General features: G+C 48.9%; 2 protein-coding genes across 8 annotated transcripts; both read left to right on the forward strand.

Annotated features, from left to right (window-relative positions):
• Positions 1 to 1,208: 1,208 nt before the first annotated feature.
• MACO1 (macoilin 1) lies at positions 1,209 to 59,534 on the forward strand. The gene is made up of 11 exons (XM_027625635.2): positions 1,209 to 1,761; positions 16,219 to 16,360; positions 17,751 to 17,877; positions 22,769 to 22,892; positions 24,253 to 24,431; positions 25,894 to 26,395; positions 45,803 to 45,961; positions 47,277 to 47,459; positions 49,846 to 49,966; positions 53,976 to 54,150; positions 59,053 to 59,534. Exons 1-11 carry the CDS (start codon positions 1,682 to 1,684, stop codon positions 59,253 to 59,255), a joined length of 1,995 nt encoding a protein of 664 aa, XP_027481436.1. The 5' UTR covers positions 1,209 to 1,681; the 3' UTR covers positions 59,256 to 59,534.
• Positions 59,535 to 92,576: 33,042 nt separating this feature from the next.
• On the forward strand, positions 92,577 to 118,194 carry LDLRAP1 (low density lipoprotein receptor adaptor protein 1). 7 transcript variants are annotated; one of them, XM_027575352.1, is made up of 10 exons: positions 92,615 to 92,748; positions 95,502 to 95,604; positions 101,817 to 101,959; positions 103,100 to 103,212; positions 105,059 to 105,173; positions 110,502 to 110,574; positions 110,940 to 111,026; positions 111,598 to 111,728; positions 113,096 to 113,130; positions 114,597 to 118,194. In XM_027575352.1, the coding sequence occupies exons 3-10, from the start codon at positions 101,864 to 101,866 to the stop codon at positions 114,766 to 114,768; spliced, it is 822 nt and encodes a 273-aa protein (XP_027431153.1). In that variant the 5' UTR covers positions 92,615 to 92,748; positions 95,502 to 95,604; positions 101,817 to 101,863; the 3' UTR covers positions 114,769 to 118,194. The 7 variants fall into 7 exon arrangements, with proteins under 7 accessions (XP_027431118.1, XP_027431134.1, XP_027431127.1 ...); XM_027575317.1 differs by lacking the exon at positions 95,502 to 95,604 and having other exon boundaries at positions 92,577 to 92,748; XM_027575333.1 differs by lacking the exon at positions 95,502 to 95,604 and having other exon boundaries at positions 92,577 to 92,748; positions 114,664 to 118,194.
• The last annotated feature ends 23,688 nt before the right edge of the window (positions 118,195 to 141,882 follow it).

Raw genomic sequence — 141,882 nt, forward strand, 5'->3', positions numbered from 1 at the left:
TAAAGGCCCTCAGTGGCAACCCTGTCGGGACCCCTCTCACTTTGGAGAGCTTTTTCTGTATCTTCACTTAATAAACGTCTATCAATTTACTCACACACACACACACACACACACACACACACACAAAAGAACAGAATACAGAGTTGAATATCTAGTATGATCACAACTCTTCAGTAATAATAGCAGGAATAGTAAAAATGATATCACCCATGGGAGAAAATAGGAAAGAAAGAAAAAATTTAGAGTGCTAATAGTGGTCGTGTTAAGGTGATGAGATCCGTGGGTGCTTCTCCTCCCTTCTTCTCCCCCTCTCTACTTTTGACAGCTTCCCAGTTTTCATTAATGACATTCTTTTTAAAAGAATCTTTGCTGTCTTTTCTAATGTGATTTTGCCATACCCACGTTGCAAGGGATTAATGAGGAGTAAATGAGCAAGTAGATGCAAAGCACTCAGCACGGTGCCTGGCACAAAATCAGCGGCGCTCTAGGAGGGTCGGGTGAGAGTCGCTGGCCCGGTGTCCCAACATCTGAAAAGCCCGGCCCTCGCCGCCGAGCAGCCTCCCCTTAGTCCCCGCGGCATCGACCCCTCGCACAGCACAGACACGTCCCTGACGCTGACGCTCGCCGTGTCCAGCAGGCGCGGTGCCCGCGGAGCCACCCGCACAGCCCGTCCTGCGGACGTGGAGATAGGGTCGCACCACCCCACACACCCGCGGCAGCCCAGCGCGACGTCGCGCGCACCCACGGCCCCGCCCCCTGTGACGCGCCTCCAGGGGGCAGGACCGTAGCAGCCCCGCCCAGCGCCTCCTCCGATTGGCCGCCGCGCTGTCACCACGTCGCCAGGAGCTGGCAGGGTGTGTGTGTGTGTATGTGTGTGTGGGGTTTGCTTTGTCATTCGTACCCCCGTCGCGCGCTGACGCGGCCGGCCTGGCCGAACGCTCCAGGATCCGCAGAAAGGGCTCCCGGCGCTGACCCCGGAGGCTCCCGGAGGGGGAGGATGCTGCGAACCCCTTACATAATGACGCGACTGACTGGGGCACATGTCAGCGCAGAAAACAGCACATGCCGCAAACCCAGGCCTCCCGATTTCATACGGTGCTAGTGATAGCGGGCAATGAATATAGCACGGTATGCTCTAGCATGGATTATAATACAATGAAACGCAATCCAACAGTCATGAAGTGTGCCTTCGCAATAAGGCGTAATATAGGATGTTATATTTATAGGGCCTATTTATAAGCCTCTATTTAAATCTTTTCTGATAGGCCCAGGCACGCACACAGACACTATAATGATTGGCGTATTCTTCAGTCCTTCAAGGAGGCGGGTTCTCGAGTCCGTTTTGCCTCAGCTGGCCCTTGGATTGGCCGGCAGCGGCGTAGCGACGCCTTCGATTGGCCTCGGGGGCCGTCCGTTGGAGCCGAGGAGGCGGGGCAGGCGGCTGGCTGGTGCTGGGGCGGGTGGGCCCCGGAATTGTCATTTCTTTGTTTCCGAAGGCGGAGGAGGCTCTGAGCCCCCCCTCCCCGTCCCACCCCCTCCCCCCCGGGTGCTGGCTCCATGTCTGTGTGACCGGCCCCAGGGGTAGAGTCCAGGCCCGACGCGGGGCGGGCCGGCGGCGGCGGCGGCTGAGGTGAGAGACGGCGGCGGAGGCGGCGCGGGCACCCGGCCCCCCAGCGGGAGGATGAAGCGGCGGAACGCCGACTGCAGTAAGCTCCGCCGCCCCCTAAAGCGGAATCGGATCACCGAGGGCATCTACGGCAGGTGAGCGGCGGGGCGCCCCCGCCTCCGCCCGCGCGGGCTCCGCGGCCCCCGGTCGGCTGCAGAGGGGCCCGGCCCCGTTATGTAATCCCGACTAGGCCGCACGCCCGCGCCGGGGGCTCTCCGGAGGAGCGCGGCCCGGGGGGCTCCGGCCGGCCCGCAGGGGTGCGCCCCGGGGGCGCGGGGCGTGGCGAGGGCCGCCGTCCGGGCGGGGAGGGCGCGGCGGGCGCTGGCGGAGGAAGCTGCCGAGCAGCCGTTGGGAGCTCCCTGGACCCGCCGGGGGGAGGGGCGGCAAGCCCCCTCCCCTCCCGCGCCCCTAGCCCGAGCCGCCGGACCCCGAGGGCCGCTCCCGGGACCGCCGGGCCTCCGCTGGCCCCCCAGTTCCTCTCTGGCCTGGGAGTCGCCGGCCTGAATCGGGAGGCGCGTGGACCATATGCACTAGGGGGAAAGGCTGACAAACTTGGGAGCAGACGGTGGCCCCACGGTCCCCGGCAGACTGGGCAGGTGGCCACGTTGCCCCGTCTTCCGCCCTCTACTTCTCTTGCGGGATCTCAGACTTGGCACCGAGGGCTGAAGCCGATACCCCCTAATCATGCCCTGTGACCCCGCTCCAGACTCAGGAGCTGATGATCATTTTCTTAGCAAACATTATTTTGACCATTCTAAGCTGATAGTTTTCTTCGAACCTTTTAAAAGGGATTTTTTTCCAAACTCAAAATTTTCTTTTTCTTCTGGGAAAAAAAAAAAAAAAGAAGGCAGTGTCCCTTTAAATAGAAACTGAATTCGCTGCTCTGAGGGGGAGAAGGACAGCAGGTTCACGGGGCAACTTAGTGACAATCACAGCTTCCTAAGCAAAACTTGTGTACGACCTGTCGTTTTTCTGGTTCTTCTTAGAATGTTAGTTCTGAATGGTACTTGCCTTGATAAATGATTTCGGTGGAGAAATCATTAATTTACAAAGGAGAATTATCAGCATGTGTATATTGGCTTAATTGAGTCTTCCTGGTATTTTACAATTTAGCTCTTTGAGCTGTGGGACTTAGAGAAATATGTGAGGTAGCTGATAACACCCAAGTTGTCACCAAGCTAATGACCTAGTCTTAGCATAACTGTACACCTTGCACATGCAGTTGTTTACATATATGGAAGATTGCTTTTCACAGCAGCTGAGTGATGTAAACATCAGGAATTTCTTTTATTTCAAGTTTAAAAGCATTAGGAAGTCAAAGTAAAAAGTTCTTATGTATATTTATCCTTCTCTATAGATATATCCTTATGTAATGAGCCATAGGTCATAGGAATAATTCATTCATTCATTCAACAAATGTACATACTATGTGCCAGGCCCCGTTCTAGCTATGAGGGTACAGCAGTCAGTAAAACAGGCCAAAATCCAAGCTGAATTAATCAAACCTGACCATTTAAACTAAAAGTGAAAAAGCAAAAACCATTTTCCTACACATTTAATAGGTGGGGGAGAAATGTCTCTTTAAGTTGAAGACACTGTGATCCTTTAGGAAGGATTTTTTTCTGCCCATTGAAAAAGATTTGAACAACTTAATAGTGACGCAAGAATAGAAAAAGTGTATTAAACAGAATTGTAGACCAAGGACTTTGAATGGCTGCTAGTCACAGTAACATATGATATACCTTTATAGAAAGAAGACTGGGGATCCCATATTGTTTACATGTGTTGTATTTTGACATCTCTTTATATTTGAACAAATGCCCAATTTAATACCTGCCTGATAGTAACCACTCGGTCAATGTGAACAATGTGAATTCATTGTCTAATGAAGATCTATTATTTTAGTGGTGAGCTTTTGGAATTCACATGTTCTTACCCTAAAGTAAATATGCTATGCAAGTTATTCAGAGTTTTGCTGTAAATTTTAAAACCCAACAGCTCTCAAATCTGTTTGCCCTTCTCTGTTTGGCATTCTTTAAGTTAGATGTTAATCAAAGACCTACATATATTTCTACCTGTCTTTCCTTTTGGAGCATCATATATCAAATGAATGTTTTAATTCACTTACCTGTTTCTTAGTTTATAATATGGAGTATTGGACTAAAGAACAAGATCATAGTTTTGTTTTTTTCCAATTCTGTTTTTAAAAATATGTTTAGAAATTTTTCCTTTATTCCTAAAGCAAACAGAATGAGTGGGCTAGTTATAAATTATGGTGTTTGAGGATTTGTGAATATCAAATTGCTGTGATCATCGAATTTAACTCTATATTAAATTGTTCTTCATACCATCTGTTACCCATTTTGTTTCTCAACATCTGGCCAATTTTGGTCTCATTCAACAGAGAGCTTTTTTTCTGAGGCTCTGTTGACAGTTTTGATACCCACTGTCTACTGTTTCACAGCATAACCTTTCATGAACATTATTTTCATGTTCTCAGTCTGCACAACTTTTCGAGTCTGGGCATAGCAAGGAGGCAGCTGTGATGAAGAGAACACTGGACTGTGGGCGTTAGGAGACCTGGGTTTGGACTCAGAATCCCAGCTCTGCCACTTTGAGCCCCATTCTCTCATCTGTCAAATGAGTCTTGAGGACTAAAGGAGCTCATGTTCAGTTTGTGAAACTCTTATAAATTCTAGCAGGCTATCCAAATATTATTTACCCTGTTGTTATCACAGTTTAACATGTTTGGTTTATTTTTTAAGGAGGCAAGAGAGACTATAAGATTTGTTGCAGTTATAAACAGAAGTTGAGTAGTCAAAACAAAAGGTCAGTTGCTGCTTGGTCTTGCTGAAAAAAATCCTATTGCTGAGACGCTTTTAATCATGGGCTCCAATCCAGCAACTGTGACTGAGGTGATTGTCAAATGATATGATTATTGTCAGTATAATGACTGTGATAGAATTGTTTCAGGGGCAAGGTAAAAGGAAAATGGATTTTAGACATATCGGCATTATCTACACTTATATGTGTGCCCATTGTTTGAAAATTGAAATGTACATATATCTTATTCCAGTCAAATTAATAATCAAGAATAAGAGAAAAGAAACAGGAATGGTGATGATTTTCTTTTATGTTATTAAGGACTAAAATTTAAAACACATTTAAAAACAATCCGAGCCAGCACAGAGCCAGAGTAGAAATTGAGTATTCAATAAATGTTGAGTGTGTGAGTTAATAAATAAATGAATATAAACTAATTCATCCTGCTCAGTTAAGAACCTGTGTTCAGGGAATCGTGGAGGTTACAGGATTAGATATGGTTTCTTGTCTTCAAGGAGTTTACAGTCTAGTAGAGCATCATAATGCCCTCTTAAATTTGTACAGTGGTTTTCAGGTTCCAAAGAACTTTGCATTCTGTTCAAGGAAAAATATTTTTGTTGAATTACATTTTAGCTGGCTATTTTAGTTGTTCACCTGATGCATTAACAGCTTTATTTTGCCCTGTGCTATTTTATGGTGAAGTAGACAGTCGCCACTAAGTGAGGGAATATTTTCTAACTCGAATGAGATAAATGTGAAAGTACTTCGGAAATAATAAGGAACGGTTACTAATAAGAGAAAGTAAAATAAATAACTGCACTTAACTATGACATTCCAGACGTCCTCAGGTTTTATGGCAGTGATGCCCTGTCCATGTCTGCTCCTTCACACATGCACCAGACACTCCCAGCAGTAACGTCTAATTACATGCCATGATTCTCCAGGTGAGGTGGGGTTTAGCCACCTGTCACTTTGCCATGTTCCCCGCTTCCTTCCCCCTGAGAATTACTGACTTTATAATGGAAAGATGAGGAGATGAGGTGTGGTAGGGAGAAGAGGGGGCAGAGACGTTTATGTTGAAAGCTTCTGGAGTTGTTACTTGCCCAAGTAGGCATAATAAGCATTTTAAGTAAGGCGCATGTGTTAAGCTTCAGGAAACTTTTCTATATCTTTGTTACTGGTGGTTGAAGGAAGCACCCCTTCACTTGTGAATTTATGAATACTTCCTGTCATCATGTAGCACGCCACCTGCAGCTTCGAGGAGCAGGACCGTGCCTGCCTCGTAGATTCTTACAGCTTCACACCTTCAGACTAGAGCTGAGGACTCGGGACGTCCCTGGTAGGTAGAATACCTTGGCCCATCTTTTTTCAGAAAAGAGTTTCCTGGCCTCTGACTTTTGGAATGATCCAAGTTTGCATCCTTCTCAGCTTCCTAATTTCCTTTTTCAGACCCTAGTCGAAATAATCTGATCTCCAGAGATTTCACTTTTCTGCCGTTCCTGCCTCTTTAATTAATGATGTTTCCTAAGCCTAGTTTTAGCTCCTTTGGGCTATGCTTATTAAAGCCACTAGAGGCTGGTCTGACCCTTGGCTCCCTTGATTGTACATGTGTTCTGCAGCCGAGACCCCAGACACCCCAGTGTTGCAACCTCACAGCCTAAAAGCATTTTGGTAATCTTGGGAGGCTTTTTCAGCCGCACTGGACCTGACATGAAAGTGATAGATTCTGTATTGTTTTAGAGGGGTGTTGGGGAAGGGGGTAAGTTTTGACTAACCTTTCCAGGGAGGTGTTTACCTAATCCTTATATTTGCAGTTTGCATGAAATGCATTTGAACAAATCTGCCACACTGGAGTTTTGTACTTAGTTTTTGCCAGTAGTGTGTTACCTTAAAAGAAAGGTACTTTCCTCCAACTCTCATTTATGATTCTTCTTGTCTGAGTACTCTTGGCGGTTTAGTTTCATTAGATGTTTTGAAAACCCCTTTAAATTTCTGCTACGAGTTGAGGCAGGGGAAGGAGGGAACGTGATCTAGTTCAGATTATTTGCTTTAAAGCTTCCTGTTTCATTAGTGATATTCTCCTTTCTCTTTGATTCCTTGTGGCCTTTCTTGAACCTCACTAGATTTGGAGATTGATTTTAATGGTAGACTTAATAGCTTATTATTTTTACTTTCTTGTTCGTTATTTGCCAAATATCCTGGAGCCAGTTCCTGTTCTATAGGCACTTATATGTCCAGAGTCTTTTTCTTTGGCCATTTCTCCCAGATCTTCCCACTGATATTAACCCTTTGGGGTTTTGTGTGTATATATGTGTGTTTTGTTTTGTTCTGTCGTTTTCTAGGCTACCATCCAGGTGATACTTAAGGGAATATAATAAAATATAACATATACCTTGTGGAGTCTCGAGGGTCAGATAGAAATTTTAAACATGGTTAAGAGCTCAAAGTGAAATACTGTGATTAGGTTTCCTTCCTTCCTTCCTTCCTTCCTTCCTTCCTTCCTGTCATGGGGCTCAAACTCATAACCCTGAGATCAAGGGTCGTATGCTCTACCAACTGAGCCAGCCAGGCACTCCTGGGTTACTTTTCTTGATGAAATTTAGTGTGCTCTTCAAAGATACTGATTACTTTTATTCTCTAGGCTTACTAGATTTGGGTGTAATTATTTTACTTGGATCGTTTTCAAGAAATAGGTCCAGAAGAAAAAAGTTGTTTGCTCAACAAGCTACGTTAAGTATAATGGTACAGACCAACAGTAGAAACACATATCCTTTGCTAGATGTTTTTTTTTCCATCATGAATTTCTTCAAATACCCAAGGAGTGAATATTTCCTCAAGGTCTCTCACCTTTAGTCACATGGATCCTGGTATTGGAAACTTTAAAAAAAATAACTGTTAGAAGGTATTCTTTGAGGCTTTATATCTTTGACATTTAACTTAACTGATACCAAATTGGCCTCTGCTCATCAGCCTTCCAAAATGCCTATCATCCCCAGACTTGGAAGCCCCTTCATACCACTAACCTTCATTCCTTTGTTTTCCTCTGCTGCTTTTAAGGACAATGTATTTACATTAAGTCATGGGATTGTGACATCAGAAATAATTTATCTCTCATCCATCTCTTCTGTTGCCTTTTCTTTTTTAAAAAGAGGCTTTGCCTTTAGTGGATTGAAATAGTGCAGGTATATCTGTGGTATATCTGTAGACGTCACTAATAGATTTACACTGTTTGAGATCTCTTTCCTTACCTAGCACAGGGGAGGTGGCCAGAAACAGTCTAGCTCTGGTTTTAAATTATATTATTACTTTGTTCATTTTAAAGCACCTCTAAAAACCAAATAAGTTGCTCAGTATTAAAGTCAATATTTTGTCTATTTGTAGTGAGGCTGCTTGAGTTATAGAGAGAAGGAGTGCCATGTTCATGGTCAAACAAAAACTCCTGTCTCAGATGAGAGAAATACTAAGGCTAGAATCTTTTTTCTCAGATGTAATAAGCATTATTTTCTTGCCTTGCTGTAGGCTTGGCAAGCTATACCTCATGGTTTATTGTAATTATGACTTTTTAAAAAATGAATTATCTTTTTATTTTTGAATTACATGTTTCTCTATTACAATGATCATTCTAGGAGTGTGAATTTCGCTAGAAAGCAGTCTTGAGTTGTCCCATGTTTCGTGCCATAGTTATTTCTGTAAAGAATATTTGACTTTAGGGGGCGCCTGGGTGGCTCAGTTGATTAAGCATCTGCCTTTGGCTCAGGTCGTGATCCCAGGGTCCTGCATCGAGTCTGCTTCTCCCTCTCCCCCCGTCCCCGCTCCTGCTCTCTCTCTCTCTCTCAAATAAATAAAATCTTAAAGAAAAAGAATAATTGACTTAAAATTTTTTTCTGCCGCTCTTCATAGTGTGTTTACAAATCAAGTTTATAAATTCATAGTTTATGAATGAGATACTGAGGGTTTATTCTTCCATAAAGTACATCTGCTCATTTTTTTAAAACTTGGTTCTCTTGGAGAATTAAAGAATTATATAAGTTGAATGTGTATATAGGAAAGCATATAAAGAAGGAAAGTAATATTTATTGAATATCTAATGTGAGATGAGAAAGTCCAGTGTGATGGATAAGCATATGGGCTTTAAAGTCATTTGAACTCGACTTCAAAGAATGTCCCCGACACTAGTTGTGTCACTTTGAACAAGTCACTTACTTGCTTTAGCCCTCAGCTTTCTCATCTGTGAAAGGAGGATGGTAAATAATACCACCTACTTTATAGGACTGCTATAAGGATAATTGAGATAAGTCACGTAACAAACTTAGCATCGTGCCTGACACAGATAATTGCTCATAAAGTTATTTGCTGTTACTGCTATTATTATCTTTTCTTCATTGTCTTATTTTGTTCCAGTAAGGATATTAACTTCAGTTTCATATGTGAGGAAACCACAGTTGCCCCAGGTTTAGTTACTTGATAGAGGCCCGTATCTGTCTAACCCTAGAGTCTGTCCTCTCTCTGTTGTACAGTATGTTGCCACTTCATTGTTTCTGAGTGGTGTTTATGTGTAAGAACTCATATGATACTCTCAGACTTTCTGCTACATGGAGAGCAAGTGTCATTATCTTCATTTTCCAGGTGAAGCAACAGGTACCAGGAACCTTTTTTCCTTCTCAAAAAGAGAATCTCTATTAAATAATAATTTAAAAAAGAGTATAGGGCGCCTGGGTGGCTCAGTTGGTTAAGCGACTGCCTTCGGCTCAGGTCATGATCCTGGAGTCCCGGGATTGAGTCCCACATCGGGCTCCCTGCTCAGCGGGGAGTCTGCTTCTCCCTGTGACCCTCTTCCCTCTCGTGCTCTCTATCTCTCATTCTCTCTCTCTCAAATAAATAAATAAATAAAATCTTTAAAAAAATAAAAAAAATAAAAAAGAGTATAGATATGACAACAGTGCAAAATGTGATTGGACCGGGATCCTATTGATCGATCGAGCTCTATCTATTTATCTGTTGCTTTAAAGGACATTAGTGAGGGGCGCCTGGGTGGCTCAGTCAGTTGAATATCTCTCTTGGTTTCGGCTCAGGTCATGATCTCAGATCAAGCCCCGTGTCAGTCTCCATGCTGAGCAGGGGGTCTGCTTGAGATTCTCTCTTTCCCTCCCCCTCTGTCCTTCCCCCCCAAAATAAATAAATAAATCTTTTAAAAAAATAAAGGATGTTAGTGAAATAATTACTGAAATTTGAATAAGGTGTCTAGATTAAATAATAGTAACATATCAATGTTAATTTCCTGACTTTGATTTTAAAAAAAACAATAAAACATATATAGGGAGAGAATGATATCAAGAACGTGATAAAATGTTTTATCATTTGTGCATTCTGAGTGAAAAATATAAGGGAACTCTTTGTACTATTCATGCAACTTTTCTGTAAGTCCAAAGTTATTTCAAAATGAAGAGTTAAAAAAAATAAAAGTAACATACTTGGTATGCAAAAATTAACACGATAGTGTATTAGCATAATGCACCAGACCTTAGTACTCCTGCCCTGGGATGATCACTGTTACATAATTTTTAAGTATCATTTTTTTCTTTTTTTCTATATAAGCAAACGTGTGTATTTCTTCCTTAACCAAAGTACGATTCCAGTTTACATAAAAGTTTTTTGGCTTTTCTGCTCACTTAATCTCTTCTCCATTTCTTTCCATGGAAATGTATTCATTTGCTTTTTTAGCAGCAGCACAGCATTCCACGTAGGATTCATTTCTCTGCGGTCTCCAGACTCCTGTTTTTCTGTGCTTTTTCAGCAGTGCTCTGCAGCCTCTCACTTCCTGGTTCCTCAGGTTTCTTTCCTATGAAAGGGTAATAACTGCCCTGCCTATTTCACAGTTGTAAGGCTAAAATGAGATAATTAATATGAAAGCTTTTGGAAAAATTGCACATATGATGTAAGTGTAAGGTGTGATTAGGTAGATGATTAGTGCTGCTGAAAATATGAAGTATAATCCTGTGGGTGGTTCTCTTTCTCCTCATGTGCTTCTGCAGCCCCCCATCCCAAACCTCACAGAGTCCACACTGTCAAAAGTGGTGTGGTTTGTTTGGTTGTTTTAGATGAAAGTGTTTTTGAAGCAGAATTTCCAAAACTCTAAATTCTCCAATTGTGTTAAGTTACAGTACCTGTCCTTGATATCTCTGCAGTCTATGTGATCCTTCGTAAAAACACTATACCACACAATTCTTTTTTTGAAGATTTATTTATTTATTTTAGAGAGAGAGTGTGTGCATGGGAGGGGGGTCGTCGGGAGGGCCAGGGGGAGGGAAAATCCCAAGCAGACCTTGCACTGAGCCTTGCGCGGGGCACGGGGCTCGGGGCTTGATCTTACCACCCCCAGCTCATGACCCCAGCCGAAACCAAGAGTTGGTCCAAGAGTCGGTCGCTTCATGGACCGCGCCACCAGGCACCCCACCACACAATTCTTAAAAGCTTTTTTAAGTGATTTCTTATTCTAGGTTTTCTTTATTCTTTCTAAATTGGGCATATTTTACACTAGATTTGTCATTGCAGTGGCTGTGTGTGTGTGTGTGTGTGTAATTGACACTCAAAAGGTTCTCTTGACAGTCTGCAAGAGGCCTAGAATAGAAAAGAGAAATAAGGAGTAGCTTAGGTCTTCTCAGGCATCCTCCTCTCTGGATTGCACACCGAGAGGCAGGTGCAGAACCTAGCAGCGGGGGTGAGGCCATTTTATCTTGATGCTGTGCACAACTTTCTGTAGTCCACCATTTTTCAGTTATTTTTGTCTCAGGACCTCTGTCCACTCTGGGTTTATATGGGTTATAGCTATCAATATTTACTGTATTAGAAATTAAGACAGACACATTTTAAATAATAATGACAAGCTGATATAAAAATAATAAATCCATGAGAAGAGTGGTGTGGCTTTACATTTTTGCAGATTTCTTTAATGTTAGGCTAAATAGAAGACACTTTGAGAACCCCCACTGCAGGCCGAGCCAGTGGCAGGCAGGCCAAATGGAGTGATAGTCTGGTACACAGAGCAAGGCTGATTAGATTCATTTCTTCCTATTGAAGACCACAATAGATTGGGAGCAGGTACATGGTAATCTTCAGAGCAGAAGCTGTATTTGTTTCTTTTGTTGATGTTGCTTTGTTCAGATACCCTTCCCAGTCATCTGTGCATGATTTCTCTACCTTCATTTTAAGGGTGTACTCTGGTAAAGGCCTTACTGTCAATCCTAAATACTCTTGTGCATTGCAGGTCATTCATTCAACAAATATTTGTTGAGTTTTTGTAGTGTGCAGGGTGCTCTGCCGGGCACTGAGGATAAAGTAGGGAACAAAATCGGCAGCTCCTTTGTTCTTGTGGACTTTACATCTAAATAGTTAATTAAATAAAATACATTTATTTATAACCGTGATTAAATGTTTTTACAGTACAGGATGGTATGTGAGCATATAATGGGGTAATAGTCTTTACTTTGGGATCAGGGAGGCCTTTTTTAATGAAGTGATGTTTGTGTTGTGTGCTGAAGGATGAGTATAGTAGCAGAAGTGCTTCATTTGGTTAAATTGTACTTAGGTGGGGATCTTGTCTGTGACTCAGAAAAGTAAGAAAATGGAAGAATCAACCCTGAACAGTGTTCCCAGCTGAGGGAAGGAGAACTAAGGGTTTGGAGATAAGTATTGATTATTTAAGTAGATAGTTGTTTTCTTTCTGAGACACTGTGGAATTCAGAGGAGGTTCCATGACAATGAGAAGTTTATACCGTGGGCCAGTACTTCTCAAGTTTTAATGTACAGACAAATGGTCTAGGGATCTGGTGAAAATGCAGGCTTACATGAAATAGGTCTGGGATGGGCCCTGAAATACTGTTGTTCTAAAAACCTCATAGTGATGCTGATGATGCTGGTCCACAGACCACACTTTGAGTAGCAGGACTATAATTACACATAATCTGATTTCAGTAGGAATATGGGCTGGACAAGAGGCTAGATGAATATTCTAGAGGTGATGTGGAGTACAGAGAGGTATTTGATAACAGAGAAGACAGCAGTTTGGTGTAAGAAGTATCGTGCCACATACTGAAAGCTGAAAGCAAATTCACAGTTGCTATTCCAGAGAAGACAGGAAAGCTAGGGATTGAGATAGACGGCCGCTGGCACAGCCAGTGAAATCTACAGAGTCATTTCTGTGGTGAGGACCAAGTGAACTAAAAGGCCATTAGTCTGCCTAGGGAAAAGGTCAGGGACTGAGGATTGATGGCCACACTCCTGGTAATTATGTGGGCTCCAAAAAATGATCTACATGATAGCAGCTAGTGGTACTAGAAAGAAGGTGCACTTTACTTGGAAAAAGAAAAATGTTCAGTACTACTTCTCATTAATCACAAATGATTAATCCTTAATCCATAGGTGAAAAGTATTGCCAAATAGATTCAGGTTAAAAATGGTTGTAAATGGCAAGGGTAGAAATAGAATGGAGGAGGGGAAAGAAACATAGTTAATAACCACTTTGAAAGAATCACCACCATTAAGCCTAATAATCACACATGTCTCTTCTTAATTTCACTGGCATCCAGAACAGAAGCTTATATGACCATCAAAAGACATTATTGGTCTGCCCTCGTTCGATTATATTACTATGGAAAGTATCTTTTCATTGTAGTTACGCTTTAAATTTTTGTTTAAGATATTTTATAGTTATTCATAAATGTGTTTGGATCAGAGAAAGTAACATCAAGTTATGAACCATGTTGTGAACTGTATGTATAAAAATATTTTATATTTGATCACATTCTCTTCATGGTTTAAAAGAAATATTTTGGAATGCTATAATGGCTTAAAACCCAACTTTCTCTCCCCGGTAGAACGTCATCTCTTTGGATTTGGCAAAATCTTATGACCTTCAGAACATGGAAGGAAAGGAATTAGGGTACTGATAAGAAGTCATTTTAGGTTACTTGTCTTTTAACTTTTTTGCATGTACCTATAGAAGAATAATAAGCATAATTTACTGATACAGAGGACTAAGTGAATACTGAATCAGGCAACTGTTTTAAACTTTCTAAAACCATGAAGGCAGAAATGAATCAATAAAATTCAGTACTAGTCCTAAAGTAATATCAACTTTTTTTTAAAAGATGAGTAAAGAATTATTTATTTATATATATTTAAAAGTGCGGTCAAACACATAATGTAAAATTCAGCATCTTAGCCATTTTTAAGTGTACAGTTCAGGAACAATATATATATTCACATGATTGTGCGACTAAGCTCTAGAACTCTTTTTGCAAAACTTGTAAAATCTAATTTGTTAATTAGGTTGCCTCTTGATTTTTAGAGGCAGGCCCACCTAAAAGGGGAGCCTGAGGAAAGTTGAGGGTATGGCATATGTTTGTGAAAGGTCAAGTTTCCTTAGATATCTGTACTTCTAAACTGTGACTCAGTAAGAGCTGGGTGTCAAGGAACATGAAAATATGAAAGCAGTTTTTTTGAAAAGAACTGAAATATATAAAAAGGAACTCTTGAAGTCACAGACTTGAAAAAGAGTAGTCATTGTTACAAAGATGATCATTTCTGTATTGCCTTTGGTTTAAATGATTGGGCTATTAAAAGCTATTCAGTAGGCTGTCATTCTTTGGATAATGCTGTCTAAATAGTGCAACAGAACATTGCCTGCTAGACTGGGATCCTGCCATGCCTTGGGAGCATTTGCGGCAGAGACAGTTGGTAGTACTCTACCTTCTCCACCTGGGGAGTGGTGATGACTGCACACGATGATATACTCCCCACGTCTCATTCACCTCATCCAGAAGCAGCCCCATGGGGAAAAGTGTTCATTGGAGAGGTAAAAACATTTCCATATGTGCCTAGAAACAGTTCTAGAGACAAGAAAAAACCTTTCAGTTTTAAAGCCAAGCAGCTTGAAAATCTAGTTTGAAACTAGATTTGTGTTCCCAAATGCCGACATGACTCAGCTGTTCCTTCTAGTAAAATACGCCTTGCTCTCCACTGGGTCAGTGATGGATTTTTAATGGGTGAGAATGAGGGCCCCATCTTCATCTGGCTAATATGATTCTAGTGAAATGAAACTAAAAGGTGGGACTTGCCTGTTTTCTTCTGGTTTGCCTTGAGTTCCTTGAGTGTATAGCAAACCTCTTAATTAAAACTTATTATCAAGCCTTAAGAAGTTCTACCAAGAGTTAGTATTAGAAATTGCCCCTAGCTGCAGATAATGTCTCATTATGCTACTGTATCATCAAGGGTCATACCTCTCCGTTCTTGACATCTTTTTACCCTTGTGGCTTCAGAGGGCACAGAAAGAATCCTCAGTGCTGGATCTTGCTTTTGTTGTCTGCTGCCCCCCCCAAGTTTATAATTTTTTTGTAGCTTATTTTAATATACTTAAAAATGATTTATTAAAGTCTTGATTTTGTTGTTGATGGCGTATATTCAAACAGCTAATGTAATCACATCAGTATTGGAATGTTTGTATTACAAAGCAGCATACAAGGCTGTGGCCCAAATCAAAGTAAATTTTAGGTATTTCCAATCTATATCTAAGAAAACCTTTTTTTTTTAATGCCTAAACTTAACCTGCTCCAGAATTGACTGGGTTAAGGACATAGAATTAGGGGCTTATTAGTAAGGGGCTTATTAATCTGAAGGCTTCTATTATCTATTGTATAACTCATGAACTAGAAGAGTGGACTTTGAGATTTTAATCCATGTCCTTACCTTGTTTTGAGCCACTGCAGTGGTTAAATATGTGTCCTGCCTGGCTTATCAAAGTCTGCTTCTACTTAACATAAATCCAGAGGGAGCTGGAAGTGCACATTTACATCTTAGCTAGAGCAAGGCTAGGATACTTTAGGATTTTTTTCTTTAATGTACATTTTGTGTTCTCACAACCCATAGTAGTAATTGGCAACTGCTCCCTATGTTAGTTTCTTTCTTTTTTTTTTTTTTTAAGATTTTATTCATTCATTTGAGACACAGAGATACAGAGAGAGAGAGAGAGAGAGAGAGAGCATGAGCAAGGAGAAGGGCAGAAGGAGAGGGAGAAGCAGGCTCCCCGCTGAGCCAGGAGCCTGATGTGGGGCTCGATCCCAGGACCCCGGGATCATGACCTGAGCCGAAGGCAGACGCCCAACCATCTGAGCCACCCAGGCGCCCCTCCCTACGTTAGTTTCTATTTGGGGATGTCGTTTGGTTAATACAGGTGAATACTACATAGAAAGGCAAGAGGAGAAAAGAGGGAAAAAGACAGAATCCTTCAAGCATGTAGGGATGTGCATCAAGAATTTCAAAGACTCTTCAAACAGATGTAGAGGGGTGGGCAAACAGCAAATTCGAAGGCTTTCAACCATGACATTTTCTTCTAATGAAGAAGAGCTGGAAAGCTGTAATTTTGAGTGTTGCAGTATTTTAAATCAGACACTTAGCACATTTTAAAATAATGGTGAAATGTAAAGTTTTTTTCCATCTTAGATAGAATTAAACATTTTTGGTCATCATCTTACTTGGATAGTTGTGGGTCTCAGAGTGAATGGCAGAGCTTTTAAAATTTACGTGGGTCATAGCAACATTCCCCTCTGTCCTTTATCGCCGTTATTTTCATGGTATGTGAAGATATTTTTGTCTCTTAAAGAAAAGAGTGCATTTTCTTTTTCTAGTGCCTCACCAATGACCTTGAATTAATTCTTTATTTTTATGCTTTGCAGTACATTTTTATACCTGAAATTCCTGGTAGTGTGGGCACTTGTCCTCCTGGCAGATTTTGTCCTGGAGTTCAGATTTGAATACCTGTGGCCATTTTGGCTTTTCATCAGGAGCGTCTATGATTCCTTCAGATACCAGGGACTGGTATGTTTATTAATATGTTTTTCAAATATAAGGGGTTTACTTTTCTAAGAAAATCTTCAGTAACTGATGATAAAAAAACCCGCTATCAAATCATTATACCTTGCCCACCCTTCTCTACCATTCCAGTGAAAAGAAGGGGAGGGACAAAGACCTTGGGAGGGAAACAGAGTAGTGAAGGAAGCAATAATTACCCAGCCCTACTCTGAAGTATTTCTGGAGCCCTATCACCATGTTAGTGATTGGGATAGAGTTAGAGCAGTGGTTCTCAAACTTTGTGGTCTCAAGGCCCCGTTAAATTCTTAAAAACTATTGAGGATTCCGAGGAGCTTTTATTTATCTGGGTTAGATCTATCCATATTTACTATATTAGAAATCAAAACTGAAAACAAATTTAAATGCTTATTAATTCACTTAAAAATAATAACAAGCCCATCACATGTTAATGTAAATTACATTTTTAAATGAAAAATAACTATATTTTCCAAAACAAAACAGTTAGAAGATTGACTACATTTTTGCAAATGTTTTTAATGTCTGGCTTAATGGAAGGCAGCTGCATTTTCATATCTGTGTCTGAACTCAGTGGATTGCAATATCACATATCACGTAGCTTCTCGAAAAAGCTACCTTAGTCCTAAGTGAATGAGCATGAAAAAGGCAGATGCCATCTTAATATTGTTAGGAAAATGGTGTTGACCTGGAAGACCCACTGACAGGATCTCAGAGACACCCCCCACACCCCCCACCGACCCTAGGAATCCCCAGACTATGTTTTGAAAACTACTGGGTTAGAGCAGGGGCATTGGCCTGGGCTTATTCCCCTGGTTGATCTGCAGTTCTCTTGTGTCCTGTGGCTACACCTTATACCTGGAACTCTTCCACTCAGAAATCCGGAGCCTCAAAAAGATGGCTTTGGGCTCATGTCCTCTTGGGAATACCTAGTGGTGTGTCCAGAGAAAGGCTGCATTATTTAAATCCTTAACATCAGCATAATTCTTACTATCATGGTTCATTTGTGCTCCAACAGCCGGTTCTTCAAGAATGAGGCTCTTTAGGAATGTTTTAAGAGGAGAGAGGAGCCTTTTCTGTGTTAAAATTCTAGTTTTAGGTAATCCACCTTGAGTCCAAATGAACTCATTGGGACCCAACTCAGCTTGTTCTGGTCCAGTTCTTCTTGATTTGAGGACATAAATAGGATTACTTTTTAATATTGAATTAACCTCTACTTTTTACATAGTGGGTTTTATATGTTTAAAATTCCCTGTTGTTACTTGCTCTGTAGTTCTTGCATGGCAGTTTCAGAGATTTTGTTCAACATGCTTTTAATAATCTGTTTGAAAATAACAGGTTCTAAGATGAGTTTTTAATTTTGTTTTGTTTTTTCCTTTAGGCCTTCTCAGTATTTTTTGTTTGTGTAGCTTTCACATCAAATATAATATGTCTGCTGTTCATCCCCATACAGTGGCTTTTTTTTGCTGCTAGCACATATGTATGGGTTCAGTACGTATGGCACACAGGTAAGTCTTAATGGCTTCTTAGATGGATAGAAATCTTAGACTCAAACTTTTTTAATATAATGATTTCTTTGACTACATTATTTAGAGTTGAGTTTAATTTGGACATTTTTTTTAAGATTTATTTATTTATTTTTGCGTGCGCATGCACACACGAGAGAGAGAGAGAGAGCACGAGCGGGGGGGGGAGGGCCAGAGGGAGACTAAAACTCCCCGCTGAGCAGGGAGCCTGATGCGGGACTTAATCCCAGGACCCTGGGATCATGACCTGAGCTGAAGGCAGACACTTAACCCACTGAGCCACCCAGGTGCTCATGTGGACATTTTTTTCTTTTTTAAAGATTTTATTTATTTATTTGAGAGAGAGAGTGGAGAGAGAGTATGAGAGGGGGCAGAGTCAGAGGGAGAAGCAGACTCCCCACTGAGCCGGGAGCCCAACACGGGGGCTGATCCCCGGACTCCAGGATCATGACTTGAGCCAAAGGCAGAGGCCCAACCAACTGAGCCACCCAGGTGCCCACCATGTGGACATTTTTAAGTGGCCTTTTCCTAATAGATTATACCTCTAAAATATATTTTATATTTTTTTCATTATTAAATGAAAAGTTTAAGCCTTTATGATTTGACATCTCAATTGTAGGCATTTCAATGACCAATTCTTATTATGAAGATTTTTTTTTTTTTAACTTGAAGTTTAGGTAGACTCGTAAACAGTGATGTTCCACATAGGAAAAATGTTCCTGGAGTTTCAGCTTTTGAAAGGAATGTTTGAGGTCGTTTTGTTGAACCCTTATTTGGTATAAGAATTCCCACAGCATCCCTGACACATAGTGGTTTAGTCTCTGATTGAAAGGCCACAGTGACAAGGAACTCAGCTTTTGGGGCAGCTGTAATAGAAAGTTCTTCCTGATACTGAGCCAGAATTTTCCTCCTTACACTTTTGACCCAGTACATTTTGACTGTTTTTGGGGCTTGTTTATCTCTTAGAGGATATAAGGAGGCTTTCCCCCACAAGCATAGGGAAGTGTACAACACTTTGCCTTCAGATTCAAGGGGTCTGCAGACCATCCCCTCAAGCCCCAACACTGCATGCCTGCATTAGAGCCACACGAAAGGAGTATGGTCTCCCATCCATGGTTAACATTTTTGTAGAGATTTAAAGACACTGTCATATCCTCCCAGGCCTTCTTGTCTGTAGGCACAACATCTCTGGTTTCATCAGCTTTTCCTTGTATGTTATTTGAAGCATTTTCACCATCCTGATCTCCCTAGTTCTTTAGTGGTTCTCTTCACCAAAATGTGCTGTTTCTGGTATGTTCTGACTAGAGTGGAGCCACACAGTCCTCTCCCTTCTTCCTAAAGCTAACATGACAGTTCCTGAGTCTCCTTTCCTCTAATTAAAGTGATTTTTTCATACTTTAGTTTTTCCTTGTATTTTCTTGTCCTGGGTCTTAGTTTCAAGTGAGTTGCCATTTACACTTGTCATTCTGTCTAGGTCTCAGTTTCTTCTTTTTTTTAAAGATTTATTTATTTATTTGCGGGGGAGGAGCAGAGGGAGAGAGAGGATCTCCAGCAGACTCCCTGCTGAGCAAGGAGCCTGACATGGGGCTGGATCCCACAACCCTGAGATCATGACCTGAGCCCAAATAAAGAGTCGGCTGCCTAACCTGAGCCACCCAGGCACCCCATCAGTTTCTTCTTTGTCATAAGATGGTGGAATAATCTAGATAATGTTTAGGGGAGCCTTCCGGCTTAACAATCCATGACTCTGATGAGCTATAATGATTTCCTAAATTACTTTAATAATGTCTTAGTAGTTTGGAAACAACAACTCCTATAACTATTAACAGAACCTACTGGGAATGAGTTCAGTGGGTAACCCACAGGGCAGCAGTGAAGCTAATATCATAAGTGATAGTGGCCTCTCTTTAGCCCTAGGCTCAGAAATGTCGGAATAGCTAAGTTGTGAAGTATGTTTTAATTTGGAATGATTGATATTCAAATAAACAAAACAAAGCAAACTTTGTGTTCTTATTGGGCCAAAGAGATCTAAGTACAATTTATATAACTTGGGAATAATTTCTCTTATCATTTGTTAAAATTTAAAATTCTTAAGTTTATTAGGAATCGTTGATGCAATTATATATTGCCACAAAAGAATGATTATATTATATCATAAACTTCCTTGCTGCTGTTAAGAGGGAAAAAAACAGAATACAAAACTGTATGTACAACATGACTCACTTGCTTAAAAATATTTTCAACGTGATTTTGTTATTTGGTAAGTGTAGAAAATACAGGTATTTTGTCCAAAAATTTCTATTTTTTTCTGTAATGTGCTTATTATATATATGATAACTTCAGAAATTAATATAGGGAGTTAGAGAATATAAATTTTTGAAAATGCATTTTGCAATGAATTTGAAAATGCATTATCCTAAGAGTTGCTATTTGTCTTCGTACACTGTGAAAATGCCCCTTTTTTTGTATGTTAAATCTATAAGAATGGTTGAGGCCATTCGCTGCCTTCACAGAGCTTTTAGCGTTTTCTTACTGCACGGACTAGGTCTAAGAGGATTTAAGTTCTCCTTAGGAGCAGACCCAGGATTATCTCTGTGAACTTGGGCCCAATTTGTATAAACTCTGGCCTTACTTTACTCTTCAGTATGATAAGGAGGTTGGACTAAATGATCTTTGTAGTTCCAAGATGCTATGATTTTTCTTTTGTTTCATCCCAAAGATCCTTAGTAAAAAGCTATTTAGTCCTTCAGATCACTGATTTCCCTCTCCTGACTATTCTCTCGTCTATAACTCGCTTGCCTTAAATAGTCTCAAAGGAGCTCTTTCCAGAGTTATTGGACCTCATGCCTATGTAGTCCATCTTCATTAAAAAAAAAAAAATCCCATTATTAATCATGTCCTGACATAGATAGACCTAGCCTGCAGATTTTGATTCTAAAAATCAATGAAAATTACCTCATTATTTGTATCTTATTTATTCTATTGCAAGTTGCTTTTTACTCCCTTGAAAATTGTTTTTATATTTTATTTATTTATTTTTTAAAGATTTTATTTATTTGTCAGAGAGAGAGCGCGCGCGCACAAGCAGGGGGAGCGGCAGGCAGAGAGAGAAGCAGGCTCCCCACTGAGCAGGGAGCCCAATGTAGGGCTCGATCCCAGGACCCTGGGATCATGACCTGAGCCAAAGGCAGATGCTTAACCGACCAAACCACCTGGGCACTCCCAAAAACTGTTTTTAATTATAAAAGAAATATAAGCTTGTAGTTAAGAGAAAAAATTTGTAGAACAGGGGTGCCTGGGTGGCTCAGATGGTTAAGCGTCTGCCTTTGGCTCAGGTCATGTTCTCCAGGTCCTGGGATTGAGCCCCTTGTCTCTCTGTCTGTCTCCCAGGTCAGCAGGGAGTCTGCTTCTCCCTCTCCCTCTGCCTTTCCCCCTGCTTGTACTCTCTCTGTCTCTCTGTCTCTCTCTCTCTCAAATGAATAAATAAAATCTTTAAAAAAAACTGTAGAACAAAACTTAAAAATGTCAGAAACATTTCTTTGTGCAATAACTCATTCTTCAGAATTTATTTTTTTTACATGTTAGTACAGATCATTCTTTTGAAATGCTGCATCATATTTTATTATACAGATTATCATAAACAGTTCTCTGTTGATACACATTTAAAATAATTCTACATTTTTTTGCTATTGCAAATAATAATATAGTGAATATTCTTATATATTCATTCCAGGGCCTTTTTTTAATATTTCTATAGGGTCAATTCCTGGAATTGGAATTTCTGGGTCAAATGTATAATATTTTAAATTTAATTATACTGACAAACTGTCTTCTAAAAATGTTGCCCCAATTTATATTTTGGCCAAGTATGAGAATGACCCCTTTGCCTTACCCTCCCTATATTACCTGTCTTTTAAATTTTGCTTATCTGATAGGTTAAAAAAAATGGAATCTCATTTTTGAAACATTTGTATCTCCCTAATCAGTGGTGAAGTTGAGCATCTTTTCATATGTTTTTTAGCCATCTGTATTTTTCTTTTATAATTTGCAAATTCTTTTCTTCAGTTGTCTTTTTATTGATTTGTAGCCACTCTTTGTATGGTAGGACTGTGACTCCTTTCTTTTACATACTGTAAATATTTTTTGCCAGAATGGTTGTCTTTTATTTTTGTCTATGATTCCATCGCATCTTTTGTCACATAAAAGCTTTCAGTTTGAATCATATTCCTTTTTATTTTTAAAGGTATATTTATTTATTTTGAGAGAGAGAGAACATGAGCTAGAATGTAGGGAGGAGGGTAGAGGGAGAGGGAGAGAGAATCTCAACCAGACACTCTGCTGAGCGCAGAGCCCGACATGGGGTTTGATCTCACGGCCCTGAGATCGTTACCTGAGCCAAAATCAAGAGTCAGACACTTAACTGACTGAGCTACCCACGTGCCCCTGAATCATATTGCTTTTTCATTAGTTTGAAGTCTTAATGAAAGTTACTGTAGTTGAGAGAACAAAGTGATGGTTGCCAGAGGGAAGGAGCATGGGGGGAGGGGCAACATGGGTGAAGGGGAGTGGGAGGTACAGGATTCCAGTTATGGAATGAGTAAGTCACGGGAGTAAAAGGCACAGCATAAGGAATATAGTCAGTGATATTGTAATAGGGTTGTGTGGTGACAGATGGTAACTACACTTGTGGTGGTGAGCACAACATAACATATAGGGAGGTTGAATCACTATGTCTAATGTAACATTGTGTGTCAACTATACTCAAAAAAAAAAATAAGAAAGTTACTGTAGTTGAACTAGTCTCCCAAACAACCCATCTGTTATGTTAGTTTAATGTATCACTGATGCTTGTCTCTCTGCTGCTTTCCCACAGAAAGGGGAGTGTGTTTGCCCACAGTGTCCCTCTGGATACTCTTTGTTTACATTGAAGCAGCAATTAGATTTAAAGATCTCAAAAATTTTCATGTAGACCTTTGTCGTCCATTTGCTGCTCACTGGTGAGTATTATGTGTTTTCTTAATTTATAATTCAGTTCAATGTAGAATGGTAAGTTCAATTATAAATTTTTTTTTAGAGATTTTACATGAACCTAGAAGACAACATAACATAGTGGTAAAGAGCATGAGCCCTCTATTCAGGCAGATGAGTGTTTGAACCCCAGCTCTTTCCCCCAATAGCATTGTTGCCTTGGGCCTGTCACCCTCTCTAAGCCTGAGCTGTCTCACCTGTGTATTAGGGACCTGTCTTGTGGGGTCATGGGAAAGAGGAAATGTGGGGATATATGTAAAGTATTTAACTTAATTTCAAGCACAAAGGTGTCTGATAAATGTTATCTATTTTTATTATAATCAGATAATGATTCTAAAATGCCTTGATGAAATGTATGGCTGTTTCATGAAGCTTAAATGAACTGACTTAATTTTTGCTAATATTTAGCAAAATAAAAATAAACAGGTATCAACTAAAAAGATATATTTTCCAGTGAAGTCTTTTCACAAGCAAATGAATTAAATAAACTTGGTCAATAAAACTTGTCACTTTAAATTTGTAGTGAGATCACATTTAGACTAATTATAATTTATAAGTTTGAATGTTAATGAAGCTTAATATGAGTTTTGACAGTGTTTGCAGAGGCTTTGAAATGATATTAGACAGACTGATGAGTTGAATGAAAATCTTTCGACTTTTTATCCCAGAGGTTAGAGTTATAAGTGCAGCTGGTTTAACTTGGTAGTATAAAACAAATATTGGCACTGATAATATCAATAATCATTTAAATGATTCTTGAATTTATGTATGACAGAGTATTTATGAACTGATTTTTCAGGAACAGCTGGTTGACGTTACCCCTCAGGCAGCAAGAATAAAGTAGTCACCTGAATTTGACCCTGGCTGTGGTATTAAAAATGAATATGTGTCCGTTTTGATTTTCTAACACTTACAGTGTTTACTTATACCCACTCATAAAATCTCCACCCTGTTAGTTCTTAAAAGCATACAGATGCCCAAGTTCTAATAATGCACAAGGGACTTCAGTGTTAATCAAAGACATTAGCCACTATATCCAGCAGTCACTGGGTTAAGTTCTTGAGTTGGTTTGAAGAATGACAGAGTCTGGTGGGCAGCCTCTAATGGTCTAGCAGTCCTGCTGCTCCCTGGGGGTGTGTTCTGTGTGCCGGCTGCCTCTCATTTCCACAGCAGACATAAACACATATATTTATGTATTTACTAAGTGCTCTAATACCATCATCATCTAGAATTTATTTCTTAATTTCAGTCCTAGATGTCCTCATGTGCTTGATGCATGTGTTGTTTGTTTTTTACTGGCAGTAACTGGCTAGATTTTCTTCTTTCTAGCATTGGGTACCCTGTGGTGACTTTGGGCTTTGGCTTCAAAAGTTATGTAAGCTACAAAATGCGGTTAAGGAAGCAGAAGGAAGTGCAAAAAGAGAACGAATTTTACATGCAGCTTCTTCAACAAGCTCTCCCCCCAGAGCAACAGATGCTACAGAAGCAAGAAAAAGAGGCCGAGGAAGGTAGGTCTTTACCCTGAAGTTGTGTTGGCTCGGTAGATTAGTCATTATTTTGTTTATCGGTAGAATTTTTTTTTCCCCTGGCAACGTTGGTAGGACTTTGGAAGATGACCAAGGATTTTCCTGTTTTCTGGTGTTCCCTTTCAGGGCCATTACTTTGTTTGGTCATGAAATATAGGGTGTGGGGGTTTTCTGCCTAGTATCTGAAGACCATGTGCTTTTACTATGTTTATTTTATTTTATTATTTTTATATATTTTATTTTTAAAGCTTGTTTTATATTTCAATATTTTATCTGTTATAAACATTTTAAAATATTTATTCTCAGTAGCAATGTATATATAACTCTGTGAGGTTGTAGTTGAGGCAAGCCAAGAACCAAAGTATAAGCGAGATCGAGACGTAGACAGAAACAATTGTTTTATAAGTTAAAATTCTTCTGAATAAAGCAAAGGTAGGTAGGTCCCATTTTAAATGGCTCATATAATGCAATGTGGATCTTCAAGTGAACTTTTTCTAACAGGATCTCTCTAATGAGCATATATCCAATTCAGTAGATGAATTGACAGCAGTATCAGTTTTCTTTGATTTGAAGGTTGGAAGTTTGGAGTCATGTTTTTAGTTGATATATACCAAAATCTTATTCTCTGGTATGGTGCAAAAATCTCTTCCAGTCGACTTGGACAAACTGGACTGTGTAGACCTCATACAGAAAATTCTTTTCGAGTGGTCTAGTAAAGGACACAGACTTCTTATTACCTTAATGCTAGAGTCAAGAAAAGGATAATGCCCTATATCCTAACATCACGCCTCTTCTTTTGTTTCATTTAATTGCTGTTTTTTCAGTAAAGTTATTAACAGGTTGGTTAACATCTCTTAAAATATGGCCACTTAAGAGTCTGACCTGCCTATGTGCTCTTTCTTCATCCCAGTGATAGACAAGTTTGATTTGACTGAGAAGAATGATTTAATTATAAAAGCCTCATCTTCTTTTCAAGGCCCAAACTATATGGCTTGTTTATAAATGATGGTGATTTTCTACATGGGCAGCTTCTTTTTTTTTTTTTTTTAAAGATTTTATTTATTTATTTGAGAGACAGAGAATGAGAGACAGCACGAGGGGGAGGAGGGTCAGAGGGAGAAGCAGACTCCCCACTGAGCAGGGAGCCCGATGTCGGACTCGATCCCGGGACTCCAGGATCCTGACCCGAGCCGAAGGCAGTCGCTTAACCAACTGAGCCACCCAGGCGCCCTAAATGGGCAGCTTCTCAAATTTATCTGGATTTGCTTCTTGAAGTTAGCATAATGTGGTGTGGTTATTGCTTCTCAATGAGTTTGCAAATTGATCTAGTGAGTTTCTAAGCGTCGATAATGCAGTTTGTTGAATCAATCTGTGCTGTGTTTTTATACAACTAAATATTCCGGTGTGGGTTTTTTTGTTTGTTGGTTTGTTTTTGGTATCGTAGCAGCCAAAGGATTGCCTGACATGGACTCCTCGATCCTCATACACCACAACGGAGGCATCCCAGCCAACAAAAAGCTCTCCACAACGTTGCCAGAGATAGAATACCGAGACAAAGGAAAAGAAAAAGACAGGGATGCCAAAAAACACAACCTTGGAATAAACAACAACAATATCCTACAACCTGTGGACTCAAAAATACAAGAAATTGAGTACATGGAAAACCATATCAATAGTAAAAGATTAAATAATGATCTTGTGGGAAGTACAGAAAATCTCTTGAAAGAGGACTCATGCACTGCTTCCTCAAAAAATTACAAAAATGCCAGTGGGGTTGTGAACTCCTCACCTCGCAGTCATAGCGCCACAAATGGGAGCATTCCTTCCTCATCTAGTAAAAATGAGAAGAAGCAAAAATGCCCGAGCAAGACCCCAAGTACACACAAGGACTTAATGGAAAACTGTATTCCTAATAACCAGCTAAGCAAACCAGATGCACTGGTAAGGTAAGTGCGTGCTGTGTCCTCCCCACCGCTCTCCAGTAAAGCTGACTTGGGCCTTGAAAAACAGACACTTCCCCACAGGCCTATAGGCCTTGGTTGTGATCAGATACTGCGACTATTAACTCTGTGGGATTTGACATTTTAGTGTTTATCTCGCATGGCTTTGTTGACCCCCTGGTGCCATTGTCCTAAAGCATTGACTCCAGCTCTTTCCAGTGTCTGGAGTAAGAGGTGACCGTGATTTCTGTGCACATTTGACCAATTCACATGTAACTTGATTCCTCCGGTGGTGTTGAGAGACACACCTGTAGTGCTGGTCCTTTTCTGTTCGCATATCCAAAGTTCTTGTGGCTCAGACACAAAGCGAAGAGTCCATGTCCTGTTCGTGCGCAGCTCTTTTGTCAGAAAGGTACAGAAGATGGGGTGGGGCTGGTGTGGAGAAAGTTGTCCTTACCACCTTGTGCTTGCTTTTGTTATTCCACTTAAAATGTGAATTATGTCCCAGATAATTCTGGAAAAATTAGGTTTGAAAAGTGATTTCTAAAAATCCCATAGGTAAATACAATGTGAGATTTATTTTTTTATTTTTTTTAAGTTATTTATTTATTTATTTATTTGAGAGAGAGAATGAGAGAGAGAGAGCGCATGAGATGGGGGAGGGTCAGAGGGAGAAGCGGACTCCCCGCCAAGCAGGGAGCCCGATGCGAGACTTGATCCCGGGACTCCAGGATCATGACCCGAGCCGAAGGCAGTCGCTTAACCAACTGAGCCACCCAGGCGCCCTACAATGTGAGATTTAAATTTTAATCAGAAATGTCCTTTTCCCATCTTTAAGTAAAAGAATAACATTGTTGCATTACCTTGACTGGCTCAGCCTTAATTTTGCTGTGTTTTTTATATTTTCTAAAATACACATGTGTTCCTTTTACTTCATATCTTTCAATATGGAAACTGGGATCTGAACTGGAGCTTTTCTTATGTGTAACTTGAGAGGACACTTACAACTCCCTCCCTCCGCTAAGTTATCTTATATCCCTCTTCCTTTGGCTTAATTAAGAGCAGACAATGTATTCTAGGAGGGAAGGTTTCCAGCATTATAAATTATATGAACTAGATTATTCATTTGTCTGAATTTTCTGACTGGCAGCTAGATTAAGGGAAATATATTTGGGTTCTACCTACCGCTAAAGGCTGTAGAGGTTTCCAAGCCCCCAGCCACTTGTAGAAGTGTTCCATGCTGTTGATGTTGCCAGGCTGACATCCACCTCTGTTCGTTGTGACATTCTGCCCATGATGCCTTGCAAGAGAAAACACTCAGCAGAGAGCCCTCCTCCAGACACCCATGGGAGAAAGACCAATTAGTTGACCTTCTATTTCAAAGGAAATGTCCCACAAATTTACTATATGCTATAAACAAAACATGGGCCACAAGCTTTTTAACCTCCTTTCTCCTACACAGTTTTAATAATAGCAGTCAAGGCAAAGCAGCTTTCCTCTGTTGGGTTTTGCAGAGAGAGCAGACGAGGCTCAGGCTTGTGACAGTATCTCACGTGGGCCACGGTTCCAACGTTGATTGACTCTACCACCTAACCTGCCTTTGGTAAAGAAGTGCAAGGACTCAGATGGCCCGTTTTCCTGTGCATGGGTCCAGTGCCCCCACGTCTCATCCTGGGTTGTATGCCTCTTCCTGTGGTCACTAACGCACTCTGATGTGCCTGGATCTGGAGGGCCCCAGATATTACTCTGTTCTAGGGAATATCTGCTGTCAAACACATAAATAGAAAATATTATATTTAAATAGTGTTATAAGTTTCCACAGGATTATTTTCAACTTCTAATGTATTCTAAAAAATAGGGAGATGATATACCTGACAACAGAGGAGAAATTTAAATAAAATATGGTCCATCCATTTGATGGACTTTTAATATAGACATTACAAAAATCACATTTTGAGCCATATTAAACAATATAGGGAAGAGCTCATGACATAATAATGAAGAAAGTAAAAAGCAGTTTTATCAAAAACATCTTTTCCCCCCCCTAATAGACACAGAAAAATAATTTGGAGCGAAAGGAACTAAAATGATAACAATAGTTATTGCCTCATGATAGTATTGGGGCTTAATTTTTCTTTTTACTTTCATGCATTTTCCAGTTTTTCTAAGATGAACGACAATGGAAATTTATAAAAAGAAGAGTATGTGAGCAAATTACTCAGCTTGTAGGAGGCCTTATCACATTTCCTCTTGCCCTTCTTGGCTATCTCCCGTTTCCTCTTGTTTGACTTCATGTATGCTTTGATGGATATTAGTAAGACCATAACTGATCCAAACCTGACATGTTTGAGTTGTCAGCTAGAGAACGGGGTGGTTATCTTAAGATGGAGAGGGGCTGGAGCCAGCGCCCCATAAGGCTCCTTCTGATGCAAACATACACAGGCTAAGGGTGTGTACACGAGCCCTTTGCTACCGCAGACACGCCCAGGATTGTGTACGGGCCAGGCTGGCTGTTGGGAGAAGACTGATCGACTGCTTCCTGTTTTATGTTTTTAAAAAAATCATTTGAAAAACCAGTACTGTATTATTAATAGTAAATTAATTGCAAAACATTCTATAGGTATCATTCCGTAGGTATCGTGGTTGAGAAGTGCTGTATTTGAGGAACCAATTCTGTGACTTTTGGCGGAAAAATTCATCAGTACCACTTTCAAAGAGAATTCTGGTAGATTGGTGTGGCTGTGAAAAGGTTTGACAGCCATTCCTTAGAAGGAGCAAGTAGTACTTCAGGTCTTTTCTCCATCCCTCTGAGCCCCGTGGATGCTCTCCAGTGTGCTGTAGACCACAGGTTGGCAAATGACTGCACACAGGCCAAATCTGGCCCACTGCCTGTTTTTGTAAAAAATAGTTTTACTGGAACACAGCTACGCTCATTCATTTATGTAGCGTCTGTGGCTGCTTTTTTTTTTTTTTTAAGATTTATTTATTTGGGAGGGAGCATGCGTATGGGGCAAGGTAGGGAGGCGCGCAGTGGGAGGAGAGAGAGAATGTCAAGCTGACCCCCCACTGAGCTCTGAGCACGAAGTGGGGCTGGATCTCACGACCCTGACATCATGACCCGAGCCGAAACCAAGAGTTGGGAACCTTACCCCACTGAGCCACCCAGGCACCCCGCATCTGTGGCTGCTTTTGTTCTACAGTTGCAGTGGAGTAGCCGCGACAGAGGCCGTATGGCCTGTAAAGGTGAAGATATTAACCGTCTAGCCCTGCACAGAAAAGGATGCTGATAGCCTGCTAAGGTTAAGGAAGGTGGGGGAAAGTGGGAACCGGGAATAAGTGTTGCCTGTCAGATCCTGCCCAGGAGGAGTTTGGGAACTTGCGAAAGCCAGTCCAAAGTCCTCTTTTTGTTTGAAAAATACATCTTACAAAATGACCTGATTTCTGCCAGCTTGATTTTTAAGCTCTTTACCCAAGATATTTAGAAACAGATGTGTAATGTGGGTAGCCGAAATATTTTAAATTCTGACCTGAGAAAAATTCTAGATAAAAACAGAAAAAGCAATGAGGAAGATCAGTTATTTTACTAAGTGCTGGGAATAATGTAAATTAGAATGAGATTTGCTTACATTTTTTTCTTCAGTGGTCAATTTTAAAACATTTTAAATATCAAAAAAATTACAGAAAATTTAGGCAGGGAAAAGGGGGAATAGTCCCACCACGTGACACGAATCACTATTAAAATTTTGTTGTATGTTCTTTTCATCAACTGAACTTATATCGCTGTGGCCATAGCATTTGTATAGTTTTTGTATCTAGCTTTTTTCACTTAAATTATATTGAGGGGCGCCTGCGTGGCGCAGTTGGTTAAGCTCCTCACTCTTGGTTTTGGCTCAGGTTGTGATTCACAGCGGTCATGGGATCAAGCCAGAGTCAGACTCTGCACTCATTTTGGAGTCTGCTTCAGATTCTTTCTCCCTCCCCCTCGGCCCCTCCCTGCTCACGCTCTCTCTCTTCTCTCAAAGAAATAAATAAAATCTTTAAAAAATTATATCGAAATCATTTTGCCAACTTAGCTTCACCCTCTTTTCTCTTGATGTGGAATATTCCGTGGCACGGACTGTGAGCTCCTTCAGCCGTCACTGGAAGATGGGGCAGGTCAGGGTGACACCTGAGGTGCTTTCCCGCAATTTCAGGGCCTGCAAGCAGAAGAGGTGATAGTTCTGTGTGCACTTGGCATGAAGCTCCCTTTCAGATACAGCCCAAAACTGGAGGAGTTCTTCTTGCTGATTGTTGTTTCAGTTTCCTGGTCAAGGAAGAGAATTTAAAACTGACTACAAGATGTAAAGTGATCCATATTCTGTAGAAATGTTGAAACAAAAGTCTCTTCTTGATTCATTTCTAGTCTCTTTTTTGTATACCCAAGACAGAAGATTCATCTTTTTTATTTTTAGCTCTTGTTCTTAATAAGAGATCACCTTTGACTTTAATGTAGTTGCATAGTATCTGGTATGAAGATTCACAAAGGAAAAGTATCCACAGTTTGCTGAACAGAGATGCATTTAACAAAACTGAGTAGGATTTAGAATCGTGATTATTTTTTTGAAGGTGGAAGAGGTCTCAGAGGCATCTAGACCAGCCTCCCCAACCTTTTCTTTTTATCAGTGAAGTAAAGGAGCCCTGGAAGATTAAATGGCTAGTCCAGGTGACCAAGCTACAGTAGCAATGCCAGGACCAGACCGAAGTTTCTTCTTGACTTCTGCCTTTTTTGTTCTAATCACACTGCTTTAAAGAGGTTTATCAACCTGCTTTATTTTTCTACTTTATATTTTTGTTTGTTTCAAATGTACATACAACTAAAGCTGGCTCAAGGATTGGCACCAGACCTAGATTTTAAGCTCTCATGGCTAAAATCTATAGAAGAAATGCCTAGAACTTCAGAATTCATGTATTATTAGTTCATGAATTATTGAGAATTCATCCATTTCCTTTTTTATAGAGAGATGCTGTTCTAAGGTGTTCTTAAAATTCTTGTTCTTGCCCAAAGACACAAGGGTGTACTTAATCTCTGAACATAAAGGGGCTATCCACTCATACCCTTGAAAGCTTACAGAGTCTCTGAGACTTCAATTCTGATTAGAGCTAGCTTGGAAGTTACTCTGGTTCAGACAGCCCAGAACCACCGAGCATGGAATTTGCCCTTTCGGGAGGGGTAATTCTGGAGTAGGCTTAACTTGTCACCTGCAAACCTAAGGGCCCTGAACTGGAAGACTTGAGACCAGGGATGTAACCATCAACTTATCCTGAGGAGAGGCCACTAGTGACAGCTTGGGAGGCCTGGGACCCTGGGGTTTGGGCATTGCCATGAGAGTAAGTTCTGGAGAAAGTTTGAAGCAAGGGAGCCAGGGAGAGCCTTCTCTTCAGGGAAACATGGAAATCTGGGAAAAGCTATACTATATTGAATACTCTTTCATTCCTCTAAATTTATTTGGTTATTTTAAGCACACCAAAATATAGTCACTTATACTTTAGTTTGTTCGTATAATTCTGCTTATTTGGAGACTTGAAATCGGGGGTTGGGGGAGGGGGGAGATAGAGGAGAAAATGTGTATCAGGATTTTTCAGATAATCTCTAAGCAAGTGGTGGCCCTGCCTCAGAGGGAAGGGAGGAGACGGGAGGGATAGAGAAGCACTTTAAGAAATTCTAATTCATTCACTTATACTGAGGAGTATTGAACATTCATGCCCAGGGATTAACTTACATGACCAGATCTGGATCTTAGAGAAATCGTTTTGGAACATATAGATTGATAATAACATATTTTATTAAATGGGCTATATAATGTTCTAGTCCATCAGTGAGTACATCAATTAGTATTGTGTTTTAGCAGGCTGTCGTGTGTTTGTGACTCCTTTCTTTCTGGTTTAAGCTGGTGGGCAAGCAGAATGTCGTTGCTCTTCATTCCACTTTTAGCCCAAATAAACATGTATTTGTTTTTATGATTTTAGATTTCTCTTAAAAAGGGGGGATGAGGGGTGCCTGGGTGGCTCAGTTGGTTAGGCGACTGCCTTCGGCTCAGGTCATGATCCTGGAGCCCTGGGATCGAGTCCCGCATCAGGCTCCCTGCTCAGCGGGGAGTCTGCTTCTCCCTCTGACCCTCCCCCCTCTCATGTTCTCTCTCTCTATCTCATTCTCTCTCTCAAATAAATAAATAAAATCTTTTAAAAAAGGGGGGGGAATGAAAGTAGCCAAAGCTAAAAACAGCTAGCTTTCCCCTTTGACTGGACTTGCTGGTCGCACAGATTGCCCAAATTTGGTTTGACGAGCAGTTCACAGTATTTTGTATTTCTGAATTTAATCTTGTCTTCCAAATACTATCATTTGAGATTGTTGTATAACCTCTGACTTACATAAGCCTCTGTAGTGTGGTCTTGCTCTTCGGGGAAAAACAACAGAAGACAGTTTTTTGTTTGTTCTTTTTTTTTAAAGAGTCTGTGCATGGAGTCCAAGATCGTAGGCACAAAGCGAGAATACATGCCAAAGCTGAGACCTGACTATGGGGAAGAAACAAGACAGAGCAGTCAATTCAGGAGGTAGAGCCTATGAGCAGTCCCTGGGACAGGTGCCCCAGAGGAGATGGCATTTTTATGGACCATTGCAGCCCTCCCCAAAGGCCTGAAGAGTCCTGAGTGGGGACTCACAGTGGTGTGAAAAGGAAAGGTTACAAAGGATTCTCTTGAAAGATGGAAACCCATCTTAAATGAGGATAATGGAAGGACTCCGAGATTGATTGTTAAAGGGGCGGAAGTAGTAAAACAGATTATATATTATGGGGCCATTACAAAATAAGGGTGGATGTAGTTCTCGGTACACAGAAAATTATTTGAAATAGTATCTACCAGATGGTCAATTGTAGTTGATTGTAGAGGATATTTATTTCCTACATTGCCCATTTCTATATAGTATGAATTTTTACACAGGCTTGTTAAATCCATAATAGAATGTAAGCTCAGTGAGGTTAGGGACCTCCTTTTCTCTTATTTGCCATGGTACACAGAGTAGATAATAAATACTTGTTGAATGAATATTAGCTTTGTGCAGGGAAGATGTTAGAAAGAGAGGGGGGCAGAAAAAGCTGAGCCTCAGTATGTGCAGTGCAGTGTAGTTCAAAGTTGAATTGCCGTGCAGCTGAGAGAGGCTTTTGAAATTAGAAAGGCTAAATGTTACATCAGACCAGGCCAGGCACCAACATCCAGTGTCCCCTTATTTGTTGTTCCTGAGTAGGTTGTTATCAGTCTGATTTCTAAAAAATAGAATACTTTCCACCCTAAGCCCCTTTCCTTGGTATTTCCTGGGAAGTTTTGAAATTTGAGTATCTGTCAATACTCTTCTCTTCTTTAAAAATTTATTTTTTTAATTATTTTTGAGTATTATTATAGAGAGAAAGAGGGGGGTGTTGGGAGGGCAGAGGGAGAGTGAGAATCTCAAGCAGGCTCCCCACTGAGTGCAAAGCCCCACATGGGGCTCCATCTCACGACCCTGAGATCATGACCTGAGCCAAAATCAAGAGTCGGGACGCTTAACCGATTGAGCCACCCAGGCACCCAATACTATTTTCTAAGGCTGTGCAGGAGGTTCAAGAATTTCTGGACGTTACAAGGGACAAAGAGAAAACTCCTCCGAGGAACTGCTCTCAGCAGTGAGGGGTTCTAACTAAATTAAATATGTTGGCTATAGCTGCCATCAAATTATCTGGAAATTATTAAGTGGAAAAAATAAGTAGTAGAGCCATAGTTCTGTTTAGTAAGTTTAGCATGTTTGTTTTCTGTCTCTGTAGAAAAAAATGTTTTTGATTCATGTTTGGGTAGCATTGCCTCTGAGCAGAAATGATTTATTTCCATTTCTGCCATGCTCACAATATTTACGGCACCTATAGGTTTTACTTGGTTTGTTCTGTTTATATTAATTCACAATATATTCCAAGTTTATATTAACCATTGCAGTGATTTAAAACTATAATATTCTGAGATATAAATGTGGTAATAGAAGCATGATAATTTTATACTTAAACAGGGCTAGTTTGTGACTTGAAAACCATGTAGCTCTTGAGAAACTAGGCATCAGTGAATTTAAGTCAGCAGTTTACCTAATGTCTGCATATCCAGGTGATCAAAGAAGATAATTATATTGTATGGGTAACTGAACTATGAAATAACACAAATTATTTGGGGCAGGGAGTCCATGTTAGAAACATTTTTATGTTGAGTACTAAGAGTTTATTCTAACAAAACAGGGATTTCTAGTTAGACAATTGGAAAGTTTCCTCTCTAGAATTTAGAAGGAACTACTATAAAACCTTGTGTTAAATTCTGAGTCAGTACCCCTGCTGGCACATAATGAATTGAGATTTCCAGCAAGGGGGATTAGCGGTGGATTCCCTGAAGGGGGAGGTACTCCAGGGAAAAGGAACTATATTCTTTAAATGTTACTCACTCTATCATTTAGAAACTAGCTGTTTGAATCCTTTGACAGCCCATGTGGGCATTGAGTATTGGCAAATCTCTGAGACCTTTTTCCTAGCCAGCCAGGACGCTCAGAACTAGAACAAGTTTTAGTTTCTCTTTTCTGGGAAGAATGACAGCTCTTCTGTCTCATAAGGTACATTTCACCTCTCTTGGTAGAGCATTGTAACAGATTGGAAAAAGAAAGGCAGAATAATGAACTGGAAAAGACTGTTGCCCTTGTGAACCCCGCCCCACCCCCCCACCCAAGAGCTGGTGTTACAGACTTGACGCCTGCAGGAGCAGGACAGGGCACAGGCACGAACCGGGGCAGCCAGGGTGCCATCATTTGCATTCACTTCTGCACCTGGCCCCTGGGTGTCTGGGAGCACATACCCTTCCAGTGGGACAGCCAGTTGTCACCATGGAGAATGGCAGGCCTAGTGTTGCTAAATCTTCTGAGGTTTTGAAGAGATGCCAAAGATAGATATCTGTGTCAAATCTCCCAGTTATAAAGTCGAGGAGGGTCAAACAAAACAGGTTTCTGGGCCGAATTGACTTACAGTTTGGAACCTCTGCACCTGACCCTTCCTGTTATTCTTGTATTTTGTTCCCTCCCACCTCCTGGCCCCACCAATCAAAATTTGACTCCTAGAGGAAGGACTTTTCTGTTAGGAAATATCTGGTAAATCCCATGAACGAATCGCCATGTATTAATGGGACTTTTTTTGCCTTCTCCTTTCCTTCAGTTTGTGGCATTCCTGGAAAACATGCACCTGCTGACGATGTCCCCCCCCACCCCCACCCTAGTCAAAGACCACCCCAGTCTAATTGAATGCTCACACCTGACTGTGAGGCTTTCAGAGCACATAGAGGGAGAGGGGACAGCAAGCCTTGTGGTGAGAAGGCGGATGTGGATCTCCGGTATTCCTCAAACCATGCAGTAGAGAGCTGCCTAGCCCTCCAGTGCCTAGGACTGGTGACTTCTTCCACACCAAGATGTTCCTCTACTGTGTTTTGGGAGCATAAAATACACCAAAATTCAGGACCTGGATGCTGGTTACTCAGACTTCACAGGCCAGCTGGTTTTGAGTCTGACCTCCCAGCACCATCCCTTATGATGTGTGTATACCGTGAAGCCTGATGTCAGAACAATGTCTGCTCTCCCCTTTCCAGAGGGAGCCAGACCGGGGCAATAAATTGTAGCTCTAGAGTCTAGATTTAGAAAAACTATTGTTTTGATAGGAACTGATGAATGGGAAGTAGTTGATGTAGATTCAGGAAGGGAGGCATTCTCTACTCCAGAAGGTTAAATTCCCCCTTTTCTGGAGTGACCTAAAAAGTTTATAAAGTGAAAGAGTTGGACTTTCCCTAAGGCTTTCAGATTACTCTGAAACTGACCTATGACATGGGCAAATCTAAGAGTAACAGTGAACATTGAAAAACCATGGAAAGCAGATTACAGCCTCCTCTTTTATTTTATTTTTTTGAAGTTTTCATTTAAATTCCAGTCAGTTAACATACAGTGTAGTATTAGTTTCAGGTGTACAATATAGCGATTCAACACATCCATACAAGAGCTGGTGCTCCTCATGACTGGTGCACTCCTTGATCCCTATCACGTCTTTAGTCCCTCCCCCCAGCCCCCTTCCCTCTGGTAACCGTCAGTTTCTTCTCTTATAGTTAAGAGTCTGATTCTTGGTTTGCCCCTCTCTCATTCCCCCCACCTTGCTCATTTGTTTTGTTTCTTAAATTTCACATATGAATGAAATCATACGGTATTTGTCTTTCTCTGACTTATTTTGCTTAGCATAATACTCTTTAGCTCCATCCATGTGGTTGCAGATGGCAAGATTTCATTCTTTTGTGGCTGAGTAATATTCTATTGGGTATGTGTGTGTATAATAAAATGTTAAAAATAAGTTCTACATGTTGATTATATCCAGTTTTGAAGATCAAGAAGAGATAGCCACTATCTTAATATGTATCCTGTCAGTCTTTTTTCTCTTGCATACATACATATTCTTTTTACAAATGGAGCTCATACTATGTATAATGTTTTGTAACTTGCCTTATCACTGACTATATCGTGAGCATTCTCCTGTGTCATCAAATACTCTTCCTTAATGATTTCTTAATGGTTGTGTGTCAGACACGTGAATATACAATTAGCCAGTCTTCTGTTGAATATTTAAGTGTTTCTGATTTCTTTCTTATTAGAAATAATGCTGCAACAGACACACTGTTACATAAGTCTTTGTGTATGTCTCCAGTTCCCTGAATGAATGTCAGGGAGTGAGATGCATCAATAGATATGAACATTTTAAAGACTTTTGATACAAACTATCAAATCTGACCACATCCTTTAAGGACCTTATTAAAAATACTAGTCGTAGCACTCATAGCTTTATTCTTGAAGGGTTTCAAGAAGTCAGTTTCTCTATTTCCCTATATGACCAGTTATGTGAATCCCTCTAGGATTCCTTTTCTTTCTTTGCATTCTTGGTGAAAATGAATGTGTTTACCTTTTGTGTTTGACAGATTAAGGAGCAGAGACATAAGGTACTTTGTAATATGGTTTTACTTAGTAATCATCAAGCTGTTGCTTATTTTTTGAGTAGGTAATTTTGGGTGGTGTGTCTAGTAGCAAGTGTAGTGACCACAGTGAGACCTGAGGCAGCTTCATTTCACTGTTTCCAAAGATGTGGTCTGTAGAACATGCTGGGGCAGCTTCAAGTTAGTGTAAGCCTTACTGAAGATGAGATGCATTCGGGTTTTTATGTGCATGTCCCATGCTGCCCTTCCTGCCAGTGAGAACGACCTGGAAGTGGGGGAGGGGAAGGAGTTGGTGGAGAGGGTAAATACTATTTCTTCTGGGGACAGAGCTTTAATGTATGAGCTCGATGTTCTGCACAGACAGCTGGGTGGCCCTAAACAAGTCTTGTCTCGTATGATTAATGTATACCAGGGAATTTCCTAATGGAATTAGGTCCTTACCAAGATGAAGCAGTTGCTCTTCATTCATTCTTTTCATGTACACCTGCCTTCTTGATAAGCAGACACCCATTTACCCCTGTCTCCTTCAGCCACTATTAAACTAAGAATCTGACGGTCTGCTGTAGGTAGACCTCACCCTGTTCTTAGCACTGGGGAGATGGACAAAGAGTGAGGGTTGGAGACAGTGGCCTGTAAGGATTGGAAGAAACTTCAGAAGTACAGTTCCAGCTTCTAATTTTATAGCACAGTCAGTCCCTGGCTTCAAAGAATGTATAGTAGTTGTAGAAATAAGATACATACACAGGAAAAGGTTAAAAACCAAAACAAATTAAAAAACAGCCTAGGGCAGTGGTTTAGTGCCAAACGAAGCACCAACAGGAAGGGCTTTCATATTTTGTTTTTTTTTTTTCTTAAAGATTTTATTAATTTCTTTGACAGAGAGACACAGCGACAGCAGGAACACAAGCAGGGGGAGCAGGAGAGGGAGAAACAGGCTTCCCGCAGAGCAGGGAGCCCGATGCGGGGCTCCATCCCAGGACCCTGGGATCATGACCTGAGCCGAAGGCAGACGCTTAACGACTGAGCCACCCAGGCGCCCCTAGGGCTTTCATATTTTGGAGGGAGAGAGAACTTTGGGCCCTGGAGATCAGTACCTCATGGTGGAGAGTTTGTTTAGTTTTTGTTTTTATTTTTTCACTGGGCCTTGAAGAGTGCGATTTGAAAATTGGGGGCCATTCCTCCCCAACGGGGTGGTATAATTAAAGGCAGAAGATGTCTGGAAACAAGGAGTAGGTAATTTTGGGTGGTGTGACGGGTTTGTTAGAAGCATCCATCTTTCAGTCACTTGGCTGTATAATTTGGAGATGATCTCCCAAAGCCCCTTTTCTTACAGAGCAAGGAGCGTTGTAAGTTGTATTTTTTTAAGATTTTCTTTATTTGGGCGCCTGGGTGGCTCAGTCGTTAAGCGTCTGCCTTCGGCTCAGGTCATGATCCCAGGGTCCTGGGATCGAGCCCCACATCGGGCTCCCTGCTCTGCAGGAAGCCTGCTTCTCCCTCTCCCACTCCCCCTGCTCATGTTCCCTCTCTCGCTGTGTGTCTCTCTCTCAAATAAATAAAAGATTTTATTTATTTGAGAGAGAGAGAGAGGGAGATAACAGAGGGGGAGAGTAAGAGGGAGAAGCAGACTCCCCGCTGAGCAAGGAGCCCAGTGTGGGACTCCATCCCAGGACCCTGGGATCATAACCTGAGCTGAAGGCAGACAACTGAATGAGCCACCCAGGCATCCCAGGTTGTATTTTTTTTTATAATTGAAGTATAGTTGACATTAGTCTCAGGTGTACTACATAGTATATAATTATGAAATGCTCACTGTGATAAGTGTATTGTGGTATTATTGATTATATGCCCTGTGCTATACTTTTTATCCCTCTGACTTATTTATTTTATAACTGGAAGCGTGTACCTCTTAATCCCCTTCACCTATTTCACCCACCTTCTACCCTTTGGCAACCACCAGTTTGTGCTCAATATTATGAGTCTGTTTCTCTCTTTTTTGTTGCTTTTTGTTTGTTCATTTGTTTGTTTTTTAGATTCCACATATAAGTGAAATCATATGGTATTTGTCTTTGGCTTATTTCACTTAGCATAATACCTTCTAGGTCTATCCATGTTGTCGTGAGTGGCAAGATCTCATTCTTTTCTTATGGCTGATCAGTATTCCATTGTGTGTATATATACCAACCACATCTTTATCCTTTCATCTGTCGTCAGATAGACATTTAGGTTGCTTCTGTATCTTGGCTATTGTAAATAACACTGCAGTAAACATAGGGTGCATATATCTTTTCAAATTAGTGTTATCGTTTTCTTCAGATGAATATCCAAAGTGGAATTACTAGATCCTACGGTACTTCTGTTGTTAGTTTTTTGAGGAGCCTCCATACTGTTTTCCAGAGTGGCTGCACGAATTTACATTCCCAGCAACAGTGCATGAGGGTTGCCTTTTCTCCACATCCTTGCTGACACTTGTTATTTCCAGTTCTGTGTTGTCTTGCAGAGCCTATAGCCTCTTGGTCACTAGCTCTTTTTTTTTTTTTAAAGATTTATTTATTTATTTGAGAGAGAGAGAGAGAGCACATGAGAGGAGGGAGGGTCAGAGGGAGAAGCAGACTCCCTGCCGAGCAGGGAGCCCGATGCGGGACTCGATCCCGGGACTCCAGGATCATGACCTGAGCCGAAGGCAGTCGCTTAACCAACTGACCCACCCAGGCGCCCCTCGGTCACTAGCTCTTTAGGGTTCAGAGATAACCAGCAGAGCTGAGGCTCCTCATCTTTCTGATGGGTTCATGGGGTCAAACCAGCAGCTCTAGAAATATACACTTAGGTAGTTTTCTGGAGTGGGTATAGAGTGTGACTCATAGAGTATTTGGGGAACCTAGTCATCCCTAGGTGAAGTCCTGGCTGAAATAAGATCTCCTTCTTTTTTGCAGACTTAACTTCCTAGGGAAATTTACTGCCCCAAAGCCTTGAAGTTTTCTGAGCTATCAGTCAAGCCTCATAAAGCCTCAGGCTTTTATAAAACCCTGAAGTTATTGGCAGTACCCATTGATGAGACTTGTACACCTTCAGTGAAGTCATAGTACTGTGGGCTGTAATTCAAGTAATTCACAGAAGATATGGATTACAAACATTTAGACACAAATATCTCCCTACCTTTTCAGATACTTCAAAACAATACCCCTTTCAACTAAAAGCTGACACTTGAATACTGTACTTTGTTTTACTACCAGGTGTATGTACTTCAAGATACTCAGAGATACTTTTGCTCCTTAGCCTGCCTGGGAGACTAACATTTGAGCTTCATTCTTTTGGTCATCTAGGAGATTACCCCTTATTAAAATGTAAATCTTTCCTCTTGATATTAAATAATTATCAAACATTCATATGATTGCTTACCCTAGTTGAGTGGGATGAGGGAGAAAATGAGATAGAGTTCAGGTTTGGAGCAGGTAAGAGGGATCCTCACCTTGACAGTTAATTGGGCTTTGAAGGCTGTGATGGCTTGAGGAAGGGCTGCTCTGAATGACCCCACCCCCGTGAGTGAGGTAGTCTGCTGGGGGTCAGAGCTTGCTTCACAGGTTACAAGTAGGGTGCTGTCTTTTAAAATTATTAATAAAAGTGGCTAGGAAAGGTGTCTGGACCTCATAGGTAACATTTTGGGTTGGTTACAACCTTAGCTTGTCTAATTGGGCACAAGTGGACATATTGGTTAGGCACACAGACTCTAGCTTTGCCAGGGGCTCTGTCTGGATCCCAAGTGGTAACAGCATTGGGCAGACTTTGTAAGGGTGAAAACTGGTTCCACAGGAGTTGGGCAAGCAGGAAGTGCATTTACTTCCTTCCTGAGCCTTACCAAGTTGGTTAAGATCTGTCTGGCCCAATTTCTTTTTTCTTTTCTTTTTTTGGGGATGAGAGTGTAGTTCTTCTGGAGTAAAATTCCCTTTTATGCCTTCACCTTTTGTGTAGGGAAGAGAGTAGGATTTAGCTCTGATAAAAGGGGTCTGAGCTTGTGGATGCATTTTCTTTCCTCCTTCCTTTTGATCCCTGTTTACAGAAATCGGTTCTAAGGGTTATAAACTGTTACTTCTGCCTCATTTTCTTCCTGACCACTCGCTGCTGATTCAGATTATAGCTATTGACATTTTAATAAAATCCCGTGAATACATTTGAAGATTTTGCATTAACCTCTAACACCATTTAATCAGTACTTCTTGGTGCCTCACACCAATAGATTATATATCTGCATTTTATCTAGGAAGTATTGACCTTCAGCACCAAAGGGTTAAGTAATACCATTAAGACAAGCAGTAGTTATTTGTCTAATAAATGTTCCTGGCACTTTGACTGGCTTGGTTCAATTCAATTTACTAATTCACATAATTCTTTTTTTAAAACTTGTGTACATTTTTCTGTTGCACATATGCAAAAATTGAAATATATCTTAGAAAATAGGATTGTGTAGTGCATCCATACAGTGGAATATTACGCAGCAATTAAATTATTTATGAAAATTTTCTAGGGGCACCTGGCTGGCTCAGTCGTTAGTAAAGCACGCGGCTCTTGATCTCAGGGTTGTCAGTTCAAGCCCTGCATTGGCACGAAGCCTACTTAAGAAAACAAAACAGAACAATTTCTGATGGTGCGGAAAGGTGTGTACAATATGCAAACTGCATATGTGGTACTCTCTCACCAATATTAAAAAATACTGACACATACGAAGAAAGAGAAAGAAGACGCATGCAGAAGTAAACCAAATGTGACTAGTGAGTGCTTCTGTCTGAATGAGAGGATTAAGAATTACTGACCTTTTCTTTCCTTTTCTTTTTTTAGAGATTTCATATATTTATTTGACAGAGAGAGACACAGTGAAAGAGGGAACACAGCAGGGGGAGAGGGAGAGGGAGAAGCAGGCTTCCCGCAGAGCAGGGAGCCCGATGTGGGGCTTGATCCCAGGACCCCGGGACCATAACCTGAGCTGAAGGCAGATGCTTAACAACTGAGCCACCCAGGCACCCTGAATTACTGACATTTCCATTCTATATTTTTACTTTTCTGTTGTTTCTGTTGTTGTATGCAGTGTTTAACCTGGACTGGGTGTCATTTTTGCAATAAAAAATAGATCTAATAAGGGATTGTAAATCATTTTACCACCTACCTCCGGAAAGATTTAAAATATAGTGAACATGCAAGGTTAAATTAATGCTTTCTCTGGGAGACAATGCATAATTGCCCCTTATACGTTTTTAAAATTCCTGAGAGTTTTCCATTTAGCACTTGAAGTTATCTTGTGTGTCACCATGCAGTGTTCCCCCAGATTGGTGTTTCTTCAACTGGGGATGCCAGTGTTAGCTCCCCAGTTTGCCTCAGCTGTTTGGGGAACAGTAATTCAGAGTTTCACAAAATTAATGGCAGTTATGAAAATCCTGAAGCATTTTAATTTTACTTCTCTGTCTTGTGAAATTAGGTTATTTTATTTTTAAAATAAGCTTTTTATTGAAGTGTAACACACGTTCACGAAAGGGCACAAATCTTATGAATTTTCATAACCCTGGTAACCACGTCGTTCTATTTTTGTTGTATTGTCTTTGACAAAATTTCACAATCCTACCTAAGAAAGTATATTTTTGTTCAGGGTTCTGCGGTCTCCAGAAGTTACAGTCAAGATACTTTGTACTTTTTGTTCTCATAATTGCATTAAGTCTTTGAGTTTTTACATTTTTCAAGGAGCTCTAAAGTTTCATTCAGAATATTGTCATTATTCTTAGTTCAGGGTAGGAAAATTGGCCCTTATAGATTAAATAATAACTGCAAAATAATAACTGCAAAATTATTGACATCTAGCCTCTGCAGATTTCATTTTTCTTTCATTCCCAACTGTGGCAGTGTTTTGCCCCAGCCGGCTGGTTGTATGGAACTTGATTCCTGGGCCTCCGCATATGATACAGCTTAGGTTGCTAATCTGAGGAAGCAGATCAGCAGCCAGCAGTAAGTGTGTCAGGCCTAGAAACCCTAGACCGAGCTGGGAGGAACTTTAGAGGTCATTAGCCTACAATGGGGAAACTGAGTTTTGGAAGGTTACATGCCTTGCCCAGGGTCGTGGACTTGGCACCAGAGCTGAATCTAGAATCCTGGTCCTAAACCCCATTATAAACCATGCTAAGTCCCTATTCTCATCTTTAAGCTCACCCTTTCTACTAAAAATTCAACCCTCAGACTGTGAAATCAGCTTCTCCAGAAAGATAAATAACCTAACATGTTTTTCAGCCAAACTTCTTAATGGGGATAACCTAACAGCATCAACCTGCTTTGGAAAATATCCCTTGGGTTACTTCGGGTGAATGAGGGGTGGTGTGGGGATAGTACAAATGCCAGTCTGTAATTGTTTAGAGCAGTTCTGGGAGTGCATTCAACTGGAATAACCCTGGCAATAGGGAAAGTGTGGCGTGATGTCGACTTGTGACCCTTCCCTGGGGAGTGAGCTATGTCAGGAGACATGGCAGTGCTTCTGGAATACGGTCTCTTGTCTGTTCCTGGGCACTGGACAGGGAGGGGGACAGGCTACGGTGCCTGGGAAATGACCATCGACGTGTTATGCCTTTTTGTTTTTGAGATTTTGTTTCAGTTGACTAAAGGTAGATCAGTAAATAAAGCCTCTCTTTGATTTTCCAAGGGAGGCCAGACAACATATATTTAGTAAGTGTTGTTCACTGTGGTGGGCCCTGGGGACTTAGGGCTTAATAAAACATGTCTGTAAGGACTGAAGTCTATGGGGCTGGCAGTTCCAAGGAGGGGTGACCACTGCCCTCCAGAAATCTCGGTTCTGTTGGTATGTTGGATTCACGACATGCATAGGGTCTCATCAGAGCCTACTGACTTTTGCCTGCCTGTTTATCAGAAAGCATACCTCCTCAGGCCCACCTGCAGCCATCCTTGGCCTGACCTTCAGTGCTCTCCACAGTCGCATCCACCAGACCCATTCTGCCCTTTCTCATTCAGCTCCCGGAGGACACGGCTTCCTCAGAGGCCAGGCTGATTGTTCCGTGCCCAAATATCTGTGGCTGTCCTTACTTTTTTGAGCTTTTGAGCATGTTGTCACCTTGTTTAGATTGCCCCCTCCTCCCCTTCTTCTTCAAATCCTGCCCAACCTTACAGGCCCAACCTAATTCCCACCTTCTCTTGTCGGAGCTCCTGTGGCACCTCTCCCCCTCCCCCGCTGTGGGTGACATAGCCACGGCCCAGCCTGCTGGGGAAGAGAGTGGGCTCTGGAAGGCTGGAGCCTTTCCTGAATCTAGACCTCTTCATCTGTAAGAATGGGAGTAACCAATTGTTACCTGGCCCACAATTGTGCAGACTAAATGAGTTCATACCGTTGGCCTGTAGAACAAACAGTACGGGGCCCATAAGTCCTCATTAAGTATTAGTTGTTATTCCTTCTCACGTGTATTCGATCCGGTCTTCCTCGTGCTGCAGTCTCACCACTTTAAGTCGCCATTTGTGGGCCTCTAGTGAAATTATAAAGCCCTCTCATGAAGAGAGTCTGGATTTTATACTTTCTATTGACCCTTTTCAGTCCTACCTGTGCATATAATAGCTCCCCAAAACATAGCGCTTAAAATGGAGCTGTTACTGTTTTAAAAGAAAATAGATGGAACAGAGGTTAAGGAACTGAAGAGAAAAGATAGGCTTCAGTTCACAGATGGAGTTTTCTTACGATTCTCAGAGCATGTCATTTGTTCCTATTTGCACTGTTGTTGAGTCGAATGAGCTCTTCTGTCACAGTCACTAGAGGTGTGAACATCGTGTAGCAAGAATGCTAGCAATTTCCGAGCCTGCCTTAGACACTCCTCTTCTCCAGGCCGGCGATGGAAGGGAATCTTGAGACGGTAAACTCCGGTGTATCAGGATACCTCAGAGCCAGTGGGGCGTGAGCGGGCCGTTGCTAATACATCTCCCTTGCTGAGAGGCGTAGGAGAGTCACCGGGGTGGGGGTGTGTGGGGGTGTGTATGTGTTGGGGTTCCCACGCCTTTAGCCACCCTCTCTCTGCCTGTCCCTCCTTTATTAGCAGCTCAGGAATTCACAAGCACCTCAGCTGTTGGTGCTCACAACACGCGGAGGAAATCAGGTTACTCTCTGGCGGTGGGAAGAGGTGGGGACGCAGGCAGAAAGAAGCACTCAGTGAAAAGCCAGTTGCAGACAGGAGGGAGTCGTGGTGTTGGCCGGAGCTGCCAGAGGGGTCTTTTGCGGGGGCCCCCCCACCCCGCCCCCGGCAAGTCTTGGACTTCAGCCAGGGTCTCCCGCAGAGCCCTGTGGGTGTCCTTTCCCTGATGATGAAAATGCCACATTTCTCCTTCTCCTAGGCTGGAACAAGACATTAAAAAGTTAAAGGCCGACCTGCAGGCCAGCAGACAAGTCGAACAGGAGCTCCGCAGTCAGATCAGCTCCCTCTCCAGCACCGAGCGGGGGATCCGCTCTGAAATGGGCCAGCTCCGGCAGGAGAACGAGCTGCTGCAGAACAAGTACGTGCGCCTTGTGGGCCTTTGGTTGCGAGCCAAGTGACCTCACTGTTCCTGTGGCTTCCAGGGACTGGAGCAAAAGATGTGATGACAAAGGGACCTGGCAGAGGGGGTTTTAAATGAAATGTTTAAAATTTTTAATGTAGTACCAGATATTCAACATGTTACAAAAATCTATAAAAACTTGTTTCATCGCAACAGTTTATTAATATTACTGTTCTTTCTTTTTTCATTTATTGAGTTCTTCTCTTAGTTTAAAATAGTCATTGAGCTTTTGTGATACTATAAGTAAAACTGACGAGCAGTCGTTCTGCCACAATTTGAAAATCCTCCTTTGAATGAAAGTTTCCAGAGGAAAAGACTCTATTTATTGATATCTGGAACTAAAAACTGACATTGAACTTTGATTTTATTTGAAGAGGCAAGCCAAAAGCCAGCTCTTCCATGTGAATTTGTTTATGCTTCCCATTGATTCATCCTGGAATTACTTCTTGACTCAATATCGATCTTTTTTTTTTTTTTTTAATCTCTCAGCAGTGTGCGCCTGGGGTAATGATTACTATGATAGGCTCTGGGCTTTCCCCATTGAAAGAAGAGTCCTTCAACATGCTTGAGGAACACAACTCAAAGCTAGAGCATTATAAGCACGTAACTTCTCCATTGCTTCTGACGTGCACACGTGATGGCTCGCACTGACAGAGGGTATCTCACCTTACACTGATATTCTGAGATGAACTCACCTTGTACTGATATAGAAAGCTGGGGGTGGTAGTAGGCAGGGAAGGGAATATGGCTGAAATTTCTATCTGAAATTAAGCACCTTGTGACTCTTAACTCCGGGGTCTATTTTGGGGTACTTTGAGAAAACGTCTCACAGCTGGAAAAGGAAGGCTGCAGCATGACAGTATTCAGGCAAAGAGAAACCTTCCCCATCCCACCCTTTACCTTGGCTTCTGTGGGGCTGGTTCCATCGGTAGTTCTTTGATCTACTCTGGTTCTCTCACGGTGCTTTGGGGCACAACTAGAATTAGTTGTACAGCTGTCTTTCCCTCTGAGAGAAACTTGTTTTATCCTTTTTTCCTGGATCGCCTTCTGTAGATTGCTTACCATAGTAGGGCAAAGGCTAGGTCTTATTCTGTATGTTGTTAGGCAGCTTGTTGGTGTTTAGGAATTGTTAAATAACGACAATATGTTTCTCCCGGGCACTCTGGAAGCTGACATTTATGATTTGCTGTTCAAAAGAGGAGCCACGTTTCTCTAGGGTTTCTAGTGGGCATTTCTGATGATGAAACTCTGTATGATAATCATTTCCATATAGATTACATAATGCTGTGCAAATGAAGCAAAAAGACAAACAAAATATCAGCCAGTTGGAGAAAAAGCTAAAAGCTGAGCAGGAAGCCCGAAGTTTTGTAGAAAAGCAATTAATGGAGGAGAAAAAAAGGAAGAAGTTGGAAGAAGCTACTGCTGCCCGGGCCGTTGCATTTGCTGCCGCGTCTAGGTATGTCTGTGCTGTTCGTCCCACAACCCTCCCCCCCCCCCGACCCCCCACCCCGCTCCTGGCGCTGCATCTGAGGTGGGCCTGCCTTGCACCAAGACCCAAGACCAGCATGGGAGTTTGAGGCCTCGGGCAGGGTTGAAATACAACCATCACGCACTGATAGGTTGCCACCAAGTACTGTTTCCTGAGATGGCCAAAGCCGTTCAACTTGCGCGGTCTTGTAACAGCTTCGTCCCTCAGTGACCTCATCTAGGGAGCGGGATGAGGGCGTCACCATGCCTCCCACACCCAGGAGGCAAAGTGCTGCTCATAAAAGGGTTTCCGGTCACTTTCTGTGTGGCCAACAACTACTAAACACTTGGAGAGATTCCAGTCTGGAATTTCATGCCCTTTATAGAACTGTCTTTACTCTCTACTCTCAGGTGTATGTGTTTCTGAAGTTTTTATCTTAAAATAGAAGAAAGGAGAATCTTGGTTGCCCAAGTCCTTTGTATGGACTGACTGACTGCTCCTGTCTTTGTCAGGTATCAGCAGACTGTCACATGAGCTGGAAAAGATGAAAAAAACAAAACCATAAGTCATTATTAGACATCGTTGAATTTGTGGAGGGTTGGGAATTGGGGACTACTTCTATGCCATTGAAAAGTATTCAAGTATTCCAGAAACTGAATTCCAGCAAGGAGGGAAGATCCTTAAGAGGCTTAAGAGCCTTCACTTTATGGCTTTTTCTTTTCTTTGTGTTTTGTTTTGTTTTGTTTTGTTTTGTTTGACTAGCGAAGTCCATCTGTGTGGTGGGGGTCAGTTATGGTTTTATAGTTGCAGAGTGAGGTTACATTATGATTGATTTCATTTTAAATTTTTATCGTAATTTGTATCGATATAATATAATTCTTTTTAAAAAATACTTTATTTATTTGAGAGAGCACCTGAGCAGAGGGAGAAGCAGGCACCCTGCTGAGCAGGGAGCCCGATGTGGGACTCGATCCCAGGACCCTGGGATCATGACCTTAGCTGAAGGCAGATGCTTAACTGACTGAGCCACCCAGGCACCCTCGATATAATATAATTCTACTGTAATTCTTAAGTTTTGTTGTTTTGTTTTTTTTTGTATGTGGCATGTTAAAAGCCTTCTTTTGGGTTCTGGCATTGGTAGAAGAACTGGTGGATCATCATTTCACGTTTAAGGAAATAACAGCCAGAGAGAACTCTTTCTTCCTCTGGGCTCCTGCCTCCCCCAGCCAACTCTGGAGTGCAGATGGCTGAGCTCACTTGGCCCATCAGCATCCAGACAGACTCACAAGACACTTCACTAGCCTGCCTAGGATGTGGGGGTTTTGTTTGTTCATTCCTTTAAAGATTTGTAAGCACAGACCTCTTAGTAAAAAGCACATGTTTCTGAAGCACACTTAGGCTTGCAGGAGATTTTTCTGAACAGTCATCCGTGTGTGACCTGTGCTGTCCTTAATTCATCCAGCACCTCCTAACCTGAAAAAAAGTCCACTGAGGAGGATATGACAGTTCCTTAACCATATTGTTCAGTATCTTATGCCTGAGAATCAGTACATTGGTTTTAATCTCTTCCCTGACTCCCTTTGGCTTCCAGTCAAGCTTATTTGTTTTGATCTTATCCTTTGATGGTCCTTGTTTACCATCACTTAGGTAGAGGCAGTTTTTATTCTCAAGTAAATCTCAAGGTGTAAGTCCCTCACTGGACTTCCTTTTTGGTAGGCAGAAGACACCTACCTTCTCCATCTAGCTGTTTCTGAAACCTAAACGGTTAATCAGCTTTGGACTGGCTATTGCCATCATCTTTTTTAGTTTGTCCTTCTTACAGCCCTGAGAAGCAACCTAACGCTCTGGCAACTTCATGACTCAAGAAAGGTGAACTTTCCAAGGCATAGACCCTCAAAAGTGAAAAATGTTTTAGCTCACTGCCCCCTGCTGGAGATAGTACACATCCAGTTTCTTGCTCAGCTCCCGGGTACTGTCTCAGGTCATGTGGCCTGGGGGGAGTTTGCTGCATTGGGAAGCTGGAAAGCCTCAGTTCTTATCCCTGGAGTTCTGTGACCTACCAGCTAGGTGAGGCTGGACTGGTATTATATCTGTGTAGTCTTAGTTTTCTTCTCTGGAAAATGGGACAATATATCCTACCCTTGCAAAGAAGGCAGAATGGGTAAAGTACCTCACTTGGTGCCTGGTTCATATTAGATACCCAATTAATTGTTTCAGATCATTGTTGAAATTATCAAAGAACAGAGAATGAGCAGACTGAGCCAAAAGCTAAAACCGGACAGACTCTGGAGTATAAGAGAAATACCAATCTTGCAGCTTAAGTAAACCTCTGGTCTTTTAAATCCCTTTCTTTCCTTCTCTTCTTTTGCAAAAGGGGGGAGTGCACCGAAACCTTACGGAATCGGATCAGAGAATTAGAAGCAGAGGGCAAGAAGCTCACGATGGACATGAAGGTGAAAGAAGACCAGATCAGAGAACTAGAACTAAAAGTTCAGGTATGGGGAGCACAAAAAACTTTCTCCTACTTGGATTCTCCTTCTGTTAGCTGTGTGCTCAGTGTTGCGATGTGGAGATGGTGTCTTTTTGTTTTATGTAGATTTTGTTTTATTTATTTGAGAGAGAGAGAACACAAGTACACAGAGGGAAAGGGAGAAGCAGACTCCCCACTGAGCAGGGAACCTGACTCGGGGCTCCATCCCAGGACCCTGGGATCATGACCTGAGCTGAAGGCAGATGGTTTTGCTTAACCGACTGAGCCACCCAGGAGCCTTGAGTTGGTGCCTTTTGATAATAGGCCAAATCCCACTGCATCTGAAAATCTCTGTATGACAAAAAAAAAAGCTCTAGCCTTGTCCAGCTCATTCAAGTCGTATTTAATTAGCCAGATTCTAATACAACCAGAAATGTTGACAGTCTTTTGACACAGTTTATACCAGAATTTGACCTACTGTAGATTCATTTCACTTTTTCAGGTTATAGGCTAGATTAGTATGCTTTGGAGCTTTTGCATCTCTTCTTAGCCCTAACCCTCTGTCCATCGCCAGGGAATTGACTGTTCTGAATGGCTCTCAGTCTTGTAGATTGCAATTCTGAGCAGTGCATGATGGGGAAAGCGGCCAGTGCTGGGGACACAACTGCTGGGCGGTGTGTATCTTAGCCCGGTATTTGGCATTGGTTCTCCAAAGGGACATTTAAAAGTGATGTCACATACCATGAAGTTACAGTAATTTGAATCACATGGAACTGGTAGGGAATTATGGGCAAGTCGGTGGGGTAGGACAGAGCCAGAGACAGAACCTGAAGTCCGCAGTAAAAGTAGCAGCACAAATGGATGGGAACAGTGAGGACTGGTCAGAAAAAGGCTTCAGAACAGTTAGATAACTAGAAAAAAAGAATAAAATTAGAAGCTCATCTCATGGGGCGCCTGGGTATCTCAGTTGGTTGAGCGTCTGCCTTCGGCTCAGGTCATGGTCCCAGGGTCCTGGGATCGAGCCCCGCCTCAGGCTCCCTGCTCCGCGGGGAGCCTGCTTCTCCCTCTGCCTCCTGCTCGTGCTCTCTTGCTATCCCTCTCTCTCAAATAAGTAAATAAATCTTAAAAAAGAAAGAAGCTCATCTCATACCATACAAAAAGAAATTTCAGATGGAGTTGAATATAGGCAGAAAAGAGAAGCATTTTACTTTAAACTAGAATTTTATCTTGAAACCAGGAAAGACTTTCTTTTAAGATTTTATTTATTTATTTGACAGAGAGAGCACAAGCAGGGAGAGCTGCAGGCAGAGGGAGAGGGAGAAGCAGGCTCCCCGCTGAGCCAGGAGCCCGATGTGGGGCTTGATCCCAGGACCCCGGGATCATGACCCGAGCCGAAGGCAGTTGCTTAACCAACTGAGCCACCCGGGCACCCCAACCAGGAAAGACTTTCTAAACAAAAATAATGGAAGAAATCATAAAGCAAAAAAAAAAAAAAAGAAAAGAAAAAAAAAATCAGTGGCAGAGCGTACAGATATTGAACAAATATAAGGAATTAATACTCTTGATAGGTAGGTAGCTCATAAAATTTGTTTAGTAAAGCTCAGATATTCAGAAAAATATGTAAAGAATATGAAAAAATAATTCACAGAAGAAAAATAAACGGCTGATAAGAATATATCCTCATCAATCACCAAAGACCTGTAGATTAAAATCAGACATCATTTATCTCCTGTGAAATTTCTGTTTCTTTTTTTTTAATTGCAGTAAATTTGGCACACAATGCTACATTAGTTGCAAGTGTACAACATAGTAATTCCACAGCTCTGTATGTCATGCTCTGCTCCGAGCGAGTCTGTCACCCTACAACCCTAGGGTGCTCCGGTACCATTGACTCTGTGCCCTATTCTGTACCTTTATCCCCTTGACTTATTTATTCTGTAACTGGAAGCCTGTACCTCCCACTCCCCCTCACCCATTTTGCCCACCCCACCAACTCTCTGTATCTTTGAGTCTGTCTCTGCTTTTGTTTGTTTGTTTGTTCCTTTGTTTTGTTTTGTAGATTCCACATATCAGTGAAATCGTATCTTTGTTTTTCTCTGTCTGGCTTATTTCACTTAGCATAGTATCTTCTAGGTCCATCCATGTTGTCACAAATAGCAAGATCTTATTCTTTTTTATGGCTGAGTAATATTGTGTGTGTGTGTGTGTGTGTGTGTGTGTGTGTGTGTGTGTGTGTGTGTATTCATTTTCTTTATCCATTCATCTCTCAATGGACACTTAGGTTGCTTCCATATCTTGGTTATTGTAAATAATGCTACAATAGACATGGGGATGCATATCTCTTTTGGAATTAGTGTTTTTGTTTTCTTTGGGTAAATACCCAGTAATGGAATTACTGGATCATATGGTATTTCTACTTTTAATTTTTTGAGGAGCCTCTGTGGCCGCACCAGCTTGCAATCCCACCAGTAATGCACAAGGGTTCCCTTTTCTCCACATCCTCACCAACACTTGTTAGTTCTTGTCTTTTTGATAATAGCCATTCTAACAGGTGTGAGATGATTTTGTGGTTTTGATTTGCATTTTTCTGATTAGTGTTATTGAACATCTTTTCATGTGTTGGCCATCTTATGTCTTCTTTGGGAAAATGTCTGTTCAGATCCTCTGCCCATTTTTAATCAGATTATTTGTTTTTTTTGGTGTTGGGTTGTATAAGTTCTTTATATATTTTGGATATTAATCCTTTGCAGAATATATCATTTGCAAATATCTTCTTCCATTCAGTAGGTTGCCTTTCCATTTTGTAAAAGTTTTTTATTTTGGTATAGTCCCAGTAGCTTATTTTTGCTTTTGTTTCCCTTTTCTCTTGTGAAATTAGCAAAGAGTTTTTAAATAATAATATCAGCCTGGGTGAGGATGAATGAAACAGGCCTCATAATTGCTGGTGGAAGTATAACTTTCTGGAAAGGGTCATATACTTTTTAAGTATTTCCCATTTTACAACTCGTGCTTAAGATAAATATTTAAAAATCTCATCAATGATTGATATACGAAGATGTTCATCATAATGGTATATAAATGAAAAAAAAAAACCTTAACAAAGGGAGATTTGTTTCATAAATTATGATACATGTAAGTAGGAATATTATACAGCCATTAAAAATTACATTTCCAAAGAACCGTTGAGATTATATGAGTTTTTTAAAAACTGTATACAAAACTACATATAGTATGATTTCATTTATGCTAAAAGATACACATATGCTTATAAAATACTAAAGGGAAATATATGGTTTTTCACAGTGTCAGGATATTGAGTGATTTTCATTTTCTTCCTTGAACTTTAATATATTTCTAAATTCTCTATAATATGTTTGGATTTCTCTCTTAAAAAATTAAAATACCTGTATGTGTATATATATATATATACATATACATATATACACACACACATATAATATGTATTAAAATATATATTAAATGTATATTTTATATATTAAATAAATATATTATATACCATATGTTACATATGATATATAATATGAAATAAATATATGATATATATTATATATATGGGCTACATTACCAGACGTTTTAAGTGGGCTTATTCTGCGGTACGTCCTGTCAAAATAATGAACACTTTTATAATTTTTAGTGCAGGTTGAGAGTAGAGTTTTGGCAAATTTGATCACAGCAACATTTGCATCTGGGAGCATGGAACAAGTTCTCTGTGGTTCTTCTGAATTAGGCTTGTAAGAAGTGTTTCATTTGGAGACAGTCTGTTGTTACTAGAAACAGCCCAACATAGTCAAATTTATCTACTAAAATATTTTTGTATGTCATACCATTATATAAATACATTTTGCACTTAGAGGGATCTAAGTGGTGAGGTCTTAACCCATGAAACACCAGGATTCTGTATTCTAGGGGCCAGGTCAGTAATAGCGGGATTTTATTTGTGATTTCAGGCTAATTTGTAGACATCGATGCCAAAACTATCTTGTAACATCTTGCTGCTTTGATGATGTTGATAGGAGCTTCGGAAGTATAAGGAAAACGAGAAGGACACGGAGGTGTTAATGTCAGCCCTCTCGGCCATGCAAGATAAAACACAGCACCTGGAGAACAGTCTGAGTGCAGAGACGAGAATCAAGCTGGACCTGTTCTCTGCACTGGGGGATGCAAAGCGACAGCTCGAGATTGCCCAAGGTAGGAGAGCTGCGGGCCCCAGATGAAGTGGTATGGCTAAGAATGCACAGGGGCGCAGGGAGCAGAGATCCCTTAGAGCTCAGAGCCAAAGGCATTCAGTTTTCTTTTTAAGTGGTTTGAGAAGTGCCCAACATTGATATTTAGGAATCATCACATTAATTCATCTTGCAGACATATTTTGAGGTGAGAATATGTCAAGTGCAGGGCATCCAGAGAAGAGTATGAGTTTCTGTGCTCAAGGAGCTCATGGTGTTGTTGAAGAAAGAGAGCGCTGCAGAGCCACCAAAAGGTGCTGGTGCTGCGGTATGTACGAGGTTGTGGGAACAGAGGGAGAAGCAGAGACCAAGCCCGTGTGGGAGTTCGACAGGGCTGTTTCCCAGGGGAACTGATGTCTGAGCTGGGTTTTGGATGAGCAAGGGTCAGCCCAGTGAAGAAGCAGTGTAGGGGGGAAAGGGGCAGAGAGGCCTGGAAGCAGAAGAAACCACTTGGGCCAGGCCACGGAAGCTGTGTTCCGAGCCGCAGCTGGCTCCGCGTGGTTACAAATGAGCAGCCTCTAGAGAGCCGGCTGTTCACTCAGCAGGTCTTTCCTGAGGCCTACTGTGTGCCAGGCACTGTGAGGTCCCCTGAGGGGACAGGCAGCCACAAGCAAGCACAGAGTGGAGCAGATGCTGATGGGTGCGGGGATGGAAGTGAAGCAGTGTCAGGCAGGATGCGTGAGCGTGTCCCCGTGGGGGCGCGGGTTCCACATGGTGATGGTGGAAGAGCCTTTGAATAGGGAGCATTTGAGCAGAGGCTGAAAGTAAGAGAGTGAGTGAGCCATGTCAGTCTGGCGGGGAAAGCCCTTCAGGGGGAAGGAGCACCTGGCAGCTGGTGGGGCTACAGCCTGAGGGATGGGCAGAGTTGTTGGAAGTCAGCAAGTCAAGACTGGCGGGAGCCACGTTCCGCCAGACTTGGTAGCCCATGGGAGGAACTTTGGATTTTACTCTGAGGGACTCGGAAAGCTTTGGAAGGTTTCTGAACAGAGGCATGACACAGTCTGATGAAAAGCAATTTGGATTTTGTCCAAGAAATTGATTAGCCAGCCATAGATTACTGAAAATATTTTCAAACACTTGGACTTAGTAAAAGGAGAAGAATATTTCAACAGGTACTTAAAGAGCATTTGAAGCATTGTACTAGAAGCTAAAGGGGAGACAAAGATGAACAAGATGCAGTCTAGTGGGGGGATTGACTACGGCAGTGGGGCTCAAACTTTTTGGTCTTAGGGACCCCTTTACACTGTTAAAGTTACCGAGTTCCCCAAGGAGATTTTTTCCAAGTGGGTTATATCTATCACTATTTACCTATTAGAAATTAAAACTTTAAAACATGTATTAATTTATCTTTAAAATAACATAATAAACATATAACTCAACATATTTTTTATGAAAAATAACTATATTTTCCAAAACCAAAAAAATTTGAGAAAAATGGCATTGTTTTACATTGAGCAAATCTCTCTAATTTCTGACTCAATAGAAGATACTTCAGTTCTCATCTCTGTTTCTACATTCAGTCTGTTGTAATTTTACTTGCATGTTGTTTTTGGAAGACTCCACTTACCCCCGGGAGGGAATGAGTGTGAAGAAGGCAAATGATGTGTTAGTATTATCATGAAGCTGGTTTGGACCCTGCGGACCCTGTAAGAATTACTGCACTTGGGCAAGCCAAGCAGAAAGGCCTGCTGCCTTTAGGTAGAAGTAGGAGGGCTTGAAAGGCCAGAGCAGAGATCAAGGGTGGCTTCATGAGGGAGGGGACATGGAGTGGGCTTTGAAGGATGAATTCTGAGAACAGAGAGTGGCAGGGAAGAACGTTGTCACCTGAGGGAATCCTTAAGCCACGGCAAGAAATGCTGGGAATGTCCAGGTGAGCAGTCCAGTGGCTTCCAGCTGGAGGACATGGGAGATTAGGAGAACCATAAATGAAGCCATGCTAGAGAATGTATTCCCTAGATTTTCAGGAGGAAGGGGTAACGTGTTCTGGCCATCATTTTGGAATAGCAATGTGAAAGATGGATTTGAAGGTGAGATTGGGTGGACGAAGAGGGGCCTGTGAGGAAGCGGTCACTGGCTTTTGTCTAAGAGGTGAGGCTTGGGGGTGGGGGGGAGATGGTCTGGGCAGGGCGTGAAGGGAAGTGCAGGCACCCGAGGGGTGTGGGAGGATAGAGTTCCCAGGAGCAAAGGGAAAAAACAGCAGGACAGATTCGAAGGATGAGAAGAGAGAAGGAGTTTGGTTGGAGATGTTCTGATTTGGAGTGGCTTCCTGACGGCCAGGTGGAAGATTGTCATCAGTCAGTGGGAATTTAGGGTCTAAACCCCAGAGAGAGGCCCAAACCCCGGGAGAGGGGAGAAATATAGAAGTTGTGAGAAGTGAACGGAACCGTAGGAGTGGCTTGGGTTGGCGCCGGGGTAGAGCAAGAAGAAGAGCAGGCTGAGGGTCAGGCGGATTACTGTGGACTCAGGGGAAAGCATTTAAAAAGAAGGTTCCTGGGAATTCTGCTTTCAAGCTGAACTCCTGACCATACACTGGCTTTTTTGCCCTCCTGGCTCAGCTTGCTGAGAAGTAGCCACCCCTCTCTGACTCGTTTCATTGACTTGGATTTGTCCACTTGGAGGAGCTAGCCCCCGGAGTGAGGAGCACCTGGTTGCGGGCTAGCCGAGGGGAGTTTGGCTCACCAGCGCAGCCTGCCCTTCCTTGTCAGCTCAGGAATTCCTGTAAAGCGACAAAAAAAGCAAAGAGAACTGCCTTTTCCAAAGCTCTGGGAATGTTTGCATGTTGCTGATTAAAAAAATCAAACTCAAATCTGCCTGAAAAAAAAAAAAAGATACGGTGGCTCATCTCTCAGACGCTGTTAGGTATTTTATTCATCTGAGGCTTATTTTGTTCAAAGGGAAGGAGGCTATTTGATGCTTACTTGTAGCCGAGGGGACATGAAGGCAGTCAGGGGGCAGTTCCTTTCCATGGCTCTGCTGCCTTCCCCACTACTTCCCTCCACTGTCAAGCTCAGAATATTCTAATAAGGATCCAACTTTGTAATTCAAATCAAACCCCTTGTTGCTTTTCTGCTTCCTACTTTCAATATCATTTGCTTCATCCCAGTTCCAAAATGACTTTCATCTCTCTTACATTCTTTTTAAAAACGTGCCACCGTGCTCTCTTAACATTTCAGATACATTACCCTCTTCCATAGGAATCAAAATGAGTGCAACTCAAATGCAACCTCTTTTTTTTTTTTTAAGCATTTAAATTTCTGAGGGGCTACTCCTAAGTGTTCTTCCCCAGGTAGACCAGGGAACTTCAAAGCATGATGGAAATGACACGGGCTTTGGAACACTGGTGCTGGGTTTAAGTCTTGCTCTACCTCTTAATAACTGAATGACTTTGGGCAAGATACATAACTTGCAGAGCCTCAGCTTTCTACTGGGACGGGCACTAGGGATCTAGCAGTGAATAAAGATGTAGACACGGTTTCTGCCCTCATGGAGCTCATAAACCACTGGAGAAATGAGGGACATGAGTCATCACCAGATGAGTAGTTACAAGAGACGGAAGAAGGCCGTACAAAGGAGTGAGGACTCTGGAGCCAGACCGCATAGAGCCGGATCCTGGCTCTGTCATTCAACCTCTCTCTGCCTCAGTTTCCTCCTCTATAAAATGGATGATGATGATGATAATTCCCATGTCATATAGGGTCATTGTGCTGAATAAATAAGTCTATGTAAACACTTAGAATGGTACCTGGCTTCATGTGTGTTAGCTACTGTAATTATTTTTTTTTAAAGGTCTTATTTATTTATTTGACAGAGAGAAACACAGCTAGAGAGGGAACACAAGCAGGGGGAGCGGGAGAGGGAGAAGCAGGCTTCCTGCAGAGCAGAGAGCCCGATGCGGGGCTTGATCCCAGGACCCTGGGATCATGACCTGAGCCGAAGGCAGACACTTAATGACTGAGCCACCCAGGCGCCCCAGCTACTGTAATTATTATCCTTATTAGAAGAAAGTGACAAAAAGGCAAGTGTAGGGTGTGTTGAGAATCTAGGAATTGGGGTGCAGGGTGGGGTCTGATTTAGAAGGGAGGGTCAGGGAAAGCCACATGAGTAAGTGGAAACCTCAAGAGTGAACACAGAGAGAGCAGGAGAAGCATGGAAAGGGAAGCGGCCCAAGGCAGGCAAGAGTTGGTCGGATCTAGAAACTAAGCATAGCGAGGGAGGGTGTGCTGCAATGTTGTGCAAGCATCCAGCCGGGGCACGATGCCAAGAGGCAGGGGCGAGTACGTTGAGTCGGGGGGGGCCCCCGGTGCAGCCGCTGTAGAGCCTCGTGTATCTTCTGTCAGAGCACCTGGAGGCGGAGGCTGCTGGGACTGACTGCAGCCTCAGTTGTTCTCTGTGCCTGGGGCTGACACTCAGATATCCAGCCTCCCAGAAAAATAGTCCAGCTCAAGAGGTGCAGCCATAAGTGCAAAATCACCACCTTCTCAGGCTGCCGTAGGCCGCTGCCGTGCTCAGAACGTGGCTCCTGGAAGTGACCTGTTTGCTTGTCACACCTACATAAACAAGAGTCCCTTTTCAAAAACCTGCAAAACCATGGCCCACAGGCCAAATGTGGCCTGCTGCCTGTTCTTGCACCACCCATGGGCTAAGAATGGTTTTTGTATTTCTCCAAGTTAAAAAAAAAAAAAACAACAAAGACAGTCTGTGGCTCATAATGCGTAAAATATTTACTATTTGGCCCTTAACAGGAAAAGTTCCTACCCTTACAGACCGGCAGAGCTGGAGCGGAATGCACTTGGGACTGGCCCACGACAAGGGCATCGTGTTAGAGGAGCCCTCCCTTCTCACTAATGGTGGCTCTTTGATCTTCCAGGACAAATTCTTCAGAAAGACCAGGAAATCAAGGACCTTAAACAGAAGATAGCTGAAGTCATGGCCGTCATGCCCAGCATAACGTACAGTGCCGCCACCAGCCCCCTGAGCCCCGTTTCCCCCCACTACTCTTCCAAATTTGTGGAGACCAGCCCCTCTGGACTCGATCCCAATGCCTCTGTTTACCAGCCCCTGAAGAAATGAAGACCAGCTGTGGGTTTTGCCCAACCATTTGGTTACCAGAAGGCACCACAAAGGAACGTCTCTGGCAGTCAAGATAAAAAAAAAAAAAAAAAAAAAAAGTTTATATTGTATTTTGTGGGACTGTATATGTTGTCGTTTTTAAAAAGGGGGGGAAGATAACATCCAAGTCTGATTAGAACTGCCCATCAGTTTTTCTTGTAAATTTTTAGAAGACCTCACAGAACTTTGCAGTTTATTTTTCTCGGCCAATACATTAAAACCACTCTTGGATTTCAAGTAGCCAATTTTGCCTTTTATGTATTCTTACAGTTTCCTCTTGAAGAAAAAAAAAAGGCAGGGTTTTTGCTTCTCAATCCTTTCTTTTGGTTTTGTTCTTAAATAAGCAAGCAAAACCTGCACATTGGATTCACATGGGATGCTAATGAAAACGTTTCCTTTCTAGAGAAGGGTTAATAACCTCACACGGCTTTGATTTTATAGCTGCATCACAGAAGATGATTCTTGATATTACAGAAAACAAAAGTTGATTACCCCTCCAAGGACCAAACAAATTCCGGGAGTGTCATTTAAGCCGAGGGGAGCAAGGTGATGAGACTAGCTGTGAGAGTGTCACCAGGGTTGTGTCGGAAACATTCCTGTTCCCCTCGGGTGTGCAGTCCTAGAAAATTGCTAGCAGTGCCTTGGGAAAAGACATTTCAAGAGGAAACTTGCTGATTTTAAACTACTTTCCCCCTTTACCATCATCTGTTTTCTGTCTGTGTCGAGCTCCCTGCGGATCCTGCTGGAAACTGGTGGGTAACGGGGCTCTTCGTGACCGCCGCCGCTCCAGCCCCTGTGCCCTTTCCAGAGAAGGCACCAAGGCGTTCTGGACACGTCCTGAGGCAAGCACCTCGGGGCGGGGAGCTGGGCGGTGTTTGTGTGCCAGAGACTGCGATGACAGCTAATTAACAAGCTGCCTTCTAAGTTCGGGGTTTGTTTGTTTTTTATTTCATTTCATTTAACTGCTTTCCTCTCTTCATCATCTTGTGTTTGATGATTTAAAAGAAACTTGACTATTCCTCAGTTCTTGTGCCAAGGAGGGTTTTTTTTTTTTAAGAGTTTTAAACTCAAAACTCTGCACAAAGATTTCAGTATCAAGTGTATATCAGACACTTGTAGAAAAGTGTTTGGCAACTTTTGGAAGTGTTTAAGAATCAGGGTGGGGGCGGGGGGAGGGGCTGGGAGAGGGAGGGGCAAAGCAAAATTGTATTGGGAAACTAGGAAAATTAAGAAACCAAATAGATTGGTTTTGCTTCCTTGCCATGGATTCTGGAAGGACACAGTTCTTCTCAAATTTCCTATTAATTGGCATGTGCGTCATATTTAAAGCAGATTAAGTAGGACAAGCAAGTCAGCAAAATAGAAGTATTAAAAAGAATCATCCTTTTAATCACAGATCTTATTTTGGGGTTAAAAAAAACTTCTAGCTTTAGCCAGGTGTGCATGTTGCTGCCATTTTGCATTTTTGAATCATCTTGTGTAATTGTTGCCATGGAAGTGTTACTCAGAATTGTCATAGGTTTTTTTCATCTTTGTGCAAAAACATGGAAAATTGTCCCTGACTCTGTGTTGAGGTTTCCCCCATTTTGCTGCCTTTGGGGACACTATTTCGTTAAACACGTGGTCTTGGCTGCATTCTTTTTTTTTTTTTTTTTCCTGTGGGGTTCAAAAGAATAAACATTTTCTTACAGATAAAACTAGTTTTCTGCCTTTTTAAACTTTGCAGGAGGGACAACAAGGTAGATTGTTCTGAACGGGCCCTCGATGGTCGCTCTTGCTCTCTCCTCATCTCGGTGCCCTGTTGGGGGGCAGTGCCCCATGTGGGGGGCAGAAACAGGATTTGAGATGAATCCATGCAGGGTCTCAAGTTGGTTTTGGTTCTAGTCCAACTTAAGACGTATGCATTCTCATTCTCTCTCCCTCATGCTTCCCTCTCCTCCCCTCCCTCCCTCCCTCTTGTTCTCCCTCCCCCCCCCCCCAACTTTCTCCCTCACATATGGTTAGAACCACAGCTGACTTGTTTTCTGGTACAACCCTCCTTTCCTGAAAAAGCAAGTTAGGGGTGGGGTTGGAAGGTAGTTGGCAAGAAAATCTTTTGAGAGCAAATTTCCTTCCCATTTTCCAGAATCTTTTGGGGCCACTTGGTGACCAGTAGCCTGTTGGGTTTCCTATCTGCTCTAGATCCTGAACTGACCTCTGAGATCGCCACTTCTAAGTCCTCCTGTGTTTCTAGAGGCTTTGTCTGTTTTCATCTTCTGAGAAGCAGCTGCCTCCCTTGGTCCTTGCTTTCCTCTCTTGGCCATTGTTAGAATTGATCTTGGCTCCGGTTTTGGAAAATTCTGCTCTTGGCACCTCACCCTCTGTCCCTGTTGCTGGATAGCCTTCCCGAGTCTCAGCCACTTCGGCTCTCGCAGACACGCCACACGTAATACCATGAGCGGAGCCCCTGCCCCGGGGAAGCACCTTGGCTTGGCTTTTGCCTTCACCTTCCCCGGAGGAACGTGTCTGCCCACAGCATTCTCACTGGCACGTTCTTTTCCCCCAAGAAAATCTCCTGTTGTTGTTTTTGTTGTTTTAGGTCCATGACGAAGGGGTTCCACTTCTTAGTACACGAGAATTTATGACCTGCCAGAAAGCCGTGTTTGCCATTCTGTATGGTTAAATACTGACAGAAGAAGCGGGCTGGGTGTGTTTTCACTGGCTGAATAAACCTCTCTTCATTGACATCCCCCAACTTGACAAGGAAGTAGCTGTCATGTGTCCATTCTCTGTGATAATCTTTTCTATAAAGTGAGAACGAACAATTCCTCAGGGCTCTGGGCCTGAAGGAAGGGACTAGTCCTCTCTCCTCCCATCGCAGCTCGCGTGCTCACTTGGCGCTCTTCAAGGGGGTGATGCCAGCCCCCCGGGAGGGCCGAACCTTCTCAAGGCAGCTCTCAGATGGCTTCTTGCGAAATTCACGTCGCTCTAGAGGGAGCCGAAGAGGGACACCGGAAGCCTACCCAGAAGCCAATTCAGTGAAGCCCATCTAGTAAAGTGTTGTCAGGCGGGCCAGGCTGTGGCGGCTACACCCAGCTGGGTAAGTGCCTGGCCTTGTTTCTCTCAGTGCTTACCCCTCTGAGCAGGCTTCCTCACGGGCCTGTGGCGCTTGCCCAAGGGCACCCTGCTGTCAGGGCTCCGGTCCGCCCGAAGCCTGGTGGCTTAGGCAAGCCCTCTAGACACAGATGGGAGTCTGCTCCCAGCTTTGCAGCCACCAGCTCCATGACCTCCCTTAACCTCTCTGGGGGGTGTGGTTTCCTCACCTTTAAGGAGCTTTGTTCTTGCTGCCCTGCCTCCTGGAAGGAGTTGCTATGAGAACTAGATGAGCTGACACAAGTGTTCTGCAAACTATCCAGGACCTCCCAGATGCAAGTCCAGAACTGTAGCAAGGAGTCATGGAGGGGCAGGGACCTGGCTGAATTCCATTTTCCTAGGGCTAGCTCCCTCCCCCACAGCCTGACTCCCCTGAGAGCTCTCCCCAGCAACCCCCATGGGAATCTGCATTTTAACAAGATCCCTAGAGGATTCCCTTGCTTTGCAGTGTTAATTGCTTAGAAGCCCCATCCTGAGCTGACCCAACCTGAAGATGAAACACTGTCACTCTCTCTCTTCTAGATCAAAAAGAGCCAACTGCTCAGTCTTTAAAAGTTCAGAGTTAAGAGCTTGGTAGAGGGTGGAGGGGCAAACTGGAGATGAAGAGCCCTAAGCTTTAAACATTTTGCTTATTTTGTTTATTGTCCCCCTCCCCCATTGGAGTGCAAGCTCTGTGAGGGCAGGGGTGTCTGTTTGTTTACTGCTGGAACCCTCGAACCCAGGGCAGTGACTGCTACATAGTAGGTGCTCAGGAAACATTTACTGAGTGAATAAGGTTACCAGGTTAGACATGTAATCTGAACTCCTGTGTCTTAACAGAGCGCCTCCGGAACAGTGCTGTTAGAATGACAGTGTATACAGAACTGTTTCTAGAAAGAGATGGGAAGATTTGAAGTGGCATATTTACCATGACATCTTCCATCTGCCTGTCTCTGGTTTCTGCCGAAACTTTGTTTTCTTGTCAGATTTTCTCTACAAATGCCTGCTTGACTTAGCCAGGTGCAAAGATTTCCTAAACAGCTGGATGCACGGAGAACACTCACTTCTCTGTCAGGGAAACCTCACTGCAGGGAACCTGCTGGGCCCATCCATCCATCCATCCATCCATCCGTCACCCAGTTGGAGCCTTAGACCCGATTTCCCCAAGTGCTGGCCCCACTGCATCTTGAGTCAGTGTAGGGATTTTTCATTTTGACAGTAATCGAATTATAGAGCATTTCCTCCAGGAAGGTTAAATGAATGTCTCGAAGATGTCCTTCCGTCTGGTTACAGAGGCTACACTTCTCTTGCCTCCCTCATTCCTTGGGCTTACTCTGGTCCTGCTTTATTCCTGTCTCAGTGCTTGCTTTTCACTCGTCTGCCTTTGCCCAAGGTTCAAATCTTACATCCCCCGCAGGATGGGCTCACTGGGTTCTGGAACCACCCTGCCGGTGTACCTCTGACCTCTGTTCTAAGAATCCCAGGCACAGCCTCACACACTGCACTGTGGCCTTTTAAGCCCCACCCAAGAAGCCTGATGGGTTTGTTTACTCTGGAGACAGCCCAGCCTACCCCTCTTCCCTAGCTCTGCAGCGCCAAGAGCCTTAGGGTCGAGCGGGAGGCCAGACAGCGTGCCAGTGACCTTTATGAGATGCGTCTGGCCTCCCTCTTGTCCTCGGATGCCTGTGCTGTTGTGACACGCTATCTGGGACAAGACCCGTGCTTACCTAGAACAATGGTTCTCAAACTTCAGGGTTCATCAGAACCACCGGAATGGCTTGGTAAAACCCAAATTGCTGGGTCCCACCCCCAGTGGTTCTGATTCAGGAAGTCTAGGATGGCGCCCGGGAAAATGTGTTTCTTACAAGTTCCCAAGTGAGGCTGGGTCCTGGGACCCCACTCTGGGAACCACTGCCCTGGGGCCCAGCCTGGGTTGAAGCCTTCCCCTCCGGCTGCCACCAGAGGGCACCTGCGGCCTTAGCCAGGGGTCCTTTCTCACCTCCGATGGCTGCACTGCTGCACAGCAGAGGTTCTCCCCTAAAGATTTCTAATTGTAATCTTTGTTATTATGTATTAGGAAGAAGAAATGTTGATCCAAAAAAGGAGGTAGGTTCTCAAAATCGGTCTGACAAGTATCAAAGGTCTGACGGACAAGGCTTTTGAAGGTGTTGAATAGCCCAGTTTTCGAGAACTGGAGCTCTGTACCCCTGAGAGGGGACCCTCCTCAGCACACTGACGTATGGACTTGCTTTCAGAACATCCTGCAGTCATTCCATATTCAGAGCCCAAGGGGCAGTTAAGATTATAGGGGATTTTCATTTTCTTCTTTACACTTTATATTCCAAATTTTCTACAATAAATTTAGTATTACTTTTATAATAAAAAGCTTTTAAAAAATACATTTTAAATGTAATTAAAAGCCAAAAAACAACTCAAAAAAAAAAAAAGCCAACAACAACCCAAGGGGGATCTTAGGGTGAGCAGCTTAGGGTAAAGAGAACCCCCAACTGGGACTTGCCCCCCTCTCCTCCTAGTTGGTTCTGTCCAGGTGTCTACCTGAGTGGGGGTGGGGGGGTGGAACCCAGGAGGCCATGTGCTCAGGGGGGGCCCAACTGGGACCAAGGGATGACGTGTGAGGGCTCTGTCACCTCTGTAGTGGTCTGATGCCCAGCCCAAGCACAGCCCCGGGTCCCATTCGGTGCTGCTATTCTCAGGCTCCAGGGCTTCCCTGGGGCCAAGCAGATGGGAGCAGGCCAGAGATGTTAAAACATAGAGACTTTATGGCCCAGGGCTTCCTATTTCGTGGTCTGAAGACCTCTTTTGTCTGGCCTGCATAGAACTGAGTAAGTTTGAGCTAACATTTAAAAAAATTGGGAGGTTTCATACTATCCAGATTTTTTTGTTTTCTGCTGAAATACCGGAAGATCTGAAATCCTAGGGCTGGTGCCCCTCCCCATGCACTGTGGAGCTTGGGAGAAATAGGCCTTGGTGTCAATCCTGGTTATTCATTACGATCACCTGGAGCTCTTAAAAATGCCCATCTCCAGGGCTGGCCCCCGAGGAGCCTGATTTAACAAGGCTGGGGAGCAAGAATTTGGTGGTGGTGGTGGTGGTGGTGGTGGTGGTGATGGTGGTGGTGGTGGTGGTGGTGGTGGTGGTGGTGGTGGTGGTGGTGGTGGTGGTGGTGGTGGTGGTGGTGGTGGAATTCCCTAGAGATTTCTAATATGCAGCCAAGGTGGAGAGACTGGGAACTGGAGTGTAATAATAAGAGGAAGCCTCAGTCCTGGCTGGGACCTGGGGCCTCAGAGAGCATCTGTGGGCCAGGACTTAAGGTGTTGAACTGGCCAAACGGAGATGTGAGGGAAGGGGGTCTGTCTTCCCACCTTCCCCGTGGAGACCCTTGTCAGCTCTCGTCAGCCTTGCGACTCCTGGGCTTCCCTCCAGGCCCTTGTCCTGGTTCCCCTTGACACCCACATTTATCCCACTGATCTTTACCAATTTAAATAGTTGGCCCTCGGGTCTCCAAAAAGAAATTCTGCTAGCATCATTTCAAATTTGTTGTTATTATGTGTTCTCTTCTTATCTGAGGTATTTTATATTGCATGTCATACAAACAGATTGTGGCCAGTATAAATCCAAAAGGGAATTAAGTGGAAAGGGGGGTGAGCACATACAGGGTTGTCTGGAAACTGAGAAGCCAGCTGGGAGAGACAGCAGTCCGCCAGCTTAGGCTCTCAGAGGCAGAAGCTGCTCAGCGGGCCAGGGCCCTGCCCCTGGACTGAATGAGTCCATGACCCAGCCTCTCTTGAGCAAGAGTCAGGAGACTGTGGTAGACTTGTACCATTGTTCTCAATGATCCACTCCATCCCCACTGAGAGGGTTATACACCCACCCTCCCGAGGGTCAGAATTGGCTTATGGAATGTGAGTGGACATCGCCTGTGCCCGATCTGAGCAGAAGTTTTAAATGCACCTGAGTGGTTCAGGTTAGCTTCCCGTTCACTCTGCCAGGAGAACAGTATTTCCCAGACAGGGGCCATGCCTGGCTGAGAGTTGAGCAGGGTCAAAGCCAGCCCTCGTGCCCATGAGCCAAAAACAAAACAAAACAAAAACAGGGGCACCTGGGTGGCTTGGTCAGTTAAGCGGTTGACTCTTGATTTCGGCTCAGGTCACGATCTTGGGGTCCGGGGATCGAGCCCTGCATCAGGCTACATCCTTAGTGGAGTGTCTGCTTGAGATTCTCTCTTCCTCTCCCTTTGCCCCTCCTCTTGCTCGTGCTCTCTCTCTCTTTCAAAGAAATAAATCTTAAAAAACAAACAAACGCTGAGATTTGGGGGCTGTTTGTTACCACAGCAAACCTGACCGATCCAGAGAAAGAGTCCAAGCTTGGGTCCTATGCCCTGCCCTTGGCTGAGCCCCAGGATGGAGAGCAAGAGCCTGTGGGAGGAGGCACGGGACCCTCAGCTTCACGTGGGAGACAGAGCTTGGGCCCGCCACAGGCTGCACACATAAACGGGTTGTTACAGAAGAGAAGCCCAGCGTGCTGCTGGGCTGGAGGGCGAGAAGCCCACAGTCGGCCGCCACACCGATCGCTCTGGTAGCCAGAGCCCAAGGCAGCGAGTCCTAGCCTTCCACCACCCTGGCCCCTTGGATGTCTTCCTCTCCCGTGAGCTCCGTGTTTGAAGGGTTTTGCCAGCAAACACAAGTAACTACATGTATTAATGCCTCACTGTGTTGTGTTAGTGTTAGTTCAGAAGGCCGCCGCTCGGAGAAGTTCCAGGGCAGCTGAAAAGCAAGAGAATTCAGCCTTTCCGGGGCACGTGTGCAGCCTTTCTGCAAGACCAGAACTAGCTTCGGGAACGCATGCTGCAGCTTGCCAGGCCTCTGGATATCCGGGCCCCCAGGTGGCAACTGGCAGCCTCATCCGCTCCCTCTCCGGAGAGTGTGTCCTTCCAGCTGCTGCCGCTGGAAGCCACAAATGTCCCAAGCACCACAGGAACTGGCCCCCGGGGGCATTTCGGGCACCGCGCAGGCTGGCACAGCAGGTGCTGGTGGCCCTCTCTGGGGAGGCCCTGTGGGTGAGGCTGCTCCACCCACTGATCAGCCCTGACGTCGAATAAACTGAATTCCTTATGAGAACCGAGGGCTTCGATGTGACCCCCACGGCCAGGATGCTTTCTGCTGGAAAGAGGGGGGCCACATCCCCTAAACTCTCTGTGCCTCACTCTCCTTGCCCGTCAAATGGGGTGATGAAAAAGGCCCCAGCCACTGGGTTGCTGGGGGAGCTCGGAGGGCCCGCCCCTGCCAGGCCCCGCGCGCTTGTTCGCCCTTGACCTCCCCCGCCATGTCCCTAGTCCTCACCACTGATGCAGGAGGAACGTCCAAAAAGTGGGCTGGGGAGGCGGCTGCAAGGATGAGAGCAGCCATGCGTGTTAAGTGACCATGTGTGCGTGCGCGGTGCCACCATTTACCCTGCCTCGCCCCAGGGGATCTCCCCTCCCTGGCTTCCAGGGTTTTCCCTTCTGTTTATTTGCTGACAACTCCCACACTCATAATCTACAGCTTAAATCTTCCTCCTCAGCTCCAGACTTGTATTTCCAGATGCCTCTTGACATCTCTGGGATGTCTCATGGCACCTCTGACTCAATATGTTTAAACTGAGCTCCTAACTTGACCCAAACCTGTCTTCCTCCATCCTTCCAGTGGCTCAGGCTGTCCCAGAATCCTCCCCGACTCCCCTCTTTCTCTCACACCCCACATCTGATATCCAGTCAGCTCTAGCTCCCGCAAAATATTTCCAGGACCTAACCCATTCTCACCTCCTCCACCCACCATCGTCTCCGACCTGGACTTCTGCAGGAACCTCCTCACTGGTCTTTCTGCTTCAGCTTCTGCCCCGCATGGTCCATTTTCAACAAAGCAGCTGGAAGGATGCTGTTAGAACACAAGTCCAAAGATGTCAGAGCCCTCCAGTGGTTCTGTAGCCACCTCGGAGCAAACGATAGAGTCCTTAGAATGTCCCACAATCCTGCACACAACTAACTCTCTGACCTCCTCACCTCCCACTCTCCCTTAAGCAATGCCTCCTTGCTAATCCCACCAGGCGGCACACTCCTGCCTCAGGGCCTTTGCACTTGCTGCCCCCCTTTTTGATCAACGTTTTATTTTGGAATAGTTTTAGAAGGACAGAAAAACTCATAGTACAGAAGTTCTTGTATCCCCCACTTGTAGTTTCCCTATCATTAATATATTACATTAATATGGTACATGTGTTACAAATAACAAGCCAATATTAATACATTATTATTAACTAAATCCATACTTAGTTCAGATTTCCTCAGTTTTTACCTAGTGTCCTTTTTCTGTTCCAGGATCCCATCCAGGATATCACATTACATTTAGTCATTACATCTCTTTAGACTCCTCTTGCCTGTGACAGTTCTATTTTTTTCTTTCTAGAATGTTCTAGATTCGTTTTCTTACCTCCTTCTGATCTTTACTCAAATATGATCTTCTAAGAGCCCTTCCCTAACCAGCTAACCAATAGTCTCTATCTGTCTTCTCTGCTTTATTCTTCTCAGTATTTATTGCTATCTATCATATTTAAATTTTTTAAACTGATTTTGTGGTGTGTCTGTCTCTCCTGACAGAAATGCCAGTTCCATGAAGGCAGGGATTTTTGTCTGTTTTGTTTACTGCTGTAGCCCTCGTGCTCTGTATCATGCCTGGCACATAGTAGGTGCTCAATAAATGTTTGCTGGTCATCCAGAGAATGAGCACTAGAATCTGACTGAGAGCCTCCTGATGCTCTTTCCACCCTGATCCTGCATGTCCTCCCAACAAGTAGAGAAAATCTCTCTGAGAGACTCCCTCAAGCCAGGCCCCATGTCCATATCCGCTCCTTTACTCCCACAACAATCTGGGGATGTTGGTGGTTATCTAGTCCTCATGGGTGAGGAAACTGAGGCTCAGCGAAGCAGGGTCACAGGCAGGAAGAGGAGAAGTGTTCGACCCCCAGTTTCCCAGCGTCCCTGAGCCCCACTCTGGGTCCCACCTGGGACTCGTCCTGCAGTCAGAACGAGGGGCGGTGTGCACAGATTCACAGAGGGAGTGTGATTCAGCCCTCTCAGAACATGCACCTGCAGGGAAGGGTCTAGTGGGCAAGGTGCCTTCCTGGGCCTCGCCTCCACTGGACCTTCAGCACAGCACTGTGCAGGTGAGCACACTGAGGCCCCGTCTGAGCTCGAGCACCCACAGCCAACAAGAGGAGGAACGGGGCGGGGAGGCCACTTTCCCTGACTTGGAGGGTCCAGCCGCTCCCTTGAGAGACGTGGGGATCTGTCCCTAAGTTCTCAGCTTCAGGCAACAGGAGTGAGTGGGCAGGTGTGGCCACCTCCCGGCATCTACCTGCCTTCTTCCACCCAGACCCTGCCTTTTGTTTAGGCGGTTCACCTCTCTTACCTTCTTAACTGCACCCAGGTCTGGAATTAACACCTGCCCACTTCTGGGGGCGGAGTCAACCCACCAATGGCATCCTGACTGGTTCAGGGATGGCATCTCAACACAAGGAGGGCCAAAGATATGCAAGGAAACATTATTCATCTTCTGAGAAAGAGCGCTTCCTCTCCCTCCCACCCAAACTGCCACTGGGTGTGAGGATATGAAGTTCAAGGCCACAGGAGCCATTTTTGGTAGGCTGTCACAGGTTGTACCCCAGGCGTTGGGTGAAGAGCCTCATGCAAGGGCTGGCCAGGGTAAAGAGGGGACATGGGGCGGTGCTTCCCTGGTGCTCACTGACCACAGGGCCTAGCATGGACCAGGCATCCCATAGACATCCAGCGTCTAGCTGCAGCAAAATCTTCCTAGATAAATGGATGGATAGACGGATGATGCCTGCTCTCAGCTCCCCCTCCCAAATGTCTCTAAGCCCCTGTTCCCTAACGTATAAGTGTAATGCAAGGATCTACCTTCCAGAATTATTGTGGGAACTACATGAATTAATACATGTCTGGCACATAGTAGGTACATAACAAATATCAGTTATAATTATCATCATCATCATTTCCCTCTGGAGCCTCAGTTTTCTCATCTGTGAAATGGGAATTCATTTATTCGACAAACTGCTGGTCATCATCCATGTGCCAGGTATTATGGTTAAGATCTGGGGCAAGTACAGAGATGAATGGGCCATGGTCTCTGCCTGGAGGAATCCACCTTCTGATGTGGCAGGCGGTCAAGTGTTAAAACCCAGTGGGAGGAGAGCCACGGTGTACGGAAGGTCTGCGTACAGATGTGAGGTGGTCAGCAGCTACCTCCGGAGTTGGGCTAATTGAGGTGAGGGATGTTAGCTGACTCCATGCCCTCTGATCTTTCCAGTATGTTGAGTTGGCATGAAAACATTAGGGATGGGCTCTAGTTGTTGACCCAAGTCAGACAGAAGATTTAGAGTAGGTAGATAGATAAAAGTTAAAGGTCAAGGAAGAAAGAACCAACTTGTATTCAGGTGTTTTTCTCCTCAAATATCATCTTCGTTTTAAAAAATTATGTGACGGGCGCCTGGGTGGCTCAGATGGTTAAGCGTCTGCCTTCGGCTCAGGTCATGATCCCAGGGTCCTGGGATCGAGTCCCGCATCAGGCTCCCTGCTCCTTGGGAGACTGCTTCTCCCTCTGCTTCTCTCTCTTTCTCTCTCCCTCTCTCTCTCCCTCTGTCTCTCATGAATAAATAAATAAAATATTAAAAAAACTGTTTAAAAAATAAAAATAAAATAAAAATAAAAAAATAAAAAATTATGTGACATCAGTATAAATCTAATTCTTTAGACTTTTATCTTTTTTCAAAAATGAGTGAAATTTTAATTTTAATGGCAGTTAATGTTATGAGCAGCCAAGTTACACCACCACCTGATGGCAGCATACTGAAATCCCAGGTTTGTTTCGTTTGCCATGAACAAAACACCGCAAGCTCAATTTCTGGACCTGGCTAGCGATATCAAAGCCATTCCTCACTCTCCCCTTCTCCCTACCCTTTTGCTACAACCCAACCTCCATAGTTGAAGCTCCCAAGCTCCCAGCTTTTGGCCCGAGCCGTGCCTGCTCCAGTTTCCCAGCAAGGAAGTCCGCCTGCCCCTCTTCCCTGTATCTTGCTCTCGGGCAGCCCTAGGCAGCCTCGGGCCCGCCATATGCCCTTCAGCTGCACATTGGTGCTAACACCTCCCCGAGCCCTCAGCCCTGCCCCCAAGGGGAAAGTGGGAATAGGGAGAGAACCTAGCCCAATGGTACCAGTTAGGAGTACAGATGCTACAGACTGATGTGGGTCCAAATCCCTGCTGACCACTTGCTGGTTGTGGGTCTGTGGACCTCTCTAAGGCCTCTATGAGCCTCACTTTCCCACCAGAGAAATGGGATGGAATCTGGATTCAAGAGACTTCTTATTCTTTCTACTCTATGTCTTTCTCCTTCTCCTCATACAGAGCTGGAGTGAGCGGAGACCAAGAAATGAAGGGGAGGAACAGGTGGAGAGGAGCAGAGAGGCAGAATGCCCCCGCATTGCACTCCCACCTCTTGGGGCCCCTCTCCAAGAATGGCCAAGCCCTCGCTGCCTGGAGCTCCCTCCCAGGCTCTCCTCCTCATCGTAGTCCATCCACTTGCTCCTCCAGCCTCTTCCCGAGCCTGGTTCCCGACGCCCTGCACCATCTCATAATCCGCTTGGGTCTAAAGGGGCAGTGACTGAGCACAGGGCCATTGGCCCCTCCTTGGCGTCCAGAGAGGGCAATGTTTCACCCTCTCAAATGGCTCAAGTGCACTTGGGAAGGGAAGGGGTTCAGAGCTGGGTTTCCCCAGTCTTGGCAGCCTGAGAGCCCTGTCCTGCAGATTAGGAAACCGGCCTTCCGGCCCGTTGCTGATGCTGCCTGGATCCTGTCCTGTGGCCTTGAACGAGTCGCTTACTCCCGTGAGCTTCGCATCCCCCATTGGTAAAAGGGAGCTCTCCAATCCACTCCAGCTCCCACGATGTGGCTGCCAGGGCCGCTGAAGAGGTGGGCAGGATTGGGGAGGGGTCCTCTCCCCTCCGTGCCTCCTTGGGGAGCCCCAGGACCCTGCTCAGAGGGGGAGGCTGTTCCCCTGGGGAAGTAAGTCCCGGGGCAACTCTGTGAGGCTTCCCACACTCGCTGTGAGCAGCAGTGCTAAGTGCTGTATTAATTATTACCCACGCCCCCTGGGAAGCAAATTCAAAGTGAGGTCACCATGGTAACCCAGACGGTGGCAATGTCATCAAATATTTTAAGTGCTCAACGTGTTCCAGGCAAATTACCTTCCAGTGGAAGAGAAAAGAACGGGGCCTCAGTCCCACACTTCAGTGGCCTGGGGAAGAAAAGCCCAGGAGCTCAGGTGGGGGCTCCCTCCTTTCTTCAGGAGGGAGCGAGGTGGGGGCGGGGCTAGCAGATTAGACTCCCTGCCTTGCGGGGCCAGAGCAGAGCTGCAGATGACGTCCAGGGTTCTAAACGAGGCCTGGCCGGGGAGCCAGGGGCCCTCGGTGGCAGTCCCCGCTCCCGTCCCGTCTTGTCTGCAGCCCCGGGCTGGTGCTTTGACCTCTGTGGGCCTCCGGGGAAGCTTCATCCAGCAGCATCTCGTAAAGCACCAAAGAGGAGCCGGTGGGTCATTAACCTCACTTGTTGCGGGTGGGGGTCCAAAGGGGGGGTGACTGGGGGTTTTGCTAGTCAGACCTTCAAGGCAGAGAGACTTGGATTCAAATCCCACCTCTGCCACCCAGCAACTGTGTGACTTGGGCCAGTGACTTCACCCCTCTGAGCTCTGGCTCCCTTACCTATGAGAGGAGGCTTGACAATAGTCCCTGCCCCTTGGTGTGACTGCAAAGTGTAAGTTAAGACAAGCGTGGAAAGTGCTCAGGACAGCACCCTGCACAGCGGAGGTACCAGTGTCCGCGCTGTTGCTGCCGCTTACTAAGTATCCATGTGCCCGGCTCTGAGGTGAGGAAGTTACACAGGATCTACCATCAAATCCTCACCACGTTGCTCCCACGAGTTGGGTGTTATTATTAACCACATTTCACCCACGTGGAAGCTAAGGTTAGCCAGCGGAGGAGGTAGACGGACGCCCACGGGGTGGGGCCTGCATTCTGACCCAGGTCCCTCGGCCTCCAGAACTCAAGCCCTCACCCCTCCCCACATGGCCTGAGGATGAAACGGGTCATATGTTGAGTGCCCAGCACAAGTGTGTTGCACACAGCAGGTGCTCACTAGATAGTGAAGTAGTGGGCCCCCATGGGCACATCCAAGTTTATGTCACGGCCACAATTTTGCCCTTGACTCCTATCTTCTGGGGTTTGGGATCCTGGGTGTGCGGGGCTCAGGCAGTGAGGGGGAATTAATTAGAGGCAGGGACCCCCAAGAAGGCCCCCTCTTCAGGTCGTTGCCTGAGGGGGTTGCCAGTGGCCATCTGCATTACAACCGTTCTGCCTGTCCCTGGGCCCCTGGCTGTCCTCACACTGACTGGACACAGACAGCCAGGAGCTGTCTCTGACCTCCTCCTACCCGGGCTACTCTGGCCTTGCAGGCCCCCACCCACCCTTTCCTGCTGGGTCAGCATCCCACCCCACCCTCCCCTCACAGCCGCCCCCGGGCAAAACTGGCTTTCCCAGGACAGAATGAGGTCAGGCCTGCAGAGTGATGGATGGATTTAATAACTGGCCATTCCTACCACCAGTCCATTTGCCCTTCACAGTCCCAGGGCCATGTAGGGGCCAGAGGCAGCCTCATCCGCCAGGGGAGAGGAGTCAGAGGGGTAGAGACCACCCTTCCAGCCAGCTCAGGGCCCTCCAGGAGCCCGGAGCAGCTCAAAGCCAACAACTTGAACATGGACACCCTCGTTTTAGCCCTTCTCCTTGATGGTGGTCTGTCCTTGAGCAAATCACTTCTCTTCTCTGAGCCTCAGTGTCTCCATCTGCAAAATGGAGTGGATAATCCCCCTTGTTTGCCTCTTGGGGTTTCTGTAGGGATGGAGCCAGCAGCAGATGTGATCTCACTGTGTAAACCTCCATGCACATAGAGAGTTGATTCCAGTTATTGATCATCTTGGCTGCTCTCTGGATTGGGCTCCCCCAGAAGCAGACCCTGAGACAAGGATGGGAGAAGTTTCTTTGGGTGGTGATCCCAAGAAGCACTGGTAGGGAAGAGGGAAACTGAGGCAGGGAAGGAGGACTCCAAGTCAGGAAACGCTGGTGAACAGGCTGCAGGGGGGACAGGTGAGGCTCAGCCCCTCTGGAGACTTCCAGGAGACAGGGTAGAATGGGCCTCAGATGTATCCTAATGAAGAGGTGAGAAGGCTGGGCTCTTTGCCCACCAGCTCCCATCCACCCTTGGCTGAGGACTGCTCCCAAAGACATTAAGGTGCCAGCACTCCCAGCCTGCCCTGTGTCAGCGAACCGGCCCTGTGTTGGCAAGCATGCCCTCCGGCCAGGGAAAGCTCCCAGAAGGTCACAGGTACTTCTCGGAGGCTGTCCTATGCACGGGAATGGTGATCCGGAGGAGATGCCGGTAGGACTCCACATACGTGATCTCATTCACTGTTGTCCGCAAGCAGCCTTGTGAAGGGCATATGATCAGTAGCCCCATTATGCAGATGAGGAATCTGAGACTCAAAGGTGACATTCACTTGCCCCAGGCCACTCAATTCAGCAGGGCAAGGATTAGACCTGGCTGCAGGGTCTCTGGTCCTTCCACTGCCTCTCAGATGGGCAGGACCCATTTGCATGTGGGTTGCAGTCAGTAGCATGCTGATAACTGTGTAACAATAGGAGAAAAAAGCCCTGGATTATAGCGTTTGCTGGTTGCCATGGTGTAAGTACTCCCACCATGGCCAATTTCATGCTACCAAAGTGATGGCTGTCACTGAGCACAGATGCTAACGGTCAGCTCTCCCAAGCTGGTGTGAGCTGGCCCCAGCACACCAGCGTGGCCCTCAGTACCAATCCCGGATCTCTCTCTAGCGTGCAAACACGTCGCCCTGGTCCAGCTCCCACCCACTTGCTACCACTGTTCCTTCCCTCTGGAAGGTCCGTGTGTCCAAACCTTACCCGCCCTCTAAGAGCCTGCTCTGGTCCCACTTCCTCCAGGCTGTAGCAGGCTAAGTACCACTAGCTGCTGTTACAACAAACAACGCCATCGGCTCCGTCCTTCAGCACAGCCTGAGTCCGTCCTGCCTCATCCTGACGCCCACTGCACGTCGTAGTGGGCTGGGGGTGCTTCTCCGCCCCCCTGGAGTCCAGCTTCCTTCCACCGCCTCTGACACTTCATGTCCAAGTTCACCACAGAATGGGGAGGAAGCATGCAGGGTCCTGTGAGTTTTAGGGCCAGGCCTGGAACTGATGCCCATCACTTCTACCTCCTTTGTTGGCCAGGACCACCCCTCCTAACTGCAAGGGGGGCAGGAAGGATCATTTCACTGGAAATGTGATTTTTTTCCGAGGAGAAAATGAAACCATGAAAACGGACTAAAGCCAGCTTCTGCTTCTACTTCCCTCCCACCGCAACATCCACGGTCCAACCGACTTCCTTTAGTATCTTCCACAACATACTTTCCAGAAAGTGTTTCCTTTGGGCTTTGACTCAGACTGCCCAGCATTGTTACTGGGTTGGTCTCTTCTGCCTCCATAAACTCACAGAGGCTGAGCTATGGAAGGTCCCTAGAAGCAGGGTTCCCAGTGCTTACTTCGGGTGTGAATCACCTATGGATTTGGGGTTCCCAGACCTGATAATGCAGGTCTGGGGAAGGGCCCATCAATCAGTATCTTTAACCAGCTTAGGTAGTTTGGATGTACAGCTAACATGGGAACCGCTGATCTAGTCAAAATGTCCCATTTCATGGATGTGAACACTGAGGCCCAGGGAGGGGGAGGAATTTGTCCTAAGCCATGGAGTAAGCTAAAGCTGGATATGAAACTTGAACCCAGGGTTCCTGACCTTTAACCCTGTGCTCTGTCTATATACTATGGTGCTGTTTCTCCTGGAAGACCTGATGGTAAATTCCAGCATAAGACACTGGTAGATGCTGAGTTGCTCATAGGTCATCAAGAGGGCCTTAGTGGTCAAAAGACAATGAGTTGAATGTGAGCTCTAGAAGTCGGCAGACCTAGGTTTAAACCCTACCTTTCCCACCTATTTGTTTTGGGATCTTGGGCAAGTCTCTTTACTTCTCTGAGTCTCAAGTTTCCTCATCTGGAAAATGGGGGTGATAATGGTACCTATCCCAGAGGGTGGCTAGGAGCTTAACATATATGAATAGTGCTCGATGATGTACCTGGTAAATTCTCCATTGGTACTTATTTTGGCTCTGATTATCTGCCAAGGTGAGTGGTGAGTGGTTGTTCTCGAGAGCACAAGGGGCATATGGAAACAAGCTCAAGGGAGAGCCTTATCCACAATTGAGAGCCTCATCTGGGTAAAGTTTCAGCCACTGTGCAGACAGAATTTTCATGAAAATCAGCTCCCAAAATGTACTTGCCAAGCCTTTGGAAATTCAAGCCACACTGCCTGACCTTGGTTTTTATCCGGTTTGGTGCATAACTCATTGTTTCAAAAATATACCCAAGCTGTGCGTGTGCATGTGCGAGCCTGGACGTTGCTTCTGTGCACAGAGACGGCGTGGGTCCCAGCCCACGGAAGCGCCAGGTCCGTCAGGGAAGGCTGGGCTCTGCTGCAGTCACAAGTGACCCCCAATCTCAGGGCCTTCCAACAGCAAAGGCTCCTTTGCCAGTCATTGTCCCCGTCCTTCGTGGCTCAGCGGGAGCTCTGCCCCAGGTAGGCACTCGGGCACAGAGGCTGAAGGAGCAGCCACCAACTCAACTGACTCAGTGGTTTCTGTGCCCGGAGCCAAGGGAAAGAGGGCTCCGGGGGTCTCGCTCTGGCCTGGAAGGGATTCATGTCCTCTCCGAGTCTGAACACGGACAGAGCCACACTGAGACAAATCCTGGCTCCCGGCTCCTCCCCTGTCTGCACAGAGGGGACTAGAACAGTACCCACCTCAAAGGACTGGAGTGAGGGGCCACGTGGGACGACGCTGAGGAACTCTTGAAACAGCGCCTGGGACCAGGGAGAAAGAACTTGATAAATGATGGGTTATAATAGCCAAAAAGTGGAAACCACGCAAACATCCGTCAGCGGATGAATGGCTAAACAACCCGTGGTGAATCCACACAATGGGGTACTGGCCGGCCGTGAAAAAGAGCGAAGTACCAATATATGATCATGGATGAACCTTAAAAACACTTATGCCAAGTGAAAAAGCCAGTCATAAAAGGTCTCGGGCTCTAGGATTCCGCTTCTGTGAACTGTCCGGAATAGGCAAATCCAGAGAGACAGAAAGTAAATTGGTGGCTGCCAGGGGCAACGGGAGGAAGGAACTAAGAGCGACTACTAAGAGGTACAGTGTTTCACTTGGGGGTGATGGAAATGTTCTGGGATTAGTGGGGACCATTTCATGACATTGTGACTGCACTAAAAACCCGCTGAATTGCACACTTTAAAATGGTGACGTTTATGTTATATGGATTCTATCTCAATATTATAAAAAATTAAAATAAATAAAACAAATAATGATAAATAAACAATGGGTAAACAATGGTCAGGGCCCCCCCCAGCCCCCTGCAGAGTTGTTCGCCTCCACCCCAAAACCGCAAGTCCCCATTATAATGCCTTTCTCTGTTTTGTCGTTCCTGCGGGCTGGTCTGGCTCCCTGGCCCAGGGGACCCTCCAGGGCCATGTATGTCTTGGATCCGGAGCCTGCAGGAAACTGGGCTCGTGTCTGCTCTTGCCACAGGGAGACCCCTCTCCGGTCTCCCCAGTCGCTCCTCCTGCTGCCCCCAGGACCCTATGGGATGCCTGGGAGGGAAGAGCCCTTGGCCATCAGACACCAAGCCCCTTCCATTCAGTAATGCAGAAATCCAGGTCCGGGGAGGTGGTTTGCCCGGTGTGCCACACTGAGAGGATTGCAGGGCTGGGCCAGGCACCCCGGGCACCCCACGGCAGACCTGGTGCCCCCCCGTGGTGCTGGTGCATCCGAGGGTGGGCTGTGGGGCTGGTCCAATGCGGAGAGGCTCTTGGGACTTCTCAGAAGCCCTCACACCAGACAGGTGTCCAGCCTGGTGTGTGAGGATATGGAGGAGACAGAGGGCTGGTGGGATGGAGGAAGGCTGAAGTCAGACGAGGAAGGTCTCAGCTGCTTGATACTTCCTGTTTTTATCACCGCTGTAGTCGTGGGAAACAGTTGTCACCACAAAACTAACACCAAACCCACAAGCTTCCCTTGTGCACACACCCATCGCTCCCAGTGGCCTCTCTCTGGGACCATGTCTGCCCCAACCCTCTCACTCCAGGCCCACACAACCGGGGTCCCCCATGTCAGGGATGAGGCTGGACCCTGAGATGAACCAGCCCCTCTGGGAGCCCCCACCAGAGCCAAGCGCCCAGCCCCCCGGGGTCTGACCCGTCCCTCTTCCAAGAGCTCTGCATTCACGCATTGACAGAGCACCTACTACTGCATACCAGCTCCCTCATGACTGAGATTAAAGGGTGTCGAAACCAGCCTGTTCAAGACTCACTTGAGACAGGAGTAACCAGGCTGAGCTGGGGTATAGCTCAGGGCCCAGCCCTTTCCCAGAACCAGAGGCCCCAGCAACTCCCACCCCAACTCTGAAAGGTCACTCTTGTCATGTCCCTAGGAGCCGTTTTTTACAGGGAGGGGACATGTTCGTCGTGAAATGGGGTAGGCGGCCACAGATGCCGCATTAAAGGACTCAGACGTACGGTGGGTGAATATGGTTCCATTTCTGACGTGAAAGGGGAGTCTCAGGTGGATACTATCTGTCTTCCTGACCTTTCTGACCTTGGCTAACCTCCCTTTGAACGCAAAGACTGGCCCTCAGATTCAGAACAGTCGGGGCACCAGAATCCAGCTAGCATTTCAGATCTCTACTTGATTAACATTGTCCTCATGCGATTGCATAGCTTCTATTTATGGTGATCCTGCAAGTTTCCCATTTACATAGTTTCCTTTGGAAAATAAATTATTTAAGTGGAGATGAGTTGATTTTTCTAAAAACACCAAATAGCTATCCGCACAGGCGGAAGGGAAAGTGGGTTTGAATGTTTGGGAAGTTCGGGAGGCAATCCGAGGTTTTCCGGGGCTGGGAGTCCTGGCTTCCCCTGCTGGAGGGACCCTGGCCCAGACATGTCCTAACTGACTCAAGGTGGCCCGAGTCTGTGACTTGCAAAAAAGCATCTGAGTGTCAGGCTCCCTGCCTCCAGAGCCACACTGGGGTGGACCTTGGAGGTCCTGAAGGCAGATGGCTAAGTGGAGGCCACCCTCCCTTGGAGGCTGCCTCCTCGTGGGTGTGGGAGCTGCTCTGTCACCTGTGACTCAGGACCTGGAAGCGTCGCCCTCCTCTCTTCCCTACCCCTTCCCCATAGCTTTTCCTACAGACCTCTCAAATCACAAGCAAGGGGTCTGATTACTTGGCCTTCCCCCTCGCTCCCTACCGTTCTAGGTGAAGTTGAGGTTCCCTGGCACAGAGCCTCTCCTGGCACCCCATTCCCTGGACCACAGTCCACCTTCCCTGTGCCTCCTCTTCTGGGTGCAGTCTCCTCCGTGGTTCCTGGCTGCAGAGAGAAGCTGCCCTCAGAGGGTCTGAGGTGGTTTTCCAGCACCTTCCTTTGAAACGCTACCACCACCACCACCACTCAGATTTGTGGGAATCCTGTAGAACAGGGCTAGGGCTAGGGTGAGGGAGGTGAGGTGCCTCAGGTGCAAAATTTATGGAGGCACCCATTTTCAGTGGTCACCCCGACCCCGATGGAGAGTGTCTCCTTAACCACGTGCTCTAGGTGCCTAGCTTGCCCCACAGGAGCCCTCCACCTGTTGCAGAGTCCAGGAGAAAGGAAATCTACTGGTGAGAAGGGTGCTCCAGGGATTACTGGGGTTCTGGGGAATTTTCACAGCAGTTACCCTCTTGGGATCACACAGCATCTCAGGAGATGATCTGCAAGGCTGCTGCCTACACACGGCTGTGTGGGCTGTGCACTGAACAAGGGTGGGAAGCCAAGGGGGAAGGGTGGCTGAAATCTACGTGTCTCCACGTGTGTCCGAGCGTGGGGCCCACGTCAACCTGGAGAAGGGGTCACCTTCTTGTATTTTGTCCATCGGCGACTGAGCCTTTCAGTACTTCCTCCGAGAGCATGGACGGTGCCTGCGGTGGCCCAGCACGCAGCATGAAGCGCAGGTGATTAGAGAGGGACAGGGACTTGCCCTAGGACAGACAACAGCAGGGCCAGGACCTGAGTTTCTAGAATCTTTACTTCATCTTCTATCCTTTACTTTCCATCACTCGAGTACAGTGTGTTAGACCATGGAGTGTTTCCCACAAGCAGAGGTAAATCTAGCACATGATGTCCCTTTTGTGTCCCTTCTTGCCCGCCCCTCCCCCACCCCGCCAAGCCCGAGTTAATTCCCTCCCCGTCTTTTCAGCAGCTTGGACTTGCCTCTAATCCCGAATCTGTCTTCCCCACTGGACTAGATCCCTGGAGGCCAGAGACCGTGTCCCGTGTCCTCAGTCTCAGCACAGGGTCTGGGAGATTGTAAGTGCACTGTGCATGCGTCACCCACATTTCCGGGGACCTCTGGGGGCCCAGTCTCCGCACCACGAGGCCAGAGCACTTAAGAAGACACAGCCCAGTAAGCAGAAGTAATTTAAGGATAATCCCAGCCGTGACTTGTGTCCCTCTAATACCCTTAACATCGTCTTCCCTCCACGGCCCTGTCCCTTTTCCTCTCCCTCTCTGTAACACAAAACCTGGAAACCAGATTGTCCAAAAGCCAGAGTCACCCTACAGGGAGAGAGCCGGCTGTCCTCCCAGCCCTGGGCCCCTCCTGCTCCCAGGCACAGGGCTGCTCTGCTGGGCGTGCCGATTCCCGGCCTCCCTCGCAGGAGGGGCCCCGGGGACCAAGTCGCAGCCCCTGGAAGGTCACTGCAGTGATGGAAGCCACTTTCAGCCCTAGGCCTCCGGTCACCGCGTGCCTTCTTCTCCCTCCCCGCTGGCTGAGGCCAGACATGGCAACAACCCAGGGAGGTGCCGACGGAGCCCGCGGCATGGAAGGGCTGTACGGTGGAAGGAAGTGGCTCTCGGAATGGGCCGCGCGCGGGCGGCCTCCAGCCGGGCACACTCACCGGGCCTGCTGTGTGAGAGAGGGACACGCTCCTGTCCTCCTTACGGTGCTCTGTTTGGGGGGTTCTCTGCCTCCACAAAGAGCAGTTTAGTCTTCCTGGTAAATAAGAGGGCTGGGAAGGGAGAGAGCCTGGCTGAGGAGTCCCAGCCAGAATTCTCGTTAGGAGAAAGGGGGAGCAGAGTCGGGACCCCCGCACGTCGGGCTCTGTCGCCTCACACGTCTGCGGCATGACTGAATGGCCAGGGGTGCTCGCAGCGGCAATGAAGCAGGACGGTTTCTTGTGTAACTAAAGGGGAAAGGGAAAGAATGGGGTCAGCCGGCATCCGGGTTCAGTGCCAACACTCAAACGTAACAGAAGCAACCCCCACTCTTCTCCTAAAGGGCTCTGCTCCTGCCGTCCTTCCCTGGGCGGGGGGCAAGAGCAGCCCCCCTCATCTCACAGGGGCCTCCGCAGAGGACAGTGGGAGGCTTGCCCAAGGTCACCCTGGCCATTAGAGGCGGAAGGGCCAGGGAAACCCCAAGAAAGGATTTGGAGCCAAAAAGGATTTGGACCTGGAAGCAGCTGGGGAAACCAGCAAGGGAACCTTGCCGAGGTGGAAAGACTAACTCAAGAAGCTGTAGCCAAAGACAATGGATGGAAATGACCTAAGGAATTCCAGGAAGGAGAGAAGCCTCTGGTCCAGGCACCTGGTGGGCTCCTCACAGCCTGCAGAGCCACCACCATTCACGCCGACAGAGCTGGGGCTGGTGGGAGACTCAAAAGCTCAAGCACTGAGCTCTGAAAAGGAAATGCCAGAACCACAAAGTTCTAACGTGAATGGTCTCAGCCAAAACAGACAAAACTGGCCTTGGGGAGGGAGGGAGAGGAAAGACCTGGACGGGCCTGTCTTCCCAGGTAACATCCTTTCATTCAACATTCCTTGAACATTTCTGGAGCTCCTACCACGTCCTGGGCACCTCTGCAGCCTAGGGATACAGCCATGAACCAAACAGAAAAAAACCCCCACCGTCCGTGGGCCCCACATGCTGGTGGGGGAAGCAGACCTTAAAAGACAACCACAAGAAATAAGTCAGTTCCGTCGTGCCAAGATGCAGCGTGGGCTATTAAAGCAAAACAAAACAACAGGACCAGGAGTGATGGAGATGAGGCTGACTACATAATCTGTGGAGGCCAGTGCAAAATGAGAACGTGGGGCCCTGTTCTAAAAGCAGAGAAAACGAGCTGTTAAAGGTACACAGGAAATTTTTCCTTCTTTCTGCAGTCTCTCCTCTCTCTCTCTCTCTCTCTCTCTCGACTTGTCACTGTTTTCTATTTGCTATTTAATGTCATGTGAAGTAAAGAAAAAAATTAAATTTAAATTATCAGCATGCGCTTTACCGTGCATTTTTATATTGTGCGATGCCAGCCTTGAAATGAAAATATTAGGGCATTCAACTTGTATGTGGAATCACAGAAGTTACACAATTTCTATTTCATCGTTTGTCCCCAAGGGTGCCCCAAACCTGCCAGAAGAGGCCAAACAGAAAGACTGGAAAGAGGAAGAGCTGATCCACCCAGCCAAAGAGTAAGGGAGCCCTCCTGGGCACAGAGAGACCCTCAGGGTAAAAACTCCCTGGGTTCCCAGGGGCCCTGCCCCATTATGGGGGACACGCCCACTCTCCAGAACCTGCTGGCTGCCAAGTTCCCCTACCAAATCGTCCCTCCCACCAGATGCAGGACTGATGCTTAGCACCCCGGATGAAGGTGGGGCCTTGTGGAACTCAGCTCCTCTCCATGGGTCCACCGCTCCAACCCTTGGCAGATGGGCAACCCCCAAGGGTCTTGAAACTTCCATTCTAGGATGTGCTCAGTACCTGGATCAAGGTCTTACCCCCACTGAGATGTGGCCTCTGGCCGGTCACCTACCAGATGTGCCCTGGCGCTGCCAGTGCAGGGCGGGGTTGGCCATGCCCCGCCCCAAGACGCTGTGGGGTGCGTGCCCCCTGACCTCCCCACCCCTGTCCTGTGCCTGTGATCAGGGTCCTGCCAGGCGCCCAAGACAGCCACAGTCATTGGGTGGGGCCAGAGAGAGGAGGCTGGCTGGGGCCAGAGGGACCAGTGGGCAGGGGAGCAGGCAACGTGTGGGAGCTGAGGCCAAGTTCCTGGCACCCACTCCCTTGTCCCTCCAGACTTCACTTACGACACACAAATCCAAAGATAAAATTATCAAGAACCTCAAGACAGCAATGGTGGAACATAAAGTGCAAAGCACGGGGCCCTTCTGAGCACAGGGTCCTGCGCCAGGGGGCTGATGGCGCTCCCAGAATCCAGCCCTGGAGGGAGGAACGGTTGTCATGCTGAACAAATGTTCAGAGAAGGCTTTTGTGAGAAGATGGGGTTTGAGCAAAGATGAAGAATGAGAAGGAACGGGCCACTCAGATTCCAGAGGGAAGGGTGTTATGGGCAGAGGGAACAGCACGTACAAAGGCCCTGTGGCTTGGGCATGTGCCTAATGCATCCATGGGGTGGCAAGGAGGCCCGTGTGGTTGGAGTGGAGGGAGAAGGGGCCAGTACAGCAAGGCCCTGGGGGACAGTTTAGGGACTGGGACTTTTGGTGTGAGAGAAAGGGGGAGTCAAGGAAGGGTTTTCAGTAGAGGAGTGACATGGTCAGACTTAGCGGGGGCTCCTGAGGGGTTAAGAGGAGACTGTAGGAGGCAGGGAGACAAGCAGAGGGCCACTGCCATCATCCAGGAGAGGGATGAGGGTGGCACGGACCAGCCTTGAAGGATTCGTGGTCAGATTCTGGATATTTAGGAACAACCTAACATATATTTATTCAAGCCCCAGGATGCCGCCTAGGGTTCAAGGCTCAGGGAGTTAAGCAGGAGACCCGAGGTTCCAGCTGCGGTGGAGCCGGCATTCTGGTAAGGTGGGAGCAGGGCCCCTCTGACATGTCATTTCAGCTGAAATCTGGGAGACATAAGGAGCCACTGTGAGATAGGGGAAATCATTCCAAGCACAGCGCACAGCATGGGCCTCAGTTGGCTCAGGCTGCCAGAACAGAACACTGCAGACTGGCTGGCTGAAATGGAACTGTGGTTTTTTTTCACAGATTTGAAGGCTGGGAAGTGTAAGATCAAGGTGCCCGCCAATTCGGTTCTGGAGAGAGCTCTCCTCCTGACTTGCAGACAGGCACCTTTTTTTGTGACAGTCTTCACCTAGCCTTGCCACAGCGCCCCGCAAGCGATCTCTCCCTCTCTCTCTTTCCTCTCCTTGCAGAGGCCACCAGTTCTGTCAGATTAGGCCCCCCACACTCTTGACTTCACTTAACCCTCATTACCTCCTGAGAGCCCCACCTCCGCACACAACCACACTGGGGAGCTTCAACGTATGAATTGTTGGGGCGGTGGGGAGACACAATTCAGTCCAAAGCTCACCAGCTGCGCGGTGCTCAGCCCCCCAGGGGAGGAGTACAGAGCAACCCTTAGCTGGGCCCAGAGGATGGGCCCTCCAGGCTGGGTGACCTCAGCAGCAGACACCGGATTCCATCCCACAGAGGCATATTGAGCAGGTGGTCCTGGTGGGGGGTTAGAGGCCTCCGTGTGAATCAGCCACAGCCCTGGTGAGTTAGGATAGGGTTTCTCAGCGTCAGGTTCTCAGTCCCCTATATCCAAAGGTCCTGGGGCAGGGCACAGATTCCCGCCCTGCCTGTAGCTAGGAGGGCTCAGAGGGTATTTTAAAAAAGGATCCCAAGGAGAACTGCTGCTGCAGGGGGAGGGGCAGGGCAGCTGGGCAAGCAGCTACTGCACCTGCAGAGGGGGCTCCGGAGACTTCTGCTGGTGAATGACTTCTTGATGTACTGTTGCAGCTGGGCATTGTAGGGAGAGAGGGGGAGGGCATTCCAAACGGAGGGGACTGAAGAGGCAAAGACTTGGAGGCTGGGCACGACCAGAGGAGAGGAGGGGGTGGAGAGGTGAGATGAGATTGTGCACAAGTTGTCTTTCCTCCCCACTGTGACCGAGGGGACGAGGTGTTCAGTGTTACCTGCAACGGCGGTGGGGACAGCATTATTGTGAAGAGGCCCCTGTTGGCTGCACAGGTAGCCCCCCTTTGCCCAGGCCCCCAGGAGTCACTGATGGATCATCTGGGTCCATTGGTTCCTCCTGCTGAGGGAGGAGATGGATGGGCGATTTCACAGAGAACAAAGGGGCTGGAGGCCTGGGGGAGGGGATGATTGAGGACGTCTGTGGAGCTTCGCGACCTTATGGCCCTTCCCTGGGTGGCCCTCAATGGGTTGGCTGGGCAGAGGGCACGGGAAACAGCCTGTCTTTCAACTACGGGCCCCAGCCTATTTTGGCTGCCCTTCTGCTCCGAGCAATCACACCCAGAGGGGTGCTGGAGCTGGGTGCTAGAGCTGAGTGCTGGAGCTGAGTGCTGGAGCTGGGTGCTGGAGCTGAGTGCTGGTGCTGAGTGCTGGAGCTGGGTGCTGGAGCTGGGTGCTAGAGCTGGGTGCTGGAGCTGGGTGGCTTACAGGAACAGACTGTTAAAATATTCAGGAACTTTTTAAGCTGGTTGTTAAACTTTTGGTCTCTTGAAATTGGCCTTGGTGGGTGTTTTTACTGCATGGAAATTGGCAAAAAATAAAAAATCAAGGGTCTTTTTCTTTTTAATTCTTCCCCAGAGCTGGTGAATTAGCACTCCACTGACAAGGAGCCACAGCCACCGGGACGTGGGAAACAAAGACAAAAGAAAAACTGGGTTTCCTTACCACCTACAGCCCACGGACAAGTCCTTCAAACAGGCAGGGTGACATTCCTCTAGGGACTCAGCTGCCTGGATGTTAATACTTTGCTAAGGGCAAAAGACAACCCTAGCCTGACACAACCCCCCCCCACCCCCCCCCCCGCCCGCCAGGATCCTGTAAGTCTGCTTCAACATAAGAATTCCTTTGGAAACTTCCTTTATCTCTACCTGCCACCCCCCGCAAGATACATGTTGGCAATCACCCCCCAAGCATATGGCCCCCTGATATACACCTGAAGGGTCTCATGACTCAGGTTTTATTAGACGGTAATAAATGACCTTTCCCCAACAATAGCTGGCCCCCTCAAGGTCCTGGAAACCTGGCTTCCACATTCCTTAGAGACTTACGCTATCCCTGACCCCCTCCCAACTTGAAAGCATATAATGGGCCACTTCTCATGACCCCGATGCCGAGGCCACTCTTCCTGCCCACAGATACTGTCCCCGTGCTTTGATAAAACCACCTTTTTGCACCAAAAGATGTCTCAAGAATTCTTTCTTGGCTGTGGGCTTCGAACCCTCACTCCTCCCTACACCGCTGTCACCATGGGGCAGGCAGCAGCCAGAGACCCTTCTCCAAAACACACCCTCTGCGCAAAAAGCCCCGCACAGAGCCCAGGAAACATCCAGGTACATCAGACACTCTCAAGTGTCCCTGCTCTCAAGGAGCAACCAGTCTGTTGGGAGACAGAGAAAACAACCTGGGACGTCATCAACCAGAGAAATAAAGCTAACAAGAGCCGCTGTATCTCGAGTCTCTCCCATGTGTCATGGTGCTGGGAACTTTTCACACACCACCTCTACTCCTCACAGTAGATGCCCCTGTATAGATGGGAAAAATGAAGCTCAACAGTACAAAGGCACCTGCCCAGGATCACACAGCCGGCACCGTCAGGTCCAAATCGCACATTGTTCTGACTCTGGAGCTTGCATGTAGCCTTCACCTCTGCAAGTCCTGCCTCCCCGTAGCATGCTGTGCTACAGAGCCTGGGGCAGGGAGCAACTAGCCCTGCCTGGGGCAGGTGCAGGGGTGGCACTGGAAAAGTCTTCCCAAGAGTGGGGACATTTGGTCTGGGTCTTGAAGGATGAATAGGAGTTTGCCGGTTCAAGGGCAAAGTGAGGAAGGGCATTCCAGATGGAAGGAGGAGCATAGGAAAAAGACATGGAGGAGTGAAAGGCATGGGAGGTTCAGGAGGCGAGGAGGCGGGGGGAGAGCACAGGGTTGTATTACAAGGCTGTGTCATGGGGAAGGAGGCAAGATGAGAAGGCAGGTTGGGACTTTAGTCAGGAGGACTTTGAAACCAGGCTAAGAGATTTGGTCTTGATCCTGAAGGCTTGGGAGCCACGGAAGTGGAAGGTCCCTGGAAATTACACCCTAGAACTATGAAAATGTGGCAAGATTGTTACCACATCTGTTTTACAAGGTTCTCTAAAGCAATGCTTCTCAAACCATCCGTGGAGAAGGACCATCCTTTTAAAAAATTTCTAATCTGTCACAGACCAATACTTTTATAAAATACAAGGAAAATGAATTACTTAAAAAATAAAATGAAAAAAATACAAGCCTTTTTTCTATTATGACATTAAAGACATACAATTGTTCAATCAAGTTACACTACAAGTTTTCAACCCTTAATTTCTGTGTTCACTTTGATAGAGATGCGCTTGTCCAGAGAGTCTCTGTTACACGCACACATCTAGGACAAATGAGGGTTCTCCTAGTAAGAGCTAAGTGCTGTCAAACAAATCCCATTTTGATGATGAGGAATCTGTTGTTCAGAGAAGGTAAGCAGCCTGCCCGGGATCACACAGCAGGTGAGAGGCGGGGCTAGGACTTAAACCCAGGGCTGTCTGCCTTATTGAGGCTGTCTGCCTCAACCCACCTGGTAGGTGCAGCCCAGTCCCTCCGCAGAGCCCTTTGGCCTGGCCCCGTAACCTTGTCCCTGCTCTTAACACAAGGTCAGGAGCCCTGCAGATGGGGAAACAGAGCCAACGTAATGGAGGCCGGGGTCCCACGCCAGAGGGTGGCAGAAGCAGCCAGCCTCCAAGTCTCCTGATACTAGTCTGTGCTCCATTTTGCCACTCTGCCTGCCTCCGGGCCAGGCCTCCAGGCCAGACAGTGCCAAGGAGGGCAAAGGGAAGGAGGGGCAGGAAGAGGCAGGGGACTCATCAATTGCTGGCAATTACATGGTGCTTTGTCATTCTTCATTAGCTCTGCAGCTCCATAAGCAAAGAGTTCCCTGTGGAAGCAGGAGACAGCTGCTGGTCCTACCCAGGTGGGCAGTCTGGGTGGGTAGGGGCCCCTCAGGAGCACTTTCCCCAGCCCCTTTAGGTGCTGCTGCTTCTCCAGCTGCAGGGGGTCACCTGCTTGCTGGGCACATGCTGAGAACCAGAGGATAGAACTTAAGTGGAGTCCCTGGATGTGTACTGGGCACTTCCTCACTGCCAGGCACTGGTCAGCTGCTCCAGGGAACCCTGGGGTGAAGGCTGATTCCCAGCTCCCATGCTTGGGGCATGCTCAGCTGCTGGAGGAGGTAAACAGGTTCACCAAGAACCATAAAACATGAATGTAGCCAGACTTACCATTTACTGAGCACTTGCCACTTGGCAGGCACTAGGTCAAGCATTTCCCCCCGTATTATCCAACAGAAGCCTTACAAAGCTCTCTAAAGCAGGTATTATGCCCACTATACAGATGGGGAAACTGAAGCCCAGTTGGCTAAGATTGCACACGTATAGACGGAGGATTTGGTTTCAGGGCCCAAATATGTAGAACTCCAAGGTCAAACAGTTGTTGTCGTCGCTTGCCAGGGAAGACAAGTGTGTAGGTAGCTGTGACTGGGTCTTAGGGAGGAGGCCAACTAGATCTTTGGGGCAAAGGTGGGTAGTCTGGAAAAGTTGAGGAGGCAATCTGGCTGGATGTTTCTGAAAGAGGAAGCAGCCTGGGAAGGGTCTGAGGAGGGAAGGGTTCAGAAGCAAATGGTTGGAGCAGTTGGATCAATGGGACACAGAAGGCAGGAGAGGTCTGTGGGTCGGGCAAAAGGTCAAGTCTAAGCAGTAATCCCTGGGCTTCTGACTCACCAGTAACCCAGGTTCCCTCTGATTCCCTGAGAGAGTGCTGAGCAGCCGGGCGTGGGGATGGGAACTCTGGGAGGCTGGACTACCCGCAGCTCAGACTGGGCCAGGCTGGTTCCAATCGCAAGAGAGCTCCCTTCCCTGAGGGCCAGTCAAGAATTATGATAATAATAGCCATTCCACCTTTACTGTTCATCCACTCAGAAAAGTGATTCTATATATATATACACACACATATATATATATCACTTACTATAGGCCAGGCATAATTCTAAACACGTTCTAAACGTTAACTCTTTTAATTCTTGCAACCATCCATGACATATAATCCCCATTTTACAGATGAGGAAACTGAGGTCTGTGGAATTTAAGTGACCAACCTAAGGTCATGAAGTAAAGGAGTAGGGGAGACAGGATCTCGGGCTCCAGTATCCACGTGTTTAAGCCCTGTGCTCTGCTGATGGGGGGCAAGAAAACACACTCTGCTGTAAAAACTCCCATTTTACAGATGGAAAAACTAAGGCCAACCCAGGTAAAGGGACTGGCTCAGGCAAGTAGGGAGGACAGATCGCTTGAGGAAGTCAGGGCTCGTGGTCCTAGGCTAGGCTTCTGTCTTGGTCCCACTACAAGCCCAAGTGATAGCTGGAGAGAAGCCGAGAGCCCTCCCAACCTGCTGGCACCCACTCTTTAACTGGGGTCTCATGAGGGTCCCGTGGGGGAGAAAACAGTAAAATTACAATTCTGGCACCATTTTCCTAAAGACAAAAGCCACTTATAACCAGAGGTAGCTTCTCCCTCTCTTTTATTTTTCTTTCTGATTACTAAAGGCTATATGATCATTGCAAATTTTTTTTTACAAAGTTAGATCAGATGAGAAAAATAAAAGAGAGAGAGAGAGAGAAAAGAAAAAAAAATCACCTTAAAACTCTTCCTTGAATACTGGTGTATTTTCAAGATTTCTCTGCTCTCTGTCTGTTTTTATAAGCATCCAAGATGAGAGGCAAGAGATTTGGCTCCCTGTCCTGGCTTGCGGTGTGACCTTGGGCAAGTCCCTGCCCTTCCCTGGGCCTCAGGCTCCTCACTTGTGAAAGGAGGCTTTGGACATGGTGACCTCAGAGGAGGCCCCTTGCAGCTCTGACCTTCTGTTTCTGCTTCTGTTCCTGGATTGGCAGAAGGGGCACAGGCAGGCCGCCCCTCTGTGGGGGACGCATGGCTGACAGCTCCCAGCAAGTCACCTCCGGGACGATGTGATGGGCCTGGAAACAGCCTTCACTGCAGGCTTAGCGTTCCCAGGCCTGCCTGCTCACTAGGCCCATATGGTGCCCCCTGCCAGCCGGACACCACCAGCTGCCCTTCACCTGCCAGCCCTGGGTGATTGCTTTTCCTTTGGGCTCCAGAATGCTCTCTCTCTACTGCCCCAGGACCCAGAAGGCTCAGGCTAAGAGAGCTGGGGGGCTCAGCCCTGAGGACCTACCTACCCAACGCCACAGCCCTTTGTGGGAGAAGACAGCCTCATACGGCAAAAAGCTAGAGAGAGGAAAGGAACATTGACTATATTCCAACTCCATTTGGACCCCTTGCTAGGCGTTCAGAAATGAATCAGAAAAACTTATTGCCGTTGAAGGACCCAAAGTCTAGTGGAGGCAATCAGAGTAGAAATAGGCAGCAGCAACACTCACAATGCTGAGAGCTCAGGTCTGTGAGATCCCAAAGACAGAAGCCTAACAGATGGGTGGCAGTCAGGGAAGGCTTTCTGGAGGAGGCAACTTCATAGGTGAGTTCTCAAGGACTGCTCTCTGCCTTTCCAACTCAAGAACTCATGTTTTTAATTCTTATAGAGAGCCTGCTGGAATAGGTGTTGTCGCTGCTTTTACAGATGAGGCTCAGAAAAGTGAGTTCACAACCGCCAAAAAGGAGTCAGGTTCACATCCCCAGCATTCCACTCTGGCCTATAAGCCTGGGTTTGAGCTTGATCCCAACCTCTGGCTTGCAGAGACCCTTCTTGAGTGCTTCTCTCCCAGACTTTGGAATCTTATCTGTAAAGTGGGTGTATTGCGGGCTGCAGGGTTTTGGAGGAGCAAAGGACAGATGGCCGAGAAAGCACTTAGTTTATAAACCGAGAAAGGAATGTCAGTGGGGCCTCACTACCCAGCTGGGGACAGCACAACCCCATCTTTCCCCCAACACAAGAACAGGACTCCTGTCTTCTGAGCTAGCAGCAATCCTAGAGGCTGAAGTTCACCTTGCCGAAGCTCCCCCATCTAGAAGAAGCCAGACTGTGGCACGGAGGCATGTGCTCTTTTGACTGCAAAGCCTAACGGGAGGGTATAGGATCCTAGAGAGAATTCTAAATCCTGGACTTAGACTATCTGTGCTGGAGGATTTCTAGAATCCAGACCCCCCCCCCCTCAAAATGCCTCCTACAAAGCTTGGGAGGCTCTGGGTCAAGGTCATGCAGCACCTGACCACCAGCAGACGCCAGTAATAGGATCCCATCTCCTTTGACAGATAAAGATTAAGACCTAGTGGGGGGCAGCAATTGCCTAAGGTAACAGAGCAAGTCAGTGTTAGAGCATAACACCCGGGCCATATCACTACATGGGGAGTGGGGTGGGGTGGGGCAGCCCAGGTGCCCAGGTGCTGCCAGCGAGCAGCCTGGGTGCTGTTGGATGAGCAAAATGCCCAGCTGCTCTTACTAAGGAAAACTGTTATGGTCCTGCCCGGCTCCCAGCAAAGTTCTACTACTCCCACCTCTTCTCAGCCTCCCCTTGCCCTGGGCAGCGCCCTTCTCTCCGACCCTGAGTCTGGACCGTCTGTAAAATGGCCCCCAAGTACCTTACAGCTGGGCTGTCTAGAAATCCTAGGAATAAGGGGATTGGGAACTGGAGGAAAAGAAGGGGCTTCTAGGGCTTTCGGCCCTCTACCTTAGGGGTGCCCTTTGTGGGGACCTCCTGGGGAGCAAGAGCAGGAGCCCGGGCTGGGCGGGGCGAGGCCGGGCGGCCGGGGGCGGGGCCGGGGGCGGGGCCTGGCCGGCCATCATCCCGCCCCGTCGGACGTCGGCGTGGAGCTCGCGCCGCGGGGGGAGGAGCGCGGAGTCCGCGCGTCGCGCGGCCCCGGCGGAAAGTTTTTCCTGACGGAGTTTTGGCGGCGGCAGCCGGAGCGGCCATGGACGCGCTCAAGTCCGCCGGGCGGGCGCTGATCCGGAGCCCCAGCCTCGCCAAGCAGAGCTGGGGGGGCGGCGGCCGGCATCGGAGTGAGTGTGTGCGCGTCCGCCGGGCCGGGCGGGGGTCGGGCGGAGCGGACCGGCCTCCCGCGGGCGCCGGGGGCAGAGGCGCGGTCTGCCCGGTGCCCTGCGGCCCTGCCCGGTCCTGCGGGGTTGGGGGTCGCCCGCGGTCAAGTCGGGCTCCCACTCCCGTCCCGGCTCCGTGCGGCTGGGGAGGAGGGGCAGAGCTGGGGGAGGGGGAGAGCGGGGCTCGGGCTCCCCAGGTGCAGGCGGCTGTCGGAGGGGCCGCAGGTGAGGGGAAGAGACCTGCGCGAACCCCGGCACCTGGCCACCTCGCCGCGCTGGGCAGCTTAGGGGAGACAGGAGCTCAGCGGGAGGGGAGGCAGTGCCCGGGGGAGGAGGAGTGGGCACCGGGGTTTGGGGAGATGCCCGCAGCCCTGCGCCCTAGCCGCGAGGTCCGCGGCCGGTGGGAGCCCGCGTGCCCCCCGCCCCACCGCCAGCCCTTGAGGTCGTCTTTTGACCCCCAGGCGTCCAGGAACCGACTCAGGTGTGAGCGGGCTTCCCAGGTACCTACTTGAGGTTGGGGGCGAGGCTCAGCCTGGGGTCTCAGAAGGTACCACACCCCGAGCCTTCCAGACCCCTGCGTCCCCTCCTCTTCCCACGTCTAGGTGGCGAGGTTGGCGTTCTGGCTAATTTTGAAACCTGTTTTCTCTCGCACTTTCCCCCTCGGGCTTCCGAAGTCCCGGGGCGCCCAGGCGAATGGCAGACTCGCTGCCACCTCTCCCTTCTCCCGGGGACGTCTGGGAGGCTGGGAGGGGGCCCCCCCCTTCTCTCCCCGTCTCAGATTACTCTCAGTGATCCGTCACCTGGCACTTTCCCCTGAGGCCTGAGAAACCCAGCCCAAGTCCCTCTTTTTTTCTCCAGAAGAAAGGGAGTGGATTGCCTGGGGTCACACAGGCCTTCCTGGTAGATGTGGAGCCTGAGCCAAGACTTCTGTACACTCCCACCCTCCTATCAAACACCTGGGACCTCCAGGGGATGACTCCCCTCCCCCCCACCTCGCTCCCCTCCCCCTCCAAGAAACCCCTGACAGTACAGTCACACCCCACCCCCCCTTCCTTCTTTCCAGGGCTCCGCCAGGGGAGCCCGAGTTCCCAGTGCCAGCGTGTCTGGGCCTAGAAAGCCCGCCCTTCCCCTCCCTCTTGCCCCACTCTGCTGTTCCAGCTGTGGCCACCTCCTAAACCAAGACTGGCACTGGGAACATGGGCTGGTGCCTGCTGGTGGGGGTGGGGTCAGAGACCCATTAGGGCTGGTCTGGGCTGGCCCAGGGATGCACTGTCTCCCACACTTATTGGCCCCTAAATAGCCCCTTTAAATAAATACTTAAGGGATTTGACTAGGACTTCTGAGAATAACGGTTTGTTACAGTGGTGGAACCCTGCAGTTCTTTTGGGGTGGGGGAGGAAGGGGGTGCGGGGTAAGGGAAGAAAGCTTAAAAGCCTCTTTGATTCTGGGGAAGGGGGAGAGGTAGCCACCTTGGATGGTGGAAAAGAGTTTCTTGTGCTGCTCTGATCTTGACAAGTCATTTTCCTTTCTGACCCTCAGTTTCCTCACCAGAAAAATGGGGATAAAAATTCTAACCTGATGGAGGTGTTGGGAAAATTCTTGATAATGCTTCCTACTGGCACCTCATTGGTGGTTTCCTCCTGTCCCACTCCCCCTTCATGTCATGTGGACCTTCAACATGACTGTTACTGTGGGAGAACAAGTTTTGGGGGCTCAGAGCCTATCTACACCTGCAGAGAAAAGGAGAGGAGAACCCCCCTTCCCTGCAGACCCCCAGAGTGTTGTCCTGAGCCTTCTGGACCCAGAATGAACTGGGTGGAACCTTCACCTGTCCCTCCTTATTGTCAGTTTCCTTATCTGTAAATTGTAAATAACGGTAGTACCAGGCTGGGGGGGTGGGGGAGGGGGGTGGGTGTTTGGTGTGGATTAAATGAAATAGTGTTTTGCCTGGAATAGCAAAGGGATTCAATAAATAGTAACTACTGCTTTTGTCACTTTATGTTTTACACAGTTTTTGCTTCTGTTATTTCATTTGCTCCTGTGAGGTGACAGAGCAGGGATTCTTAACAGACCCGTGTCAGAGATAAAAGACCGGAGGCTCAGGCTCCAGCACAGCTTCCTAGAGGTAGCACTCCGAATCCCCAGCCCAGGGGGTCTTATCACCGTGCCTCCTGGACTCTGGCCACGGAATGAGCTGGGGCAGGCCCCATCCCAGGATGGGCTGACGGCTGACAGCCCCTGAGAACAGAAGTGGCCACAAGGTAGAGAGGGACGCTGTGGGGTGTGTCTGGGGTAGAGGTGCTGGGGTAACTTGGTCTGAGGTGGTGTTCCGGCCAACTGGAACTGAGCCTGGTGGTTGACTTTTGGGGCCAAAATGAAGCCAGGGGAGTTAAGGTTAGACTTGACACCTGCTATCAGCTGTGACTTGCTCCTCACCAAACCACTCAAGATCCTCAGCTGGGATTAGCATGATCACTGTTTCATTTGTGGAAAAACTGAAACCCAAAGAAGGGAGGCAGCTTGCCTGAGGTCACACAGTAAGCTAGAACCCCACGCTTTTTAACACTGAACCTCACGGCCCCCTGTCTCCCAGCTGGTCCTGAGTTTGAAGAACTATCTCCCTCTCCCACACATGGCCTTTTTCCCATCTCAATAAATATTCACATAAAATAAATATTTAATCTCAGTCACTAGCCAGGGATTTTCCTTTCTTCCAGCTGCCTGAAAAGTGGCTCACCCTGGCCCCTCAGTACCCTTCTTTCCAAGAGGGGTCCCTCTGATCTTCAGGCTCCCTACAAGCTGTCAGAGAACTCAGAGCAGGTAAAGAAATACAAGATACAGGTTCCAGAAAAGCTAGAGTATGGTGGTATGTGGGAGACAGAGAATCTATTTGTACTTACTTATAGTATTTACAATAAAAGATACTATAAATAAACCCCCAAGTCATAATACTTATTGATCACAGACTATGTGACATGCCCTGATAGGTACTGGAGAGTCTGGTGAACAAGTCCGTCTTTCTCCCAGCAGTGCTCACGGTCTGGTGGAGGAAGCAGAATGACCAGGGTGCAAATGAGTGGTTTGGTGATAAGTAGTGGTGACACCATGCAGAGGGATAAAGTGGGCTGAGGAAATGGCGGGGACCACTTCCTTAGAGTGGTATCTTCCTTTGGGTTCTTCTAGAAAGCAGATGCTGAGAGAAGGATCTGAGTGTGAGTCATCTATTTGGGAAAAGATCCCGGGAAATACCTTCAGGAGAAGTGGGAAGGGAAGAAAGTCCAAAACGTGGACAATATGAAGCCACTCACCAGCGTGGGTGACTGGAGCGCCATCCCGTGGGGAGTTTTGGGGGGCAGTGGAGAATGTGCTCTTCAGTTATTCTGTTTGAGGGGCAGTTCCTGGCAGCGGTGGGTTCGGGGATGGGAGCCCTGAATACCCTAGTGTGCATGGGCATTGGCCCCTCCGGTAGCCAGAGAGCTGCAGGCAGAGAGGTGGCTTGTCAGGTGGCGTGTGTGGAAATGGTGTCCAGGGAGGGGATGAAGGTGAGGCTCTGATGGCGTCAGTGCGGGCAGTCAGGGAAGGCCTCTCCAGGAAGATGACATGGAGCACATGTGAGAATACAGGAGGGAGGAATCTGGGAACAGCCTTCCAGCCAGAGGGAGCAGCAGGTGCAGGGGACATTTAACTGGAGGCTGGGGCCCTGCTTCTCACGGGTCTGGTGGCTGGGGGAGGCATATGTGCCTTGAAGGAGTTAGGTCATCCCCTGCTCACTGAGGGGCACTCTGTTCAGGCAGCCGTGCAGGACAGCATGCCCACCCCTCTGGGTGAGCCTGCGCGTGACCCCTGCCTCACGTGGGAAGGGGCTTGGTGGGCTGTGGGCATGGGTGAACAGCAGGGGCTGCGGGAGGCAAAGACGAGCATGTCTTAATGCTTAACGCCTTAAATGACTCTGTCAATTAAGAGTCATGGCCAGACTCCTCTGAGCCTCTTTATCCTGGAAAGTGGGAATCCTAATATATCCTTGCCTCTCCTCGCAAAACACTGCAAATGGCTGTGTGTGCACATTCAAGCTCTTAGCCCTGGGCCCTTGGTAATGACAGTAGCTCACACTTCAGTGGCCCTCAGCATGTGCCAGGCATGGTTCTAAGCCCACCTGGTATGTGAACTCACTTCATCCTCACAGCAACCCCGTGGGGTGGACATGCTTCTTGTCCCAGTTTTTAAGTGAGGAAACTGAGGACCAGGGAGGTGGAGTGACTGAATCCCACAGCCCATCTCCAGACCCCATGGTTTTAACCTTGACAGCACGTTTTTCTCTTACAAGAGTAAGTAGGTACCCAGGAAATGAGAGCTTATGCTGTGATCATTTTTTAAATTATTTTCTTTTGATAATCTTAACAACTTCTGAAATTTGCTGGCACTTTTTACATGCTGAGCCTATTTCTGATGATGCTCTTGAGGAACTGAACCTATTTGTCAGATGAAGAGACTGTGGCCTTAGAGAAGCAGCTATATTCCGGGTCATGGCAGAGCTTGAGTCCCTTTCCGAGACATTAGTGGCTTCTGAGGCCACCTTCCCACCAGGCTGGAGGAGTCTGGAGGCCAGGGCCCTTGGAGGTTCCCCCTGGTCCATGGGTTTGGCTATCACTCTGATGTTCCAGACACCAGCCAGGCTGGGTCTCCTGGGCAGCAAGAGGGGCACAGGGGCCCCCTGCCCAGCTCTGAGTCCTGGGCAGGGGGCTTAATGATGAGAGAGCACATGTTTGCAGCCATGAGTTAAACTGGGCATATGGTCCGTCCCCAGCTAACTCTGACGGCAGGTCATCTGTAAAATTGCAAAGTTAAAATAGCGCAGTCATTATGCACCACAGGGCCAAAAATAACCAGGACCGGAACAGGGCTGTGGACTCAGGCCTGTATTTGCCTGAGGGCCTCTGGGAGCTCTTCCTGAAGGCCCCGGGCTCCTCCTAGAAAGGAGCATGTGGCCTCCAGCCTGAGGTGGCTGGCTGGTGAGTAGGCACCAACTCTGCGTTTGCCTTATTGAGTGCTCTTAGGTGTGGGTTTCTTCAGGGAGGGTGTGGGGCCTGAGAGACCTTCCACCTCATTGAAGAGATGAGTCATGCCCAGAAGGACAGTATAGGAGCAGAGGCAGGGTTCCCTCCCTCGAGGGGAAGGAGGATCTCGCTGGGCCTGGGAGGACGGCGTAATGGGAAGGGGGAAAAGGACACGGCAGAGCTGCAACACTGGACAGGAATGTACCTTCTCCGGTTCCGGGGGGAGACACACGTGAATGGAAGTCCTTCAAGAGGAAGACACACGGTAGACAGCTGCTGGCTGTGAGTGATGTGGTTGGAGAAGGAAGAGAAGGAAATCCACGCCCAAGAGAGGCACAGGCGACCTGCTCACAGAGGGACGAGGCCCCATCAAGAGGCGAGACCATGGGCGGGGTTCTGTGCTAATAAGCACATTGCGTTTATTATCTCATTATCTAATTTTATTATCTCATCAAAGGGTCAAAACAGTAGCCCTGTGAGCGGGGGACAGTTGTTTCCCCCATCTTATGGATGAGAAAACTGAGTCTGAGGGAAGGTAATTAATTTGCTCAAGATCACTCAATGTCAGAACTGGGTTTCTAGGATTAGGCTTTTGCTCTTAACTGCCAGGCAGTCCTGCCTTCAAGAAGGCTTCCTGGATGAGGCTGGATGCCAGGGGTTTCAATCAAATAAAGGGAAGGGCATTTCTGAGAGAAGGAACTCCTTGAGCAAAAGCATAGAAGTGGGAAAGAAAATGTTGCATCACGAGGAAGAAGCTCTGCATGGTTGGAGCTTCCGTTGTGTGTGCATGTGCGTGTGAATGAGTGTGTGCATGTAGGGAGATTGTGGGAGAGGACACTGGGACACCTGTGATTCCCCAGTAGTCATTGTGGGAATTGCCTGTAGTGGATCGGGAGCTGGTTGGGGCGGGGTGGCGGGGTGAAGCTCTGACTTGCTGTGTGATCTTGCACAAGTCCCATCCCTCTCTGGGCCTCGTCATCTGTCATGTGAGGAGTTTGGGCAGAGGGTCTCCAAGGATGAGTGGCAGCTGGTCTACCAGGGCCCTCATGAAGGAGGCCATGGAGTGGGGTAAGGGTCAGGCCAGGGAAGGAAGAATGCAGAATATGCCAAGCATTTCAGAGGTCAGGGAGGACTGGGGAATGTTTTGACAACAAAAAGGTCATCTGTGACCTTGGCAAGCTTTGGCCCTTTGGAATGGAAAGAGCGGAAGTGGTTTTGGAGATGGGCCAGGAAAGCCTGAGCCGAAGGAAATGGGAGAGTGGGGACGTGAAAATGGCGGGGAGGAAGGTTGTTCGCTGTGGGGCAGGTATGGATAGTGAGATGGACGAGGCCACCCTCGATCGATTGGTGTTGCCTCCCGGGAGCCTTGTATTGAGAAATAGTCCAAAGCCTGTAAATCAGGGGGAATAGAGCTGCAGTTGATTAGCCATGTCTGTCAAGGGCACCAGTGATAGGCATGGTAGCACATAGTTGGCCATCCTTGCTCAGATGCATCTCAGGTTGAAAGCAGTAGTCTGAGTACCTGCTCAGGGGAGGCCTCAGGAATTAGGAAGTGTGGGCGGAAATACCTCTGGCTCTGGGTACTTCTTCCTGACCTTTTGCCAAAATCAAGGTCGTTTGCCTCATGAGAGGGTAGTATGGGCTACTGGTCAGGAGCTTGGAGCTTGGGCTTTAGAGTCAGATAGACAACTAATGTGACAAATCACATGTCCTTTGAGCCTCCCTTTCCTCCTCTGAAAGGGGAATGAGAATGCCAGGCCGCCAGGTAGCTGTGAATGTTAGAAGTAATGGTCGGAGCTGCTCTTTTGTTATTGTTGTCTGTGTTACTTGACAGCTCTGTTCTGCGCTGATGACGTGGTGGTGGTCTTGGTTTCTTTGAGAGAAAGGCTCAGGTCTGATGGGACGTCCATCACCCAACCCAGGACTGGGTCACCTCAGGGACTTTCTGATTCTTTTTGGGGGATCAAATGAAACAGGCTCATGATTGATACAGCAGAGGATAGGGTCCCTTGGGGGGGGGTCTTCTCAGCGGGGGTTGGGCCTCTTCTTGGGGTGGTGGCCCAGGTGCAAGGGCTGGAGGGCAGTGGGCTGGAGACCGGAGCTGAGGATGGGGTTTGAGACATTGCAGACCTGAAAGAAGCCTTGGAGTTGTCCGGGTCATTTCTTCACTCAGCAGATATTGAGTGCCAACTGCATGCCAGGCTCTGAATAACCAGCCAACACGTCCCTGCTCACCTGGACGTCAGACAGGGGGACTGGGTACACCTGTAAGTTCTTGTAAGACACCTCGCTGCCCAACACACATGCATTCTTTCTCAGATGAAGAAGCAGTCTCAGAGACAGTGGCTTGCTCAAGTCAAAACCAGAGAGGTGTGGGTGTACAAGGCTCCTTCTGGCTGGTGGAGAGGGAGGCCGAGCCCCTGGAGAAGTAGAACTCCAAGACAGTTGCTGGGAGGGGCAGCATGGGCCAGACAGGGCGGAGGGCCCAGTACTACCACCTGGGCCTGATAGCGTGGGAACCCCCGAACCAGGCTGTGCCTTGTAGGCGGGGCCCACAGCCCTGCCAGGGCCTCAGCTGTCCTGGCACTAGTAATGCCCAGTCTGAAGCTTTCTTCCCGTGGCTCTTCCATTAGAGCCCCCCAGGATCCCTGGAGGAGCAGGGAGAGTACAGGATTCTCCCAGCTCCTCTCCCAGAAAGTGGTCCAGGGAAGTGGTCCTGGCCATCTCCATGCTGGCCCCTGGAAACTGATTTCTCTGTGGATCCTGCCCCATCCAAGATGGTATGTGACGCTGAAGAGCTGTCTCCTCCTCTTTAAATGTGGCTACAATCATAATAACCTACTACACTGCAGCATTGTCGGAGAAAGGATCATAAGGGACAGGCAAAGGGCCTTGACAGGCAGGAGCGTGGGGTGCTCATTCGTCTTGGTGATCGGGCTTGGAAGGATCCCTAGATACCTTCCTTCCACTTTCTGGCTTCATTGCTTCCAGCTGAGTGATCTGGGGAGGAACCTTGGGATTGTTCAAACCGCTGATGAGGTCCACACTTGCCCTCCTGTCCCTCTGCCTGCTCAGGGCCCTCTCTCGCGTGGGTGGGGTGAGGTGGGGGCTTTCCAGCTCTCTCTCCCGCGGTCTGTTTCCCTACCCAGCGAGCTGGGCTCATTTCCCCCATCTCCCAACCTTCCTGATCTCAGTCTTGGGCAGGGTTTTCAGAGGACCCTTGCTCCGTACCATGGCCTCAGCATTACTAGGCTTAGAGAGGAGAGGGGACTTGCCCAACACATGCAGGTGGTGGGAAGCAGAGCTGGGACTTGAACCCCCTGGATTCCAGCAGCCTTCATAGGATGTCATTTGAGCAGTCACCTCTCCCATTCCCTGCCCCCTGCCTCTCTCCTGGTCCCTCTCCTCCCTGCCTCTTCGTCTCCATGGCTGTGCGGATGGAGCCCAGCAGAGCAGGCTGGGGCCTTGGGAATTGCCCAGGTTTGAGTTCTGACTCCCAACCCTTTCCTCACCGTATGTGATGCCTCTCTCAGCCTGTTTCCTAATCTGTAAAGTAAGGATAACATCCACCTCACAGGATCGTGTAGAAGATTCAGCAAGAAAATAGCATGGTTTGCTCTCAGCAGGTATTAGCTTTGAAGTGTAGAGTTTGGGTTTTGAACTTGAAAGTATGGGTTCAGATCTTGGCTCTTATATTTGCTGGCTCTGTGGACTTGGTTGTGTGATTTCACCTCCCGGGGCCTCAATGTCTTTGTAAGTGCATGTGATAAAAGTGTCTACCTCATAGGTTGTCATAAGGATTAATGAGAATATTTTATGGAAGGCTTCTTACCGTGGTGCTTGGTAGGTACTGGAAAATGTTGGCCCTTTATTATAGGTAAAAATAATGGTAGATGGACGACCCCATGCCCCTTGCTTGGTCTTCCTAGGAAATGGGGGCTGGGAGGACAGGGTCTGAAGGCCTCTCCTTCTGCACAGAGCTGCCGGAGAACTGGACAGACACTCGGGAGACGCTGCTCGAGGGAATGCTCTTCAGCCTCAAGTACCTGGGCATGACGCTGGTGGAGCAGCCCAAGGGTGAGGAGCTGTCAGCTGCTGCTGTCAAGAGGATTGTGGCCACGGTGAGCCCCAGTCAGGGTGGGGGAGCCATGAGCCAAAGGCCATCTTCTTCCTGGGGTACCACTCATCCTCTGCTTATTACCCTGATTGGATATTCCAATCTGAGCTGTTCCCATCCCCTAGCATCCAGCTTAGGGACTCTGGTAGAGGGGAGCCACTGGGCTTGTGGGGTCAGGGTCAATGTCCTCCTCCCCAGCTGTTGTGGCCATGGCCTCTCCCAGTCTCCCCTCCCCCAACTCAGGTCTCCTGTCTCAGGGTTGGTGACTTAGTGCCAAGGAGTAGTGGGGAGGTTGCTGTCATGCAACCACTTGTCCTCTGGTCTGAGGGACAGGGTAACCCACCAGAGACAGATCTGCACCCTCCCCAGCTGGCCATCCTGAGTAAGCATGGCCCTATAAAGGCACCTCCCTTGGTGGCCTTGGACCCCTCGGCTCAGACCCTCGCCGTGTAGTGGGTGGAGTGGAGAGTCCCCGGGAGTGACCCTGCTGGGTTGTGATAGCCCACTCGGTGCTCGGATGCTGCAGTCCCTCCTAGCTGTGTGTCCTTGGGCAGCTCCCTTAACCTCTGAGTCCCCGGGAGTGACCCTGCTGGGTTGTGATAGCCCACTCGGTGCTCGGATGCTGCAGTCCCTCCTAGCTGTGTGTCCTTGGGCAGCTCCCTTAACCTCTGAGTCCCCGGGAGTGACCCTGCTGGGTTGTGATAGCCCACTCGGTGCTCGGATGCTGCAGTCCCTCCTAGCTGTGTGTCCTTGGGCAGCTCCCTTAACCTCTGAGTCCCCGGGAGTGACCCTGCTGGGTTGTGATAGCCCACTCGGTGCTCGGATGCTGCAGTCCCTCCTAGCTGTGTGTCCTTGGGCAGCTCCCTTAACCTCTGAGTCCCATTTCCTCCTCGGGAGAAGCTCTGTTGCCTCTCAGGACGACTCGAGGTCCAGGGCCTGGCAGACAGCAGGCGCTCCGTGGGCAGTGGTTGTCCCTGGGTTTATCACAGGAGTGGGCTGACGGCTGTCTTCCCCAGCGTGTCTGCGTCTCTACGCTGAGGCCTCCCGGGGGCCTTGAGTCTGGGGCTTAGACTAGCTAGGTGTAGCCCATGAGAGTAGGTCCCAAGTGGGGCAGGCAGGTTCTCTGACCCACATCTACCCCAAGGCCAAGGCCAGCGGGAAGAAGCTGCAGAAAGTGACCCTCAAGGTGTCGCCACGGGGGATTATCCTGACTGACAACATCACCAACCAGCTCATTGAGAATGTGTCCATTTACAGGTATGCTCAGTGTCGCCCACATTCACTCTGCCACTTGGGGGCAGTGGGTGGGGCGCCCCTTCTGAATCCAGGCTCCACCACTTTCTGTCTCCGTGACCTTGGAGCCTCAGTTTCCTCGTGTGTGTGGGGGGGGGGGGGTGGAAACAAACCCTGCCTCTCAGTGCTGTTAGAAAGTGCTGGGTGCACAGTGCCTGGCTCACAGTGGGCACTTGGTTAAAGGGCAGTTGCTGCTGTCATTATTCCGAGTTGCAGGAGGCAGCTGAGGCCTACTCAGGGCTAGGACCCCCTCCCTGCCACCCCTCCCCAGGCATGCTGCTGAGTCAGGCTTGGTGCCGAGAGCTGTGAACGTAGCAGCTCAGCTCTGGACATCTGGCCAGGCATTCAGGGAGGTCTTAGGGCAGAGTCGGAGGCCAGAGCGTAGATGGTATGGGGGGGGCAGGGGGGAGGGCACTGTTCTCAGGGAGGCAGAGCCCAGCCCTTGGAACCTTAAATTCTCCCCATTCCCTCTCTTGGCTGGTCAGTTGTAGGATTTCAGTGCTGGAAGGGACAGTCCATTTTACAGATGGAGAAGCTGAGGCCTGGGGAGTTGCCCAAGTCCCCACAGTGAAGTAGTGGCTGAGCTGGGACCAGGGCACGGAGGCTAGAGCTCTGTCCAGCAGGCACTCAGCTGCCGGGCGCTCCTCCACCCTCTTGCTTTTTCTCCAGGCACATGGCTCAATCCCCTGGAGCACAAGCCAGTCCTGGGGGGTGGGGTGGGGGGTTGGTTTTAGAGTTTTTGGCTGGTGTCTTCCCCTCACCTTCCTGATTCTGCCTGCCTCCTTTGACTAGGGGAGGCCTCAGACCCAGCCCCTGCCAGCAAGGAGGGCAGAGAAGGAGGGGCCTGTCTTGGGGAGACCTGGCAAGGCCTCCCCGGGGAGGTGGCAGGAGGCTGGATCCACTGGGGTGGAGAAGAGGTAGCTGCTGGCCTGGGGGTCCTAAGTGGTGCCGATCCCTGTGTCAGTGGCTGTGAGGGAAGCCGGGAGCACTGGGGGAGGAGTTTGCTGAGCTCCTTTCCCATCCCAGTTCCTCTGCTGATGGAGATTCCCGGGCTGAGTAGCTGGCAGGGAGGGAACAGACGAGGAGGGGTGTGGGGGCAAGTGTTCCAAGAGGAGGGAACTGCTGTGTATTCCTCCTGGACCCGCTGGGGCTCCCGGGCTGGTCATCTTCACACATCCTCACCTGACTCCCAGCTCCTCGACCTCTGACCACACCCTGGGAGAGAGGGCCTGGGGCTCCTCCAACCTCTGGGCAGGGGCATGACTGGAGGTCGGGGAGGGAAGGCCGGTGAAGGGCATCGGTGGGCGGGGCGGTGCCCTGCTCCCCCTTCCGTGTGGTCAGCACAGACCCGGAAGGGTAGCATGGCAGTGCTTACAGCCTCTGGAATCTGCAGGTGAGTGCAGGTCTCAGGTCTGCCACTCTCCTGGTGATCTGACCATTAGCTTCGGTTTTCTCACCTGAAAAGTGGGAATAATAATAGAACCCATCTCAGGGCAACTCTGAGAATTAAGTCATATCTAGAGGAGGCAGAGCCCAGCCCTTGGAACCTTAAGCTCGGGGAGGCATAGCTATTACCATTTTGGGATATGACTCAGTAGAGGGGGGGAGTACCCTCCACTCCTTCCTGCCTAGCTTGGGTGCCCCCCATTGATGGCCCAGAATGCCAGGTCCAGAGGCCAAAGCCAGAGTCTCCCCCTGGTAGAGTAGGATAGCTGGCTCTCGGGGACTCAGGGGAGATGCCCTGTGGGGCACCCCGGATGTGGGCAGGCCCCTGTGCCGGGTTTGGTGACACTTCCCACTTGCCTTTCAGGATCTCCTATTGCACAGCAGACAAGATGCACGACAAAGTGTTTGCCTACATTGCACAGAGCCAGCACAACGAGAATCTTGAGTGCCATGCCTTCCTCTGCACCAAGCGGAAACTGGTCAGTGGGAAGAGGCTGGGGCCCAGGCAGGCTCTGGCCTTGGCAGCCCTGCCTTTGCGGGGGGGAGGCAGGACCCAGAGGTGACATCACTTACTATGAAGTATGAAATTCCTGGGAATCCCACGTGGATGCTGAGAGCACCGAGTAAGCCTGGCCTGTGGGCGGTGACAAGCCCATGTCACCAGTGAGTGCCCTGGTCCCTTCCTCTCTAACATGCTTGATTGGATTTGAATGGGGGGGCACTCTCCTGTCAGTAGGACAGTCTGGGGGTTCAGGGCCTTGTAGGAATTAGTCCTTGGAGACTGGTGATCAGAGGGCCCAGGGGAAAGGCAAGGCGACCTGGCTCGCTGTAGCCAGAGTGGAGAGGGAAATGGCCATTTTTTGGCACCTCCCATGCGCCTCTTTCAGTGGTGGACTTTAGTCCTCATAGCTCTGTGAGGCAGCAGCTGCTTCTGGCTTCACTGTTTTTATTTTCAGTGAGGAAGCAGATTCACAGAGGTCAGCTGTCTTGCTGAAGATGACACAGCCGGCCGGGCAGAGCGAGGGTTTAAACCCATGTTTCTTCCCCTCCCCGCATGGCCGCAAGGAGCCCTGAGCTCCTTGTCCCATTTCCAGGCTAACCCCCTTGCCCCATCCAGCTGAGACGAGGGGGGACCTCTGTGGTCTCTGGGCTTTGTCTTGAACTTTGGGACAAGCAGGCAGAGTGAGTCCACCTTTGGTGTTGATGCTTTTGTTTCGGAGGCCTGGAGATCTGAACATCTGCTCTGTGAGGAGATTTCTGACGTTTATTGGTTTAGTGTTGGCCTCTGTTGACCTGCGTATGGAGCCCAGAGCCCTCCTCCCCATACCTTGTGGTCCTTGGAACCAAGGAGACAAGATCCTCTCCCCTGCTCCTCTCCTCACGAACACATCAAGGACAGCACAGTCTTTAAGTGGCCCCCAGGCTTCCTGCCACCCATCAGGGCCTGTTTGAGATACGGTATTAGTTTCCAATAGCTGCTGTAAGAAGTTGCCACAAACTTAGTGGTTTAAAACAACCCAAATTTATTCTCTTAACAGTTCTGGAGGTCAGAAGTCTAAAGTGGGTCAGCAGAGTTGTCCTTTTGGAGGTTCCAGGGGAGAATACGTTTCCTTGCCCTTTTTAAATTTTCTAGAGGCCACCGTTCCCTGGTTCCTGGCGCCTTCTTCAACCCGAGGGCCAGCAGTGCAGCACCTCCCAGACTTCCTCCTGCTTCCGTTGTCACAGTCCATTGTCACTGGCTCTGACCCTCCTGCCTCCCTCTTAGAAGGCCTGTTGTGATTGGGCCCCCTGGATAATCCAGGATAACCTCCCATCTCAAAATCCTTAACTTAATCATGTCTGTGAAGTCCCCTTTGCCATTCCAGCTAACCCTCACAGGTTCCAGGGGTTAGGATGTGGACATCTTTGGGGGCCACGGTTCAGCCTCCCACAGGTCTTTTGGAGGAAACACTGCAGGATGAGACAGATTAGGGGTTTGGTCCTGGCTCCTGTGCTGTGTGACTGTGGATAAGACCCTGCCCTTCTCTGGGCTGCTTGCCCATCAGCAGAATGAAGGTCACCTCAGTGACCTCCAGGATTGCTCTGAAAGGCCCCTTTTCTTTTGTGTACCTTGTTTCTTTCCTGCAGACTCAGTGTCGCCAGCCACTCACCCAGGGCCTCGTGATGCCCCGGGTCCCCGGGCTGCAGTGGCTTCTCCCATGACGGCTTTGTTCTCACAGACAGTGACTCTTGGCTTTGTCTCTTATGAGGCCACAGAGACTTAAAAATACAGGCTCATTATGTCCCCATTGTTTGTCTCTTCCTCCCACTGACCAGAGCAGGCACTGGGCAGGGGCAGCGGTGGCCCACAGCCACTGCTGCCAGGTGCGGACCCTGGGCAGGAGGGGTGCCACGCTCCAGAGGCTTCCTCTGGGAAGAGGAGCTAGGGGGTAAAAGAAAGCGGATGCTGGCCCAGTGGCTGAAGGGAGGCCTGGTCTGGGGCCAGAGGACTTTAGACAAGCTTGAACAAAATCAGCCTGGCCCAGGCCGAGAGGTCAGTTATTGAGGAAAACAGCCTGCCTGCTGCTTGGCGCTGGCAGCTGAACCCTGGTCCGGCAGGGGGCATGGCTACTGCTGGACACCTGGGCCCAGGCTCTTCACTTTTCCTCACACACTTTGCCCTGTGTCAGGAGCTGACTAGCTCGATTACCGGCTTATCCACCCTTTCTCAGCTGGCTTTCCCCCTTCAGACAGCCCAGGGCAGGACATGGTCAATAGGCCACCCGATGTGAGAGTGGTATTCTCGTCCCTCCCCCGGGCCTCTGCTCAGCCCAAGTTGGCAGTAGGAAATCCTGGCCATGTTGGAAATCCTGAGATTCTCAGGGCTTAGTGGACATTTCTGAGAAGGAGGCAGAAGGTGAGATGGGGGCCTCAGGTTCAGGTGCCTCCACAGATGTCCGCTGCTGCCTGTCCCGGGCTAAGCCCTGTGTTGGGCACCAGGGACCCAGGGAATCGGCCGTGGAGATACCAACGAGATGGTGGGGGAGAAGGGCCAGGATTTGGTAACTGGAACACGGTGGGCTCAGTTCTAGGGTGGAGGTCAGTAAGGCTTCCCAGAGAAGGAGACATTTTGAATCAAGCTTTGAGGGCTGAGTAATAAGTAAGAGTTTGCTGGCCGAGAGAAGGGGTGGGGCAGTGAAAGAGCGCATGCACCCCAGCATAGGAGTCAGCACACGCAAAGACACAGGTGCAGAATTAAATGGTATGATTGGTGGTTGAGGACCCAGATGTGACTGGAGCTGGGGTGGGTGGCAAAGTAGAGTCAGCCTGCAGGGGAAACTTGAATTTGCATGCTGACCTAGCCCTCGTTGCCTTTGGCTGGGGGCCCACAGTCTCCACACATCCCCACCCTTTCTCTGGGCGAGAAGTCGGTGACCACCCAGGGTGGAGGGGAAGGGGTTCCTTTCTGGGTCGCCCACCCGTCCAGCTCAGCTCGGGCAGCACAGCCACCAGGCCTCCCTCCCCTGGTGACTTCTACTGGGCATGGCCAGGATGAGTTCCTCCAGAAAGAAATGCTTCTATCTGCCCAACCGGGAGGCCTCCACCAGCACTGCAGCCTCAGGGTTCTGAAGTGAAGGTGGGGTTGCCGGCTTTGATGGGGGGCCCAGGGTTGCAGTGCAGGTGGACTGACAGGAAACAAAGTGACGCCCCTGATTCTACCCCGGGCACGCTGGGGCAGGGCTATTATCCCGTACATGGCCATCGGCATTCCTCAGGTAATCCTTCTGTGCAGGATTTGTGCTTCTGGGGCAGCAGGGCCATAAGGGACCCGCGGCCAGACTTGGTCTATGTACTAGGCTGGGATCTGGAATCCTGGGGGGTCCTGAGCTAGACCTGGCCCCTTGAAGGAACTCACAGCCTGGTTACTGGGAACAAGCCAGAGACATGAAAAACTGGGTGAAGTAGAACCCAGTTCAGGTGCTGAGAGACTCACAGGCCAGAGTCACTCCTGGGAAGGATAAGCATTTAGCCTGTGGGATCAGGGAAGGAAGACCTCCCCGTGGGCCGACTCGAGCAGTCCTTTCTTGTAATGCTGCCCAGATTCCTGCAGCCGCCCCAGAGAGCAGGGCCCACCCCACCCCCAGTCCCTGCCCAGCCTGGGCTTGCAGCCACCTGCGCACATGTGCATCTTGGGTTATATTTGGTTTACTTGCAGCTTGGGATTTCGGGGCGAAAGGGCAGAAATGTATGCAAATGAACAAGTAGATATATGCAAAAACAGTATCAGGTTCATGCCCCAGATATTCTGGAGGCAAAAATAATGGTATTTCCATCTCCCTGCCACGTTAGGTGACCAGCCCTGTCTTGGGTGTATAGTGAGCTGACTCTGGCTGGTAATCAGCCCATATTTTTAGTTCATGGGCAATTCTCAATGGTAACTGGGTCTATTAAACTTGATTCAGACGTGACAGCTTAAATTGTAAACAGCTGTGAAGAGTTTCATACTTAATTACCATATTTAAGTTTTGCTATAAAGCACCCGTACTTGCATCAAAAATGTAAATGACGGAGAGATTCAAATGAGATTTTTATACTTCATGAAGTTTAATTGGCATGGATCAGTCAGCTTGTTTAAGGATTTTAAATTTTAGAAAAAAGAGTTTTAAAGGCAGTAGCCACAGATTCATTTCTCAATTAAATCAAGTCGTCTGGTGGAGGGAAAGGGAGTGGGTCTGAGGCTGGTTAGGCCTGAACTTATTGTGCACTTGGAAGAATCTCGTGCTTTCCTCCCTAGGCTTGGGCTGTCAGAGGGAAGCTGGATGTCGCTTCCGGCTACAGCTGAGCTCTGGGACTCCCACAGCCCAGCAGCTGAGCTGTGATTAACCCTGAACTGGAAGCAGAGCGAGGAAGAGGCTGCGATGAATGTGGGCTGGGGTGAGGTCCTGGCTGAGGGAGGCCTCAGGAGGCTGGCCCCTTAGGCAGATGCAGCGTTGCACCTCTGGAGGGCGTGGCCTGCTCTGGAGGGTCAGGGTGTTTAGACCAGGTTCTTGCCTTTAGGGAGCACCCAGATGGGGTGTCACAGGCATGTGAGCTGCTGACACTTTGATAGGCATGATGCCAGAGAGAGGTAGGTGGGCCTGTGGGGCCCCAGTGCAGGTGACTTGAGAGAGCTGGTGACATCTGAGATGGGTGTGAAGGGGTGCATGGGAGTTCCTCAGGGGTAAAGGGCCAAGGGGTGACCCCCTCTTCCCGGTGAGTTATGTCACTGAATGGTTTTGGTCCCCTGCCACAGGCACGCATTGCCATAGTGGATCCAGTTAGAAGTCCCTCCGACCTGGCATAGGGCTAACCAGAGTCGAACCTTTGCCTCTGGCTGTTGGTCATTCAGGCAGTGGCCAGGCCCTTTCCAGTTCTGGCTTTTCTGCTCTCTCATTCCAAGGGCTAAGTTATTGTGTGAAGTACTCGGGTAATTAGAGGGGGGCTTCTTGGAAGAAGCCAGCCCCTAGTTATTTGAATATAGAGAAGCCCAAAGGAAAGGGGGGAAAAGTGGAGGTGAACAGCCATTGCAAACGTGGGGGCTGGAACAGAGGCAGGAATCTTGGCTGGGCTGCTGGTGCTGAGGATGTGGCCCCATCTGTCTGGAGAGGGCGTGGCCTTGTTACACTGCAGGGCTGCTTGGTGACCAGGGAGGGGCCGGGACTCTGCCTTCACCCACCTGCCGGTTCGGTTCGGAGCCTTGGCGGAGCAGAGCCTCAGGCCCGCATTTCAGACTTGCTGTTACCTGCCTAACAGGCACCCCCCCCCCCACCCTGTTTCCTGTTTTTCAGGCCCAGGCTGTCACCCTCACAGTAGCCCAGGCCTTCAAAGTCGCCTTTGAGTTTTGGCAGGCGTCCAAGGAAGGTGAGTCTTGTTCAGGGACACTGTGGGGGGTGGAGGTGGAACGGGAGAAGACTGGCAGAGAGGGAGGAGTGGGGAATGGGTGGTAAAGGCCCTGGAGTCCAGGCCCAACTCCCCTCTTCCTTGCCTACCTGGGGTGTGACTTTGGAGAGCTCACTTCACCTGCCTGAGTCTCATTGTCCCCCTGCAAAGAAATGGGAACAGCTGTCTCCCTCCCCCAGGGTGCTTGTGAGGGTCAAATCTGCAGTTTCCTTCCTCCCTGCTGGAGACCTAATGCCTGCCCCCCGCCCCCACGTTGGCTGCTGGCTGCCCCTGTCCAGCGATTGCTGGGGGCGGGGCCTGCAACGCTCTGTGCCTTGGTCCCACAGAGAAGGAGAAGAGGGACAAAGCCAGCCAAGAGGGAGGGGACATCCTGGGCGGGGGCCTCCGAGACAGCACCCCGTCGTTGAAGAGCCGTGAGTCTTGGGCAGGGGGTGGGGCCAGAATCAGCTGCATGATCCAGGTCTGCCCTTTATCCAGAGGGCCCTACTCACTCCCTCCTGGGCTGGGGCAAACCCTTGGCATTTTATTTTTGTTTTGTTGTTAAATAAATAATACATGCTCATCATAGATAAATTAGAAAATGTAGATAAAGGGAAAGATTGCTCATTTTGGTGCATGTTCTTCCAAATATGTCTCTATGCAACTATATAAATATATGTATACATCTCTTTCTGTACATCTAACATTTTATTATGTGAACAGGTGTTAAAAACTTAACACCTGTTGTGAATGTAAAAATTTCAGCCTAAAACATTAGTTGGGGTGAGATTCTCACCCTGTGGGCTGCTGTCCAGCTGCTTCAGGAGGTGCTCAGGTGGGGCTCGGGTGGGGCTCTGGGTGGTCTGGTCGATAGGCCTGGGAAGGCCATGCCTGAGGACAGAGTCAGGACCAGGATAGCCTGGGAGCCTCCGGGACAGGGCTGGGAGATGAGGCCTGGAACCAGGAGGCTCCTCCTACTGACACACCTGACCGGACCCCTCATAGTGGTTGCCACTGGGAACCTGCTGGACTTGGAAGAGACGGCCAAGGCCCCGCTGTCCACAGTCAGCTCTAATACCACTAACATGGACGAGGCACCGAGGCCTCAAGCCTTGAACAATAGCAGTGTTGTCTGGGTGAGTGGTCATGTGGCTTGGGGACCCCACCGGGATCCAGCAAGCCTCCGCCTGATCCCTGGTTGAGGCCTAAGGCTTCTCTAGGGCCCAGGCCCTGGCACCCATGACTTCAGTCCTTTGGGAGGGCCAGACTCAGCCCAGCAGCGCCCAGGCCCAGGGTGGGGGGCAAACAATGTCCCTTTGAACTCAGGGCTGCCTCCCCAGCAGGCTTGGCTCCCAGCACAGCTGTCTCCTCACAATGCACAGCCTCTTGGTCTGAGCGCCCACGGCTCGGCCCACCACAGGACCAGGCAAAGGCTCCCTTGTTCTTGGCGTGGGCACAGTTTGCTCCCAACACCCTCCCTGCTCCGCCATCTGAAGGAGGAGGCTGAGGCCTGGCGGTCAGCGGTTGGGCCCTGACTCGCTCTGTGACTCGAGGCAAGCCCCCGACCTCTCTGTGTCTCAGCTTTTTCATCCCCTCAACAAGGATGTTGACCTCTGCCTGCAGAATCTCCCAGAGGAAACTGGGTTTTTTTAATTAAAAATTTAAAAAGTTTTTTCACTTGAAAATAATTTCAGACTTACAAAAACATTATAAAAACAGTACAAAGCATTCCTGTTCACCTCTCATCCAAATTCTCCACATATCAGCATCTCACACAAGCACGTTACAGTGATGGAAATCATTACCATCAATCCGATGCCTTTAGATCATCACAGGCCATAGTCACATTTCCCCACGTGTCCACTGCACGTCCCTTTTCTGCTCTCGGATCACTTGCAGAATCACACATTTCTAATTGTAAAATATCTGGAATGGTGATGGACTCGGGAAACTCAAATCCCGTTCAATATGGCCCCCTCGAGTAGGCATCAGGAGCCCGTTCTCTGCTGCTTGGGAAACTCCCTTAGCACCCACCCATCTGCTCAGGGAGGCTGCAGGGAGCCCCGCCCATTGTTTTCCCACCTAAGCTGCGGGGTTCCTGCTATCGGTTATCCCTCCGGAGCTTGGAAGTGGATGAAAGCAAGAAAACCTTCCCTACCCTCTTTGCTCTTGGAACTTACAAGCCATCTACCTCATCCAGTCCAACCCCCTCATTTTACGGAAGGACAAGCTGAGTCCCAGAGAGGAGCAGCAGCTTGCCCAAGGTGTCCCTTGAGTGGTGGCTGAGCTGGGAATTCTACCCACCCGGATCCTTTCTCCTGTTCCACACCCCAGGTTTGGGCCCGCGGGTTGAGACGTGTGTGCCTGTTCACCAGGCACTCACCAGACTCCTACGCTTGTGTCCCGAGTCCCCAAAGCTTACCCAGGGCTGGGCTAGCCCCTGGCTGTGAGCACGGGCTCCCCGACTGAGGGTTCGTATCTCCTGCTTTGTTTTTCCCCCAAGGAGCTGGATGACGGCCTGGATGAAGCATTTTCAAGGTAACATTAGCTGGGCTCCTTGTGCTGGGGAAGAGGGCCTGGCATTTGTGGGCTGGTCTCTGGGGTCCTTTGCCATATCTGAGAACATGAACTCTGACCTTTTCCAGAGCAAAAAATCTCAACTTGAATACCTCCTGGGTTGGGGAACTCACTTTCTGGGGTTGGCCAGGTCTGCTAAAAGGCTCTTGCTGTTGAATCAAAAACTATTCCTAGTGGCTTCTCTACCACAATCTGAGATGAACTAAATACTCTGCCCCTCAGGTTGATTCCCTCTTCCTACACCTGGTGGAGCCTTCCAAACCTGGCTTTTTGCTGGTTTTGTTCCCTCCAGAGGTTTTGCAGTTGTGGAAAGGGGCAGGGAGGAGGTAATGCTTGATGAAACCGTGGAGCGATACATAGAGGAGGAATGTCAGGCACAGCAAGGAGATATTTTGGTCTTGTCTGAGGGTAGTGGCCTTTCCCCATCTTCCCAGGGGCCAGCCCGGTAGCAATGGCTACCGTGGGGCTAGCTTGGGGACATGGCCCCGAGAAGGCTGGGCTGGAGAAAGCCCTGGGCAGCCCAAGGTTCTGAGCACTGGGCCTGGTCAGTCAGGTGCCCCTGTCTCCCTGGGGACCTTGGGCAGCCCCCTGCAGCCCTCTCCTTCCTCCCCAACCCCTCCCTGCCGGAACCTGCTAGAAACCCCTGGGCCCAGCCTGGGAAGGTGGGGAGTCAGCATAGATGGCCCTTTCAGGGAGGCAAAGACATTCTTTTTATTGTCTTCCTGCTGACTGCAACCCCCTCATTTTAAGAAAATCTTCCATTTGCTTTTTCCAGATTACTTAAGTATCCTATGCCCTTTATTAACAACTTTGAAAATCAGCAAAGCATTAAACAGGAAATAACACCATCCTATAATCCCACAGCCCAGACTTTTGGGCTTAATTCACGCCAATCCTATACATATACATTTTTTTTTTCTTTTTGCCTTGATCACTCATGATGGTATTTGCATTTGGGAATCCTGATTTTCACTGAACACTGACCTATCAGGAGCATTCCCCCAGGCTGTTAAAAACTCCTTATAAACACCTCATTTATTGACTGCCTCACCTTCTTCTAAGGACCTGGGCTGTAATTTACTTACCTCTCCCCTAGTCTTTGGATCCTTAGGTTGTCTTCCTTCCTGTAACAGGTCTGGTCGGTGATCCGCTCCTGGTTGCACCGCCCCCACCACGCGTGTGCCCCTCACTGCCACACGAGCGCTGCCCTTCCCCCTCTTTCTGGGTGGAGTTGGGGTAGGGGTGGCTCCCCTGTACCCTCTCTCCATGGTGGGAATGCCCCTGCCTGCCCCACAGTTTTCTGAGCCGTTTGGTCCTCAAGGGTAGACTCTGGTCAGAGGGGCCACCCGTCCTGACATCCAGGACTGTCTTCTCTGGCCCCTGAGTCCTGGCCTTCTCCCACCCATGCCCTCTCACTTCCGCCCCAGGACTGGCTGCTCAGGCCCCCACCAGCCCCCTTTGGGGGCCCCGGGCTCACAGAGCTCTGCTTTCCAGGCTTGCGCAGTCTCGGACAAACCCTCAGGTCCTGGACACTGGATTGACAGCACAGGACATCCGTTACGCGCAGTGCCACTCACCTGTCGACTGGGACAAGCCTGACAGCAGCGGCGCTGAGCAGGATGATCTCTTCAGCTTCTGAGCGCCCCGGGCCTGGTGGGACACGTGACACAGACCAAAGCCAATGGTGGCAGCGTGGGGCCGGCGCCAGGACCCCCAGCCACCCTCTGCTGGGTGATGGCACCGTCATCCTGCGAATCACAGCTGCATCCAGTCAAGCAGGGGAGGAAGGAGAAAATTCTCTTTTAGCCCCACTCTTTCTGTAAGAACTGAAGGATGCCTTGGATATTTATTCAGTGACTCCTGGTTCAGCTCAGAAGCTGGATTTGCGTCAGGCACGAGCGCATGTTTTAACCAGCTTTCTGCCCTCTCTTGAGCAAGCTCTGCTCTGCTGCGGGTGTCAGGACGGTGACCAAAGCATTTCTTGTCCCTTCTCTCTTTCTAAGGACCCAGATTTCCCTGGCGGCGCCCCCACTCCTTAGCACAGGAGGGTCCCGCAGCCTCAGCAGAACGCTGCGTCCTCAAGTGTGCCTTCGGCCGGGGCCCCGCGGGCCTGGGCTTGCGCCCCCGCCCCGGGGCTCCCAGCAGAGGGGCAGCCGCTGACCAAAGACAATGTGTAGCTGGCACTTTAAAGCGCACACGGCAGGTGCGGCCCCCAGGGGCTCCTCGATGGTGCTGCATTACATAGAGCTTTCTGTCTGCCCTTCCACAAGATGGTCCCCGTCGGGGCTCGGAACCAGTGGACCTGGCTGCCTACAGGTCCCCAGAGTCTCTCCGTCAGGATTCCCCAACCCACTCTCCTCCCCGAGTTGGACGGGCACGTGCCCGCTCTTCCTGTCTCGTCCGCGTGGGTGTCTCTGAGCCCCGATTCCCCACGCCTCCGGGGACAGTGTGTAGCGCCGAACACCGAGCCTTGGTCAGGACTCTTGTCGCCATTTTACAGAGGAGACAGGCCCCGAGCGTGGAAGGGGTGGATGGCAGAGTAGAACCAGATCTGATGCCAAAGTTGCCTCTCCCGGCTCATACCTCCCTTCTTTCTGGCTTTGTTGTCCTCCCAGGAACCAAAAACCCCAGCTCTTTTCTGACCAAAATGTGTTTCATAACAAACCATCTGGTGCCTTTCCACAGACAACTGGCTTGAGCCTCCGCGCCCTGCTCGCTGGCTGGCTGCCGATTTGCGTGGAATGAAAGTTGATGCTAATTTGGAGGGTGAAACCAAACTAGACGCCGAAGCATCACACTCTTCTTCGTTCCCGACCCTGACCCCTGGGTCGGCGCATGGCAGCTGAGTCTGTCTCTTGTCTCCTGTCCTTCTCCCGCTCCCTCCCTCCCAACCCCCCCCCCCCCGCCCCGCCCCCGGGGCTCCCAGCAAAGCTGCCAGTGCCCTCTCCCCCTGGGGGTGGCTCCCGGGCCTGGCTTTACTGAGCTCAAGGCACTGATGGTAGCAGGTTTCACCAGCCCAGGAAAAACACACACCCTTTCTCAGAATCTACTTCTCTACGCACTTGAATCAGAGCACAGAGACAGAAGTGCCTGGCCAAGGGGTGGGGTGGCATCTGTAGAGTGTCTGTCAGAATACGGGGATCAGTTCCTTTCCTTGCCCAGCCCCCGCACCTTGCTGCCCACCCCAGACCTTGGTACCGGCCCCTGGATTTATTACGAGGCAGCAAGGTTAGGGCCCGACACCGGCTGTCCCTGGCACAAGGGTCCAGAAGCCCCAAGAGGCCGTGCTGTGTGTGTGTGTGTGTGTGTGTGAGTGTGAGAACCGGACTTGGCCTTTGTGTGGGTCCCTGGCTGACAGGCTGTCTGTGCTCCCATGTGTCTGCACATGAGTCTTGTGCTTTGCTTTGTGTTGCTGCAAAAGACATTCTAATGAGGAAAAGACTAAGTAATAAAGGTTCTCTTTTTGAAATACAAAGAGCACTTGGAGGGAGTGGCCTGTGGCCGGGTGGGAGCGCTCCTGCCTTTAGGGGCTGCAGTGGCAGTGACCACAGGCCAAGGCATGGCAGGGGTAATGGTCTGTGGTCCCCTGGTAGAAGCCCAGTGGGACCCCTTCGCACCCAGCAGATGTGGGTGTGTGGCGAGGTCATCCCTGGAGAGCTCGGGGCTGCACCAGCAATCCAGGGCAGTGGAAACGTAGGGTGGGGCCTCCTGGCCAGGAGTCTGTGAACCCATGGAATGTGCATATGATTATGTGTGGGTCCACGTGTGCATTTTTCTTGGGGAGGATGCCCATCATCTCCGTCACATTCTTACGTGGGTCCTCGACATGCGTTCATTTAGCCAACTCTGTGCTGAACACAACCCAGGCCTGGGGGTCAAGTGCTGGGGCTGGCAGTTCAGACAGGGTCCAAGTGGACTCCAGACTGCGGCTTTGGTGTGAGTGGGGACCAGGGTGGGGGATGGTGGAAAGTGTCTTAGTGACGTGGGAGACCCAAGGCCTCACTCAGGCTGTGACACTGGATCGGTCCCTTCTTTCCTTAAGCTTCGGCTTCCCCATTTGGGAAAAGGCTGCCGCAAGCTCCACCCCTCCCACCTCCCTGGTTTCTGTGACTCGGGTAACCATTATGTCATTGGTGGCTATTGAGAAGGCTCAAAAGTTTATCTCAGAGCAAAAGGCCTTTGGACCCAATACATTTGAGGAAGTCAAAGTACAACCGACAGCAGGTCACTGAGCTCTTCCTGTGTGCCTGGGGCCGTGCTGAACTTGATCTCCTCCGGGCCCAGTGCTTTTAGCTCCTTTTACTGCTGTAGCACCCAGGCTAGGGAGGAAGGCAGTCGTGCGCCCAGCACTTTAGAGCCATAGGCCAGACTCAGATCTGTGTGCCCCTGACCCCACCGCATCCTGACCTCCCTGGAGCCACACCTGTAGTCGTGCTGCCCGTGGCCTCCTGTGAGCCCCACGGTGCCGGCCACAGAAAGACCCCTCTCTTCGGGCTCCAGTGGGGGTCTCCTCCAACACGTATCTCTTTGTCCCTTTCAAACAGTGATATGTAAAATGTCCGGAACCCAGAGGCGGGGCCCTCTGATGTCAGGCCGACTCACTGTGAATTCTGAGTGGATCATAGATGACTAAGAAATTCTCTCCTTTCTTCTCCCATAATCTGAAAAGACACCCAACAAGTTCATCTTTCGGTTTAAATTTGGCCAATGTCTTTAGTCTCCGGATGTCTCAAATTATGAATCCTGAGCACCCGCCGTCTGCTCTTTCATGCGTAACGGATGAAGCCAGGAAGAACAAAGTCGCCTTTCAGATTTGATGGGACCTTCAGCTTCACCGGGTGGATGTCGAGGTCTCCTCTCCCAGGAGGAGATGCCATCCCAGTTAAATCTCTCCAAGGACTTCTCAACAAGCCCAGATGGGGAATCGGGGTAGATTCTGTGCCCTTGGCTCTGGCCTTCCTCCTCCTGCCACCCCATGTGTACAGATCACAACAGGTGGCCTGCTTACCTGTTAGGACGGGAGCCTTTCTCCAGTGCTTTATACATGCCGGGCCCCGTTAGGTCCTTTACACCGACATCTGATGCTGTGATACTAGTTCTGACAACCGTGCAGTGAGGTGGGTGGTCCTAGTCCCATTTTCAAGATGAGACAACGGAGCCTCAGGGAAGATACGTGAATTGACCAAAGTCTCACAGCCAGTAAGGAGTCTGTCTGACTCCAGTGCTTATTTCCATAGCACTACCCACCCCGTGGAGTGGAGGGCAAAGCTGAGCCGAGCGGCCCATGCCCAGAAATGGGCAGCCTCTCCCATGGGGCAGATGGGAGCTGCTGGCCTATGGGTGTCTCCATGGGCAGAGTAGTGGGGCCTGGGCCAGGCTAGGCGCCCAAAGCAGGGGCCGTCTTCCAGACGGGTCCAAACACATCCTTCCTGCTCTCACTAGGTAGCTGCCCTTCGGGGCTGTTGCTCTGGACATGCCCGGTCTAGGACTTGGCATCGGCACCATGTATTGCCCCCAGTAGGCATTGCCCAGCCTGGGGCAGGCAGGGAAGGGGGGTGGCCAGAGTGAGCTTTGGGGTCCCTCAGAGGGGGAAGGTGTCCTCTGGGGGCAGACTCAGTGTGTGGCTAGTGGTGAACGGCGGCCTCAGAGGCGCCAGGGAGGGGAACACCTTTCCGGAACACTGGCTGCACCTGCACACGTTAGCTAATCAAAGCTGCTGCACAATGACTGTGCTAGCAAGCGTTATAAGCCCATTTTAAAGACAATGAAACTGAGGCTCACAGAGCTTATGTGACCTGCCAGCCTCCCACAGATGGTAAGAGGCAGGCCTGGGATTCAAAGCCTGTGTGTTCACTGTCCCGGTGTGGCTCTGCCTCTCTCTGTGGGTCACTTGGAACATTTGGACAATACCTTGCTTGCTTATTAGGAGCTTCTGAGCTGAGCCCCCAGCACACAGGTGCTGGATCAGGTTGGTGTCTTTGCTTCCAGCCAGGACAGATGTGAGCTGTGTCACAAGTCTTGGTTGCCAAGCAACAATTCTGACAGCACCTGCTGAGCCCCCGCATGGGGTGGGGCTTCGAGGGCCTGCCCTGATCTCTTCGCAGTCCAGGGGTTGTGGGTCACGGTGCCCTGGAGAGCTGGGCATGACGTAGGTTTGCCTCACACCATGGGGACGTGGGAAGTCAGAGCTGAGGAAGCCAGCAAGGGCTTCTGGAAGAGGGGAGTGTTCCTACTGGGCCTTGAAGGAGCGTACAGAGGTTGGAGATTGCCTTGGTTACCCTGAGCTCTGGGCAGCCAAGGCCTGTGTTTGAGACACCTGTGGTCCCAGTGCCCAGCATAGCACCTGGCAGCGAGTGGCCGTCAGTGACCAAAAAGGGGACGGCCAGCTGGCTTCCTGTGAGATCCCGCTCAGAGAGGGGGCGAGACCAGCCTCTGTGGCACCATGGTGCACTTCGCAGGCTATCTGTCTGGAGGTAGACCTGTCCTACGGCAAACTCCCCCAGTTCCGCTGGGCCTGGCGCTCTAGGTCTCCGCCACACACAGCCCCGCCTGGTTTGGTAAAATGTGTGGTCTCCTCCTCCGCCCTGACCAAAGATCTTGGTTTTCAAAATGCCTTTAAAGCAGGATTCTAGAATGTCAGTGCCAGAAGAGCCCCTAATGGTCCTCCGGGCCACCCCCTTTGTTTATACCTGGGACGCTGAGGCCCACAGAGGGAAAGGACTCCCCCCAGGTTGTGTGGGCAGTTAGTCACGCAGAGCTGCAATTCCAGCCATAGATTTTTCTGCGGGCCCCATGCTCAGTCCTCCACCCCAGAGGGAGAAGTCCCTTCCTCACACTTGGGCTCGAGGTCCGAGGGCTTGTGGGGAAGTGGAAAGGATTATAAGAAGGGCTGGAGAAAGTGCCTGGTGAATTCCAAGGCATGGAACGAGTGTCTGTTCATCATCTCCCTCTTCAGCCCCCTCCTCGAGCCCCAAGGTCTGCTCTGCAGCCAGAGGGGCTGGCACAAGGCCTAAGAAAACCAAGAGCTGTGCTGACCAGCACGCCCCTCTAGCAGCCTGCGCCGGGATCTCAGCTTGGCCGCTTCTTAGCCGTGTGAACGACTTCCTAGTCCGGGTCTGGGTCTTCTCTCCGGTGAAGTGGACAAGAGCAGTACTGTCCAAGTTGGGGTGTTGTGAGGAGAGAATGAGTTAACGAATACTTCATATTTGTAAGGTGCTGAAAACACCACCCGCTGGGGCTGTCCCTCTGTCCTTGTTGCTGTGAGGCCTGCTCTGTGGGGGGGGGGCGGGGGGGACCAGTCTCCCCCCCAGGGGAGACCCCCCCACCTTTCCTGGTGGCAAATGTCCCACCAGCTTCTACCCTGATGCCACTCAAGTGCACATGCTGGCTTGTCCCCACCATCGAAACATGCCCTCTGCGAAAACTCGAGAGACTTTCTTGTCCATTTGGGATTCAGTTAAGAAAACGTTCTACCCTAGCTGTTTCAAGTAGGAAATGAATCTCTTAATAAAGAGATTCAGCTCACAAAACCACTGGCAGGGCTAGGGGAGTGAAGGAGGCCCCTGAAAAGGTTCAGGGAATCAGGGAAGGCTGGGGTGGGGCAATTTGCTGCCAGGGATCCCAGGGCCCACTCACCTCCAGCTCTCATGTGATCTGGTCTCACGGGCAGAAGCCGCTCGGAGTCTGCCCACAAAGGGAAGTGGGAAAGTGGTTTATAGGAGTCTAGCCCTGAGATACAAGAGGGCATCTAGAAGGGAAGGGAGGCAGTGCCGAGCAGCCAGCAGACCACCTGGCACCCCCCCACCCTGCACTCCGGTGCAGGCGGTGTGGTCCAGGGCGAACCTCCCTGCCCCACCCACCACCTGTCAGGTGCTACACTGAAACTCACACCCCATCTTAATCCTCAGGACAGCCCCGTGAGAGCTGAGACTGAGGAGAGTGACCTGATAAATGACAGAACCAGGACTGTACCCCAGGCCTGTCTGGAGATAAGCCTGCCCCTGGATGCTTTCAGGGATCAGGAGTCACTCCTTTAACACCCATTGACTGATCACCCACCACACAACAGGCAGGGTTCCAGGTGGTTGGAACATGGCAGGAAACAAAATGACCCAAGTCCCATCCTCGTGGAGTTGATGTTCCGCTATGGGTGGTACTGAGACCACCGCCCCCCCCCCCCCCCCCGCCGCCCAATTATGAATCAGTCACCTATGGTGCTCAGTCCCATGAAGGAGAAAAAGCAGGGAAAGAGGCTAGACCACCTGGTGGGCAGTGTTGTTTTACCCAGGGTGGGCAGGGACTCTTGAGCAGAGACCCCACAGGAAGTAGGGAGGCCAACACATGGCTATTGGAGGAAAGAGCGTTGGAGCACGTGCAAAGCCCCCCAGGCAGACAGAAGCAGAATGTGGCAGGAACAGGAGGGGCAAGATCCGTGTGGCTGGAGAGGAGAGCTGGGAAGTGGGGTCTGAGAGCAGGTCAAGCACGTGGGACCTCCAGGCCATGGCAGGGGCCTTGGGCTGGCTTCTGAGTGAGACGGTCATCGGAAGGTCCTGTGCGGACAGAGACAAGAGTGCAGAGAGGCGGTATGCGAGGGTGGATGCCGAGATCTCTGGGGTCCAGGGTTGCGGGCCAGCCGGAGAGGAAGCCCGCTCAGGGCTAGGAAAGGGGCAGCAGCAGCTTAAAAGCGAAACAGCATTTCCTCCCTCTCTGTTTTCCAACCGAGGACAGCACCATGTGCCTGGTCAGGGACCCAAATCTGTGCACCAGGGACACTGTGGGTTTCTATGGGGCTGGGTCCAGAGTTTGTGCATCCTTATCCGGTGTGCAGGGCTGGCGTCTCTGAGTGCCTGCCAGCCCCAAGGCCGTGGTACCACAAGCATCTCCAGGCACGCCGTGTCATCACTTTGGGTGTGCGGAGCAAGCCCATGTTGGCCAAGTGGGTCTGTGTGCGGGGTCCCAGGCGCGCACACCTGAATGTGAGCCTGGGAACATGTGAGTTCGGGGCGGGGGGCGCGGGGGCATACGTATTCCTTTGTGCGTTACATGTGGGTCCCTGCTTGTCTGTAGGGGGCAGCAGTGGGGAATGTCTTAGATTTTGGCTCAGTCACTGGGGCCCCTGCTTGCTTGACATTCCACAGAGTTCAGCTCGAGTTTTTATAGTGAATCAAAACAGATGGCCCCTGGGACCCAGCGGAGTTGATGTGCGCTTCCTGAGGACTTGGGTGGAAGGTCTGCTCCCTGGGGGTCTCTGACAGCTTAGGGAGGACTCCCCATCCCTCCCCAGTGACCAAGTTGGATCAGGGCTCCCTCCACCCAGGTAGGAAGACTGTCTGATGCTTGGGCCCTGCCAGCCTTAAGTAACAGCCAGATTCCTGAACCAGAGGGCCTTCTGGAAAGGCCAGGTCTTTAGTACTGTGGAAAGGGCACAGAGCTAGGGATCGGAGGGACCCGGGTTCAAAGTCCTTCTCTACCATTTCCTCCTTCCTCACCTCGGTCTGATGACTGCAGTTTCCCCATCTGCAGAGTGGGGACCTACCATGGAGCTGAGGTGAGCACTCACCATGTGCCAGGCACTGTGCTGGGGGCTTTATACGGAGCACCTCATTTGGTCTGTACACTAACCCTCTGCAATGGCTACTGTCCCCATTTTACAGAAGGGGAAAGTGAGGCCTGGGGAGGTGGAGTTACTTGCCCCGTCACTCAGCTGGGAATGGGCAGAGCCTGGGTTTGGGCCAGGTAGTCCGGCTGCAAAAGCAGGAGTGTGAGACAGTGAATAGAAAGCAGGGTGCCTGACTCCTGGTCGGTGTTTGGTCCATGGTGGTGTTATTGATGCCAAATGGCTATTCAGGGTCAAACTCCTGACCCCGAAGGATCGCTCTGGGCTCTCCTCTCGTTTTAAATTTAAAGAGGGTAGTGGAAAATCACCAGAGTCGGGGGACCGAAGTTCAAACCCCGGCTCCATGACTCCCTCGCTGTGTGACCTTGTACGGGTCACGCAGCCTCCCCGAGTGAGGAGGGGCCCGCCCGTCAGGATCATTCAGGCACAAAAGAGCTTTGCATCCTGTTATGAGTTGTGTCCTCCCAAAAAGCTATGTGGAAGTTCCAACCCCCTCTTCAGAATCTGGCCTGATTAGGAAATAGGGTCTTCACAGAAGTCATCAAGTTTAAACGAGGTCCCTCAGGTGGGCTCTAATCGGATGCGACGGATAGCCTTGTACAAGGGGGAGTTTGGACAGGGCAGATGCGCACCGAGGAGGGACTGAGGAGACAGGGAGAGCGTCATGTGGAGACGGGAGCGATGCTGCCATACCCTGGGGACTTCTGGGGTGGTCAGTGGCTGGCAGAGGCCAGGCACAATCCTTCCCCTGCGGGTGACAGAGGGAGCACAGTCTTCTGGCGTCCGGAACTGTGAGACAATACATTTCCTGTTGTTTTAGCACCTGAGTTTGTGGTGCTTTGCTACAGCAGCCCCAGGGAGCTAATACACAGGCTGTGACAGAATATCCACAATGCCCTCCATTTTTTCCGGGGGTACAAACACCCTACCCCCCCACCTCCACTAACCCTGTGAAGAAACCCAGGCTCCCAGAGGTGCCGTCAGTGGTCCTATGACCCAACAAGTGAGTGCAGCATCAGCACTTGAACCCAGGTCTGCCTGACTCCGAAGTCAGTGTTGCTGTGCCCGGCCCCAGAGCCCGAGGCTGGGTGAGCCTGGGGCAGCCCAGGAACCAGGGCCCCCTACCCCCGCTCTTCAGCTTTGCTCTGTGGACTCTCCCCACCCTCGGTACCCCTGCCCGCCTCCAGGGCTGTTGGGTCTGTCTCACAGCCTGGGCCATGAAGCACTTGGAGGGGGAGATGGCAGTTAGCGGCTCATTGGTGTCGGAGCCAGAGGTCCCAGGTTCAGGCCTGACTCCTGCTGTCTAGCTGTGTGACTTGAGCAAGTCCCCACCCCCTTTCTGAGCCTGTTTCTTTGTCCGCGAAATGGGACCACGAATGGGTCTCTACCTTCCCTGCAGGGGGGTGGTGAGATCAGGCATGGGAGGAAGCTCCCCAGGGTTGTCACGGGCTGTCACGGGGGGCTGCTGCCTGGGCAGGGCCTGTGAGTGAGGCTATAAAGTCCTGCCTGAGGCCACCAGGGCACTGTGTCCCTACACTGGCTAATGGCTCTGGTCTACCCCAGAGTGGGAAGGCAGGTGCATCCGGTCTGGACGATACCAAAAGCTGTTAACTCCCCCACCTCAGCTCTCAGTCCCCAGGGTTGCCATGGCAAAGGGGCCAGGGATTGGGATAATTCGTGGTCATCATTTATTGAGCACTTAGTCTGTGCCTTATTTTTGTTTGAATGTCATTTCCACGACGGCTCTGCAGAGCAGGTGATGTTGGTCCCATTTTATAGATGAGGAAACAGGCTCAGAGAAGTGAAGTGACTGGCCCCAGGCCACAGAGGCAGAAAGGGCCAGGGCCAGGATTTGAGGTCAGGCCCAACTCAACATCCCGGGGCTCTTTCTCTGCCACAGCGGCTCCCTCGTGCCCAGATCAGCCTGATGTTTGGCAGAGACTGGGCTGGGGCCCAGAGGAGGGATGGAACTCGTCGGAGGCCACGCTAGAGATGGGGGCCAGACGCAGGTCCAGGCCTCTCTTCCTCCGCAGAGAGCAGGGCTGGAGGGCAGCGACAGACGCCTGTGTGCTTAGCGAACCCCAATTAAATAGGTCTGGAGTCTTCAGCTGCCCCTCCTGGTGTGGAGAAGGCCATGCGGGGCCATCAGGCAGAGAGGCCTTGGGGCTGGCCTGAGGCACAGGCCTGAAGAGGGCCCAACGGTGAGGTCCAGGCCGGTGCTTGGTCTCTCTGAACAGACAGACCTCTGCGCTAAGCGTGGTGCCCCCGGGTGGCTCAGTCAGGGGAGGCCTCAGCTGGGCTGGAGGTGCCAGGCCAGTGGTTCGGGCCCCAGGTGATGTCCTATGAGCAGGGCGCTCAGTCCTAGCACTGCCGGTCCCCACCCCCTTCCCGGCAGTAAAGGCCCCATGCCATCCCGCTTCCACTGCCGAAGAAAGAGCAGGGGAGAAAATGTCTCGAATGCTGTTCTATCGCAGTAAGTTTGTCGATTCAGCTCATTACATTTCATTAGAATTATTTAATTAGAATCTTAATAAAAGAGTAAAGCAGGAAGGAGGCTGAGGAGCTGAGGTGGGGAAATCCGTGCTGAGCGTGTGAAGTAGACCCAGCTGGGGAGGTGGAGTGGCGGAGGGGCTGCTGGGACATTTGCCTGCAAAGAGGCAGGGGTTTGCACGCACCGGGCTGCTAGGGCAGGGCCTGGCAGCGGGGGAGGGGAGCGCACGGAGGACCCAGGGCTGGGCTCTCACCAGGTGGCCCCTACGTGCCAGGCTGCACTGAGGACACTGGGCATGTGGGGGGGGGGGTAGGACCCATTTCCTGCCCTCCAGAGAGACAAGAAGCCAGACAGTTACAACGCCCGGTGCTCGGGGCTCCGATGGGGGAGGCAGAGCGCGCTGTGCCAGCCATGGAGAGGGCGTTAGCCTGGCATGCGGTTAGAGAACAGGGATGCCTTTGGTGACACCTGAACACTGACTTGGAGTTGACGAGGAGGGGAAGGGCTTTAAGCAGGTTTGGAGAGAAGGCAATGAGTTTGAGGCTCCTATGGGGGCCGGGGTGGGGGCAGGGTGGAGTAGAGTTTCAGAGCCAGGACCTGGAGCCGGGTAGCTGGTTCCCCATCCTGGTGCCACCACTGTGGCCTCTGGCAAGTTATGCTCCCCCTCTGAGCCTCGTTTTCCTCATCTGTGGATGGGGGCAACAACAGCACCCACCTCGTACGGGCTCTTCTGTGGTTAGATGCGCTGATACATGTAAAGCACTGGGAACAGCAGCTGGTACAAGGCCAATGCTCTGTGCTCTAGCTGTTAGCTCTGTCTTTCTTACCGCCCAAGTGCAGATGTCCGGTCGTGATCAGTTACACGAGGCTGGGCGGGGCCTAGCTCTGGTGGTGGTCAGGGAAGCCACGGGTGCCACTGGGCATCCTAAGAGGGTGTGGTGGGTACCCATCCTGCCACTCATCCTCTACATTCCCTCTTTTCCTCCTTCCCTGAAGGACCCATTTTGTTCAGAGATCTGCCCTCAACACAGCCCATGCTCTTCAGGGCAGCTGACCCCGCACTCCAGCTCCAGAGAGGGATCTGGAGAGACTCAGCCAGTCTGGTCATAGCATTCCGCCTGGTGCAGGTGCTCAGTGAGGCCGAAAAGCCGACCTGGTTCCACGGTCAGGGGAGAGAGATCCTCCCTCCCTCCCTCCGTCACTCCCCCTCTCCCTCTCTGGTACAAACACAAAGAAACCAGTGGCCCCCTTGCCACCCCTCAGGACACCAGACCTAGCAGGAAGCCAGTCGTGGGCTGCTATACCACCTCTCCCCCTTACAGAAAAGAAGGTGCTGTTGGGTAGCGTTTGCGGATTTCCAGGGTGTAAATATCCCCTCCGCGGCCACTTTCAAGCTGTGACAGGACATCACCGAACGCAGACACGGAGTGCATACAATCAGCTCTGCTAGCCAGCATAAGCGAGCTCCAGCCCTGCCAGATGAAGCCAACCCCGAGGAAGGCAGAGCTGAGAGAACAGCAGTGGCCTCTCTGACAGCTCTGGGAGCCGCTGGGAACCACTGGGAGCTGCTGGGAGCCGGGCTGTGCCCAGGGGCCCACCTGCCCCGGGCCTGCACTTTCCCAGGGTGTTCAGCCACTTGTGGCCAAATGCACCCCACACGCTGCAGGACATGGAGCGGGAAGAGAAGAGGTCCCAGGAGCAGCCGTGACCCATCCGCATCCGTGCAGCTGAGGAAGAGGAGGCTGGGTGCTTAGCTGCCAGTGCATCTGGGCAAAATGCAAAGGATCACGTTTGCATGTAGTTTTCCTCCAACTTCATTCTGCTGCAGTAAAAGATAAGAGAATTTCTAGCCCAGCTGTAAAAGAAGTTCCTAGGCTCCAGTCCATGCCTTGAGCCAAGAATGTAGGGATTAAAGCTGTTATTCTTTTAATTGTCCAGTGTCATGGAAGCAGCCAACCGATCTTTAAAATCTTCATGCCATTCATGTGCTCAATGGCAGTAGCAAATCTGGCCCCTCCAAGCTCTGCCTTCAATGGCACTTTTTTCCAGATGGCCACAGGCCATAATGTAATTCATTAATTTAATTTAATTAGCTGTTTCACCACTACATACCACAGCCTGCTAGATTCCCATCCCTGGATACTAACTGGATTTTTGCTACCTTCAGTCCCAGCTAGACCAGATCATTATTTCCCCCATTTCCCTGAGGGTATGTTGTCTGAAACCCACCCCCTCACACCAATTTCCAAACCAGTCAAGTTCCCCAGGGGAAAACAGTGGAGACTGACGCTCACTAATTGAAGCAGGACAGGAATTTGTTGGAAGGACACCAACCTGGCTCAGGGAAAGGGCAGATGTGGAAGGAGGCGGGCAGCTCAGGATGCATCAAGGGGCCCCGAGAGGAGATGCGTGGTTTCGGTGCTGTGGGCCACGATCGCCGGACGTCACAGCCTGGGCGTGGCTGCCGTGCCCCATGAATGATCTGCACTGTCCTCCGCACCACCTTAGTCGTCCCTGAATTCAGGGCCGGCTCCTGCCTGATGGAGTCCAGTCCCATGCCTGCTCCTGGCTGACCCAGCGAGGCTCAGCCTCTGCACTGGGAGGACAGCTGCCTCCCATGAGATAGTCCTGCAAACAAGAAAGGGGTTTGAATGCTGAGCAAGGGGGAGAAAACCCCATAAAACAGCAAATGTTACCCTCAGCTAGGCAACATGCTAACATTTTTGCCTGCCTTTCCTCAATGAAATCTTTCACAATTATCTTTTGAAGGGTGTTACTTTTATCAACCTCATTTTGTAGCTGGGGAAACAAGCTCTGAGTTTCTTCATCAGTAAGAAACCCAGACTTTTGAGGGGTCCTGTGAGGACCAGGCTGTGCACCATGGATGCCAGATGTTTCAGAGCTAGGCTCCTGGAGGGGTTGTCCTGAATTTAGGCCAGCCTGGGTCTTTGGGTCTCGCACAGGTGGAAGGAGCCTGTCTGGTCTGAGCACTTCCCAATTCTAGACCCCCCTGCTCTTGGCTTGCCTGGACCAAGGTGGCACCATCCCGGGGACTGTGACGGACACAGATGAGCCAGAGAGCTTCTCTCTCAAAGCAAACAGTGTATCAGGAACATGTGCTTTCTGTCAGGCCGCAGCAGGGGCCGTCTGTCGTGAAGTGGCATCTACTGCTGTGTAAACTGAGAGAGATGCTGCTTTCTGAGAAACAGGTGTGAGCCCCTAAGCCTGTGAGTGGGAAGAGGAGAGCTGTATCTGAAAAATAGAGAGAAGGGGCGCCTGGGGGGCTTGGTCGGTTAAACCTCCGACTCTTGATTTCAGCTCAGGTTCTGATCTCAGGGTCGTGAGACCGAGCCCCACATCGGGCTCTGCGCTCAGCGTGGAGTCTGCTTGAGATTCTCTCTCTCCTTCTCCCTCTGCCTCTCCCCCTACTTGCACGCTAAATCAATCAATCTCCAAAAAGATAGAGAGAAGCCAGCCAGAGCCCAAGCATTGGCACAGGCCTCCTGCTGGTGGCCCAGGTCTCCCCCATCGGACTAGGAGTTTCTGAACCTGAGGTGCTCGCCCTCCTTAGATTGGGGGATCCTTCAAGTGGCCTGACATCTCTTTCAGCTCTCGGGAGGTTGTGTGTGCAGGGTTGGACTAGGGCATCTAAGGGTAGGATGTCACTTCCCTCAGACTAGGCAGGGCTGAGTGTTCTAAGAGGTCAGTGTCAGCAAAGCCAGATTGGAACTAACAGAACTGGATGGAAGCTGATCCCCTGGAAGGGGAAGTTGAGACCCAGAGAGGGGCAGGGACCTGCTGAGTTCATCCCCCAGAGAGCAGCTGACCAGGACGGTATCCCAGGGCTCCTGCCTCCCAGCCAGGAGGGATTAGAGTGACAGTGTGACGTGTGGCCTGGGGAACGCAGCTCCCAGAGTCAGGTAGGAGGAGGCAGGCCTATGGGGACCCAGGCTTAGTGCTGGGCTGCCAACCCCCCCCATTGGAAGTGCCTTCTGTTGTTCTGTCCTGTAGGTTTGAGTCCTTGGCCAGCCTCCTGGGAGATTGCCTCCTCCCACTGAGGCCAACAGATGTACACAGCTGGAGAGGCACTGTCCGTGGAGTTCAGCTCTGCCTGTCAGGGGCCTGCACTGCAGGAGATGGAAATCTGAGTTTGGGTCCTGGCCACCCCCTTTCCCTGGTTGTGTGGCCCTTCGCAGGGCCATGGCCTCCCTGGGCCTCAGTTTCTTCTCTAATGGGGGAGGCTCTTCATTCTTTCCCCAGATGTTGACTGAGGACCTCTGATGTGTTCGGCTCTGTGCTGGGCCCCAGGCGACAGCCAGACCCAGTGGTCCCTGCCGTCAAGGAGTTTATGCTCCATGGGGAGCTGACACTGAGCATCTGTAGCCAGTTTGATGAGCTCCCTGATTATAGGGGTATTAACAGGAAACCGTTTCATTTTTCTCCAGTCACGGGCCCCAACTGTTTAGTGGCAGATCCCAGGGTGTCGTGGTCACACTGTTATTTCACGACCATCTGTCGGAGATCCTCATCCCAGGGGCAATTCAAAGCTTTCCCTTCCTTTGTCTCCAGATGACAGACTTGTGGGACTTGGAGTGTGGGTGTGAGTGTGTGTGAGTGTGAGTGTATGTGAGTGAGTGTGAGTGTGTGTGTGTGTGTGTGCAGCATGGGTTCTTCTTTGGTCCCCAGTATCTTGGAGTATTTGGAAGTACGTACTCTTGTTCGGGATACTTACCTCCCCTGCCATTTTTTTCAAATTTAAATTTAAATTTTTATTTGTTTGAAATTGGCGGTAAAATGTACCTAACATAAAATCTATCATTTTGGCCATGTGGAAGTGTACCGGCCCCCTGGCATTAAGCACACTCGGCCTTGTGTAGCCATCACCCCCGTTCATCTCCAGAACTTTAGCATCACCCCCAAAGAAATCCACCTCCATTTTTAAATAACAGCAGTATTGAGATATAATTCACATAACATACAATTCACCCGTTTAAAGTGCACACATGAATTTTAGTATAGTCACAGAGTTGTGCAATCAGCATCACAATCCACTTTCGAACCTTTTCATCCCCCCCAAAATATCCCCTCTCCACTGGAAGCCCTCCACTACCGGCCCCCCACCTTAGCCAACTGCCAATCTACATTCTATCTGTGGATCTACCTGTTCTGGACATTTCATATATATGGAATCATCTGAAATGTGGCCTTTTGCGTCTGGCTGTTTGCACTGAGCACTATGGTTCCGACGTGCATCCACATGGTAACAGGGGCTTCATTCCCCCCTCTCTGTTGTTAAGGCACAGATGCAGAGGCTGAGGGAATCAGGGCTCAGGAGACAACATCTCCTTGTTACCCACCGTGGCCGGGCTCCTCCCTGTGCAGTGATCCTGCCAGCTGCCGGTGCCCTCAGCGGGGCAGGTGTCTGAATGCTGGCTCTCTGCTGGGCACGCGAGTGTGCTCTTTGGGGGTCCTGGGAGCCCCGGCCTCCACAGTCCCCTGATGTGGATATCTGGCTCCTCCATCACCTCCTCTCCCCAGCTCCTGCCTGCAGCAGTCTGCCCCATGGTTCCTGTTTTGGGACCCTTGTGTGGGGGGATGCCTTCTTGGATGGGTACCAAAGATGATGCAAGCCTGGCTCTTTTCTGTAGCATCTACTGACCCTCAGCAAGGGGCAGGCATGCAGGCTGCCCCCTCGCCAGTTCTTTCCAACCTGCTGTTCCTCTCTGCTTCTCTCCTGCCCTGCTCAGGTGGGCCCAGAACAAATCTGCCCCACCAACGACTATTCCCAGGAGGGAGATGCCAACGTCACCTCCTAGCAGGGACCTTCTTACTTCCAAGATAACGCAGGATAATGTGGCATCTCTCCCACAGGCTTAGGAGGGGTCCCTGTGTGAAAAGAGAGACCCAAGTGGGGTGTCTGTACTGCACCCTATCCATTCTTTCTCTTATACTGCCTTTCCCTGGGAGCCTGCATGGGGTGGGATAGGAGCAGACTGTTGGCCGCTCTCAGAGACAAAAGAGGCTGGCAAGAGCAATAAGGACTGTGGGGCTGGAAGGCCTGGGTTCTGGCCCCCACGCAGTCCCTCGCTGGGCTGTGAGCCAGGATCAGTCCCCGCCCTTTGATTGTCAGTTTCCTCCTTTGTCAAATACTCACCCTTCTTCATTTATTTAATCTCCATTTTATAGATGGCTCAGAGACAGGAAGCAAGGCAGTGGTACCCAGGCCCCCCAGATCCAGCCCAGGGCTCTTTCCTCTATCCTGGTGGTCATCCTCCCAGGGGTCTGGGCAGGGCCAGTCCCGAGGGACTCACAGCAGGCAGTCGAGGCAGAGGCCCAGATTTCTGTAGGCTGGTGGCCCTGGGGCTCTCATGATAGGCTGGGGGGGGGTGCAGCCTGCACCACCCCCCCTTCCCTGCACCCACCTCTGTGCCTTCCTGGGAGCTAACTCTGATTTCCCCGGGGTCCCATCTGATCTGTGCAGACCATTCCCTGCAAACACCAGACTTTAGCAGTGCCACAGCATTCCCAAGGGCCTCATACCTGGATCCCTCCTTCCCACATACTGCGTACCCACATGTGCTTGCAAATGCTGGGCCAAGGGAGGCGAGAGGGAGGGGGATGAGTTAGGTGATCGGGAGCACCGCACTGCAGCAGGGGTGGAGCCTCAGCTGGGCTGAGGGCAGGGTGTGTCTCTCTCCACCAGGCTTCTCCTGCCTCCTGCACCCTGGGCAGGTCTCAGGCTGAGAGGCTGGGAAGTCAGAGGCCTGCCGGTCCTCAGTCCATCCCAGACAGATTCCCATCCCTGAGCCCCAGCCGGAGGCTTAACCCTGACTCTGTTTCCAGGCCAAGACCCAAACCAGCCCCCAGACAGAGCCTTGCCCGGATCTTTGTGCTAAGCCCTGATCATAGTCCCTAGACTGAGCCCTGGTCCTGGTTCCAGACTGGGCCCTGGCCTTATTCTAAGACTGAGCCCCGATCTTTTTTCGAGACTGTTCTTTGACCCCAGTTCTAGGCTGAGTTCTGACCCAATTCCAGACCATTCCCTGACCCTGGTTCCATGTTGAGCTCTTATTATAGATGAAGCTCTAAACCTAATCCCTAACTAAATCTTGGCTCTGGTCAGAAATTCAATCATTATCCAGCCCTAACTTCAGTCCTGATCTCTGTCCTTGGCTGAACTGTGACCATGGCCACAGACTGATCTCAAATTTCCAAACAACAAGTCAACCCTTGACCTGAAACCTAACCCAAGCGGGAGCCAGGATCCCTTCAGATGGCAGAATCGGTGCTGGAACAAGAGGGAATGTTTGAGTTTCCCCAGGCAGAGCTTTAGGCACAGTGTGCGCAGGCGCCGAGGGGAGACCAGAGACTGACAGCGGCCACCTCACCGAAGAGACTGACAAGGACTGGCATCCGAATGGGGGTGGGGTGTGGGAGGGCTCTGGAATTGGGGTGCGCAGCCCAGATTCTAATCCGGACTCTCTCGTTGGCTGTAATCTTTTTTTTTTTTAAGATTTTATTTATTTATTCATGAGAGACAGAGAGAGAGAGGCAGAGGGAGAAGCAGGCTCCCCACTGAGCAGGGAGCCCGATGCGGGACTCGATCCCAGGACCCTGGGATCATGACCTGAGCCGAAGGCAGACGCTTAACCATCTGAGCCACCCAGGCACCCCTCGTTTGCTGTAATCTTGCTTTGTTTTTTTGGGGTGTGTGTGTGTGTGTGTGTGTGTGTGTGTGTGTTTTAAGATTTTATTTATTTATTTGACAGAGAGAGACACAGAGAGAGACGCAGCGAGAGAGGGAACACAAGCAGGGGGAGTGGGAGAGGGAGAAGCAGGCTCCCCGCTGAACCAGGAGCCGATGTGGGGCTCGATCCCAGGACCCCACAATCATGACCTGAGCCGAAGGCAGACGCTTAACGACTGAGCCACCCAGGTGCTCCTGTAACCTTACTTTGGGCGAGTCCACTGGCCTTGGTGAGGTGGTTTCTTCACCTTAAAATGGACTGACTGCTTTCCTCATGGGATGTGTAGCTCCTTGAGAACACTGTTGTCCATCTTGCCTTTCGATTTTTCTTAGGTACTGTCTCCTTTGCCTGAACAGCTATTCTTTCCTTGCTCACCCCTGCATCCCCAAGGTGGAATGCCCCTTCCTCTAGGAAGTCATCCTGAAGCTCCTTGTGGTGGACATAAGATGCACCATGCAGATCGCCCCTCAATGAAAGACTCAGTGTTCTGGGTCCGGGGTGCTTCCCGCAGACAGCCTGCACCCTTTGGCCACCATCCCGTTCAGGGCTGCCTGTGTCTGGGGACTGCTCGGTGACCACTGGCAGGAGGGAGAATCAAAGAACTCCTCCCAGACATCCCAACCAACTCAGGATGAATCTGAAGGGCTGTTCTCACTCCACGGCTCCCGTAGGGGTAGCTGAGGTCCTTGGACCAGTACTGGGGTCTCCCCTTTCCTCCCACCCAGTTTCTGTCCCCTCCCTTCCACGGGTGTTGATCTCCGAACACTCCCTAATAAGCACCTACATGCTGACCTCCGTCTAAACTTCTGCCTCCAGAGAACCCAGCCTGTGACACCCCTAGTCCAAGTCCTAAGTCACTCCCACGGCGCCTGGTCATCTCCTGTGTAACACTCGTAATAATTTAGGGCACTTGCCCATTTCCTGCCTACTTCCACTAGAGTTCTTGTGCAAGGGGGCATGCACACACAGCACTAGCACCCCTCGGGGCAGGTTGAGATCACCAGGGAGGAACTGAGAGGCAGAGAAGTAGTAGAGTGTCCACAGCCCCTGGAACTCTCAAGATCCTCAGCGTGGTCCTCAACATGGCCAGTGTTCCAGCAGAGAGGGTCCCACCAGTAGCCAGTGGGCCGGACGTGCAACGGTCTCCAGGAGAAGACCTACCTGTCACTCTTGGGCTAAGAGGGAGGAGAGGACATGCAATTTCTCTAAGTAATAAGAAATACATCGAGGGATGTGTGGCCATGAGCAGCTCCCCGAGGATTTGGGGAGAGCCTCGAAGGTCTCGGCATGCAGGAACACCAACATTTGCCAAAGCAGACGTGGACGGCTCCTGGCAGACCGGCCTGGTCCAGCCAAGGCAGCCCTCTGCTGAGCCACCAAAAGTGAGAGGCCCCCCCCCAGGCTTGTCTCTCATAAGAGTACACACCTCATGAGGGTAGGAGCTGAGTTGGTCTGGTTCCCTGCTTAATAAATTGTATGGGTGCCATATGGATAAATACACAGATCAGTAAATAAGGGACAGAAAAGCCATTTACAAACCTGAAGCATTATTCAAGATAGAGGATACTTGGGGGGAAAAAATGCTTCTTCCAGGAGTTATTCCTTAGGAATAGCAAAGGAAAAAAAAGGTCTATTAATAGACCCGATTAATAAACATTCAGCCAAGGTAAATGTTAACAGGAAGTACGTCTACAAATGTTGGCGGTCTCCCTGGCAGGGCTCAGGGTAGGCTGGCGTGCAGGCAAAGAAGGCATCCTCCCTTCTGTTTGCTCAAGGCAGCCTCATTCCTAGGGCAGCCTGCTCCCTGAGTCCCAGAGTGGGGGCCACTGTCCAGGCTTGCTGCTTCCTGGAAGCTCACGCTGCTCCCAGCTACTCCTACCCCTTAGATGTTCCCTAAACATGCCAAATTAGGCGAACACACCTCAAAGCCTCCCCCCTTCCATTGTCCTTCTTTCCCTCACTTCCTTCAGGTTTCTGTACAAATGTCACCTCCTCAGACAGGACTTTCCTGGCCCCAATCTAAAATAGCAGTCGCTGTCCCCATCACTGCTCATCTCTCTCTCTCTCTCTCTTTTAGTTCCCTAACTCCGTTTTAATTTATTGAAGGGACTTCGTACAACCTGAAATTGTATATATAATAGATATGGCTTTTAAAAAAACAATTCTTTGTGTCCAACTCCCCCTCTAAAATGAGGATAGCGACTTTTTCTGTCCCATTTACTGCTGTATCTGCTAGAAGAGTGCCTGGCACTTGAGTAGGCTCTCGGTAAAATGGACAAATAAGGGAGGGGTGACCTGGACAGAGTCCCTGTCCTCAACCAGCTCCCCTTCTAACAGGCAGCGCTGATAGCTAACCAGGCAGTTTCTCCACTGCAGGCTGGCTGGCGCAATGGGGGCACGCAGGATGCTCTGGGGGCAGTGAGGACAGCATATAACCCTGCTGGGAGGATGAGCAAAGGCTTCCTGCATGAGGCTGCCTCTCACTAAGACCTGAGCGCTGAGTGGGAATCCTCCAAGTGCCGGGGAGGACTGAGTTCTGGGCAGAGGGATATACAGGTTCAAAAGCCTGAAAGCGAGAGAGAACCTAGCAAGTTGGAAGAAGGTAAAGAAATTGTGTGGGACTGGACCAGAATGGCGAGGGGTGAAGGGATGCAGTAGAGGCTGGGTGGTGGGCTGGGCAGGGGTCCCCTCATGAAGGATCAGGAGCAGATGCTGAGCTTGGAATAACATAACCAGATTGCACTTCTGCACACCAGTGTTTTCTCACCATATCCAGCATCTCTTGTCCCAGTGATCAAGACTGTTCACAGAATATTTTACATGTAACTGACTCACTTTGTGTATATGCATTCATTTAAAAGGGAAACTCTTTGTAATACGATCCTAATTTGTGTCAAATATACAAAGTGACAGTAAAATGAAACCTAATGAAAATGAAATATTGTTACATCCCATTGCCTGCCTAAGGCTCTGATCTTTTCTTGTTAAAAAGGGAGATTAAAGTATCAGCAAGGTGCTAAAGACACAATAGCACCAGGTGGGACTTTCTCCTTGACGTAATCATCAGAAAGATGGAAAGAGGAGTCAAAGGGAATATCTTCCTTGCTGTGTGATTCAGGTTACTTCAAGCTGTGTCTGGATTTCTTCTAAGAATCTTTTATAACTACATAAAATAATTTTATGCACGACCACTGGTACAATTTCCACACATTGAGAAACTCGCTGTAAATGTTTCGGGTGTCTGTGACTGAATGGGAGTAGAGTATGGAAGAGGAAATGGAGTAAATGGCCAAGAAAACTGAACAAACCAATCAATCAAATTTTATCCCCTAAGCCTTCCTACATTGGAAAACCCACCCACCCATCCAACCACCTGGGCATCTACCTGCCTGTCCCTGTGCCCACCCACCTTTTTGCATGTCTGCTCACCCACTCACAGATCCCATTTACTTACCCATTTGCTCACATGCCTTCCATTTACCTGAATATATGCACCTGTCTCATCTACCAAATATGTGCACTCACTCCCTCCACCCAAATACTCTAGTGAACCTTCCCCATCCATTCCTTTGTCTACCTATCCATCCATCCATCCATCCATCTACCCTTCCATCTATCTATCCATCCCACACATTAAATTCCACACTTACTGTCTTAACGCCTGGTTGTGTTCTTCCTAAAATAGAAGCCGTGACCATGACCTCTTTTACTGAGCTCTGACTTGGGGTTCATTGCCTCTTACAAGCTTCAGTTCTCTCTGAGCTGCCCTTGTCCCTAAACGGAAGCTCTGAAAATCACCTTATTCTTGTTGTTCGTGACCTCTTCCCCTCACACCCTCCTCCCCACCGTGGGTTTTATTTACCATAACCTTACCAGATTGTCAAAACTGGAAGGGACTGCAGAGACCCCTGGAAGGGACTGCAGAGACCATCTGAGCTTTCAGCTTCTAGATGGGAAAGCTGGGGTCCAGAGTGGGCAAAGTCACAGTGTGAACCAGTCACAGTACTAGGAAACTTCTCTTTCCCAAGCTAAATCCCTTAGTCCCCACAAACTACTCACGGATTTCCAAATGGCAGGACTTGAGGCATCCTAAGACATCATTTCCTTGAGTGGCTTTTCACTCAAGGATATGGGCTTCACAGAAGAGGGGGTTGTAAGTGGTCTGGTCTCTTAGTTCCTACAACCCTATTTCCTAGAGGATGGGACATGTAAGACTTCTTTTTTTTTTAAGCGGGGCTTGAACTCACAACCCTGAGATCGAGACCTGAGCTGAGATCAAGAATCGGACATTTAACCGACTGAGCCACCTAGGCACCCTGTAAGATTTTTTTTTTCTTTTTTGAACAAAGGTTTCTGGTGCTAAGAAGCAAAGTTTAAATCCTTTGCTCTCATCCAACACCCTCATTTCGTGGACAAGGAATAGGTTCAGAGAGAGAAGGTTCTTGCCCAAAGTCATACAGCAGGTGAGTGGCAGAGCAGGTTTGCTAACCAGGGTTTTCCGGTCTTGTCTTTTTCCTCTGCTGAGCATCTGCTGACCTTAGAGGACCTTGAGCTGTGGTGGCTGGGGAAGAGGGAATGCCATTCTTTTACCCTGAGGCATCCCAGGCCTAGCTTAGGGAGGGCAAGCGATCCCATTCACTGCTTATGGACTGAGGACATACTACATTTTCAAAAATCAGATGTGGTCCTCTGGACTCCTGGACTCCCTTCACTGGGCCCTGGCGGCCAAGGGGAGGCAAGCAGGGGCACCAGTTATACCCCAAGCCCTTCCTTTATGATGGCTCTCTCTCCTTAACAGCTGTCTCTTTGCTCTACAAAATTCTGCCTGTTAAAGTTATGAGAACTGAGCACACTTTGTTCACTGTGATTGTGGGTTTTGCTGTTGAAATTGATAATCCCTCTTGGGAGAGGCATGAGAGGCCGACCTTGATACACAGTGCAAATTGCTCTCTGCTTCCTAGTGGAGGGTAGAAGTGTCAGGGTTCTGTGGAAATCTAGCTCAGGTGTATTTGAAACTCAAGCCTATCGATGTTCTCTGGGGATAGGGGCCAAGCTCCACAGCACCTGACCCTGTCCTGAGACCTTCCACCTGCACCGCCTGTCACTCTCAGAGTTCTCTGGGCTTATCAACATTTGCTGAAGCATCACCCTTGTTTCTTTATAGGTTGGCTGTAGGCCTTTTAACACAGGTGAACTTGTCTTTGCATGACATAATGCAGTTGTTAAGAGCAGACTCTGGAGTCAGGCTGCCTGAGTTCAAATTCCAGCCACCCTGTTTACTGGTAGTGTATTCTTGGGCAAATTACTTAACCTCACTGGGCCTCAGTTTCCTCATCCATAAAATGGAGATATAAACTAATAGGAAGAGGACGTAGAGCAATTCCTAGGGCCTGGAAGAAGGCCCAGGAGGGTGGAGATACTGTAGCTTGGCTTGATCAGCATCTTTTGTAGTGTGCTTTCCTGTACTAGAAAGACCAAGAAGCTAGACTTCTGAAGCCAGGCCTCCAGATGTGAATTAGGTCCTATCACCACGGATGCACCACAGACATTAACACTGTAGGGCAAAGTCATGCCTCTCTGATCCTGGGGCAAGGAGACTTAGAGGTGAGGAGACTTTGTTTTTCTGCAGCAGCTAGTGCACAGGGCCCAGTGTCTAGACCCTCGTCTGCAAAGAGTTTGGGGCCCCCATTCTCTCAGAGAGGGGATCAGGGTAGAGTTTAGTCCTGGAACCAGCAGCGGTGGTGCCAACATCCCGATTTCCCAGCTGCTTGATCATGGCAGAGGCTGCAGTGTCATCTGGGGATCATTTCCAGAAGCTCAGCCAAGAACCCGCCTCTCCAACCCTCCCTACAGTGCTGTAGGTACTTTCCCCTGGATTAAATTCCTTTCTGCTTTAATGAACTGGAGCGGTTTCTGTGATCAGAAGCTGAGACCAGCTGCGGTGGATCAAAGAGGGCCACCAATTCTTCCCCAGCAAGCAATGGAGCTGCTTTTCCTCCCCTTCAACCTGGGCTGGACCTGTGACTTCTTAACCAAAAGATAGCGGCACACATGGTACTCTATTTCAGGCCTAGCCTTGAAGTTAAGAGCTAGACGTTGCTGCTTTTTACCTTCTGGAATGCTCACTTTTGAGACATTCCAGCTGGCATGCTGTGAGAATCCCAAGCCACATGGAGAGGCCATATGTAGCCTCTGGTCCACAGCGCCAGTCAAACTCCTAGGGAACAGCCAGTTTCCATCACCAGACTGGTGAGTGAGCATCTTGGAGGCCACACCTCCAGATGACGTCAGTCTCAGAAGAACCACACAGCTGAGCCTAGTCAAGCCCAAGAAGCACAAGAGGTAACAAACAGGTGTGGTTTTAAGGCACTACATCTCAGGGTGATTTGTTATGCAGCAACAGATAACCAAAATACCGACTGATGCAGGCAGAGGGAGTAAGAGGAAGCGAGATGAAGCTGGGCAGGTCAGCAGGAGTAGATTACATGGAACCTGGTTGGCCATGATCAGGAGTTTTGTTATCATCCCAGAGCAGAGGAAAACTGTGGAAACGTATTAGGCAGGAAGGTGACATGTTAGCATTTACCTTTCACACGGACCATCCTGCCTGCTGTGTGGAGAACAGACTGGAGAGGTGAGCCAGCCTGACTCACCTATTGTTGAGGTTGTGGTTTGGGCTGGGGGAGAGGGGTAGTAATTCAAAGGGAGCAAAACGGGTGGCTCAGAGATACTTAGGAGATAAAACTGTAATGCTGGGTGATGGCTCAGGGTCATCTAGGTGGGCTTTACCCAATCTGTTCCTGCTACTCTCAGGGCCCCTGATACTCAGTGCTTCATACCTCTACGGAGGCATAAAGGGGAAGGAGCAAGGGCTCAGGTGTCAGATACATTGGGTGTGAGTCCCCCATTCCTCCCCTACCTGCTGTGTTACTTTGGGCAAGTCACCTAAATGCTCTAGACTTCACTTTCCCTCTTCAATCAAATGGAGGTAATAAGAAGATGATCATAGTAATAACATTGGTTTATTGAACAGTGCCTGGCACACAGTAGGGTGTGCATGCAATAAATAGTTTTTGCAATGAATGAATGTAATAGACTGGAACCAATGGGGTATGAGGAAAAAATGGCCTTATTTTTCTTCTCCACCTGCAAACTTCTTCTGTCAAAGGCACTTTTTCCTTCCTTGACTCTTGATGACAGTCAGGCAGATCCATGACTTTCTGGTCTCTTTGGGTTAAATAACAGTTTCATTTTGGTAATTAAAACTCACTTCCAGTGACTGGAAAGTCCACTCTGACCCAGTGAGATAGAACATTGTGATTTCCCATCCAGCTCAAAGCTCAAACAAATCCCTCCTTCATGGAGCACTGCTATGTGCTAGGCCCTGTGCTAGGGGCAGGTAGAGTTGCCAGATCAAATACAGGAAGTCCCATTAAATGCGAACTCCAGACATAATTACTGAGTAATCTGTTAGTATATGTATGTCCCAAATATTGCACAGAGCACACTTATAGTAGAAATTATCTGTTAGGGGCACCTGGCTGGCTCAGTTGGAGGAGTGTGCAGCTCTTGATCTCAAGGTCATGAGTTTGAGCCCCATGTTGGGTGTAGAGATTACTTAAATGAATAAACTTAAAAAAAAAAAAGGAATCAGTGTTGCTTATCGGAAATTCAAATGTAATTGGACTTACTGTGTTTTTATTTGCTAAATCGCAGCCCTTGTCCACCTTGCCCCTATCCTGGGGGGCATATGAGCCCTCCCTGCCTCTGCCAAAGGCATTTGACTTGAGGTGAGCAGACAGGTCAAGGAATACCTTTCCCTCTATTTTCCCCTTAGCCCATTTGACATGACTATCTACAAGTATGGTTTGAGCGGCGCTCCTCTGTCCACCTGATCGGCCCCACTGCCTCTAGGTTTCCACCATTATAGCTACAATCCTTTGGTCTTTGGAAACTTGTTTCTTTTCAGATGGTTAGGAAAGCACGTCTCCCTCCGGGAGGGTTAAACCATATGTGCCATCGGATTGGGAATAGGAGTTTCTGAGAAGAGCACTCAGTGGTGATTTCCCAGAAGGGATGGGGGCGGTACTGCCAGGAGGGTGGGAGTGGCCTGATGGAGGAGCGAGAGGGACCCAAACTGGGGATCCTGGGCCCAGCGACTGGCTGAGCAGGATACTCCCTACCCTTATCTGAGCAACAGGCTGAAGAGAAAGCACCTGGAGAAGAACTGGAGGAGGCCACTGTCTGCCTGGGTGGCAAAAGGGAAGCGCAGGGAGAGCTGGGCTGGGGACATGGGCAGGGACAGGCTAAAGGGTGTGCGTTTGGGGCAAGGCCCTTCCTCTTGGGCTTCAGAGCCCCCATCTTAACATGGGCAGTTGGGGCAGCCCACCAGACCCATGTCCCACCCCGCTTTGATCTCTATCTCTGACTCGCCAGAGCAAGTTGGCCTTTCTGCTAGGTCCTGCAGAGCCCCCCTCCCAGGAGAGTCTGCTTCTGTGTCTGCCGTCCTCTGCCGCCACGGGCACGTGGGGCCTGGCACAGGGTGGGCTGCACATGCCCACGGGAGGGACAGCCTTTCTCCCACCTGTCCTCAGGCCCTGACCCTGGTTGTCTGTCCAGAAGCAGGAACCGGGTACAGGGCAGGGCAAGGAAGGGAAGGGACCACTCTCCTGTTTAGCTCCTCCTTCTGTTGGCCTCTGTAGGTAACTACTGAGCCTTTGGGGGCTCCTATCATGTAAGTGGGGTTACTTCCAGCTTTCCCCACTGGTCCTTGGTTCCTCTAAGCTACAATCCATTGATCTGCTTTTCTGCCTTCCAAATTTTGTTAACGTTATCTCTTTGTGCTAATTATCCTTGCG

This window comes from Zalophus californianus, chromosome 4 (genome assembly GCF_009762305.2).
Source record: "Zalophus californianus isolate mZalCal1 chromosome 4, mZalCal1.pri.v2, whole genome shotgun sequence".
Taxonomy (NCBI): domain Eukaryota; kingdom Metazoa; phylum Chordata; class Mammalia; order Carnivora; family Otariidae; genus Zalophus; species Zalophus californianus.

What these genes read in the sequence shown, in the direction of transcription:
- MACO1 (XM_027625635.2), top strand. Translation starts at nt 1,682, where the DNA reads ATGAAGCGGCGGAACGCCGACTGCAGTAAGCTCCGCCGCCCCCTAAAG. An exon ending in ACCGAGGGCATCTACGGCAG is followed by an intron (nt 1,762 to 16,218) that starts GTGAGCGGCGGG and finishes TATGCTTTGCAG; the next exon opens with TACATTTTTATACCTGAAAT. An exon ending in ACAGCTCGAGATTGCCCAAG is followed by an intron (nt 54,151 to 59,052) that starts GTAGGAGAGCTG and finishes TTGATCTTCCAG; the next exon opens with GACAAATTCTTCAGAAAGAC.
- LDLRAP1 (XM_027575317.1), top strand. Translation starts at nt 92,661, where the DNA reads ATGGACGCGCTCAAGTCCGCCGGGCGGGCGCTGATCCGGAGCCCCAGC. An exon ending in GGGCGGCGGCCGGCATCGGA is followed by an intron (nt 92,749 to 101,816) that starts GTGAGTGTGTGC and finishes CCTTCTGCACAG; the next exon opens with AGCTGCCGGAGAACTGGACA. An exon ending in CACCCCGTCGTTGAAGAGCC is followed by an intron (nt 111,027 to 111,597) that starts GTGAGTCTTGGG and finishes GACCCCTCATAG; the next exon opens with TGGTTGCCACTGGGAACCTG.